This window comes from Triturus cristatus, chromosome 1_1, assembly GCF_964204655.1.
Source record: "Triturus cristatus chromosome 1_1, aTriCri1.1, whole genome shotgun sequence".
Taxonomy (NCBI): domain Eukaryota; kingdom Metazoa; phylum Chordata; class Amphibia; order Caudata; family Salamandridae; genus Triturus; species Triturus cristatus.
This window is the reverse complement of record NC_140579.1, coordinates 317805283-317949461: the sequence shown is the minus strand read 5'-3', so window position 1 is coordinate 317949461 and position 144179 is coordinate 317805283. Positions and strand designations below refer to the sequence as shown.

General features: G+C 43.0%; 1 long non-coding RNA gene across 1 annotated transcript; it reads right to left on the bottom strand.

The window, feature by feature from the left end:
- Positions 1-57471: 57471 nt before the first annotated feature.
- Positions 57472-128306, bottom strand: LOC146870174 (uncharacterized). The gene is made up of 3 exons (XR_014959207.1): positions 127904-128306; positions 107225-107357; positions 57472-57955 (listed from the first exon to the last, which is right to left on the bottom strand). It is a non-coding gene; the product is annotated as an uncharacterized LOC146870174 (long non-coding RNA).
- Between the last annotated feature and the right edge of the window lie 15873 nt (positions 128307-144179).

Genomic DNA, 144179 nt, shown 5'->3' with positions numbered 1-144179 from the left:
AATAGATCGTCAGCCGGGCCTGAAAGGTGCCAGAGTCCAGAGGGGACAGTAGCGGGCACTCTCACCTGAACAAACGTGTTGCCAATGCAACGTTTACTAAATAGAAAGGTTTGACCGGAACACAATAGGGCAGTTCATAGGCTGCTTTCTGGTAGTATCCTGGTCCCCTGGGACAGGGGTAAGAGCGCAATATAGGGCACCCACACCATGAGAGGGAATTGCGCCATTACACATGCCCAGATGGGCAGGACAGAAGAGGAATTTAATAAATAAATAAATACATTTTGCGTGGTCTCGCAGAATGCTCACATGGTATTTCCACTTAGTACCCTGGAAAGCGCTGCAGGCAGGCGTGCCGGTGCGCAGAGTACGGGGCCCGAGAGGGGGGGTCACTCAAATGCAATTGAGGCCATTCAGCTAAACAGACCATTTACCAACGCAGCCTGTAATAAAAAAGGCGATACAAACACTGATCGGTTTTCCGAATGCAAACCCCTGCATGGTTGTTTCATGTCTCGCTCCTACGAAGGGCAGGTTCCCGCGCCCCCAGGCAGGGCCAACCCGGTATTTCACCTGTCCAGTATGAAATAATGGCAGTTCTGTAGACAGGAGGTAAAGAAAATATCCAATGGGGAAAGCACCACAACGGAACACACAGTCGCGTTGTAATGAGGAATCCAGTGTAGTAATGAAGCAGCAGCACTTCTGGTATACGACGGGGATAATGTTTTGAAAACATTCCATTCCACGGGGCACCCGCTCGAAGTTTAAGCGGGAAAGGTCCAATACAAAAAATTGTATGAGTTATAGGATATAATAGTCATAGCCAGGGGAATTCATTAGCAAGGACCACAATATATAGTTTTCTGAGGTGCCACTACATGGGCCATTCAGGGTTGATCAATCCACATGGCCGGAATGGCAGAGGATTTCATCAAAATATATTCTTAGCGCAGCAACATGAGCCAACCCCTTCAAATGTATTAGTTATTGTATTCTAAAGTGGGGTTACAAAAATTTTGGAAGAAAGAAGGTTAGCGGCTCACCAGTAGAGCATGACAAAGACAATTTTCTGGTGATAGCCTGTCCACGGGGCCATAAATAAATAAATAAAATCAGTACCATTGAATGGGTAACAATAAACATCTGTTATGCAGCGCCAGTGTCCCCTATTTGTACGGTATTTCAAGAGGGAAGGCCAAAGTCAGTTTCTAGGGGCCGGCTTCCCGGGGACAAGGGCTGGGAGCGCCCCCTGGGGTGTCCAGGGTACTAGAGGGACCTGCGCCCGCGACCATTGCGCATTGCAGGAGGGAAGGGAAGTGATACTTCAAAAATAAATAAATAAATAGGATGCGCAGCATAGTAGGCTTACAGGCAGGCCGGGCACTAAACACTTGGCCCCCAGACAGGAGCAGACCGGTACCTACCGGGGGAGCCTGCCAGGAGCATGGACGAAGTAGAGGGTGTAATTAAGCAATGTATGTTGTATCATGCTTCCACAAGCGGTATCTGACTATCTCCCAATTTTGTTTAATTTCATGTGGGACCCATGGCGAGAGAATACAGTGCCATAAGACTCCGAACAGGACACAAGCATGCTGCTACATGAGGGCAAGGGCGGAGCAGAGCACACCATGGTGTTTGTGGGGAAGATTGCCAACAGACCTTACCAGACGTCAGCCTCCCGGAGACCCAGCTAGAGGTGGGTATCCTAGCGCTTGAGTGGTACAACAGCATGGGCGGGCCCACAAAGAGCAACGGAGGCATAAAGAGACGACACAGGGTAGGGGGAGCCGCAGGAAGACGGAAGCCTCCCTGGAGGCGTGGTGGAAACAAAAGGTGTATTGGTTTGATAATGGAAACACACTGACAGAGCAGTGTGTAGAAGGAGGGCCACTCACTCTGGGATGCCTTACGGCTGGGTGAGTACGCCTGACAAAAAATCGGGGTAGCAAACGGAGACGGCACTCGCAGCGCAGCCCCCACCAGACGGCAGGGCGCAGGAGAGACTAGCAAGGTAGCGAGTTGTAGCCTGGCTCCGGCAAAAGGCTACCCCCCACACGCAAAGTGCATGGAAAACAACAAAGAACAATCTACAAGCGGTCAGGGTGATTTACGACCCCTAGGATATGCAAACGAGCAAAAGACAAACCAGTGATTTATGGTCAGCCGATGATTTATGGCTGATGATTTATGATACTCATACAGAATGATTTATGACAACAAAAGGATGACAGATTTATGACAGAATGATTTATGACATCCCGATGAGTTACGACCATGATTTATGGCAACAAACTGATGACAGATTTGTGATGACAGATTTGTGATAGAATGATTTAGGATACCCTATGATTTATGACCCATGATTTATGATGTCCAAATGACACAGAGTGATAACCAATTGTGATAATGTATGATAATGATTTTTGACCCCGGCCCAAGAAGGTGTCCAGGGGAATTGTACAAATATGACGTATGTAATGTAAAATAAAACTGCGGCCAACAACCACCACAAAAACAATGACTGTTGGCTGTGTGTAGTAATACAGATACACTGGTATGGTACGGTTCTGGGAATGGGCACAGTGCGGCTGTTACTCCGCTTAACAATCCACAGGCATCGACAAGGCTTTAGAGTAGACACAAAGAGGTCCTTCTTTTAGTGTCAGTTCTTCAGTCCACCCATTCAGCTGCACACAGCAGCCTCCTGTGCTCTCTGGGTACTTGTGGTTGTATAGGTGTATACATACTTTGTGTGTGTTGACCAATGGGTCCCGAAAGATCCATTCCCACGTACTTATGAGTGAGAGGTGTGCATGCTTTTGGGGTGTATGGCTGCTGATTTGCTGGGGCCCATTTCCATGCACGTGTCAGTATGTGTTTTACGCGTAGTGTTGTTTGCGGGAGCCCATTCCACATAGTGTGGCCAGATGATGCAAGTGCCTGCGTGTGCTGCTATACACTACACCGTGTTGCTAGACTCAACTCCATAGGTGTGTGCCTTATGTTGTGTTGCATGCAGGGCGGCCCTCCACAGGAAGTTTGAGGGGACGTGTATAAGGGACTTGCCAGACACTAACACCTGTGGTGTTTGTCCGAAGTTGAGTGGTTTGCAGGTTGGTCTTGTTGGGTGTGTGAAAGCAGCTTGTCTGTGAGTGTGGGCTGTAGTGTCGCACTCTTCTCTAGTGTGTTCCTGTGTCTACCGTTCAGGCCTCGGCCTTGTGCTCATGGAGGGTAAGTGGACAGGATGCCCTCGAAAGGGCAGGGGCAGCGAAGGCTCAACTGGCAGGGGACGATCAAGGGTCTTTACCCTCGGCACAACCACCCCATGAGTTGTGTACGTGTTACTTTCAACACCACTGAAAATAAATGTGCAGTATGGATTTTGCAGTCTACCTAGGTTCCGTGCACCGCTTGATGATTTTATTCTGCCGGTATTTCATGCATATATCCCTCATGACAGCTGTAGTACATCCGCACTTCTGTATGTGTGTTCTGCAGTTTTCTATGTCCTTGTGGGTGTACATTCTCGGTCGTGTGACTGCCCCCTTACTATTGGTAACAGTCTCATGTGCCGTGAAAGAGATGATATCCTAAATAGCACCTTTGCATAATGGTATGCCATCAATCGCGGCCGGCACGATGGGCGGGTGGGGTTCGGCCCGTGCGGGTTTCACACGGAAGCGGCCCGGGACAGTAATTCAATTTGTTTTTAAATGGACCTTCCCCGGGTCATGTGCCGCCGCCTTAGCTCCTGCTGCTTCTGGCCAAGTCTGTGTTTTAGCTAGGCAGCCTCCATCCCCTCCCCTAAGCCAATCACAACGCTGCAATGCCAGCATTGTGATTGCGGACAGCGCCCAGCTTGGCGCCTGTAGGGTCGGGAGGCCAAGCAGCCTACATAGAGAACAAGCATTGGCATAGCCAATAGGTCTCACATTTGGGACCTTATAAGTGTTTAGCCATGCAACAGTTGATGTTGTTACACCAAGGATATTGTACTGCATAACTAAATACTTATAAGGCTCCAAAGGCGAGACCTATTGGCTATGCCAATGCTTGTTTACATTACTGCTGGCAACCTGGCCAAAGGCACTGCAATGATCACTGCTAGTAATCTGGCATATAGTGGCCACTAATCTATTTTGGTCTGATGTGGTCACTATTGCAACACTAATAATATTAGTATCTCTGGATGATAATCATTGAACATAAAAGGCTCTTGTTATAGAAATAGCTGGAGACCCATTCTAGACTCCTAAAATACAACTACTTCACCATAAGTATTTAAATAAGGGTTGGTAATGGCCAATGGGACAAGTCTCCTCTCCTCTGCCTGACACGCCAGCCAAGAATGGGGATTGCCTCCACAAAGAGTGGAGTCATTAAAGGGTTTGGGGGGCAGTGGGAAGGGTCCTGTCAGATATTACAGGTCAACAAATCACGGACACCCCTGCAGGCCTTTATTAACACTTGGTAACTTAAATTTGAACAGGTTCAGTTGGTCTTAGGAGTTTGCGCCTGGTTATCACCAAATTGGATATTGCACAGCAATGGAGGGCGACAACAGTCCAAAGTCTTATTTAATGGAAAGCAGATGCAGAATCCTGGAAAAGTCCATATATGAAGTTTGTTCTACCCAGGAAAACGCAACATCTTGGTTGTACTAATAAAACACTGTGGCACAATTGTCTAATATTTTGCTCTCTTAAGGTTATAAGGCCAATTACTTTACTATGACCAACTGACACTACTGGTTGTATGTACCCAGTGGGATTATGGTCGAATGTTAAGATGGTTAAAATGCAGTCCTGTTGTTGTACAAGGTTGTTTGACTTTACTATGCCACCAATAAAACTGTTTCTAAAATATACAGAGAAAGTGTAAACCTGCACCACTCCAAAACTCAGTAAACTGCAAATCCAACTAGTCTCTCGGCACAATCTCACAATGATGCAGCCTTTTGGTTTCATGCATTTCAGATGAAATCACAAGTCACGCTAAATATAAGACAAAAATGTCAAGAATGCATTGGCTAACCACTTGCCTAGCCCCAAACAGCATATTCTGGCATAAGCAAAACTACCCAATAAAGGATGACTGGCAACGGAGACACTTATTAGCCATATCCACAAACTAGAACCACATCTGTGGAAACTGTGTGTACACACACCCCTATGCTTTTGGCAGGCACATTATCCATAAAGCCATTTATTATTTGTACAAAATTAGTAAAGTCAACAAATGGGTACATAAAAGTGTTTCACACTTATGCCAATTAGGTGAATAGCATTCTGAGACACAAAATACCAGCACAACGAGACGATATTGAATAACTAATTAGTTAGGTGGGGAAAGTAGGAACGTTTTTAAGCACAGAAATATGTGCTGAAAGTGCGTCTTGACTTTTGTTACAAAGATGGAAAAAGCTGAAAATGGTAAACAAAAGAAATGAAGTTATCTTCCTACGCAATCCTAAACATCTACAAAACAACATTCTATCTGGAGCACTTAACTGAAAGTATCTCAAAGAAGAGACCGTCAAACTAAATACATTTAAAAAACAAGTACTCGATGGAAATTATCGTGACATACTCATCCTACTGTGTAACCTTTGACCCAGTCTGTTTCTGCCTTGCATGGCCTCTGACACTGCAAGTAAGCTTCCAACATCACCTCAAAATTAATTTTAGAACTTCAAAAAACACAGATTTTGCACCATATTTAGGTATTGTATCACTCAGATGGTTCCTGCTGAGTCATAGATTAGGAGCTCTGCTGCGTCACCGTCCCAGACCAGTTATTTGGTCTGCATGACAGAGTACGAAACAGACGAAAAGTAGTCATAAGATTTAGGAGAGAAAGAAACGATCAAAAGAGAAGAAGTGATTAAATAGAGACCGCGTAACATAATGAAAAGTATATATAACTGAAGAGGTCAAGAAAATATAAGTACAGATATAGGATAAATGTAAGTATGGGGCAAAAGAAAATCGAAAGAGCACGGTAAAGGGTTCATGTAAGGGTAGCCAGAATTATTTAGTAAAGTAACATGATCAATATGTATGAGGGAGACACGGATTACACTAAAACAATGTGTGAGAACATCACAGAATCGATAAAATACAGTATGGTGTGTGGAGGCTACAAAAAAAAAACAAGCAAATCGCTGGGCAGAAAGGTAGGAAAAGCAAGAGCTTCTGAATGAAATAGAGATACAGGGACTAACGAGGGTAAAGAGAATGTCTCCGTGTGCCTTTGGTTCGGCTGGCGCCTCGGGCATGTTTATTGCTGGAAAACATGGCAATGCAAAGCCATTAATCAAGCAGGATGGCTCTGTCTCCCTTCACGCCCAGGGAGGAGGGAGATACGAGCAGAGCATCAAAGGGCTGGGTGAGAAGGGAGGGGGGAATGCAAGGAGCAGCTGTGCACGTGCACGTCATCGTGCACTCAAGCTCTAGGCCAGCAAAACCATGTGGGTAGCACTTTTGAAAACCCACTTACAAAATGTCTCAAAGAGACAGTTTTCGCTGTCTCAGCGAGACCTAAAAAGGGAGAGTGTGAATGACTGGTTTGGTCGGCCCCAGAGGGCCGACCAAACAGTCAGGGCACACAACAGTGAGCAAGCCACTCTCGCCCTGCCCTCGAGCAAGACCACCCACCCCCAACCAGGCCCTTCTGCTTTCTTGCAGTGCCAGAAGTAGAAACATAAAATGGTAGTTTTACCATTTTATGTTTCTGCTTCTCGCACTGCGAGAAAGCAGTGGGGCGACGCCCACACTCCCTAATGGAGGAGCCATCGCTGACTAAAGTTTATTTTAGCTCGGTGTCCATCAGTTTTTCACATGGGAATTGTCACCACCTCCTATTGCAAAGAACAGATCCCTAGATAGTATCAATATATTTAGTCTCATTGGTATATCTTAAAGAGCCCGCTTGCTAATTCTGAAAATGAGACCTATACCATGGGCATCTGTTGATGGTGAGCTGTGCACTGGCCCGTCGGTAGGCTCCAGGTAACAGCCACAGCTGCTGATCACAGCTTGATCGGGGGCTGTGACTTACCTCGTTTGTCTGATGCATGTTTGTGGAGACTGGGACTGGCCCAAGCTCTTTTAATTCATAGATTCTCAGTACTTTGTGGCATTGGCGATGTTGTGGCTTGGTGGGTTGTGTTGCCAAAGATATCTTTGTTGTGTGCAGTCCTTGTTGCTTTATCAGTTGGCCATATTATCTAAATTCACTCCATTGTTTCTGCTGAATTGAGTTCTTGCTCTCAGTGTAGGTGTTCTCGCATGCAAGTCAAACCCTCGTGGTTTGTGAAATAATGCACAGGGTCTGAGTCTTGTGACTTGTGTAAATTGCTTGCTATTCATGGCCATGCATGTTTATATTAATAGTATAACATTTACTTTGATTTTCATGAATGTCTTTGCATTTTTTTCATTTAATTGGTGATGTTTACATTCAGACTTCTTTTACAAAAATATTCAATATATTTTGTAAATGTATCTATTCTATTTATAAGAGGGACATCGGAATCCCAATAGCTCACAGCTCAAATATTAAACAGGAAAAAAATGATCAAAGTAAGTTCCTTTCTTTTCTCAGTCCTCAAACCTTAATAGGTTCATTACATTAACTCTGTGGAAGTTAGCATTGTTTAATTATCCCTTTGGCCGTCCCTCACAACGCTGGATTGTGCTACCTCTGTTCACATTCAACCCTGTGGACTAAACTATTTATATGTTGTTTATCCCTTTGTAGGTTTTCCGCTCAGTCACGAGAGGGTGAAAGAATGAAACCCTGTTGAGCCATAATATCAGGTGTGAATCTAGCAGGTTTATTTCAATCTAGGTGAAGAACAGAATTTGCTCCTCAAAGCAGAGGTCTCTTTTATTTCACATGATGGCTCAGACGCTCTGAGGCTTCTGTTGAGCTACTGATATTTGATGCGGTATCTGCGATGGCTAAGGCCCCTAGCAAGGTCTGGCTGTTCATTGAGTAGTATGAGCTACTGTTCTCTAAAAATGAGTTGCTAACGGTACAGAGTCATTGAGAGAGTCAACCGTTGACTCCACGCGTAAAACAGGAAAATTAGTTTTGTGTGGGTAATAGAGATCCCTGTGTATGATCACAATAGAATATATGACCCAGATTTGGATACTCTATTGCACTGGATTTTTGTTACTTTTCTGACGCAAACGGAAGCAAAGTGTAGTAGAAGGATTTATTATCCAAAACAAATTGTGATTTGTGTTGGAGAGTAAGCCAGAGTAATGCAAAAATGTGCAATGCGCTGCCCTGCCTTACTTTGCATTAGGGGTGTGTTCCTTGTGTAGTTCAAGGACGTTCCATAGCAACACTCATGAGTTTTAAGGTAAAACCTCTCTCTACAAAGAAATGGGATTTGAGTGAAAATCCTAAGCTTCCTAGAGGCAGGTGAAATGAGGAGAAATGTTTTTATTTCTCTCAATTTGTCCCACTTGGCATGTATGCTGGATTGTACAACACACATACACAATAGGAAAAGGCTTAACGCAGAGGTTCTTCACTAGAAGGGACTGCTTCCAGTACACAACCTATGCTTCTTGCAATGCAGATACCCTTGCACTATGCTCAAGAGAGTCTGTACTGGTGCATGCCTGCTTAAAGTGGGCCAGCACAGGGAGGAAGTAGAACAGCACCACACCTTAGTAGATATGGTGCTGTTCTGATCTCTACCTTTCATATAATGCAGCACAGCAACTTTATTTGATGCCTGTGTTGTGTGACGTCTTCATAAATCCAGGTCTATGACTTTACAAACAGGACTGCTGTGCATACTACTGAAGGTGATAAGCTCACTGTACCATGGACGTAAACATTTTTAGTTTTTTACGTTGAATCCACCATTTTTGCTGAATTTTGTTCCCTGCTTTTGTAGATTCTGCAAACTGGGGCACTGCTGTCCTGTGCCCAGTGTATATCCTATGACACCTAAAACATGCAGAAATTGACTAATAACTGATTGTTTAAATCTCTTGTAAGGCCATGGTGTATGGTGTAGAAACTATACCCTTGGTTTGGAAATTTAAATGTCACCTGTGAACTTCAGCACTTATAGTGCCATCATATAGTGTGATAAGGAGAACATGGCTTCAGGCCTACAATTGTAGCCGGACTGCTGCAGTTTTAACCTGCAGCCCACCTGCCAAAATATCCCTTTAGACAAGGGTAAAACCTTCCTTTAAAATATTAATTTATCACCCCTTGTAGGCACAAGGTAGGGTGCATGATATTTGAAAATATGACAAGTAGAAATGTAATCTTACCATGTCCCTACAGATTAAAATATGAATTATTTATCTCAGGTTTTGGACCATCTACAAAAATGATTCAACCACTATCTTTATTATTTATTAAAAGCCCAATTCAGTGTGAGGTTGGATTTTTAATAAATATTTAGGAAAAGTAACTTTTAGAAGTTACCTTTCCCTGCCTGAAGATCATGGAAGCTGAATAATACATTATCTCTTCAGTAGCAATAAATTAAATTAAATGGCAAACTTAAAAAAGGTTAAAACTGCACCCAGAGCAGAGACGATGACCCGAGAGTCGGGAGAGGATTTCTTCCCTGACAGAAAGACTTGTTGTGGTGGGCCCAAGTACTTCACTAGCCTGCAATGGCACAAGTAAATGTCAAGTGACAAATGGAAAGCTGAGTCTTTGACTTTCCCCATAGTCAAGCTGGCACCAAATTCAGTGGGGGGGAAGCTAACCCGAGAACCAGTTTTGAGGAACCACAGAGGAGGGGAGTGCTCATCACCATAGCCATATTTCTGGGTGGGCATGCAGTCTCTGCACAAGAGGAAATGGGTTTCCTCATCTTCATTTTTGGGAATAAGGTACACTGGAAATGTTTCTAGTAGGGCAAACAGGATTTGCTGCAAAAGTTGGTAGGGTTGTGTCACAACATTTGCTGCATTCATTAGGGAAGAGCCAGAAGTCACTTTCACACATTTGCTGTAGCACCCTGGAACACCATCCTCAGAACACATTCTGGACCTGTGGAAGAACAGAACAAGCATTGGCATGGCCAATAAGTCTCGACTTTGGGACCTTATAAGTATTTAGTTATGCAGCACAATATCATTGGTACAACAGCATGAACTGTTGCATGGCTAAACACTTATAAGGTCCCAAAGGCGAGACCTATTGGCTATGCCAATGCTTGTTGTATAGAGAGGTATGTTTTCGTTTGTTGTTATTCATTTCACTTTGCAATGTTTAGGTTATTTTTAATATCGGTTTACATGCATGTGAAAATAATAGATATACGCCAAAAAATATGAATAATGAAAATAATGTAAACTTTGGCTAAGTGAAATAAGGGGCTTAGATACAAGCACATATCTCTATACATACAGAATATTTAATGTATCGCTCTGTGAAAATGTAAATAGAAATATTTTTACCCACTTCCCTGCATCAGTACTGTGGTTGCCTTCTTATAATCATCTTTACTAAGAGATTAGAGGGCATGGTATATAACATCTGTAGGAATACTTGTGAACTCATACCATAACCCCAGAAGTGACAGGTTGCTGCTTCCATTAATTCTGATGAGGCCAGTCACCGGGTCCATGGGAATTACAAGTTTTGTTTTTAAATGGAGATGTCAGCTGTTAAAAGCTGCTAAACTGCTTGTGTAAAACACTGCATGAAAACAGGTGGGAATGTTTACAGAAACATGGAATCCTGCATGGCCTGATTTATAGCTTAACATATCGAGTATTCTGTTGCAAATAACAAACTGGCTGTCTGCTCGCCTCATCTAGAGTTGGGAGGACCAGAACTATTCCATTTATAGAGTCCCCATTGAGTTCATTGACAGAATACTCTCTCCGATGGGCTGACAGAGTAGGGGCCATCAGACAGGGGACAGGGGAAAAACAAAATGATCCCCCTTACCCTTTCAGAAAATGTCCAGAGTCTGGGGCCCATTTTTGTTTTATTTTTCAAAAACAAACTCCCACTTGGCCTTATGGCTGGTGGTATTGTCCGTCAAACATTTCCTGCATTGACAGGAGCTACCATTGTCAGGAGGGTCAGTACACAAGCCTAAATGTGGCATGTAGAGGTCCCTCGGGATGGAGGAGGTATTATTCTTCACCATTCTGATGGAGGTTAATCCTTCTGTCAAAATCTTAATCTGACCCTTGGTCTCTTGCTGGTCTGTACCCACTACCATCCGCTGCATTTCTGTGTCTGTTTGCACTACATCTAAACATGAAACATTTAAATGCTGTATCTACCTGCCTCCTGAAACTGGCAACTCATAAGCATAGAGTTTATGGCCAGTGAGAGTCTTTGTTATTTCTAGCTTTATATAAGTTTTTGCTAGAGATAATGACGGTGTTATATGCACATGAGGGCATATCTTAATAAAGGAAAAGGATTGCAGATATTTGGATCACAGTTTTACTTTCACTTGTCGCTAATTTTTGCTGTGTTGTACTGTGGATGTTGTCTTGCATACTGTTTTGAGTATTTTTTCTGCAGTGTGCCATTTTTTTCTCCAATGAGTTATGTTGTGTTATGTTTTGTTGATTCATTTAGGTATGTCAACGAACGCTGCTACTTCCAGCCAAAATCAGCCCAAAAGCCTTAATTTGGGATTTTCAGTGCTTACTTTGTTTGATACGACACCGCATCTGTTTGTTAATATCACTATTTAGGGAGGACCGCTGTTTTGTTACCTTTTCAATGCACCGAGTTTCAAAGTCAGTAGGGCAACAAAGCCATTCTCACGCAACTGTGGGAACAGGATCAGCTGGCATAGCAGTCTCCTGCTGTGGAGTTTCTTTTTGGCTTCTTAAGGTCAGATGGCAATGCCACAGCGGCGGTTTGTTGTCAGGAGTCCGAGTTGAACTGTTTCTAAAGGTCTGGTCAGCGGCAGCATCATTTCTACAAAATGGACGCTGGCGACAGTATAGAACAAGCTTCCAGGAAAGCTGGCAGTCCTGGTGCCCAGTGCAGTATCACAGATGCAAATTGGGCAAGCATATCTTATGCATGAGTTAATCACAATAATGGAGCACAAAGCGTGGCTTAGCAGTCAGATCGTAAATGACAAATCTGTTTTACCTTCCAGTACCAGTTATAAGTGGGGGACGCGGTTAGCTCTGGCTCTGGGCGATCATGCCGATAATTATTAGATGACAAAAAGTCACATTATGGTCAACAAAGGGGAATGGGATTGTGTGGGTCTGCTGGCTAATGCAGCGAAACAGAAGAGGACAGCTTACCACAGACCCTGCGCGAGGACAAGCGCTGTGCATTGAGAACAAGCGCGCGCCTCGATCGGCAGCAGGAGGAGGGGGCTTGCGGGAGCGTGCGACCATATGGCGCCACCATATGGTGCAGCGCGCTCCTGCAAGGAAATCGCCGGACGTGCACGCGTTGCCATTGCAAGCAATGCAACACGTGCACGTCTTTGCCCCCAAAGCTGTGCCGATGGCATTAGGTCTCTCTCCTAAGCAGCGCATGTGTGCTGCATAGGCGAGACCTAATGACTGCTGCCAAAGCCATTCTTATAGCTTTGGAAGCCTGGAATTGCCACACTTGTAGGAGTGTGATGGTTAGTAGCTGTGTTGCTACTTTAGTTTGTAGCGCTGGCAAGGGCAATGCAGGCAAAAGTGACCTCCTGAGTAAGGCCTGGCACTTATATTTTTGCAAATTAAGCACTGAGAGCTATACATGAGCACCAGTTAGTTACATTACACAAGAACACATTCATTTTTTGGTAGGCACGGGGAGATTAAGTAATTTATCCAATATCACAGGATCTTGAGCCGACGCCGAGGCTCGAACCTGGTTCCTCAACTCCAAAGTCTGGAGTGCTGGCCGTTAGGCCACATCCACGCCCTCTAATACCTCTAGTAATTTTCCAGTATTATAAAAAAAATTGCAGTAAAAATCAGCTGTTTCAGCTATCTTTCCGGCTTTAACAACCAGATCCAAGTGTTCTTGATAGAGACTCCCTTACAAGTTAAAACGCTCCATCCGTGAACCATATATTAAAGTTAATGCTTTTTTTTTGCAACAGAACATAATAACATAAAAAGGGATTTCGGCTTGTCAAAGAAATATTAAGCGTTATCCCATCCCATTCGTAGATATAACGGCTGAGTCTGCCAAAGTGCATAATCCCCTTGTCTGGGTATTTTTATGAGTTAGATGTAAGTTATGTCTTGGACGTTTCTTTCCCATGCGTTTCCCTTGTTGATGATATCAGCGGTCCACCTCCACGGCATGACTCACGTCGGCGTGCCGTTTGATTGCTGCTATGTTCTCGTGCCAATATCTGCAGACTCCCACTCCTCGCAGTATCGCCTGACGAAATCACAATCATATTTATTTTCAGCCTCATCTTAACTCAGCTGCAGATTCCCTCAGCGGGAGTATAGAGTTGTCGCCTAGTAACAAAACCCTATGCGTAGATTTAATTTCCGCAGGTAAGCAGGTGTTGATATGATTCTTAATTCTTACAAATACATTTTCGCTGTAAGCTTATATGAGCTGACAGTAGACGAAAAATGCAGGTTTTGGATCAGACGCCACCGCAGCCGGCACCGCTGTGAGCCGATTGAAAATGCACCTGTCAGTGTGCATAGTGATGTCACCTCGCCAACTAAGCTGCACGCGCCCGGGAGCCCAGTGCAATGTACTGCATATGTTGAAGAGGTGACAATTTAAAGGAAATGCCATCAAATGTCACCATCTTTCAGGATGGCTAATCATACAAACCGAACAAGGCAGAAGGAAAATACAACGGAACGCCTCGTTTGCCCCTTAAATCACTATTTTAAATTCATTATTTTGTTCTAGATATATAGAAACACACGAACATATACTGTATACACCAAAGCTGAAACATGAAACAGTACAGCGAGTACCGGATTACGTCTATGGCCTTCATTGAGAGTGACCTATTCATTCCCAGTATGTGCATAACTCCTGTTACCCACATGACGGAATCATGACTTTAGAGCCAAAAAGTGCACCCCATAATTCCCCCAGATAAATTTTGTAAGGTCAACTCTGTCAAAATTTAGCAGTACTGAAAACGCTTTAAACAAGCCATCGCGATCACGATCACTGTGAAAGCTAAAGTGATCGCGATGATGCGCTAAAGGCTTTCCTGAGTGCTGCTGGCTGGCCTAGCGCATGGCGGCTGCGCGCATGCACTCTCACATGCACGCAAGCACTAGGCCAGCCAGCAGCACCTAAAAAACACACATACAAAATGTCTCTCCGAGCCAGTGCATGCGCTGGGCTCAGCGAGACCTAAAAAGGACTGCACCTGCTTCTTTAGACCTATGAGGAGGCCTGAAGGGCTAGACCTGGTCCCAATTGTACCCAGGACATTAAGAAGTTGACTCCAAGGGTCAGTGGCGTACCTTCTATGTGGCTACAGGGACACAAGCTGTACAAAGCCTTTTCCCTGAAGTGTCCAACTGATCAGTAGTAAATTGCCCTGGACTGGACTCTGCTGTTGACTTTTACCAGACACTCCGAGAGTCTCTAACTACCTTCCAGTGAAGTCCTGGAGGCGTTAGAGCTGTACTGATTTGATTGTTTGGGCGCCAGTAGAAAGTTTGGAATCTTTTGAAAATATTTCCTCCAGGGCTCTAGAGCTTCAGTAGGACTCGACTGAAAAAATATCCAACCAGAAGTTCCACAGCGTTGAATTGAATTTCAGCTTCCTACTGTTCAAAGATCCCACACCTCAGCAAAAACAACTAAGTTCGATTCTATGTTGGGACTTAAACAATTTTCAGCAATAAATCTCCACTGTCTCTTTCTCTGCCCCATTACTCATTCAGTCATCTTGCTACAATCCTGGCAATGTATTTCCCACCTGCATCTTCCTGGAACTGGGAGAATTTGCATGGTCTTAAGGGAATTCAGACTTTATCCTTCTTTGCATTATGTCTGGTGTCACTTCAGGTTCAACATGAAAGATACTTTTCATTTTGTCTTAAACCATTCTCATTTCATAACTCTCTTACATAAAAACACAATCTGAAGCATTTTTTATTACTTCTTGGTCCAAGAACGTGCGAAGAGAAGAGATGTCTTCAAAAAGACATCTGTTGGCTTCATGTGTATCCATAATGTGGGCAACATAGTGGCTACAGGAAGAAATCACCCAAACCAGTAGTAATTTTGACAAGAGAAGAATACTTGATGATTTAGGCTATTGCTTGTCACCTCTTTATATAGAGAGATAATGAACCTTAATGAGTTTGGTAGTGAGAGAATTAAAACAGAGAAGGAATTAAATAGGAAAAAAAATCCATAGAACAGGTATAGGGGCCTGCTCCCAAATGTACAAGTACACATGTATATTTCCTCACATATATATTTACTACTACCCCTGCTTGTAACTGCTTGTAACTCTACACATTTAAAACAAAAACTTTGCTTTATTCTCTTTTTCAGTCTCACATTCCCTGTCGCTGCCACAGCACGTGCATAACCCGCTGCTAAGAACATGCAGCTGTATTACGACAGAAAGCCATATATATCAAGTACAAGCATAATACCTTAAGAAAACAACTGCACAACATAAAGCACAACCAATTAACAAAGGAAGACCAGTTCTGGCTACCTGCTATGACCAGCACCGCACTTTGCCTGAGCCTTTTTGTTTTGCTTTTCCGTTTTATGTTATGTGAGCTTGGACGCAGGCTTGTGTCCCACTGTATATTTTTGCTTTGCAACACACCCTCATGCTTATCTTACCTATTGCGTATTAAAATACCCCTATCCGGCTGAATAGCGGCTAAAATATAGTACTGATTGGGTCTATGTTGATTTACTCTTTACATTCTTTCTATGACTAGGGACCATTGTTTTTTTTAAAATAGTTGACTACCCAAGGTCCCTCTCCGACCATAATTGGGTTCCCTTGTGCTTTTTACAACATGATCAGCAATAAGGACAGTCTGGATGGTTGGTCAGGAGCAGGGGGTGACAACGTTGGGCCTTCTAAAGTCTGTAACTGTACTGGTCATGTACATTAACGGATGGGTGAGTGAGTAAGGGACAGCAGTGCTTCTGTGGTGTTCCAGGAAGGGAGTTTACGGGAAAGCTTTGCTGATTAGGATGGCATGCTACACTTCTTTGAGGTGTTGATGGCAGGAGGGCCAGCAACATCCCCAGGGTTCATTCAACAACTATGTACCACTTGTCCCACCCAGCCCCTTGTCTTATGTTTCAGGTAAGTCAGGGTTTTTTGGTGCTTGATATAGCTATTCAGTCTGTTTACATTGAGGGAAAGCATGGTCACCAGGAAGGACCCGTGTGGGTATGGGCATAAGCATGACCAGGCAGGACGTTAATGTGCAAGTGTAAGTGCAGTGGGAAAGTAGCTGTCACAGAGCGTGAGATGATTATGGGTGCAAGTACCGGTCAGCAACTTCAGATAGAAGGGAGAGAGGGCCTATAGGTTGGTAACGGTGCATAAAAGTAGAAGGGGAAGAGTGGGAAAGTTCAAACCTTTACCGTAGTATGTGAGACAAGCTCACTAAGGGTCCCCAGAATGGGAAGAAGTCTCAATGCATGAGGGAACATCATTCCAGGATAGGTACAGGGATGGCTCATCTCTCCATATGTGGGCCCTACGCGGCTATTTGCCCCCAAAGGGATGTGTCCAGTTGCACAGTACCCCCCCCCCCCCCACAGTGACAGTCTAAACAGTAAAAGACCATGGAGGTAGAGAGAAGAGGAGACAGCAGAAGAGACAGAAAGACAGGTGGGAAAAGAGGAGCAACCTGCATGTCGTGGGGCTTACCAGCAGTCAAGAGGTGCATAGGTCTGCCTTGATGTTCCAGCGTGTAGGTGGCCATCACTTGGGGCACCGTGGACAGAAAACAATGCCAAGGAGCCCATCTGTAGAAACCACCAGTGTAATAGTTCACACTGAAATGTCTATTTGTAGAAGCTGTACTCGGGGGGAGCTAATGGAGCACAGGGATAGCACTGTTGGAGTTCCTGCAAGGTGGTGTCCACTCCCTGTGATGGGGATTCAGAGGTACGTATTTATTGGCAGCTTTGGGTTGGGGAACCAAGTCTCACCTTAGACCCCTGTGAGTCTGTTTTCTATCAGGGTGAATTATGACAATGTAGCCAGTATGCACTCATGATGAAACGCTTTTAAACTGAATGATATAACAGTTTCCTACTGTGTGCGTCATTGCCTGCATGCTGTGTCCTCAGGTGTCACTGGTACAAACATCAGGGTGAAGCCATGCACATCTAGGAAGTCTTCTAGGGCATCGGGTTCTGTAAATTCCACCGTACGGTTGTTTCAGGTGATCAGTATCACCGCCAGGTTGACTAAGCTATATTTGATGCCATGGTAGCAGAGACGGGTAGAGGGCCAGGAACTTTTTGCATTTTACCGAAGTTTCATAGGTGAAGTCAACCGTTATGTGGATTTGTTGACCCTCCATGAGAAATGGACCCTCATGTTTCCTAGCTGCCTGTAGGATTGTTTTCACCGCATATGTCTAAGGAGGCATGCTATGATTGCTCTGGGCTGGGAGAATGCACAAGTGCTATGGGAGCAGGGGCTTTGCACCCATTGAAATTCCATACGTTCTGTAAAGCTGATGCCCAGCTGTTGGGGCAGCAGCAACTGCAGGAAACCCACCATGTTGTGTCCCTCCGCCTCCTCCCATACTCCAAGGATGTGCATGTCATTCCTCCTGGTGCTGTCTTCCAAGTCTGTGACTTTCTGTTGGAGGTGCCAAAGCTCTGCACCCCAGTCAGGAGGTTCCAAGTCATCCAGATGCTCATTCACGGTGTCGAGACGTTTGTTCACCAACATGAAGTCACCTCATAGTGATTTGATTTCAATAGATGCCATGCACCGTGGCATCAAATGTGGAGAGTTTGGAGCCACGTCCTGCTATCTCCTTAGGGACGATGTCCAGGGCCAGTTCTTGTCTTGAGGTAGTCCCCGGCCAGGCAGAATGGTACCTATTAAGGAGTCTGAGAAGGGAAGAATATTGCAGGGGGCACTCTGGGAATAGACAAGGTGTGTCCCTGCTGGTGAGGGACCCATATTTCCTCAGGTAGGAAGGACGGAACACCAAGAGGTTGAGGTATGGGTCCCCCACAAACTACTCAGGACTATAGGTACTGTGGACAAGGGAAAAGTACCTGGAGGAGCGGGTGGTTCATGGAAGGTAGGTCTCTCAGGGCCCCCAGTAGCAGACTGCTAAGCAGGCCAAGAGGAGTTATCTGCCATCATCATGTGAGTTGGCAGATCATCCCATGCTTGTAGTGCTGTAGCCAAGCAGGAGGCAGAAAAGCAGACTGGGAAGTGCGCATTACAGAAGGTGCATCATTGGTCTCTGGTTTCCTTCTCATGGTAGTCCTTTCTAGCAGTCAGGCTGGTATGCAGGGGCTGGTGGGCCTCACTCTGGACAACCCGGATGGAATCCTGCAAGCCGCAGATGATGGAGGGCATAGAAAACTCCAGCCATGAAGGGTAGGTTCTAAGGGGAGCGTCAGAAGTGTCCGATGCTCATGGATGCGGTATGGAGAGGTACAGAGGCGAGACTCCCTTGTAGGACTGACTCGCAAAGTGCCAAAGCCGCAGGGTAGGTGCATTGTCCAAGAAGGGACTGGCTGCCCAAATCAGTAGTATGTGGAAGACACCAGTCATCCAAGGGCTGATGCGTGAGAAAAGGCATTGCAAGGGCACTCAGCATGGCATACTGATGCTGCAGGTCCTCGTACTCTGTCAATTCTGGGCCTCTGCGGAGGAGGTGCAGCAGTCAAGGAGCAATGCTTCATTGCCAGGGGCTCAGTGGGGCCCATTGTTCCAGCTGCTGGTGGGGGCTCTCTTTGCACAGTCCCGGCTTCAATGATGGGCACTCCAACTAAGCTTGGTGAGATGGGATCCCCCCTTCAGAGTCCCAGGGCTCCGGAACGTGTTACAGAGCAGCCGTTTTGTGCTGTGGCTGGTTCCACCTCTCCACTCTACACATTTCCAATTTTCAACATTTCTGGAGTCAAGTCACAAACTGTATTTTGTCCTAGCTTTTGTATGGAGAGATCTTCATACTTGTAAGTTTGCTACTTTATTTAGTAAATGTGGCTGGAAAAAGGAGCATGCTTGCTGCTAAATGGGAGGGGTTAATAGAGGAGTAAGGAAGGGTTAAGTGAGCAGTAGCAAGGGGTTTAGGTAGGGACATGTACACACTTACAAAAAAGTAACCCCATTGCTATTTACAAATTGTACGAGTAAAGATACTAGAGCCACAATGGAACTCAATATATAGTAAATTAATTCAGCTCAGAGCTGAACTAAATCCAGCATCACGCTTAGCCCACCACTGGTGCTGCAACACTTTCCCATAGCAAATGAACGATGAAGTGTATAAAAAATAAACCTCTTAAGAATTAAGGTAAAACAATTTTAAAAAAAATAAAAAATATGAATACATATAATTTAATGTTAAAAAAATCTAAAAATAAAATGTATTTACCATTTAATTATAAGATATGGTAATAACCTACTTTTAATGAATTCTAAAACCAATTTTAACAATTATTAATGCATAATAAAAAATACTTTTTTTACTTCAGGTGGAGGGATGGAACCAAGTGCGAAGTAAGATTCTGTACGGCGAATTGATCGCCACCACATGATCATTGGTTTATGTACATTTATCTTAAGGGTGCATTCATAATTTATTCATTCCTTATTTCTATTTTTTGTTTGTTTTATCGTCCTTACTTTGAATTGTATTGTTTTTGATTTGTTATCTATTTGACTGAACATGGGGAAAAGAAAACTGGCGACTAATCAGAACAAAACATCAGTTACGTCAGGAGAACACCCACGCCAGTCATTAATAAACAGGCGCGGTGGGGGCCATCAAACGCCAGATAATAACTGTAGAAGAGACTTTGAATCCAGCTATGGAGGGGGGTGTAATAAGGGATTTCAATCGCTCAAGTCCAATAGATTGGGGAAGTGCTTCGATTTTAAATGGGTGTGTGGCAAATAACTCTGATAAAATTGTCAATGGTGAACAAAACAGCAAACATGATCATGAAATACAACCTCCGACCAAGCGCCCCAGAAATCCTGACACATGTCCTTCCATTCCTGAGACATCACGTTTAAAACAAAGTAAACAAGGTAAACCCCCACCTAAATTATGTAAAAAGGTCTCCACAAAAGCTAAGTCCCAGAATCCCGAAAAATGGGAAAAATCATTACTCAGCTCTAATGTGAATATACAGAGCGAGGTGGGCAAGCTAAAATACAAACTGGAGGACCTGGAAACATATATTAGAGATAGTATAAGTAATCTGATGTCGAGATTTGGGCATGTGGAAGAAAATTTGATTAAATGTTTGGACAAATTGGAGTTTTTGGGGCAGGGGTGTGTTTCTACCCATAAATGTTAGTCGGGTAAGGCAGTTAATAGACTGAGAACTGATATAAATACCTCAGCCCTAGGTATCGATAATGAAATAGGATCAGGTATACATAACATACCGCATCATCCCCCCATCACAAATATACAAACTTCCCAGCCTGTCATACCATCAGTTAATACCATGCCTATATGTAATACTATTCCTAATAATTCCAATACTCCACATGAAGGAAAGAAGGAACAGCGTATGAGATATCTCGACCTACCTCCAGCTGCCACGCCTTATATCGTGGTGTTGGCAAATGTCCCTAAATTAAATCAGGGGCCAGAAGAGTCATTGGAAACATTAAAAAATAGGTCACTCCATTGGCTCGGCATTAGAACAGGCCTTGCGGGGGAGCTATTCCACGAATTTAAAATGGCAAGGAGAATAGGATGGGTTGGTAAGGGACGGAAGACATTCTCAGGGGATTGTGTAGTCTTGACTTTTAGGACCCCGGGTTTAGTAAATTTGATTATGAGTAGAACTGGTAACCACACTACACTTGTACAAGGTATTAATGTGCTCACATTAGGCTTTTTTTACCAACCGCCATATAGTAGTCGAGTAAGGTCAGATGGGGAATCCCTCATGGCAGACTCATGAAATCTTTTTAATATTCAAACACACAACCGTTTTGATGTATTCAACAATCTCGAGGCAGTAGACTGACTTAGACAGGAGGTATCCTCCCAGGTAACAATATCTAGAAATATCGAAAATAGAGCAAGCTTGGGTATGTTAATAACTGTCCCTAACATTGAAATGAACGATACACAAGGAAAGGACACAACGGGATATATACAGGCAAGTGCAGGATTAGTAACACAAATCCCGGTCATGACAACTTCACTTTCCCCTGTACAAATGGGGATTATTAATCTGCAGGGAGAGGAGGGCCAGGATGGGATGAGGGGTATCGACAGGCAAGATAAATGCCAGTTCCTATTTTGGAACGTGGCTGGTTTAAAAAGCAAGACATCCATTAGTATATGGTTGGACTTTGTGTCTAAATTTGAGATTATAAGCCTCCAAGAAACTTGGGCTTTGGAACCAATCCACATAAATGGTTTCAAAACGTTCCATACCCCTGCAATTAGATCCCATCATGGTAGAGCCAAAGGAGGGTTATGCACTTATACCTCTAATCACTTAAACTTGAGGAAAGCTGAATTAACTATAAGTAATAGGTATTACCAACTTATAACCTTACAAGCTAATTTAGGTACACAAGTGATTATATTAAACTCTTACAATAACATTCCAACTGATTTGATTGAGACTACATTGGGCAAATTAATTTGTGAGATGAACAAGCTACTTCTTCACTCGATTAATGAATCTATTCATATATGGGGTGGCGACTTTAACTCCCAGATCTGCCAAAGGGATGCTAAGGGGGTATGTGGATTAACACTTGGAAGAGATATTACTTTGTCTCATTTTCCACACTCACCTCTAGGAGACCTACTAAACAAGATAATTTTTTCATACGATATGGGCTTTGCAAAAAACCTATGCTCACCGATGGTCCCTTTTTCTTCAACATTTAATGGACGAGGTTCATTTACTACAATTGATTTCATATTGGTAACATGCTGGCACTCCACATGTGTTAAAGCATTTACTACACACGACATGGCCCTAAGTGACCATTACCCACAGAGTATTGATATTGCAGTTTGGAAACAAGACTCCCATTCGAATTGCAACCCTAACCAGCTCCTGAGGAATATTACATTAACTAGACAAAATGGGTATGCACTAAAGTGGGAGAAACTGAACATAGAAGATTTTGTCACAAATATTGTCTCAAAATGTAAAAATATGTTTTACTCTTGTCTAGATGAGAAGTCTACTGACCAGGAAATCATTAAGAGCTTTTCGAGTATTGCCTCCCACATTAAAGATACACTGTGGGTAAAAATAAGAGGGAAGAATACACGCAACGAAGGATGGTTTGATTCCCATTGTACAAAAGCCTATACCAAACTTAAGCATGCCTTGAACATGGGGGTAAGGAATCAGGATAATATCAGGGAAACCAGAAGGAACTATAGGAGGGTCTTAAATGCTAGGAAAAAAACTTTAAAAGAGGATGCATGGAACGCTTTGCATGAGGCATCAACTGATCGAGACCCGATAGCTTTCTGGAAAGCAGTAAATACCCCCTTTTTGGCAGAGAGTAACAAAGCTAGCATAGAGACTGCTATTACAGAAATGGAGTGGATCTCACATTATTCCAATTTGAACAATAATGTCATTGGAGATGGCAATGAGACCCCGGTAATTGGTGATGAAATGGAGCCCCCCCTGACATTTCTAAAGCTACCTCTGGTCTTTACTCTGAATGAGGTTAATAATGCCATAAATGCAAGCATGGGCGGAAAAGCGCCAGGGCCAGATGGTATTCCAGTTGATCTGTTTAAATCCAATCTGGCCTTGTGGGGGCCGATTTTAATGCAAGTTATTAATGCTTGTTGTTCAGAGGGATTTTTCGAACGACCTGGTATGAGTCCATTATTGTTCCAATTTTTTAAAAAGGCGATAGGCTGAGTCCAGCCTGTTATCGCCCAATTTCATTATTGGATTCCACAGTGAAGATATTGGGTCGGGTGATTTTAGAGAGAATGCAGGCTTGGACGGATGAACAAAGTATTATAAGTGATCTACAATACGGTTTTCGTCAAGGCTTAGGGACCATTGAGCAGGGATTAAATTTACATATTTTAATTGATAAATATACAAAGGCAAAGGGAGGAAGATTGTTTTGAACTTTTGTTGACCTAACGGCTGCATTTGATTGCGTCGTGCATGAAAAGCTGTGGTCAATTTTAGGGGAGCAGGGGGTAGACCCTATTTTAATTTCCTTTTTAAGGCAACTTTACATGGGCGCAAGGGCAAGGGTGCGCTTTGGGCCGGACGGGGAATGTACAAAAAGTTTTAGAGTTAGGAGGGGTGTTAGGCAAGGCTGTGTCCTTGCCCCCTTCTTATTTATTATGTACATAAATAACCTAGAGACTACCCTTGTAGAGGAGTGCAGGGACTTACCATTAGTATTTAGTCGTTCTATCCCTGTGCTCCTCTACGCTGATGATGCTGTTCTTATGTCACGTACGCCACTTGGCCTCCAAAGGGTAGTTACTTCTTTTAATAATTTCATGTCCAAACTTGGCCTTACTATTAATTGTTCAAAAACTTTTGTTATGAATTGTGGCACCGGTTTAAATAAAAAGTGTAATACTATTTACATTAATAATAAGGCCATAGAATGCACTAAAACATTTTCTTATCTAGGGTTTTTATTCGACCAAACAGGAAGTTGGACTAGTGCAGTCAAATCTAGAAGACTCCTGTTTAGTAAGTCATTTTTTAGTAGCAAGCTGGGAAAACGCACTCCGAACGAATTACGCCATATATATAAGGCAAAATGCATTGCGATTGCCCTTTATGGGGCAGGAATTTGGGGTTGCTCCAACGTTACTACATTGCAAACGATGGAAAATATGTTTCTTAAATTTCTCTTGTCTGTACCAGACAGTACGTCTAATTCTTTTTGTCATGCCGAACTTGGCCTATCGTACTTGGAAGACACGATTAAGATCCAGCCAGTCCTCCTGTGGCATAGGGTCTGGACCACAGATGAGTTGACTCTTAATCGCCACATACTGAAAGACGCCATGGGCCTTGACAGAGTAAAAAGCATAAGATGGCTAGAATATGTTAAATTATTCTTAAGCCAGATAAGCCATCAGGAATACTATTACGATCCCCGCACTTTATGTAATGTGTCTAGAAAGGACTTAAAGTCCAGTTGCATGAAATTTTTGACTGGAAAGAGAATACGGAGTGAAATGGACAAAACAACAGTTCAATCCCACTATCTAACCCTGGCTTTTGAGCATATGCAGCCCTATATTTCAATGGTCAGTAGCGACTATGAAAGATTCTTGCTAACTAGATTAAGGTTAAACATCATATTTAGGTCTCTAAGTTTTCCAGAACTGAATGACTGGTCAAGAATATTATGTAAATGCCTGTGCGATGATCGCTCCGAACAATCTCCTTATGCATTCTATTTTTCTGTAAATTTTACAATAATCCTAGGAAAAGATGGATTGTACCAGTGCTTAATAAATTAGGTTTGAGACAATGTCGCCCTGCATTACTAGCACTACAATTTTTGGATAGCGAATATACAATTGCTGCTATTACTGTTTTAAAAAAAATGTTTTTAAACTGCGGAAATCAATTGTGTTTTGATATAACTGTGTTATAAATTGTGTTATTTGTCTTTCCTTCTTTTTAAATTGTATAAACTATGATTTGTACTTTTATGGTATGCTTATACAGTATCCGCATAAAGTATTTTGATGATGATGATACTTCAGGTGGGAATTTGCTTTTTAATTATAACATCAGAAACATAATTTTATTTTATTTGATATATAAAAGTGATTTAAAGATGTAATTCTAAATTAAGTGAATAGTACTGTGTCTTATACGTTCCCAGTGGGAGACTCCACAGTTGAGGTGAAGACACTACAGTAAAATAGTTAAAATATTTCTATGTTACATATTAATTTAAATTAATAGCAGGCAAGGCCGGTCCATTGGGGCTGAGGGGCCACGCCCTTCCACCTTTTGCCCCTCACAAACAGTGTCTCTCAGGCTGCACAGAGGTCAGCTTGACAGACACTGTTCAAGCAGCCAGGAGCCACACTTGCGCAAAATGCGCAGGCTCCTTGCTGCCTGAGCTGAACTTTGCTGGGCTGAGGAAGTCACAGCTCCTGTGGGCATGACCTCCTCAGCTTAGCAAAGGTCCATGAGGCTTTCCCCTCAGTGACGAGGGGTAGCGTCACTGATTGCCTTGCACATGGGCACTTCAGTTTTAAGCCCTGAAATGCCTCGGGTTGAGTGTCAATCAGTAACACTTAATCACAGAGTGGGATGGGGTCAGCAGTTTCACTGACCCCATCCCAGTCTTTGCTGACGTCGAGACCGCTGCCTTCCCTGGTCAGCCAATAAGGGAAGACAACATTCCCAAGCCTCCTGGAACTTCCTAGGCAGAGCTGGCTGCAGGTAAGTGTGCTTTGTTTTCATTTAAATTAATGTTTAGTGTGTGAGTGCATGTATGTATGAATGTGGTTAAGAGTGTTGTGAATGGATGTGAATGGATGTGTATGTGTGCGTGTGTGTCCCGCCCGCCCCCCTCGATCCAAAACTTACCGGCCTCCACTGAATAATTGTATGTATTTATTTTAACTGAAGAACAAAAGTAAATGCTATAACACTATTAGCTACATTTTGAATTAAATCTGTATATATATTAAACCGAACACAAAATATTATTCCATAGTTTAAATTTAAAAATTCATTCCCATTTGAATGAAAAAAAGGTATAAATCAATCAATCAATCAGGGATTTGCAAAGAGTGCTACTCACCCGTGAGTGTCTTAGGGCAATATTAAAACTAATGTGTGGAATCATTTAAAAGTAAAAGGAATCATTTAAAAGTAATTTAATCATTATCATTAATCATTTTAAAGTAAAAAAAGTATTACATTTTTCGAAATTAAATAATAAATATGAACCTTTTTAGATTTTTTAACATTAAGGGGCTCATTAGGATGCTGTCGGAGGCTTTCCAGCTGACATCCATGGTTTAAAGTCTGACCGCCTAGTTACAATGTAGGCAGTCAGAGTTTAAACCGAACAGTCATTTTGGTGTGCCCTGAAGGAGCCCTTCGCCTGTCGAAAACTGCCACATAAGCCCTTACATATGGCCTTTCTGCCATAGAGATTATGGTTTTGGTTTCCATAGCAGGGCCCCCATTCCTCAGCGGCTTCTGTTTGGGGCCCTGGGTGCCCCCTGCAAATCTCTTCACAGTGTGGCCGACACCATGAGCTGCCTGCCACACGGTGCAGGGATTTACCCAGACTCCTATTTCTCTATGGGAGCTTGTGCTGCTGGCGGTTTAAGCTCCCATAGAAAAAGGGGAGTTTGTGAGCGCACTTTGTGCAGTCACATCATTATACAGTGTCCGGAACCACCGGCCTACGGTCGGACGGTTCTCACACCAAAACGGTGTCAGGCAGATTGTCGTAATTAGAGTCCTAAATTGTATTCATATATTTATAACTATTAAACAAAATTATTTAAATCTAAAATATTTTTCTATGTAGTTGTATTTGAAGTTCCTACTTCCATTAATTTTATGTATGAGTGTGTTACAGTAACAGTGGTTTCCCATAGTGGTGGTAGAATAACTATTGTTTGCTTTTTGGCAGCATGAACTTACACTTGTAAATGTGGCTCCACAGCAAATCGACACTTTTTAGTAACTTTATTTTTCACCATAGTTCTTAATTTGTTTTGATATAATAGTACAAAATCTCAGTTGCAATGGAGTAAACAAAGTTACACATGTTAAAGGTTTTAATTGTATATGCACAATGTATACCTATTATCCAAATAAGGGCATCACAGGAGTCAGCAATGGAACAGAAGAAATCTTTAATGAACTCCATAACAAGTATCCTGTAAGCTAATCAAGCCCAGGAAAGTCGTGAAAAGACGATCATGTAGTGCACTCTCCAGACTGCTCAGATAAGTCGATCTTCGCTGTTCAGTCCTCTTATGGATGGAAAAGAAAAACAATAGAAAACAAAAAGTTTGGGGTGGGATCCAAGCCTAGGTGGGAGGCGGGAATGGGGGTCTTCAATCCTTGTGGTGGACAGCGGTCAGTGTATCATAGGGGATAACTGTCACTGATATTTTATTCTGAATCTAAGCAGCGTGTCGTTCTCATCCAATTGTAGTTTTAGTATGATTGTTGTATCCGCATTCCCAGTATATTACTCCATGTCATGTCCACCCATTCAGGGTGGTCTGTTGTCTTATTTGGCTTCTATTTGTGTTATAAAGCTGTCATAATGTTTATATCAAAATACAGAGCCTACAGTTGCACTAGGCCAGACAATGTATCTACATCTGCTTTCGCCAATCTGCGTCGATCTCTGATCCAGTTCCTCGGGCCCGGGGCCTCGTTACACGTCATCGCTATGCATAGTTTGGCCAGTACCATTCTCCCTGGTAAGTCTAATAAAAATCCCAGCACTTTTACCCCAAATGTCTCTATTTTTGGATACGACCACACAATGTGTATGAAATTTGCCTGTCTGTTTGGACATTTCGGGCAGCTAAAGGATGCCCCCAGATACATCTTTCTAGTGTACCCGGGTGTCAGGTATGTGTGATGTAAGTAATTAAATTGTGTAAACCTTAATCTTGAGTTCTTAGATACAAGCTTCACACTTCTACGACTCCACCCCCAATCACCAGATGACAGTTCCCGGGTGAGTCTTTCCTCCCACCATTCATTTAAACTCTCTAGATGTGCCCCCTCGTCTTGCAACAGGGTGGTGTATAGACATGTGATTGCCTGTCTAGCCACTCTGTGAGTGAGCATGACCTGCAAGTGTGCGTGTGCGAGGAGTTCTGGACCTTAAGTCCCACCATCTAAGTGGCCAACTCAGGTGCTTTGATGCTTCGTATAGTATACATTATCCTGGTCCCAGTGTAAGTCCCCAACATTTTTCAGGTTCCCTTCTGTGAATAAATCGTACTGTGAATAATTCGCTCCATGGTTGTGTGTCATGAATTGGAGCCAATCTGGAGAATACCCGGCATGAACCACAGCAGGAATTCATGAGCACGGGGGGGGGGGATGGTTTTGTAAATATATAAGTAAACGAGCATGCTCTCTTCAGCTTGACTATGCCTTAATTAAATCCTACTGTGGACCGCTTCTCATATCACCCTTGACCAGTGTCACACTTGAGGAGGAGGACCTTATGATTGCTTACTCGTTACTACCCATATGACAAAGTCCTGTGTTGTCCTAATTGATGTGCCCATCCCAAACTGAATTGAGGTATTTTGTTAATGGAACGGGATTCAGAAATAATGATGGTGCCTTAGTTGTTGGTTACACTATAAGCTCTGTGTATTAAACCAGGTGGAACACAGACGTGGGTCAATTCTTGACAGGGAAAACATATTGGGTGAGTAAGATTGAAGTGAAAGACCATTTATTGAAAATAATTGCTGAAAATCCCACAAACTTCATGTTCAACACATTGTCCCAGGCAGAAATTCATGGGAAGATGGGTTTGCATCCAGGGGTACAATTTTACAATTTTTAGGATGTGCACATGATAACAGTATGTGGTTGAGGAAAGGTTGTATCGAGCCAAAGGGTGGTATCTGCTGCCAAAAAAGAGGTATGCTAAACATGTATTTGCTTTTAGATGCTTTACGGGTGCCAAATTACATGTTTACAATTAGTCCAGAACATGGCAGTCCGTCATCTCCCATCACCAAAAACGTCTTCGCTGACTCCTTATTACCAAGTGCTCGGTATTCAAAAGCCTTTCTATTCATCATAGGGCTTTTCATTGTCAAATCTCTGAGTTTGTTAAAAAACACTTGGGCTCCCCGTATACACCTGTTTGTACAATCAGACCAGCTATTTTGCACATGCTTGTTGATTTGAGAATATGAAAACTTTACAAGCGTGGGTGGTCATTTCCTTGGAGCGTACACAGAACACTTCCTGTGAATATCCAGTGTACTATGAATCATCTTTTTTCAGTAAAATACTCAAAATGTTGTTGTTAAGCCAATAATCTTTTCTTGGCGCAGTATTATTCACTATCCAGATACCAGTGTTTGAATTGTTGCTACTTATGGGTGCCCTTTACTAATGCAAGATAGTAAAAGGTCAATGCATGCACACACCACACTACTCGATGAAGGACAGCTGCTCTCGTCCTCTTTTACAGCATTATTCAATATACTCTTCTGCCAATAAATATGTGTTCCTGTTGCCCAGGGCCTCCACGGACCTGCACCCCCTACTCAAACATGTGCGTTTGCATCACTGAGACTTTGAAATTGAATTGTTCCAGGATGCTGGCAGCTCCTTTCTCTAGGAAGAAACCAGCAATAAGTGTATGCCTTAGCATGGCAATACTGGTGGCGGCAGTGGATGCCCTTCAATCTGCCAAGAAAGGTGACCCAGTAAGCAGTGATGCACATGTAGTCCATTTTAAGATCACTATTGCATGTATGTTGTAAAATGAATAGTGTACATGACTGTCAATAATCGCACGTACCCTCAAAGCTAGCATTGCCCTCTTAACTGCTCACTTCAGCAGCTATGAAATGGGTCCGTTCAGAATCTTTTATTTCAGACAAAATAGTCATCATACATTCTATAAACCTCGATCATTTCACCAAGAAATTGGCAGGTGTCACATGCCAACATTTTATCCTGCTTTTTTTTAGGTCTGGCTTGACAGTGCAATTTCTCCCGACCTTAGGTGGTAAAAAAGAGCTTTCTGTAGTTCTGCAGAGAGGGATTGTAGCTCTGCCAATGTTTTGGTTCATTTGAGTACAACTTTTGATTTGTGTTCTTCCATAGAAAGGGTGCTTTCCCTCCTAACAGCTGTGATCCTTAGACAGCCTCTAATCATGCAAAGCTATTGTCTTTGACCTTTCGGTCATGAACATGCCACTGTGATAGATAAAGATTTCACGAATTCCATTGTGATGCTTTTAAACAACTTCTAGATAATTAGATAATTACGATGTTTACTCTTCTCTGGTTTGCCATGTGTGAAAGTTAATGCTTAAAACAACAGGGCTTTTTGGTTTTGGCAACTTCTTCTGCAGTAACAGGTCAGCCCGCTCACAATGTCTGATCAGCAAGGTGCACCTCATGGAAATGCTGACTAAGGTGAAATCATGCTCCACCAATGACACCTGTCCCCTAAAGATCATAAAATATGTTTTCTCCCTTTTTCATTTAAAAAAAAAAAAAAGAAAAAATATTTTTATTAGGTTTTTTCAACCCTGTTTTTACCCCCGGCACAAAAGGAACACATACAGTATACAATATATGCAATATAATAATAATAGTGGTACACCAGAATACATCGAGCTTCTTGAGTTCCGTTTTCTATTGGGAGATCCATTCCTGAATTGGTAACCACATTTTATGGCCTAGCCTTCTCTTGCTTCGCCCTTTAGTTCTATAAATTGAAAGTTCAAAATTATACATAGCCAACAATCTTGCCCTCCAGTTTAAAAAGGTGGAGGGATCGGGACTTATCCACTCAGAAGTAATACATGAACGAACAACTGCCATCATGATAAACAAAAGTGCACTCGCCATATCATTTCTTACGTTGGCTGTTGGGTCTGAGCCTACCCCAATAATAACTAAGTCGGACGTAATCTGTATGGGGGTTCCAAATATAGATTTTAGAAATTCCTCCAATTTGAGAAAGAAACTCCCCAATCTCGGGCAGGAAAAAAACATATGAAGTGAATCAGCAGCGAACAACCCACATCGATTGCAGTTGACACCGGTTGTAACCCCCCGGCGGGATATCTTCCCGGGGGAATAATAAAGATCAAACAGGGCCATATAATGCTGACTGCGCATTCTTCCTGTCATTAAAACAGCGTTGGCGAGATCAATTGATTTCCTTATATTAAGTTCAGCTACCCCACATTGCAGTTCCCATTTCCTTTGACATTCCTTCAAATCATCAGGGAGGACATCGACTAAGTGTTGATAATGTTGCCCAATCGAGATTTTGCTCTTCATTTTCTCTTTTATAATACTATGTTGACCTGTATCAGCACCCAATTTATATAAATAGCTCTGAATTTGTAAGTATTTGAAGAAATCCTGTTTGTATAACCCAAACTTTTCACTAAGATCTCCGAAAGTTGCTAAGCTCCCATGATCAAACAAATCCCCTAGAAAACAGATTCCTTTCAAGCCCCATTTGAAGCCTACTTGATCCTGAAAAATGAGGCATTAAAAGGAGTGTATACACTTATCTTAGGGATGCGATATAAACATTTAATTTGCTGCCAAACTCTATAGGCAGCCTTTAGAATCTTAAAACTGTTTTTTTTATAGTAACTTGGTTCTATCATAGTTACTAAGCAGCAGTTTACATCTCTACCTAGCCCAATTTCAAAGATAAATGGTCTATGACAGAGAGGGATCGAGGTTTTGTTCCCCACTACTAGCGGCCCCAAGATCTGCATCATGGCCGCCCAATAATACATTATAAAATTTGGAATACCCCACCCCCCCCCACGATTTCTTGGAAGAATCTTTTTCTTATAGGCTCTCTTAGTTCTCCGATATCCCCTTCGATATCCCCACGAAAATCTTGAACACATCCTCTCGAGTTGAATGAAACTAAGCTTAGGGAATTCTATAGGGATTGTTCTAAATAATAATACAAATTTGGGGAGAACTAACATTTTTAGAACATTGCATCTACTGTGAATGGAGAGGTGCAAGTGATCCAAGCGTTCCAGAGTTGCATTGACCTTTCCGATCACTGGAAGCATATTCAAAGCAGGAATTCTGTCCACGCTTGGAGTGATTATTAGTCCCAAATACATTGCCTCCGGAGTTATTACTATAACAGTCGGAGGGTTCTTACCGGAATGGAGTACCTGCGTTTTTTTAATGTTGAGTTTGTAGCCTGAAAATTGACCAAACTGTACCGCTAATTCTTTTATTGCTGGAAAAGCTGTTACAATATCACTGGAAACTATAATGATATCATCGGCATAGGCAAACGCTCTATAATCTACCTCACCAACTTTAATAGTTTTAATATCTTTATGACAATTTATTTTTTCCAAAAATAAATCAATATATAAAGCAAACAAAAGGGGGGAACACGGGCACCCCTGCCTTGTGCCTCTCTCTATGTTAAATAGCACAGATTTTAACCCTGAAATTCGTATAGAGGCTACTGGATTAATAAATAGCGTCTTAATTGACTAGATAAACTCAGCACAGACGCCCTTCCAGCGCAGAACCTCCCACAGATAATGCCACGAGACCCTGTCGAACGCCTTTTCGGCGTCCAACAGGATCATCCCTAGCGCTGAATCTGTTGCCTGAGCCCAGTCCAAAAGGGCAATAATCCTTCTGACATGGTCAGCAGTATCCCGTCCTGGGATAAACCCATGCTGGTAGATAGAAACAAGCGGGGTAATAACAGCCACTAATCGCTGAGCTAGTATTTTAGAAAAGATCTTGCTATCTGAATTTATTAGCGAGATCGGCCTATATGATGACGGAGAGAGTGCAGGCTTGCCCTTTTTAAAAAAAACAATAATCATGGTTTCTCGCCAAGAATCTGGTGCTATACCACGTTGACCATCACAGAATAAGATCATAAGTTCTGGTAAAAGCACCCGACGAAAGGTTTTATAAAATTCCAATGGGATACCGTCCGGACCTACTGCTTTACCCTTAGCTAATGACATTAATGCCTCTTCCACCTCCTCCAAAGTAACATCTGATGTCAATACCTCATTCTGATCATTTGACAGCTTATTGGTTACATCATCCTTGCCAAACTACTTCATTAACCCTCCTACATTGGCTATTACATCCTCTGTATAAAGGGTTGTATAGTATTTAATAAAGACCTTCAAGACTTCATCTGGTGTATCCTGTATCCTGCCTTGATGGTCCTGAATCATACAAATTCGATTCTGTGTTTCCCTTTGCTGAATCCTCTTAGCAAGTATTCTACCCGCATCTTCGCCTGCTTCATAAACCTGAGCTCTGTGTATGGCCAATTTTGCCACAGTCTTTGTTATAAAGTACTGGTGAACTTTCATTTTCATAATGGCAATGGCCTTTAAAGTTTCGTCAACATTTTGCTGGTGGATCAATTCTTCCATGAAGCGAATTTCTAAGAGCCTAAGCTGTTTCATCTCCTTAATTGCCCTAATTGATTTAAGTTGTTTAGTTATCGAGTAACTCATTGTTACCCCCGCACACCTGCTTTAAATGTATCCCATACCATAGGATCCGAAGCTGTACCACGATTAATCTTAAAAAACTCAGGAATCCATTCACACATGAATTTATAATATTCAGGATCTCCCTTTTTCCTAACTCAGCACTAGCTCTTCGCAATGAGTCCCTGAGCCAAGGTGTGGTCCCTAGCTCCTTAAAGGAGGTGATAGTAGTTCCACTATTAAAGATAGTCAGTGATGACCCACATGTTTTGAAGAATTACCGCCCCACATTTCTACTACCTTATCTAGCAAAGGTTTCGGAAGCAAATGATGCTAGATGCTTATGTTCCTTCCTAGAGGACACTCATTTTCTCAACCCCCATCAAGCAGGATTTCGGCCAGCCCACTCCACTGAAGCGGTCATCCTCCCAGTTGTAGATGACATGTGGGAAGAAGCTGACAGGGTACCCCTCAGGTGCTGGTGCTATTAGATCTCTTTGTTACGGTCGACCACAAACTTCTGGTGGGTCACCTCTGTTGCAGAGAAAGCTCTTTTTTCTTCATTTCTGGGCCCGTACAGCTACTACACTAGTGCCAGTCCCTGAGCAGTGCTTTATGCAGCAGCGAGTGACGGTGACTATGTCTCGCATGTCACACCACCCTCTCTCTCGGCGCGCGGGGGCAGCCTGTTTGTGTCGGCTGCTCTGGTGCCTAGGAAATAAAATAACCGTGTCAGGTAATTGGTTTATCATTCACGAATTTCATTTGTTTTTAAGCAGTGCAAACAGGTGGCTAATAGCACGCCACACATAAAAACATATATGCGGCCAAGAGGCTTATTTTTTCCATCACGTTAATCTGAAATTGTTTTTTTGTTTTTTCTCCCCAAAATAAAGGTTCCGGTCTTATTATGGCCTGGAAATAGTGAAAAAAAGATGAATAGCCATAATTTATTTTCTAACCTGCAATAAAAACAAGTTCACATTGTACTCTGCCTCCTGCGCTTTATCTTTTGGGGTTGTTTATCACGATTTATGCAAGACATATCAGTGGCAGCTAGATATGAAGTTTGTGATGCTTGACCTGCGTGAATAAAATCATATAGCGAGACTCTCCAACCCATCTGGTTCTAGAGTCAGTTTGGCAGCTCTATATGATTTACCTCTTAAATGTACCCAGGCAACTATTGTACCGCGCTCTGATGGTCTACGGCTGCATTTGCGCTCTATACGCCCACTTACAAAATATACATCGCTAATTAAATTGTGCCTCGGGGCTTACATAATAGGTCAATATTACACTACTTTTTAACTTGGAAAGATAAAAGGCTGAGTAGACTGAAAATATTTCAATTTGTGACCAGCTAACACTGCAGATCTCTGCAGCAAGCGGTTAATCTACTCAGCTGTTTTGCCATGTGCTCTTTGATTGTTGGTGTTATTTATACTCAGGGCCACTTGAAATTAAGCCGAAGGGGGAACCAAATTATGCGGAGAGTTGGCTAAATTATGGTTATAAAAAAGGCAAATTATGCGGCATTATGAGGCATAATTTTGTGATCTAATGCATTAATTCTTCTAGCCTGGATGACAGGGGGAGAGAGTGATGGTAGTAAAAGGGAGGGGGGCGGCATTATTTTTCAATTCTCACCTAGGGCGGCAAAACACCTAGAAACGGCCCTGCAAATGACTCCACAGACTTTACACGCAGTCATGGTTAAAATGCCACCAAAACGTGAACAAATTCCATTCTGGATAGCTCAAAAAATTACTCAAATCGAGGCAGTATTTCCTAATACTAGCCCTTATGAGAAACACAGAATACTAACAATCTGTCTACCTATGGGGATCACACCACATCTGGACGACTGCACCACTTGGGGCACAGTCTTTGCTGCCATCTATACCAAAACACATGGTGTACCGTCTATTGCAGTAATACCTGATGTCCTGAAACAATTTCAAAATGAATATGGGGCGGAGCCTGCTCTGAACTTAGGTATGAAATTAATGAAAAACTTCAACCAGGTCTCAACAATAATATTATCTAATATTAAAGGGGAGGCAGCATCAGTGGTGATCTGCCTAAAATTCTATGAAGAGTTACGAAGAGACAGTTTAGGTGGAAAACCAGTAAAACCAGAACTGTCTGAAGGTCCTGAAAAAGACTCAATTAAAAACAATCCTACATCTTCTAAAAAGAAGTGGGAAAACAAAACACTATTTTCAAAAGATAAACCTTCTCAATCCCGATGTAGGTATCCCCAAAAGGAGCACTCTGATAGGAGGTATGACCTCAGGAATAGGGATAATTTGAAAAAACCTGACAGGTATCAAGATGCTGATACATGTGCCTCTCGTACCTTTCAGACATCTTCACAGACATCCGAAAGAAGAGGACGGTCAGATCACAAAGAAGAACGCATGAAGTCCAGAGGCGATCAACAAGTTCAGAAAAACAAACCAAAACTTCAATTCAACAAGAAAAAGGCAGCAGGTCTAAAGATCAGACATGCTGAAAATCCTGAGGACACAACTCAAGAACGGAGAATGGGCTCAGACAATGCTGGACAGTGCAGCAGAAGTAACAATAGCTCACCAGAACCTGAAGGAACTTCTGGAGACAGTGGAATTGAATGAATATATAACAGTTGAAACTGTAGACACCAGGATTAGTTCTCCACAAAAGTTATATGAAATGACACTCCGGATGTAGAGAGACATACCAAGAAAAGTGAAAGCACTCTTTTGGGAAAAAACTTTCAAGGGGTTATGATATACTTCTAGCAGAAAAAAAATGGCCACCAGAATTTGTCAGGGAGTGCCCACACAGCAAATACATCATTATGCCAGCCTTCTCCAACCATGTTCCTATACATTTAATATATACTTATGTCAGGAAATGGGCAGTAGCCCAAGCCCCAGCATTATACAAACATCATGTAGGATGGGATGAGGACCCACCTCACCATAAAATCCAAATAAAAAGTCAACTTACTGCACAAAGGCGATACCCAATTAAGTAAGAAGCTGAAAAACAGGTCAGTGAGATCTTAGATCAACTTGAATACCAAGGGGTGATTGAAACATGCACCTCATCAATTAACTATCCTTTGTTTCCTGTCTCCAAACCAGACAACACATATCGTCAAGTTTTGGATTACAGACACCTGAACACTTGTTCTAAAACATTTGCAGTCTAAAATGCACACAGCACAGCATTGATGAATAACATTGTGCGTAAAAAATAAAAAAACACATTGGATATTTCAAATGGTTTCTTTTGTCAAAACATAGCACCTGAAAGTAGGTACTTGACAGCTTTCTCAATAATGGGGACCCAGCATCACTTTTGTCGACACCCACAAGGGTTCAAGAACAGCCCAGGGTTATTCTCAGCAAGAGTAACAGAGTTACTACAAATTTATGATGACGAGGCATTGACATATGTCGATGATATCTATCTGACTGACGATGACCTGGATAAACACCATTATACTGGGCTTCGCCTCTGAGGGCTATAAATTTAATTTAAAAAAATCAAGAATTGCCCATCTAAATGTCCTTTTCTTAGGACATGAACTATCAAGTGAAGACAAAAGTCTGGCAGCAAACTTTTTAGAAAAATGTGTGCTGCTCCAACCTACAAAAACGCTGAGAAACTTACAGTCGATTCTAGGTTTCCTGAATTTTGGAAGAACTTGCATTCTAATTTACACAGAAAGGGTTAAACCTCTCCACGAACTAATCAATCCTGATTTCAAAATCAAAGATTGGACACAGGAACACACAGAAATCCTGCGTTCACTACAAGCTGACTTGTTAGCAACAAATCACTCACAAACACGCGTAAATACACGCTATTTAGTGATCCAAATAATTCCGGGTCAATGCGGATTCACCTACTTAACTTTTAATGAAGGTGAAAAAGTACCAATTGCATACAAATCACATTTGTATACACAAGCAGAAATGCGATTCACTTCGACAGAAAAAATTCTGACAGCAGTTCAAACCGCTGTAGCAAAACAAAGAGCTCTAGCTCAGGGGAAACGCGTTATTGTCGTGACTCCAGTACCAGCCTTAGAGGTGGTAACAAAAGCGAGCATTCTGAATGCAGTTTTACATCCAAGATGGATACAATGGGTTAATTTGCTTGCTGCAACAGATGTTGAATATGTGTTTGATCCTTATTTAAAAACACAAGCATTCCTGCAATACGAACACGAATGTCCTCTGCCTATTGAGATTCTCCCTCTTGACCAGTACAAATGTATAATTTATACTGACAGATCAGCACAATCCGCAACAGAAAGTAAGCAAGCTTACACTGCAGCCTGCGTGATCGTTAAAGGTCGTATGTGCAATGGTAAATTCCGACCGGTGGTCACTAAAACACAATCTCTAGGAGATTGTACAGTTCAGCGAGCTGAATGAACTACAAGCATTGAAATTGGCACTTGAAAATGCAGATCGCGAATTCCCCACACTTTGCGATTCTTTTTACTGTGTTCAATCAAACAATGAATATTTGCAGAATTGGCTTCAAAATGGTTTCAAAGATGCCAAAAGGTGGCACAATCAAGCATAAAACACTTTGGGAACAAGTTGTTCAGTTGAGAAACGGACTACAAAACACTCACGTGATACATACTCGTATATAATTGATGCGAACAACATTCCGTTTGCTCGAATGCCTGGAGTGGGGGATAGGGTAATTCCAAACATGGAACGTAGAGCAGTTTTGATTTATGAAGCACATCTGGAAGAGGGTCTGTCACATCAGGGGATCTCTAAAACAATGTTATCATTAAAAGAGATGTACTGGTGGCCTGGAATGAATATACTTATTCACATCTTCATCAATAACTGCATAGACTGCAATAGAGATCGCAGTACAGAACGCCACCAGACACCAGACTACAAAGTTGTCTGCCCAGTACAGACACCACTGTTAGACAGCATTAGACTATCTACGTGCAGGAGTCCTCTTGGACGAATGCAATCCCACAAACACTAAATGAAGGTTCCTATGGATGTGGCCTCAGCGCTCGGCTGATACTTGAACTGTTATAAAAGATTTGCGAGTCTTTATCAGCACATACGCAATAGGCACACTACACTCTGACCAGGGCCCTGCGTTAGCTCTCAGGCTTACAAAGAAGCCATGGCCAGTTTGGGTGTTGCATTGGGGTACTCTTCTCCATTCCATCCTGAGGGAAATTCGGTTGTGGAAAGAAAGAAACGGGACATAAAGCAGTCTATAACAACTCGGGTATTAGGTTCGGGTGATGGGTGGGTCAAACATCTTTCTGGGGTCCAACGCTCATTAAGCAATTTGCCAAGAAGTTCTCTAGGGGGGGGTCACTCCATATGAGGTCCTATTTGGGACAAGAATGTGGGTTCCTGATCTCAAATGTAAAGGCACAGTGGTGGAAAATAAACCATTTGATATCAAAGATCGTTTGGCTTTTTTACAGAACTTAAATGAACTAAGATCGAAACAAAGCAACGTGTTCCTGAAGCCAACCACCACTGGGGATAATCCAACCGTCCCAGCAAGGCCTGTCTGGATCCCAAAGCATGGGGATCTAGTCAGAGAAAAGATCACGGACAAGAAGGAATTTGGGCCTTCTTACAGACAACCAGCACCTGTCCTAGCAATCCATGGATCAAGAACAGTACTTCTGCCGCCCCTTGCTGGTAAAAAGGAGACAAGATGTGTGTCCATCGACCTCATCAAACCACACTATGTGGCCAATACTGAACAGTAGGCCAACTGGACTCCGACCAAGTAGCAGATTCACTCCTCTAGCTACTATCCAAGAGGTTCAAACTGAAAGACTCATCACCATTGAGAATCCAACAGTAAGAAATGAAGGACTAAGCAGCAATGCTATGGAACTCATTCCTCTTGAAACCCAAATAACAGTGCATCCAGATACACAGGTCTACACCAACGTAGCAAGTGATCAACTGGTTCCAGCGATTTCAACGAATCCTGATACAATTTTAACCATTGACAGAACTGCTTCTGGCTACTTCATTAACTTTGATGCATTTTCTGAGGATCCCAGCGAGCCTGAAAGGACGCCAGCTAAAAGAACTTTCAAAGAACAAGCGCAAGACTTTTTTCAACACGTGAGAAAGACTTATCTGGTTTCACCGTGGATTGAACTATGGATTATTTCTGGAATATTTTTTCTTTCTTTAGTAATGACACTGACCATGCTGATAAATGGAAGATATATTCATTTGGACACAGGAAGTAAAAATGTGAACTTACTTTTGGAAACCACACAAATCATCCCATCGTGAAGCAAGAGACTTGTCAGCAGTGAACATCACAGCCGTTCCTATATAAGATGGTATAGTTTGGGACAAAACGGATTATGATATAATCGGTCTGTCGGAAATTTTGAAGATTCCACACTTATTCAAGATATCATTAAGTGACTTTATTACCTCTAGTACCTATTCTGATGATTGGGACTTTGAGACTGTTAATAACATGATGTCTGATCTAGAAAGGTCAGCTGCACTCTCTAACCATGAATACTTAGACGGTTCAACAGACTATGAACAGCTTTTTTGTTACAACCACTATGGTCATCATTTCTTACATAAATCTGCAACACCTAGAAATTTATTTATGTATAACCAATGGGAACATTGTCCTACACCACCAAAGGGTAGCTCAAAACCGTTTGAAATGAAGTTTCCATATTTTTCATGGTACAATACATCCAATCCAGAAACGTTTTACTTTAAAAATGTGAACAAAACAGGAACGAAAAATATGTTAACAAATACCAAGCAAATTTATTCTGCAGCCTTTATTGCCCAACTGTCAAGACAGGGTTTTGACTTTTGGAAAGACACAATTGACACAAAATCTGTCTGGGGTACAAAGGATTGGCAAGTCCAGGGGATAGAAGCTTTGTTTAGAGCCTGCATCATCCCACAGCAAATAAAGTTTTTGAATGACACTGTCCAACAAACGTCTTGCCTTGGGTTAGTCAAGATCAAAGACATGAACATACCGTCCATACCGAAACCTGCAAGTAATAGCACTACACAGGGGGTGGTCGACGTACATACTATCTTACAATACAACAGATCAGATTCCGAATGGAAAAAATGGTTGCTTTGGCCCAGAGACACAAACATCTGTCGAGAAAGATTCCTGAACAAAACACAAGGATTAACAATCAATAGGCCAGATCACTGCTGTTCAAAGACAGCATCCAGGGGTAGTAACAACATACAGTGTAGGAGTATTATGCCTTGATTGGCTACAGACATCTACATTAGAGGATGTGAAATAACACTTATCTTTACTTAAAGAAGATGCAAACCTGAGGGAATTCTTGCTAGGTCCAAGAAAACTGCATCAAAAACGTATCATATGTGCCGGCATCTATGCTGCTTATAATGAAATATGGAAGATGACACAAGCAGACGCCGCAGAAAGAACACGAGAAATTGATCATATTAATTTAGAGAAATCTCTCGCTGTGGTCGACAATGGGTTAATGTCATCCAGGGTATATTCATTGGGCTACATTGTATCCTCTGCTATAGACATTGTGGAACAAGATTTGGTCCTGCTGCGTCATGGTCAGTCTCAATTACGTTCTATTCTGTCATTAGGCTGGACACTACAAAACTTGCGTGCAGGCTATGTGCCTTGGCGTTTCATCAACACGTCTTCTCTGTTTTCTGATTACAAACTCACGGATAAACAGATCGAACTGGCACAAAGGGGATCGAAGTAAACAGTGCTGAGCATTGAAAGACTGGAAAAATTGCCATTTACGGTAGCAGAAAAACCAGCTACTGAATGGATCATACATGGCAAAATAACTCTGCCTGTTACAACTTTCTATTTTCAGTATTGCCTTAAATACATGCAAGTAGGCAAATGTGAAAGAATGGTAAAGAATACATCAGGACATCCTGGGATTTACCTTACACACAGATGTTGGAGTGGGGGCGTTAAGTGTTTATTAGCGGTACACACTGTTAAAATGCACTGAGCGGTTCACTCATATGTCGGGATATTAGTTTACACGGGGCTTGTAGCGGTTCCACTACAAATTTATCCTGCCACCAGCAAGGTTCACCAGCCACTGTGAGTAAACCAACGTTTGGACAACTTTCAAATGGAAGTTGCCTCATGTTGAATGATCAGAGCTGTTGTGGCATGTTGCCAGGTATCCCATATCTAGTAACGGTTACTTCCAGGGTCACTTGCAAGTCTTGTTCCTCCAAATAGACACAGTCAGGGAGTCACCTTTATGGCCTTCACTGAACATCCCTTCTATACGAATTGATACTTTAAGCAGAATAAAAGCCATTCTTTTGCAACAAACCGTGCCTTTGACCTCGGCCAAAGAAACCTATGATCTACAAGTCGCAAGTACTTTGTCTGAGATACAGGCTCTGTTAAGGACAAATTGCCCTAAAAATTTCACAAAAATGTTGGGACGTATCTTAAACATGTCTGATACAAGCGGTATTGTGCATGTATTTAAGACCATATGTTCAGGACTGTTAACACCTTTTCAAGCAGTCCTAGGAATCATTCCAAACTTCATGAACTCGGTGTTTGGTGGTTTGCCACTAATTCTAGCAATTGTCGCAATAATCCTATTTGAATTCCTTCTGCTGCGCTATGGCAAGCCAATCCACCAGTGTCACTCCCGGCACCTTGGAGCTTGCTCTCCTGGAAAGGAAGTGTTGTGAACGCATAGTGCAACTATGGGGTTTACCTCGTCTACGAGAACTAAATACCACATGGTTTCTGTCGTTCAGACCAATCTGGCAAGATTGCATATTACCTGTTCTACGCTGCCTGCTTTGCGGTGAAGAATGCGTGCTAGATATCTGTCTAACACTCTCATCAGTCATGCCAATGGATATCGATACTCTGCTGGACCCGATAACGGCCCATGCTCTGTGTTTTCCCCAGTGGCTACCAATCCTGATGACGGCATTCATTGAGATCTCACTGACGCAACATGTTACTGCTGAGGTACGAGATGGATCAACAGGCACACAGGTATCACCGAACACTGCTACTGACGATGCATCACATCTATGTGCAGTTAGTCTTCTAAACGAGGTAATCGATCTATCACCGACAACAATAGACAACTTTTTGTCTACAGGATTAGAGGATTTCATGTTTTCCCCAGCATCTTCAAATAACTTTTGATTTGGCTCACAGTGTACCATGTAATATATGAATTTGTCCTTCATTTTTTTTTTTTTCTAAACAAAAGACTAAATTTGGAACTTTCCTAAGGTCGCATTTTTTTTTTAATATTGACTTTTCTTTTATGGCTGAAAGCTCTGCTTACAGTAGAACTATTCATAGAGAACAGACTTATTTGAAACTCTTCCAGGGACATGTTATCACCTTTTTTTTTAATTTATCTAATCATGACATGAAATGGCTCCAAACTATTTTTTCCTTTCTATAAAACTGAACCATTTCATTACATATGTGTATATATTTGTGTTCATTCTCTTATCATTCACTGTGAATATATATGCTTAGAATGAAACATTGCTTTAATATGTACAGCAACTGCATTTCATGTGTAGCAAACTTTTACCAAAGACTTTTTAGTATGCTTTTACGAATGTTTTTAGTGAACATGTGATACTCAATTTTATGTGTTTTAGCATGTTTAGCATTTAGTAATATCGAACAGTAGCCATTGGAGTGGGTGTTGTGTTTCGATTTAGATACCCGTAAATAAGTTTCCCTGAATCATGTCCTAATATAGGCACAATTCGCATTGCCCTTAGTTAGGCATAAAATCCCAGTCCTTATTTAGGCATTAGCCATGCTAACCAAATACAGGCATGGTCACCTACATCCGTCCATCCCACGTCACAACGAGTTCTTAGAAACCAGACCCTTAAGCCGAACAGGACTTTCCCTAGCTAGGATTATTGATTTCTCCAAGAACTCATCTATTATGCATGAACTACTATTCCTTAGAGGTTCATCCATGACGTCTTCCTCTGCCCGACTTTAAGTCAATGCTAGCAATCCTAAATACCTTCCAGGTATATATATACCTTCCCTTACCATGGCAAACAACGGCATGGCACGGCGGTAACACCGCACGACTTGACTGCACGGTTCGCCACGGCAAGTTCGGAACCGACCAGATCCCGGCCTGATGCACTGACAAGATGCTGTCTACCCTGCTCGCAGAGAATCCAGCTTCCAGTGGTCTGAATCCCTTCGCGGGGTGTTAGAGTTTGAGAGCCGGATAGAGATTCCTACATCGCTCATTCTAAAGGTTTGGAGCCGACTAGAACCTAGAGGGACTCTTGACATACTAAACTTAGTATATACCATACTATAGAAAACAGCACCTACTTTTACCTCGCATCACACTTAGGTTAGGTACACCGGGGTAGGACTATTTAGAAGCATCAGAAGAGTATTCACATTTTAGCCTGTGTTATTTATGTATGTATATATGAATATATGACATAGCTAAAAGACAATGCTATTGCAGTATTATTTCTTCTTACTGCTTACACTGTGCGCATTATATTTTGCCTTCTGTCTAATGATCGTAACCGCTCCTATCTCTTACACGAGAAACAAGACTGTTCAATAAACCCTTTTATCGAAACGCCCGTCTTTCTATTTCTGTGTACCTCTGGAGAAACTAAGCATTCCGATTGTAAGGGAAACCAAGTTGTCATGTTTTTGCGGCTGTCAGAAACTAATCCCTTCTTGTTCATTCGAGAAGTTTCTAGTGACCTCTGAGTTAGCTGTCCCACACAAGTAATTAAGTTTAATGTACTCGATAGGAGCATACTGACCTTAGTCCTATGCGAAAACTATAGTGTATATTATTCCAATGCGCAGAGCCTATAAGGGAAATGTGGTAAATAAAATTCCTTTACCGGGACTGAATTTGATACAGAAACATTATAAAATAGCTCAGTAAAATGAGAGGCAGAATCCGTGGTATTAGAGTTTCGGAATGGGCTTTATTCCAATAATCGATTATAATCGGATGCTTCAAGTTCCATCACCCCGGAGGTTCAGGAAGTGAAGTACATACTTTATTGACAAGAAGTAACTTTTATAGTGCATACATTACAATGAAGCGAATGCAGTAGGCGTAATAATTGATAAGGAAAATGACGAGTTGTCTGCGTAACCAGAAATGGGTGTAATAAAGAGTAAAAAGGAACATAATTGGTTATGATGTCATACATAGGTGGATCTATAAGATAATACTTGGCCTAGATGCGCGCGCAGCAGCATGACGTGTAATTGACGTGTAACTAGGGGGTGAAGGGGACTTGACATTTAGCTCTACATGTGGAGACAAAAAGTCTGGGGGGTCAAGTCAACCTAATCCCAAATCATATCTAACATCCTATGTTTAAAGAACTATGTTATCCACAAAAGAAGGACTCTCGGACAGAATCTATTCTATACTGACTGTGCGTTCATGTACAAGCGTCTAAGTGTCTACACTGAATGCGAGGGGGTAGGAATATTCCATGGTAACAGGGCTATGAATTACTTGCATAAGGGCAGAGAAGCCGGGCCTTTTGCTCGGTGACTGGAAGAATGTTTACTTAAGCTACTAGGCAGGAATGCATCGGCTGAGGGGGAAGCAGATAATTCGAAGGTGAAATACAGTACTTGGCAGAGACTAGGCTGATGTCAGGCTTCGTGAGCCGCGCAGAGAATGAGACAAAGTTCATGGTCACAGATGCAGGCTCAGACTGGAGCTTTCAGAGGCAGAAGGCAAAAGGAGTTTTGATGACAGAATCAGGGCCTACTTGCCTGGACTGTAAAATGGCATAAGTGAGCCATACAAAGCCGGTGGCCTTTCATATTTAGGAATGGAATATCCGGCCTGTTCATGGCGGATCTGACAGAGGACATGTTGACGGTGGACGCATATGTATTTGCGTCTTCATAACTGGAACTGGAGGGAACATACATGTACTTGTGATATGTACATAGAACTGTTGGGGTCCAAGATAGGGGACATAACTGACCAGAAAAATCCATATTTCCACATTCCCTCCTTGTCCCCTACTTGCCCTTCAAGAGATATCAATCTTCATCAATCCATTGATCTGTTCATATAGCATCATTTGTTCTTCTTTCTTCTTCCGTGACGAATGAAATCTTGGTGGTGGAATACACGATGTGGTACACAGACCACAGATCGCTGGTCCACATTGTAGACATAGACAGCAACTGAATAGTAGGAGAAGGCCAATACCTAGGAAGGATAAAACTCTCCATCCCCAGGCTGATATCACATTCCAAAACCAACTGGACCAAGTCCAAGTGCCTGGGTTCTGGTGTATCTGGCTTACAATCTTATGAAGGCGAGTGATGGCTTTATATACAGATGGCGAATTTTCTGGTATGAATACGCAGCAGCTTGATCCGATGACCCTACAAGCTCCGCCCCTATCAGCCAGGATGACGTCAAGGACAAGACGATTTTGAAGCACAACAATCCGCATAGCAGACTGCTCTTCTGTTAAATTGCCTAAGGCGGAAATAGTCTCATTCACTACTGCTTCAAGGGTTCTAGTTAATCTACGTATCAGCTTACTATTAGTAACGGTACCTATGTAGGGAAAGATGCCTTTATTAAAATCTACATACTTGTCCCATGTCGTCTCAGTGTAATCGACAATGGGGAGATCTCTCCGCTCTCTGTTGTGTACTAAATGAATATTTCTGTAATAATCAGGAGGAGCTAGGAAAACAGGTGGCAAAAGGAATGCAATGTAGCAGGTACCATCCCAATCTAGAGGTAAACGCATATATGCAGTCTGACCACATACAAAGTAGGAATGGCGAGAAGCTCTAAATGAAGATTTGCCTTGATCACTGAATTCTACTGTAGTGATGCATTTACTATGGCCCATATGTATGGAACCAACTTTTCTTACACATAATTCACCCTTCGCTGGGAATACTGACATGGTGGGCAAGACTAGTTCAATTTCGGATACGACATTTAGAATCATGAGATTAGGTGTAAAATTTCCTAATCCATATACTTCATTTTCTAGATCAGTTCCTGTTCTTTTGGGGCGACCCTCCTTGTCAGGGTAGCAGACCTTGAGTAAAACTAGGTTCAGGTTTCCCCATACCCAATGATCTTGGTAAACTGCTGTGTCTGAGTCTATGGAATTGATTAAACTAAACCATGCTCCACAGGAGCCATTACGTGTAAATGGATGTGGAAAGAAAGGCAGGACTCCTTCATAATTCTGATAGGGAGGGAGTCGGCCACACACCCAACAATTGGTGGCATTACTAGTCTGATGGGAATGATGTAACATACTAATGAAAGTGTTATTGCGCAGCGCAAGTCTATAAGACAATTCATGTGGAGGTAAGTCACTAAAAGAATGTTCAGCAGCAACATTATAAACATGTCTAGAAATAGGGTAATATATGTGCAACAACATACTTGTAATAATTATTAAAAGACTCAATAAAAACAGAATTAATAATGTCACTATGCAGTGGCTACGCAGTGATTTACAATACGCCTGTCGTTTCAACATTTTCCGGGTATTTTCTCTACTCAGGTCCAAGGGATACATGTCAGAGACAATTCAACCGCTTCACCTTGGAGAGGACTTAAACAATCAAATTGCTCGACTTGTTGGGCCTAAGCTTTAGTTTGTAAAGTTCAGTTTCAGTTTTTTCAACCAAAGGAAGTTTTGAATCAGTCTGTGAGGTAGTGCAGGGCACAATGTCTATATCCGAGGATAGTCCATGAAATTTCTTGATATGACTTGAATGAATCCAGCCCTTGCGGCCCTCGATCTTCACGGCTGTCCTTGTGGTCAGCAGGACCAACTTGGGTGCTTTCCACCTGGGCTCCAGCTGAGTCTTTCGGTCGAAATTCCTCACACAGACGAGATCCCCCGGAACTACGTCATGGGGTTTCACCTCAGTGTTGTCAGGAAAGGCTGCAGCTACCTGTGAACGACAAGATTGTAGTGCAGACATCAAGGAAGCCAAGTAATCTGTCAGCATATTACAGTCAACATCAGTTATTTTTCGTGGTATAGGCGTCCCCCACATATTTGGTGGTCTACCGAAGATCACCTCATACGGGGATAGCCCTGTTCGTGAGTGTGCTACCATTCTCATGTAAAAGAGTGCAACGGGTAACGCTACTACCCAGTCGACACCTTTTTCTCTGCATATTTTGGACATTCTGATTTTCAGTATCTGGTTATGTCTTTCTACGAGACCTGCTGCCTCGGGGTGTCGGACACAGTGGAATTTCCACTGATATCCTAACAGAAGTGAAACGTGTTTCATTAATTCGGATGAGAACGGCTGGCCGTTATCTGAGTGAACAACACGTGGTAAACCGTATCGTGGGAAGAATTCTCGAACCAACTGTTTGGCAGTAGTCGGGGCAGTGTAATCTGAAACCGGGTACGCCTCCGTCCAACGGGACAGAGCGCAGACAACTACAAGAACGTATTTGAATCCTCGACATCGTTCCATCTGGATATAATCCATCTGGAGCACTTCAAAAGGGTGATCAGGAGGATGAAATCCACCCTGTTCTACGGGAACGCTTTTTCCTGGGTTGAACTGGCAACAGATCATACAGGTACGGACCTTTTGTTTGGCTGCTGCTCGTAAATGTTTATTAAACCAAATGTGTTGAATGCTGTCTAGCATAGCTTTTTCTCCTAGATGTGCTGGACTATGTATTGTGTTAATTATAACTTGGACCATTGAATCAGGAAGGAACCATACAGACTTTTCCTTCATCATCCATCCTTGGTCCGTTTGAATCCCTCCTAATTCAGTCCATTTCTTTATTTCGTCTGGTGTAGCATGTGTCTGTATGTCTATCACGTCAAGAGTAGGATCTTTAACTGTCATACAATGTGTCGGTATCGGGACTATTGTCTTTGTCATGTCGGGGGTTTGAGTTTGAGCCGTCTGTTTAGCTGTTCTGTCGGCTAGATCATTGCCTTGGGAAATGATATCAGTAATCTTCGTATGAGCCTTACATTTCATAATTGATATTGCAGTAGGTAGATGTATTGCATCTAATAAGGCATGAATGAGGGGTCCATGCTGAATGTGGGCACCGTGGGAAGTTAAATAACCTCTCTCTCGCCACAGCACGCCGAAGTCATGTACAACTCCGAATGCATAACGTGAATCAGTGTATATCTTGACTTTTTTATTCGTGGCTTGAATACAGGCTTGTGTCAGAGCGATGAGCTCTGCGGCTTGAGCTGACAAAGTATTTATACGATTAGTTTCAATGACTTCAGTATCTGTTGTGACTGCGTAAGCGGCCACTAATTCTCCTGTACTTGTTCTCATACATGAACCATCTACATACAACGTCAGGTCTGGATCGGACAATGGAACATCGGTCAAGTCTTGTCTGGGTTTTGTCGTTACAGTAATAACTTCAATACAGTCATGGGCTAGTGGGTCTGTTCCGGTTACTGGCAAAAGTGTGGCAGGATTCAATGTGTTACAGCGTCTGATTTCTATATGTGGCTGAAACAATGTAAGTTCGTATCCTGTAAGTCGCGCTATAGTCAAGTGTTGTGTTTGCGTTCTATTTACAAGAACCTCTACTGCGTGTGGTACTTGAACTGTCAATGGATGTCCTAACACTATAGCATCGCTTTGTCTAATTGCTAAAGCTGTCGCTGCTACTGATTTTAGGCATGCAGGCAAAGCCTGAGCTACGGGATCTAATGTACTAGAAAAATAAGCACATGGTTTGTGTGCTCCTGCTTGTTCCTGTGTGAGTACTGACAAAGCAGTACCTTCGTGTTCTGTAACAAAGAGTGTAAACTGTTTTCTGTAACATGGCGTTGCTAAAACAGGTGCTTGACATAAAGCTTTCTTTAGGCTTTCAAAAGCTTGTGTATGTTCTTGAGTCCAAGGGAGGACAGTCGATGTGGCTGCCTCCTGTGTGGTTAACTGAATGAGTGGTTTTGCTAGAAATGCATACTGAGGGATCCACTGCCTACAATATGAAGTGAGGCCTATGAAAGCCCGCACCTCTTTTTGTGTCTTGGGTATAGGCATATTAGCAATTAGCTGGATACGATCTGGTGTAAGCTGCCTTCCCTCCTTGGACAGCGAGTGTCCAAGATAAACAACTCGCTGGACACAGAATTGCAGCTTAGAAGGGGACACCTTGTGCCCCTTTTCGGCTAGAAATAGTAAAACTGTCAGTGATGCTTTTTCACATTCCGGTTCGCTTCTCGCGGTGATCAGCAGATCATCGACATATTGAAGCAGAGCAGTGTTAACTGGCATGTGGATACTGTCTAGTTCTCTTTTCAGTGCTTGGCTATAGATGCTGGGGCTTTCTGTAAATCCTTGAGGTGCGCGTGAGAATTTAAAGCTACGTCCATTTAAATTAAATCCGAACAAATATTGGCTTTCCGGATCTATTGGGACGCTGAAAAAGGCATTCTTGAGATCAATTACAGTAAAGAATGTTGCTTCGGAATCAATGGCTGTCAGCAATGACGAGATATCTGGGACCACAGGGAATTGTGGCACAATGCATTTGTTTAACTCGCGCAGATCAATAACCAATCGATATACTGGCGGGGCCTTTGGATCTGTTCGTTTAAGAATCGGAATTATCGGTGAATTACATACATTGGAGTCTGTTTCTACAACTACTCCTTGGGTAATGAGCTCGTCAATGATTTGTAGTAAAGCCACTACAGCATCTGGTGGTAACTTGTATTGTCGCATTCGTGGTAGCACCACTCCTGCCTTTAATGTGACTCGATATGGTGTAATATTCATGCATCCAACATCAGTAGGGCCTTGTGCCCATAGACGTGTAGGTAAAGTCTGCAGTCGGGGATCCATGTCTCTAGACACATAGTGACCTTTAAAATCACGCAAAAACAACCTTACACCTTCCGGAGAACAACATATTATGGCTCCTAGAGCTTTCAAGGTTTTAATTCCTAACAGATTTTCTGGACATGATTTAGTAAGCAATAAATCTGTAGTTCGGGTCAGAGGTCCTATCGTAAGTGGCAGAGGTTGTGACACTTCATTAACAATAGGTTTTCCTGAAAAACCAAGGGAAATATTCTGAGAGCCTGAGAGGGGTGCCCCTGGAACTTCACTACGTTTTATAGTTGTTCGACTTGCCCCTGTATCGAGTAAAAATTTCCTATCTTGGCCTAATAATTCACTGTGTACATAAGGTCCTTCTTGATCTACAGGAATCTCGATAAGTGGTAAATCAACTTCCCTCTCTAGGCTAGTTCATGCGTAGCGCTGATACTCAGGATATTCATACTGTGCGGTCTGATACATTTGTCGTGTTGTTGTCTGTGTGGCAGCAACAGGCAACGGTGGTGCAGCTGGCACAAACTGTATTGGCTGTTGTGCGGCTGGCATGGCCTGGGCATGCTGCATAGCTCCTTGTTCATTCTGCTCTTGTCTAAATGGCCGTGATCTTTCTTGTGTTTTACCTATGCTGATATTATGTTTCAAAACTGGACAATCGTGTACGTAATGACCTGGCTTTTTACAATAATTGCATGTCCCTTTTACAGGTCCTGCTGAATCGGAATGTGTCATACCCTTTTTATGTCCTTCAGCTGGAACAGTCTGGGAAACTAGCATTTTCATGTTCGTGTCTTTCATGCGTCTGTGTTCATGTTCTTGTTCTTCTCTAATTCTATTGTGATGGTACTGTAACATTTGTAACATTTGTGATGGAGTGTTACCTTGCCAGGTACTTTCGAATTTTAATACTCTATTCTTTACTGGGGGCAGGGCATTTTCCACTAACTTTGTTACAAACAGATGCGGGTATGATTCGCTACTTGCTTTTATGCCACTATTTATACCAAAACATTTTTCAAATCGGGCATAGTAATCACTAGTGTCTTCATCTTGCTTCTGCTTACAGGCTGAAATTGTTCCCCAATCTTCCTTTTTCGTAGTTAATAGACGTGGCAGTACCTGTACTAATAAACCTGGTAATGCTTTAGTTTTATCCCCAAGTCCTGCTCCTGCAGTTCGGGCCTTTTCTTCCGCTTCTAACACTGACCATTCTATCTTTTGGTCACCTACCTCCCACTCTTTTTCCTTGAGTTTTTCATAAATGCCAGCAGGCATCAATACCTTTAATATTGTCATAATGTCGGGATAGGTATACTCTCCCATGAGTAACATGTCTTTAATTTCTCGGTGGAAACCCGCTGGATCTTTGTCATGACTGGGTACCACTTTCTTCATTTGTAACAATTCTATTTTTGATATGGGCGTATATACAAATACGCGTTTAAACTCGTTGTCCTCGCCTCTTATTGGGTGCACCTCTCGTAAAGGATTCTGTCTATCCATGTGATACGTGGTTCTTTCCTTGACGGGCAATGAAACATGCTCTGAACATACAAAAAGAATATACTGCTTTCTTGATTCTAGAATTTCTTTAATTAATTTAGTACCTGGACCTCTCCATTTATTCATAAGCAATTCAGTCAGTATGTCAGGTAAGGGACCAGGGTCCGAATGCTGACTCCGATATAGTATAATGAGTTGTTGAATCATATAAATCCCAGCTAACCTCTGTTCATCTGGGGTGAGATTCAAAAATGTGCGTACTACTGTATCATCACTATATTTTCCGGGACTGTCCACCCAATGGACAGCTGCCCTGGCTAAATCTTGTTCGTCCATAGAATCGAGAAAATGATAACCCCTTCGTTCTCGGAGTAGTTTGTCGGCGGTTTGGAACGAATGCTCGTTAGACCTTATATTAATTATAGGTATTTGAAAATTCCTGTTATTATCTGGACATATCGGATGTATTGAGTCAGTATGACATCTAGTCTGATTCCTATTACAAGATCTTCCTCTACCTACATAGGCTATGGTGTCCGACTGTCCTGTGGGCAGTCCTGACCCTTCTTCCTCGCTTTGTTCGAACTCGTCTACCTCTAATCGCTCTTCGTGTAGGCGTTCTATTTCTTTACGGATCTTTCGGCACATGGCTATTATACAATTTTGCTTGTCATGTCTCCCTTCTGATATGTTCTGACTCCATCTGGTAAGAATTTGCATTGCTTCCGGGTCTACCCCCGGTCGGTCTATATTTCTGATTACACAGTTTATGAGGAAACGTAACAGTTCCCCCTGTATCTCTACTTTCTGGTACTCCATAGCTCTGTTAATACATTCTGGATCTCGTCCTGTTCGGACAAAATGATATATTTCGTCTAGATGCGCAGTCATTCCTGGTAACTTCGCTAAATACACTGCGGCTCGTCTGATACGCAATGAGGCCAGGGTCATCTCGTCCTCTATACCGGGCACCGGGTCATATCTACAATCTACGAGAAGCTCTTTAAGTGCACGGGCACTTACGAATTTGGGTGTACGTGAATGCGCTGACTCTTGAAAAGTAAGTTTATTTATTCTGGGTGGCGTAGAAAAGATATTGGTAGCACCTCCCGTGGCCCCATCTGGGGCGTCGGGTGTGAAAGGATTCGTTGAACGTGACACAGCAACTATAGGTGTGGACACAGCTATAGAAGTAGCTGTAGGAACAGATACAGAAACAGATGTGCTTGCCGGAACTTGTGACTCGACTTGTTGCTGTAGGGATACGGGTGCTGGATCTTGGCGTGAGACCTCCCTGATATGCGGTCTATGTGGGGCGGAATTAGCATACTCGGGAGCTGCGTCATCTAAATATGAGGAAAGAAAAACATCTTCTGCGGTTCTAGGATGCCCCTTAGGATGTACCTTGATTGGGAATAATGGGGGTGGCAAGTCTTTCGGTATCTCTGGAGTAGCCTTAGGTAATCCTTCGGCCAGAAGGGGATACATACCATTCATAAGGGCATTTCTTTGTCTGTCTACTTGTTCTGATTTCACTCGGATACCTTCCTCAATTAATAGATTTCCTTGAACTTTATTTGAACTTTCTTTATTCCTTTCTTCCTGTCTACGTGCTTTTTCTGTACGTCTATGAGATTCTTTACGCCATAACTCAACGGCGTCTTTCTGTGACTGTCTGACTTTCCTTTTCCATAACTCTTCCTCGACTTTCATGATGCACTCTGCATCCCAGGTCCCCGCTGTGGGCCACCTCTGACTTTCTGGTAATCCCTTGGTATAGTCTACCCATAAATCAAGAAATAATATAGCGTCTAAGCCATGTTTGTGATACATAAAGTGCCCTGGAGTGTCCCTAGGAGGAATAGGAACGGCTTCTTCGAGAACCCCTTTTCTAGTAGTGATCTGTCTTAATTTCGAGAAGAGCGGCATATTGAGAACTGACCTTATACTTGATTTTGACCAACTGACCTGATACTTGAATTTGAACAGACTTAATACAAAAGCACAATAATGAACAGTCATTCATACCACACTATACAGGACGTTTTAAACACATTAAACATTTAACATTAAGCCTTTAACTGAAACAACAATGATGATCGTCTGCATAACTAATCACCAAGCTTAATTCTTGACAATAACTGGATACTTCGGAATACTTGATATACTGCTAAACAGTACAGATACACTGCTAAAACAGTGCAGACCGGATTTGTGTACCCAAACCCGTCTTGACCGGCACAACCTATGTGCACGTCAGAAATGCCTCCCCAGCAATGGTACTCACCGGGTAGCTTCGGAAACGGAAGGCCTCAGTAACTTGAACTTGAACCGGACTGGACTCGACTCGACTCGTCGGACACTGGGCTTGACTTCGGACTGGTGGGTCTCTGTGTACCTCGGATCTTGCTCTCTCAGCTAGGCTCTGGTCGGGATACTTCGCACTTCTCACCGCCTCGTCTGGGTGTTGATCGCAGTCTCAGTCGCCCCCGCTTGACTGGAGGGAGATACAGGAAATCCTGCTGGTACGCGTTATTGTCCGTCCAGCTGTGGCAGGAGACCGGGCCTGCAACTCACCGCCGGCGCGTGAGATGAGAAAGTGTCCCTGTTCGGGCGCCATCATGTGGTAAATAAAATTCCTTTACCGGGACTGAATTTGATACAGAAACATTATAAAATAGCTCAGTAAAATGAGAGGCAGAATCCGTGGTATTAGAGTTTCGGAATGGGCTTTATTCCAATAATCGATTATAATCGGATGCTTCAAGTTCCATCACCCCGGAGGTTCAGGAAGTGAAGTACATACTTTATTGACAAGAAGTAACTTTTATAGTGCATACATTACAATGAAGCGAATGCAGTAGGCGTAATAATTGATAAGGAAAATGACGAGTTGTCTGCGTAACCAGAAATGGGTGTAATAAAGAGTAAAAAGGAACATAATTGGTTATGATGTCATACATAGGTGGATCTATAAGATAATACTTGGCCTAGATGCGCGCGCAGCAGCATGACGTGTAATTGACGTGTAACTAGGGGGTGAAGGGGACTTGACATTTAGCTCTACATGTGGAGACAAAAAGTCTGGGGGGTCAAGTCAACCTAATCCCAAATCATATCTAACATCCTATGTTTAAAGAACTATGTTATCCACAAAAGAAGGACTCTCGGACAGAATCTATTCTATACTGACTGTGCGTTCATGTACAAGCGTCTAAGTGTCTACACTGAATGCGAGGGGGTAGGAATATTCCATGGTAACAGGGCTATGAATTACTTGCATAAGGGCAGAGAAGCCGGGCCTTTTGCTCGGTGACTGGAAGAATGTTTACTTAAGCTACTAGGCAGGAATGCATCGGCTGAGGGGGAAGCAGATAATTCGAAGGTGAAATACAGTACTTGGCAGAGACTAGGCTGATGTCAGGCTTCGTGAGCCGCGCAGAGAATGAGACAAAGTTCATGGTCACAGATGCAGGCTCAGACTGGAGCTTTCAGAGGCAGAAGGCAAAAGGAGTTTTGATGACAGAATCAGGGCCTACTTGCCTGGACTGTAAAATGGCATAAGTGAGCCATACAAAGCCGGTGGCCTTTCATATTTAGGAATGGAATATCCGGCCTGTTCATGGCGGATCTGACAGAGGACATGTTGACGGTGGACGCATATGTATTTGCGTCTTCATAACTGGAACTGGAGGGAACATACATGTACTTGTGATATGTACATAGAACTGTTGGGGTCCAAGATAGGGGACATAACTGACCAGAAAAATCCATATTTCCACAGAAATAGGAACTACACTACAGACTTTGTTAAAATGATCGGTAATCTGTTAATAAACATGTTAAATTTATTATTCTATTATTCTGCTATTTTTACACACCCAAGCACACTTCTGCAGTGCTGGTACTTCAACTTTTTTCAGTTTCAATGTTGTTTTTCTAAACGTGTGCAAAGTGCATATTAAGGTGCATAATAAAGTTTCAGTGTCATGAAGAATGATCGACGTTTATGCTGTAACACCTTCTTCCTGAAGGACCAGATCCTTTTGGTCTGGCTATCCCCTTATGCTCAACTTAAGTCCAACTTACCTGTGGAGTGCCCCAGGGGTACTCTCTATCACTCCACCTGTTCAATCTGTACATCTACCTCATTGTGTATTCCTTAAAGATTAAGGCTAGAATTTATAATTATGCCTTCGACATGCAATTGCTTGTTGCTATTGATAATTCACATGAATCCTAAGCTACCTTTCAAAACATGATGCTATTCATCTGCGATTGGTTAAACAGCAATCAACTCAAATTAAACTACAATAAGTTAGAGATTGCGATAACCAGTAGCGGCATGACCTGAGGAACCCCACATTCTGGCCAGCCACAATGGGTGCCCCCTACCCTAAAATCTCAGTTAAGAGCATCGGAGTCCTCATTGATAGAAACCTGTCTATGAAACCTCAGGTAGTGGCTGTGTTCTTGTCGCTCTCATCCAGATTATCATCGCAATAGTCATCTCATGGATAGACACTGCAAAATATCTTTACCTGGGCATCCCTGAACGACCTCAACTGTAGACTGCGATTGGCCCAGATTCAAGCCACCAGACTCATCTACCTACAGCCCAGAAGTTGCCACAACATTCCCCCCCCCGCCCGTAAAACAGCAAACGGTATTCAAGAATGGCTGCATCATCTTTAAATCCCTGTATGGCAGCAGCCCAGCTTTCATCTCGATCCACATCCAAAAACACACACCTTCCCGTAACCTGAGATCAGCTCACTTGAATCTTCTCACCATCCCCCCATTTAAGAAGGAAAGATTGGGCCCCTCCAGATTCTCTGTACTTGCCCCTGGTATTTGGAACTCCCTTCTACTGGAAATTAGGTTGACCCCCTGTTATACCAGATTCAGAAAATGTCTAAAAACTTGGTTTTTCAAGCAAGTATATGACTCAGATCTTGAGCAGTGTACATATTTTCTATATTATCCCAGCGCCAAGGAACCGAGTGGTGTATGTACGCTCTATAAATATCGATAACATAACATGGTTTAGATCTGTTTAATATGAAAAGTAATGATAAAGTTAGTGGAGCTCACTTTTTTATTGTGAAAGGGATATGTTAAAGTCAATGGGAATTCACAGGTGGATTGTTAGTTCTCAATCAGAATTTGCAGAGTTATTTTATTACATGCAATCTCATATTTTAGCATGGGAAAGCAAGGGTTTTAATGCTGGTTACCTCTTTGTCAAACCGAAGGCATGGAATAGTTGCACTGTGATAATCCTTCTTAGGCTGTTATAGGAGACCTAGTACTTTTCTTTGCCATCTGTGATGTTGTTTACATTTCTAATTTTGTGGCAGTTTGCCCGATGGTTGCCTTATTGGAAATCTTACACAGTAGGCCTGAGTTGGTTTCAAGCCAATGATAAAGAATACAGGTCTGATTGGTTCACTGGTACAAGTTATGCCAGAAGCCAAAGATCCGATCTCTTTATTACAAAACATTTTGACAAATGCAATAGGCTTGGCTTTATTGTCATGAAAAACATTTGTTGAAGTCAATAGGCCTTTAACAGTAGATTGTTATCACGCTGTATGACAGGCTGCAGACAGGTATTTTGCTACACAAAATCTTGCAGATTACCTTAGGATGCAATCGATTTGGTGTTCAACATCCTCTGTGGCAAACCCTGTGGTAGAAGATTTTCATTGTGATAATTCTTGTTAGGCTCATTTGAGATGAGTTGTATTTATTTCGGTAGGCAGGCAATCTTTTTGGAGAATTTAATGAAAGATTCAAGGCACCCACAGCCAGGCGCTCCCGCTGCGTACCAGGATCTCCACCAACTGATTAACGTTGGTAGAATCCTGGCACGGATCGTTCGCAGCCAGACCGTAGAACTATAATCAAATACATACGAGCTGTCACGCCTTCAGCGCAAGAGCATGTAAACATATGCAGCACACCACAACTTCTCTCTTTCTAACAAACAAAAGTGAAAAGATAACTGATGATACAGCAATTACAAATTGGAATTATTAAGACAAAACATAGTCATTAAATCTTACAGGCAACCTTCTTGGACGTGTATCCGAAACAATGGGTGAAGACGATGCATGCCCAGTCCTATCATGAGGTACCTCATCAACCAATTGTCCACCCATAGATTCAACAGCTTCCACCTGAGAACCAAGCAAAGCAAACTTAGATGAAGCATCATGCAACCAAGTTGTCCAACCAGATTGTTCAAACTGTTGCTTGGATAATTTCAATAAAAGAGGAAACTTGTGAATCAGTAAGTCGGACAAGCGATCTCTTGTTCCACCACCCTTTATAACCAAGGAGTGCTGAACCTTTGTTCACATTAGTAACCTGCACTGGAGAAGAGAATTTAGGCAAACCTTTTGCCACTTTTTTGGATTTTTTATAAGAACCCAATCATTAATTTTTAAATCAACATCATTAAAACTTTTCTTTTGATCATGCACCATTTTCATATAAGATTGTTTTTCTATAACTCGTGATGCAAGATTTATATCTTGAGGCGTATTCTTAACTTGTTTATCCTGCAACCAACTAGGGCACAGCATAGTGTGAACATTCCTACCTCTCAACAGAGAAAATGGCGGAATACCTGTTGTACAATGTGGTGAAATGTTGTATGACCATAACTTTTCCTCAATAAACTCTTGAACATTTTTTCCTGATGACAGAGCTACTTTAATAGCATCTTTGACCATTCTGTTAGCCCTTTCAACTAACCCATTAGATGATGGTGAGTATAAAGCAACCTTGAAGTGAGTGACATCCTTTTCCGCTAAAAATTCCGAAAATTTCTGGGAAACGAAGTGTGTACCATTATCACTAACAATAATGGAGGGTGAACCTTCAATAGCAAACACCCTCCTCAAAAACTTAATGGCATTATTAGAACTAGGTGAGTCACAAAACATATGATAAATCCATTTGGAATGATAGTCAATCAACAAAATCAAAAACCTTAAATCAAGAGATAACTGAACGTAAGGACCTGAAAAATCGACAGCAACCTTTTCCCAAGGTCTATTTGGAAATGGGACAGGATGTAGGGGTGTTCTCATAACTTTCCACTTTTTGTCTGATAAGAGGCACTAAAGATGGCCACCAATAATACAATTTAATGAGTTGAGAGGTTTTTGAAATCCCCAAATGACCCTGATGTGCACACTTAATGATATCCTCCCTTAAACTCGATGGGGGAACAAAGGATTCATGTCTCATAACCATCCCATTTACCAAAGAAAGTTCAGAAGCAACCATGGAAAAGGCTTTTAACTCATTCGATAGCTTTCTATTTTCTGGCCAACCCTTTACAATATATTGCATGACCAGTTTAAGCGTATTATCCTTACTATAAGCTTCCAACCAAATTTGTTCAGTAATGTTAGGACATTCCTTGATTGCATCAAGTGCAGCAACAACACACTCCGTGTCTTCAACAACATCCAAATCAGGAGCTTCATAAAATGCCATGCGTGAAAGGCAATCAGCCCTGAAATTTCTTCCGCCAGAAATATGTTTGATAGTGAAATGAAATTCTTGCAATTTTGACAAAAACCTAACCAACCTGGCAGAGGTTCTCCCAAATCCATCACCATCAAGTAAATGTGTAAGAGGTTTATGATCAGTGAATAGTTCAAACTCACGTCCCCAAATGTAATTCCTGAACTTCTCTATTGCCCAGACACAAGCAAGTGCTTCGCGTTCAATTGTACTATAATGGGTCTCTGCAGGTTTAAGCATTCTAGATGAAAATGCTATGGTGTGTTCCTTTCCTGCAACCCACTGGCCAAGAACTGCACCCAAACCTGTGAGACTGGCATCCACCATAATGAAACATTTAGAATCATCTTGAAAAGCATGAAGTGCAGGGGCTTCAACAATAAGTTTTTTTGTTTGATCAAATGAAGAAGAAACCTCATTCGACCAAAGAAACTTTGAGCCTTTGCGCAATAGGGCGCGTAATGGCTCGACAGTCTGAGCATAACCTTTAAGAAAACGGGCATAGTACTCTGCCAAACCTAAGAATGATCAAAGAGCATCTTTATCTTTGGGAGGAACAGCATGACTTATGGCTTCAACAAGCGAAAACTTTGGTTTTATTCCTTGGGAAGACAACGTGTGACCTAAGTAGTCTAACTGTTGTTTACCAAATTGACATTTGTCAGGTCTGATAGTCATGCCAGCATCATTCAATTTTGTTAAAACACAAGTAAGATTTTTTACATGTGTTTCCCAGTCATTGGCAAAAACAAGAATATCATCTTGATAGGCTTGGACCCCTGGAACATCCTGAAATATACTATCCATAATCTTTTGAAAAACGCTGGCCGCAGATGCCAGGCCAAAAGGAAGCCTAAGATATTTATAGACTCCAAAGGGTGTGACAAAAGTGGTAAAATCTTGGGAATCACCTGTTAAATGAATTTGGTCATAGGCTGAACGAAGATCGATTCATGAAAAAAAATTTGCACCCCCTAAACTAGCAAGAAGATCATGAATTCTTGGGAGAGGGTGACAATCAATTAAGATGTTTTTATTCAAAGTGCGCAAGTCCGCACATAGCCTAACCTCACCTGATTTTTTCCGGACAATGACGATGGGAGAAACCCATTCTGACGAGTTGCAAGGTGCAATGACCCCGTCATCACACAATTTTTTAAGTGTGGACTTGAGTTCATCCCTAGCACTAATTGGTAATCTGCGAACCTTATGTACAAAGGGTTGGGCATTAGGTTTTAACTTTATCTGATGTTGGAAACCTTTGACAGTGCCAAGTTTGTCAGAAAATAAATTAGGAAATAGATCTAGAATCTTTTTAATATCATGTGAATGATCTGTGACATCAATACAATCTAATGTGTTCAGTTCATTTTCTGTCCATCCGGCTGGAGAATAACCTTGGGGAGGATCGCCACGCATGATGGGATTATCACCACCAGGAACAAGGTACAGACCCATTCTAGCAAGATCCTGCCAACCAACTATATTGCGTCCCCTAACTGCGACATAAACTTTAGTGTATATTGATCTTCCAAGACACTCCAACCTTGAGATAAAATATCCTAACATATCTATGTCAAATTCCCCAAACGCTTTTGGATTAAGGTCTGTTTTGGTCAAGGTAATGGAATTCTGCCACTTCTCAAAAAACATTACGTCTGATAAGATAGTTATTGGAGAACCAGAATCTGCCATGATTGGAATTTCAATTTTACCAAATAGTGCAACACCTATGGGGCCTTTGACATAATGAGGATTGAAAATTGAAACGATCATATCATGAAATTGTTTTGTACAATCCTCAAGAGATTCTGCAACTTCTATGCTATTGACTCTGGTAGGTCTCTTGACAGATTTGCAAACACATTGAAAATGCCCACTTTTTATGGCATAAAACGCATCTTTTGCCTGACGCAGGACACATGGGATGATTGCCAAGATGTGATCGAGAACCACATCTGAAACATATTGTGTTAACTTTTTAAAAGGCTGCTTATAAGTTCTGTGAACATTAACGGCATTGACAGAATTCGCAGGGTCATTTGAAAACGACTTGAAGGAGTTAATAGATTGATCTTGTTGAAGAACTTTTGAAGTAACAATGGACCTTTCAATACTCTTGCAATGTCAATTGTATCTTGTAATGACGGCTTTCTACAGCTGAGAAGGCGTTCTTGTATTTTTCTTGAAAAACAAGCAAAAACGAACTGATCACGTATGTAAATTTCTGGATCTGCCTCAAACTTGCAAGTAGATGCAAGAACACGTAATGCAGCAATGTATTCATCCACTGTTTCATCCTCACGCTGTTTACTCCTGTGAAAATTATGTCTTTCAAGCATAATGTTTGGTTCTTGGTCATAATGTCTTGCCAAGCGAGCTAATGCTTCTTTATAAGAATTCCAATGTTGCGCATCCCCAGCTTCACCAGGTGGTGTGGGGAATCTTGGTAAATTCTCAAATACGTGTTGCACCGCCAGACCCAGACAACCATAAAGAATGGCAACTTTGCGATCATGAGAAAATTTAACAGCGTCTATAGCGACAATATGATTTTCAAAGGCTTTAACCACTGACGCCATGGAATTTCAGGTTTTCCAGGTTTTTGTAAAAAAGGAGGAGGTTGCGCAAATTGCTGAGCAGAAGCCATGACAGAAAATGGATTATCAATAAATAATATTTAATTTATGAATAAGTCAAACATTCAAATAATAAAATAACTTATTTTGCTATGTTAAATAACACAATTTTAAATTCAAAAGAAGCAACTAATGTAAACAAGTTACTAATATATCTATTTTACATTAATATTATGCATTGAGGTTAAAGCAGTCCCTTGAAAAATTAACCCCTTCTGTGCCCATGACGAGCTGGACTCGTCATGGAGCACAGTCGCGCTGTGCCCATGACGAGTCCAGCTCGTCATGAGGCATTCCCTGGGGAATCCCTCTGGTGCGGGCACCAGAGGGATTCCCTTTCACTAAAAATAGCCTCGGGAGCTGGGGAAGAGCTTCCCCAGCTCCCGAGGCACCCCCCTGCTTTCAGTGTAATGACGATCAGCGCGCACGTCGCGCCGACGTCATTACACTGAAAGTGAAACTGAAATGAGCCAAGAGGCTCATTTCTGTTTCTCTTTCTACGTGCTCAGGGGGCTATCTCAGCCCCCTGAGCACGTAGAAAGACGGGAGAGGTATCGTTGGAAAGGGGAGAATCTCCCCTTTCCAATGGTACCCCTCCCCAGTGGATCCCTGCTTGGGGATCGCCACAGGAGGGTGATCCCCACGCAGAGATCCACCCACTAGACACCAGGGAGGGGGGAGCGGCCGCTTGGGCTAGGGCCTTTGCTCCCCCCTGATTATTTTGACACGATGTAGTCTTTTTGCCCCCCCTGGGGGGCAGATGGGGGCAGTAGCCCCCAATTTGCCCCCCCGGGGGGGCAAAAAGCCCACTAGACACTAGAGAATTTTGAAAAAAATAAAAATAGGGGTGGGGGCTGCCCAAAACGGGCAGGCCCATGCCCCCACCCAATCCCCCAATTATCACAGTCTTTCTTCCCCCCCGGGGGGCAGATGGGGCATTGGCCCCTAATCTGCCCCTTCGGGGGGGCAGAAAGCCCACTATACACCAGGGATTTCTTTTCATTTCTTTTTTGAGGGTGGGGCCAATGCCCACCCCACCCACCACCATTTTAGCCTTTCTGTCCCCCCTCGGGGGTAGATGGGGTATTGGCCCCCAATCTGCCCTCCCCGGGGGGGCAAAAAGACCACTAGATACCAGGGAATTGTATAAAAAAAAACAATAGGGGTGGGGGCTGCCCAAAACGGGCAGGCCCATGCCCCCACCCCACCCCCCAATTATTACAGTCTTTCTGCCCCCCCGTGGGGGAAGATGGGGCATTGGCCCCTAATCTGCCCCTTTGGGGTGGGGCAGAAAGCCCACTAAACACCAGGGATTTTTTTTGCGCAATTGTTTTTAGGGTGTGGGCTGCCCAAAACGGGCACGCCAATGCCCCCACCCTCCCCCCCACAAAAATTACAGTCTTTCTGCCCCCCAGGAGGCAGATGGGAGCTGTAGCCCCCAATCTGACCCCCCCTGGGGCGCAGAATGCCCACTAGAAACCATGGATTTTTTTGTTTTATTAGTGTTGGGGTAGGGGCTCCCCAAAATGGGCATGCCAATACCCCCCTCCACCCCCAGAGAAATTCCAGTCTTTCTGCCCCCCCCGGGAGGGCAGATGGTGGCAGTGGCCCCTGATCTGCCCCCTGGGGGGGCAGAAATCCCACTAGGCGCCAGCGAGTACGTAGGCTTTTTTCATGCGTGGGGGTGGGGGCTGCCCAAAATGGTCATACCAATGCCCCCACCCCCACAAAAAATAGCCACAGTCTTTCTGCCCCTTTAGGGGCATATCAGGATGAAACCCCCTTCCCCGATTCCCCCCCAGGGCGGCAGAAAGCCCACTGGGCTCTGAATGTTTTTTTACCAATCTGCATACCTGTGGATTTTGGGCTTTAGCGCAGTATGCACGTAGGCAAACCTAGCAAACCTGTACATTTTTTAAAACTAGACACCGAGGGGAATCCTGGATGGGGTGACTTCACTAGCTCTCACCAGGTTCTGTTACCCAGAATCCATTGCAAACCTAAAAATGTGTCCAAAATAACACATTTTCCTCATATTTCTGTGGTGGAAAGTTCTGGAATCTGCGTGGGTCCACAAAATTCCACCCACCCTGCGTTCCCCAAAGTCTTCAGAGAAAAATGGTACCTCACTTGCGTGGGTAGGCCTAGTGCCCGCATCAGGCAAGGGCCCAAAACCTATTGAGGAGACATCAAAATTACCTATCACAAAACAACCTGGTTTTGCAAAGGGGGTCCCATGAGTTTTTGGCCCCGGGCTTGGCGGCTATCTAGGGAAACCTACCAAACCCACACATTTCTGAAAACTAGACACCCAGGGGATTCCAGGTAGGTATGGCTTGCGTGGATCCCCCAACGTTTCCTTACCCAGAATGCCCTGCAAACTTCAAATTTAGCTGAAAAAAATCACCTTTTTCGCACATTTTTGTGGGGGAAAGTTGTGGCATCACCGGTCTGACACAAATTGCCCGTGGCGGGTCCTTAGGCCTCCCACACGAGTGAGGCACCATTTTTATCAGGAGACCCGGGGGAACGCTGGGTGGTAGGAAATTTGTGTCAGCCCAGTGATGCCACAACTTTCCCACACAAAAATGTGTGAAAAAGGTGAATTTTTCAGCTATATTTGAGGTTTGCAGGGCATTCTGGGTAAGGAAATGTTGGGGTATCCACACAAGCCATACCTCCCTGGAATCCCCGGGGTGTCTAGTTTTCAGAATTGTGTGGGTTTGGCAGGTTCCCCTAGGTGGCCGCCGAGCACCGGGCCAAAAACCCAGGTGACTCCCCTTGCAAAACCAGGTCGTTTGGAGGTAGGCAATTTTCATGTCGCCTCACTACGTTGTGGGCCCTTGCCTGTCGCGGGTACTTGGGCCTCCCACACGAGTGAGGCACCATTTTTATCGGGAGACCCGGGGCAACGCTGGGTGGTAGGAAATTTGTGTCAGCCCGGTGATGCCACAACTTTCCCGCACAAAAATGTGTGAAAAATGTGTTTTTTTCAGCTAAATTTGAGATTTGCAGGGCATTCTGGGTAAGGAAACGTTGGGGGATCCACGCAAGCCATACCTCCCTGGAATCCCCCGGGTGTCTAGTTTTCAGAAATGGGTGGGTTTGGTAGGTTTCCCTAGGTGCCGACAGAGCTAGGGTTCAAAAACTACAGCTAGGCACTTTGCCAAAAAAGGTTCATTTTTCACTGCGAAATTGAGGTGTGTCCACGATGCGTTTTGCGCCGTTTCCTGTCGTGGGCACTGGGCCGACCCACACAAGTGAGGTACCATTTTTATTGGAAGACTTTGGGGAACACGGGGTGGGTGGAAATTTGTGGATCCACGCAGATTCCAGAACTTTCCACCACAGAAATGTGGGGAAAATGTGTTTTTTTTGGCAATTTTTTAGGTTTGCAAGGGATTCTGGGTAGCAGAACCTGGTGGGAGGCAGTCAAGTCATCCCATCCTGGATTCCCCTGGGTGTCTAGTTTACAAAAATGTATAGGTTTGCTAGGTTTCCCTAGGTGCCGGCAGAGCTATGGTTCAAAAACTACAGCTAGGCACTTTGCCAAAAAAGGGTCATTTTTCACAGCAAAATTGAGGTGTGTCCACGTTGCGTTTTGCGCCGTTTCCTGTCGCGGGCACTAGGCCGACCCACACAAGTGAGGTACCATTTTTCTCAGAAGACTTTGGGGAATGCGGGGTGTGTGGAAATTTGTGGATCCACGCAAATTCCAGAACTTTCCACCAGAGAAATGTGGAGAAAATTTGTTTTTTTGGGCAGTTTTTTAGGTTTACAAGGGATTCTGGGTAACAGAACCTGGTGGGAGGCAGTCAAGTCATCCCATCCTGGATTCCCCTGGGTGTCTAGTTTTGAAAAATTTATAGGTTTGCTAGGTTTCCCTAGGTGAGGGCAGAGCTATGGTTCAAAAACTACAGCTAGGCACTTTGCCAAAAAAGGGTCATTTTTCGCTGTGAAATTGAGGTGTGTCCACGTTACGTTTTGCGCTGTTTCCTGTCGCGGGCACTAGGCCGACCCACACAAGTGAGATACCATTTTTCTCGGAAGACTTTGGGGAATGCGGGGTGGGTGGAAATTTGTGGATCCACGCAGATTCCAGAACTTTGCACCAGAGAAATGTGGGGAAAAGGTGGTTTTTTTGGCAATTTTTTAGGTTTGCAAGGGATTCTGGGTAACAGAACCTAGTGGGAGGCAGTCAAGTCACCCCATCCTGGATTCCCCTGGGTGTCTAGTTTTCAAAAATGTATAGGTTTGCTAGGTTTCCCTAGGTGCCAGCAGACCTAGGGTTAAAAAACTACAGCTAGGCACTTTGCTAAAAAAGGGTAATTTTGCATTGTGAAAATGTGGTGTGTCCACGTTGGGTTTTGAGCAATTTCCTGTCGTGGGCACTATGCCTACCCCTACAAGTGAGGTACCATTTTTATTGGGAGACTTAGAGTAATTCAGATTTGTAAAGGAACTGTTATTACCTATTGACTTTCGATGCATTTCTGCCTTCCAAATGAAAGACATTGTGTAAAAAAGAAGTCATTCTAAAAAATGACTGATAATTCTCATTCGGAAATGTGCAAATATCTACTGTTTCTAAACTCTATATTTTGTTCCCATTTCAGAAATACATAGGTGTCTTTCATACCGATTTTTCCATGTACACATTTTTACAGAATAATTACTATATACCCGGTACATAATAAAAAACCATTGCAAGTTGCTGCTCAGTTTTTGGCTCTGGGTTTGTCGGGTTCTTGGTGAACCTAAAAGTTCTATATATCCCCACAACCAGTAATGTCCAGCGGATGTAACGGTGTATTGCTTTCAAACAGCTGTCAAAATTAGAAGAAGTTACAGGTGAAAACGTTGACACAAAAGGTGCTTTTTTTCAACAAAATTTCAATTTATCCTATATTTAACTGTTAGTTTCTATAAAGAAACCTTGATGGATCTACACAAATTACCCCTTGCTGAATTCAGAATTTTGTCTACTTCTCGAAAATGTATAGCTTTCCAGGATCCATTATTGCTTTTGAACCCATTTTTACCATTAACTGGAAGGAGGTTTAAAGCACAAAAAATAGCATAAATAGGCTATATCCCAGAAAAATGCCAAAACTGTGTAAAAAATGTTGGGTGTCTGACAAAAGTCTGGCATCCCCTAAAAGCTGGGAACATGGTGATGTCAGCCCCACAACCCCTTTTTTTATAACATTTGCAGGGAAAAACCCAGATGCTTTCATTTGCAGCCCGTTTTTCCCATTTTCCCAAAAGAAAACTACATTTTGCTGTATTTTGGCTCATTTCTGTGACCCCTCCAGGGAAATCCACAAACCCTGAGTACCTTCAGAATCCTCATGATGTTGGAAGAAAAGGACGCAAATTTGGCGTGGATACCTTATGTGGTCAATAAGTTACAGGGGCCTCAGAGCGCACTACCCCAAATAGCCATAAAAGGGAGTGGCACAGGAGGGGGAAAAGGCCTGGCAGCGAAGGGGTTAACAAAATAGCACTGAACTGAATTTAAAAGTGCATATGAAAGGTGTGCCTGTCACCGTGAGAAGTGCAGGCTGAATTGCGCTTAAAAGAGTGTGCCTGTCACTGTGTGGTGAAGGTGAAGGTTGGATCCTACCTTGGATCAGAAGAACAGCGTTGAATTATCTTTGGACGAAGGTAATTTAAAGTGCCTCAGAGCGTGACTGCTTCCGTGTAGAAATAAACAAGCGTCGATCTTCTTGATTCGAGCTTGCTGGCGTTGCTAGGATACGCCTGCGTGAAGCGTAATTGACAGGGAGCGTCCGGGCTTGCTTTCCCTCGTTGCTAGGGAACACCGCGTTGTAACTGCGATGTCTCCTATTATGACGAAATCGCCCAGAATGCTTTTAGCCTCAAATGCGGAAGACAGGAAGCAGCTCTTACGAGACAAACCTTCAAGCTGGCAGCAAGAGCGTGTGAAAGGAGGCGGAGTCTCAAGAAATAGCATTGCCTCTAAATTTCTTGAATAACGCTGGTGGGTGCCGGGTGCGTGAATCCGTCCTTCTTCCTGTCGCCAATGTAATAAATGCGGTAGGCAGGCAATCTTTTTGGATAATTTAATGAAAGAGTCAAGGCACCCACAGCCAGGCGCTCCCGCTGCGTACCAGGATCTCCACCAACTGATTAACGTTGGTAGAATCCTGGCATGCGTCGTTCGCAGCCAGACCGTAGAACTACAATTAAATACATATGAGCTCTCGTGCCTTCAGCACGAGAGCATGTAAACATATGCAGCACACCACAAACATCCTCTGTGGCAAACCCTGTGGTAGAAGATTTTCATTGTGATAATTTTTGTTAGGCTAATTTGAGATGAGTTGTATTTATTTTGCCAATTGTAATATTGTACATATTTGTAATTTTATAACTGTATCGTGATGTTTGTAGCTTATGTGAAGTTCAGTAGGCCTGTGCCAGCTATGATGTCAAGCCAATGGTAAAAACTATAGGCCGTATTAGTTCATTGAGAAAACCTTTCTCAAATTTGATAGGTTTGATCTGTTTATTATGAAAATATCTGAGAAAGCTAGTAGGACTGACTTACATATTGTAAAAATCACGTGTTGAAGGCAATAGGATTTTAACAGTGAGTTGTAATTACAGTGGCCAAAGCTTGCAGGCAGGTATTTTGTTAAATAGGATACCAGAGTTTACCATAGTGGGCAAGGTATTTGTGTTGGTGCTTGCCAGCACATACAATGGAGATAGAAGATGTAGAATTTGATAATCCTAAATATTTTTTCTGAAGCACGTGTTATAGCTATTCAGATTTTAACAGTGGATTCCTAATGTACTGTTTTAAGGCTGCAGGCATCTACTACATGAATCTAACAGATTGCCTTTGTAGGAAAGGATTTTGGTGTTAAACTCCCTCTGACAAAGCCTAGGAGTAGAAGATCTGCACTGCAGTAACTCCCTGTCTGCCAGGAATTTGTAATAAAAATCACGAAAATAAATCAGATCCAAAAAATGCTGTCACTCACAAGGCAATAGAGCCAATGGCTCTACCTGCATTCATGATAAAGGTCAGCCACTTCAGCTATTATGGTATGAGTGACATCATTTTCCTGCTCACATGCACATCCACCTGAACATGGGTGTGCTGTAGTGTTAGTACTGATGAGACATTCCTTTGTTTTTCCATTTTGTCTCTCATTTCTTTCCTTCTCATCTTTTTATTTTCAATATTTGTAGAGCTTACTACAGCTCCCCATACAGTGATAACAGACTGCTTCCCTGCCATTCATTGCCTATGCATTGCCCCAAATCAGGCAAGGACACGGCCTCTAGAGCAATACCCCCTCAAGGAATAGCATTGTCTATGGTTTACCTGTTTTACCATTCCAAGATTGCCAACAGAATCTAAATGTGGCAGCCATGTTGTAACATCAAATAAATGAAATACTGTGTAAAATACTATTGTAAGGCAGCATGTGCTGCTATGTTTACTTTTATTTGTTATTGCAAGCATCTTTCATATGCTGTTGAAGTATTTTGTCAGTTTATTGTGATTGTGTAAGTGAATAAATATAAGAATGAGTCAGGGGTGGATGAATTGATGCATGACTGTTTGGATGAGTGACACAATTTATATACGAGGATTAATTGAATTCCTAAACCCATCATTGAATGAGGAAGCACTTACATTTAAAAGTCAGACCTATTGGCATTGCCATTGATTGTTCTGAATAGGCTGCTGAATTGTTTCAGTTTTACTTTCACTCTCGGCTAAAAGAGTTTTGATAGTATTTCATTTATTGCCAATGCCAGAATGGACTTCTGTGAGGATGCAGTGTCTGGGGATAAAAGAGCAAGGATGAAATCCCTGTGCCAGGTAGAGACTGTGTAAGCAAACATGCCAGGTGGCAAGGCTTGATGTCTTGTTGACTTCTGCATGTGAAACTATGCCAGGTTTTACACAATATTCATCATTTATTTTAGGAGATGTGGATTGCGAAGCTGAATCATCAGCAGTTCAATGAGCATTGTATTGTTGAAGACTTACTAAATGCATTCATGTTTGCTTTTCAAATGGGTCAGTTTGACCCAGGACCCAAGATGATTGTTTGTCATTGAACAATACAAAAGATGGCCGCCTGGTAGGAGCATTCAGAAGGAGCTCCAAGCGCTTGGGATCCCCCTCTTGGGAATATCCCTATCAGCGGCTGCCATTCTGAAGATCCAACTTCGTTAGAGTAACAGGAGTAACTGGATTAATTTGAGATTATCGTATTTTAAACATACAGCCATTCTTACCTAGTCACGGACCCCAGAGTCGACGACGGTCGTGACGCCACCCGTGGGGCTGGTCTGGCCATCGATGTGCGGAGGAGAAGACGGAGCCGTATTGGGAGCGTCCCTGGCAACCGCCACCCTCTCAAGTTTGGGCTGGGACTACCTCCGAAGGGCGACGAGACCAGATCGATGAGAGCAGAGGTCAGCTGCTCCGTGGACTCTCTGGACGACCCGAGGAGCGAAGCCGCAGGACCTTTCGACCGCAGAAGTTGACGAACCCCCGGCTGAGTCAGCAGGTGAGGGAGCGGTAAGCCCCTGGAGCCCCCGTTTCAAGGTGCTGAGCTCTTCCTGCAGGCCCCCGTTGATCCGCAGATTGACCCCTATCTCCAGGGGACCACTATGGGACGTGATCTCCTGATTCCCTGTGTTGTCGCCCCAAGCCCCGGGAAACCTCGGCCTGTGGCGGCAGGATCTTCCACCTTGGCTGCAGCGGCGAGTTTATGAGGGCCGTGGGAGGAGGCAGTGCGAGTGCCTTTCCGGCGCTGTGGCGGCGGGCCCCCGGAGCCCCCAGAACGAGGTGGCTAGACTGCAGTGCTGGGACGGAAGCGTTCCACCAGCCACACAGAGAGCTAAGCGGCAGCAACCCCTGGGATGCCCCAGAAGAAGGACACTGGCAGACTCCCAGGCTTCAGGGCGAAACCGATTCTCGGCCCCGCCCCCTCAGGAGCAACACACACAACAGCACAAAATAACGCCAATAGTGCGTTCGTTGCTTCGGGTGTTTCTTTGATGGATGTCGGAAGACTCAATTTGAAAGAATGGTTATTATACATCGCGACCACAACACCTCCTCCAACAAAGGGGGCCTGGATGAAGCCAGCTGATCAATCTGATTGTGCCTAAACAAAAATAACGACAGCAGCGTAGACATCTCGTTAAGGTAAAGATACATATGTGGCATTTAACTCTATTATCTCTTGTTGTGCACTTTCCTGTCCATCATTATACTTTTTAAGATGGCAGCGGCCATTGGTTCTTCTTTCTTAAAATGGCCGAGGTCATAAATAACTTTGTCAATTGGCCTACTCCAAACATCGGTCACCGCTACTTCTGTTTACTCTAACCTCCTCTAACCTCAATCAGTCACCACTGAAACAGGACTATCTTGCTATTACAGTCCCTCGGATAGTGAAACTGGACTACACTGGTTTTCCCATAGATCCCCTACAATCTTAATGGACAGTGAAATAGGACTACACGGATGCTCCCACAGTTAATGGAAACAGACAATGGACCACATAGTTGGTCAATAAGATCTCTCCCAATGAGGCGGCCATCTTAGACTGTCCCCACCCTAGATCTCTGAGTAGACTGACCTCTCCGCCATCTCACTGCAAATCAGAATATCTGTAAATTCTTCATGCAACATATTACATGCTACTCTACTCATAAGCCCTGGTTCTTTCCATGTTCCTTCCTCTCTTGTCCCTCACATCCTACTCTGTACCCTGCACCCTGGGGCAGCCATCAAGTTACTTGAGATCCGACCCCGTTTCCCATTCAGCCCACTTTTACCTAGCCACCTCATCATTGGCTGTTCTTCTCCCCCCTTACTCACCCCCCCAAGCATGCCTCGCCACATACCTCGAACCCCTACGAGGACCACTCCTACCTCACATCTCATATCATTTGCATGGTGCTGGTCATATCTTGGAGCTCACTCCACGCTGCATCCCGCTCCCCCGGGGCAACCACCAGGATACTCGACATTCCACCCCCATTTCCCATTCAGCCCTTGATTACCTAGCCACCTGGCTGTCCTCACCCTTCCTCTCCCACCCCCACCCAAGCACTCTTACCACGTACCCCCACGGGGTTCATACCCTCCTCACATCTCATATCACTTCACCTACTGTGCTGTTCTCATCATGGAGCGCGCAGGCACACACACCTACAGCATCACTTACCCCCCAACCTCACAAAAAAATCAGCCATACGGTTCAAGCACAATTTTATAAAACTTCACCCCGAAACTCTCATCGCAGATCCTTATTTCTCACCACGCATCGGGATTACAACCACTGATATCATTTTCCACACGAAACAAAGAGCCCAATGCAGAAAAGCATTCCTAGCCTCTCTCTCGATCTCTACCGCGAGGAAAACCGCTCATGGTACAGTTTTCTGTATTTACCCCTCCCAGCTCTTCCATGCGACAGCTACTATCACCATATACAATAACGGAACTATCCTCATCCAAGCCACAGACCGTAATTTAAATCTCTTGGACAACATCTTCCCCACCATTAAAAACCTAGTGTCTAAACCCCAATTGGCTACCCAATCCTCTCTCATCGCTAGCACACAACTGGTAACACCACACACCCCGGCTAACCGTCTCGCCCCTCTACCACACTGTCCACTACTGTCCTCCACCCAATTTACCCCTCCTTCCTTCACACCACACATCACCTCATCAATACCACCCTGCATGCCTGACATCCTCGCCCTTCGTCCGCCCCGGCCACCGCTGGCATCGGTTTCTTACGGTACTTCCACCCTGAACACCCCTCCCGTCAACACACCCCACAATACTTCACCTAACCCACACACTCTACCTCCCAGCATGACTGAGACAGCACAAGCTCCTCACTTAGATTTGGAACCCCCTCAACTTAAGCCCATAGCTCCCCTCCCCCTAACATCTTACCCCCATAGACACCATCTCTCCCGTTTCTTCATCCATGCCCCATATTGCTTCTCCTTACATATATTCCCCCATCACAGCCACCCCCCCACGTTGGTTGCTGTCACATAATATGACACCCCATCACCTCTCTGAAACCACGCTACCCTCAGAGCAAGCCACACTCCCAATTACCATTCCTACTATTCCCACACCCACATAACAGCCAGCCACCCCCACAACGTACCCATCTACACTCACGGCCCACCCACCCTCACGCATCACAATGCCTCCAACACTATGCATACCTGCACCTGTTCACACACCCAACCGGACCACAGCGCAGCCATCCACATGCATAACACAGCCACCAACCTCACTCATAACCGCACCAGACCCAAGAATAGATGAAATTATGACCGCACTTCTCCAAATTAAAACGGAGCTCCACTCTTTTAAGGAGGTGATGTCGAGACAATCATGGCGTTCTATTCCCTCAAGAACCTCTAAATCGAGCGAGTGCCCGTACCACCTAACATCCACCTCTAAACTTACTCCACCCAGTTGGAAAACAGTTCCCTCCCACAATACATTAACCCACCCAATGCGAAGTATCAATCCGCTCTCGGAGAGCGATCTTCTCTCTCTTCTTCACTCTTACGAACCCTCTTTCACAAACTCCCTTACGTCCTCTCAGATGACCATCCCTACTATCCCCCTCAACCCTTTCAGATCCGCTACTCACAACAATAGAGGAGCCAGCGATAACAACCTAAGTGTCCTCTCACTCAGGACCCCTCCTCTTCCCACATCTCACCCCGTCTTAAATGCACACTCCTAAACTGTAGATCTGCCTCTAGACACACAGCTGAAATAGCTGACCTCATCATTTCACAGGAGTTAGACCTGATAATGCTAACTGAAACTTGGCTAACAGAATCCTCCACCCCACTCATCGACATTTTAGTGCCCCCTGACTACGACATCATTAGATTGGACAGAACGGAAAAGATAGGGGGAGGTATAGACTGTATACATCGTAGCAACATCACTGTAAACAGAGCCATATCACCTGTATTCCCCTTGTGTGAATACTTCTACCTGGACATTAGCTGCAATGGCAAACCAGCATGCTCACTCCACATCATCTATCATCCACCAGGAGACAACCTCCTCTTCACTGAACACCTCATGGATATGATTTCAACTAACAACGGACGGCAAAATACCCAAATATTCCTTGGCGACTTCAATCTTCATTGGAATGACAACAATGACGCAGTGGTCAATAGCCTCAAAAACTTCCTGGATGATCTAGCCCTCACCCAAACCTGCAACAGCCCTACACACAAAAAAGGCTCAACCCTTGATCTTATAATCTCCAAAATTGACGTCATTCAGTTGGAGTCGATCCAACCCTGTGACTGGTCGGACCATCATATTATCACCTTCCTTATCAACGAAACAATAAAACTCAACTCGGCTCAATCCACAAAACCAAAGATCTGGAAAAGAGACCTGAAAAAACTCAACCCCAACACATTACCCTCTTCCAGCTACAACTTGCTTCGGCCCCCTGTAGGCACCTCTGATGTCCATGATCTCACCAACAACTACCTCGACTCCATGACCGCGATAATCAACAAGGTAGCCCCCCTGCAACTGAAGAGAGTTTCCACTAAAGACTCTAAGCCCTGGTATAACGGTCTTCTTAACGAGGATAGACGGGCTCTTAGAACCTTGGAACGCAACTGGAGATCAGTCCCATCTGCTAATCACCTCAAGTTATTAAGGAAAAAGAGAAATGCTTACTACAAAAAGATCAAGCGCACTAAAACAGACTTCTTCAGCCACCAATTAGACCAAGCAAGAAATCGTCCCCAAAAACTTTTCGAGTTAATCAAAACTCAATCCAAGGACGCACCTCACCAGCTACAAGACATAGCCCGTCCACAACCCAATTGTGAAGAATTTTCTACCTTCTTTAATCAGAAGACTGACATCAAGAAGGATCTCCTTAATGACCTATTATTACACACCACTCCTCATTCGAAAACCCCCACCTCACCACCAACTGCGCCACACCAAATCCCCTCAAAGTTTGACCTAAAAAACTATGCAGCCTGGTCTTCCTTTGATACTTACACTGAAGAGGTTTTAGGCAAGATTCACAATGCACTGAAGCCGGCCAATCACCTCACTGACCCTCTCCCTGCAAACGCTGTTAAAGACCTAACACCATGGCTTCTGCCGCTCTGGACCAAAATCATTAACAGTTCACTTCAACAAGGCTGCATCCCGGCCTCCCTCAAAGTAGGTCTGGTTTCACCCATTCTAAAGAAACCTACAGCTGACCCTACGGACCTTAACAACTATCGTCCTATATCCAATATTCCCACCTTGGCCAAACTACTTGAAAAATGTGTACACCACCAATTGACTAAACATATTGATCACTTTGACCTCCTGAACAAACACCAATCAGGTTTCAGAGCAGGTCACAGCACTGAATCAGCTATGACACACATTATTGACGATGCACTACAAATCCTTGACCAGAACGGATCATGCCTACTCATCCTACTAAACCTATCCTCAGCCTTTGATACGGTCAAACACGAGAATCTGATAGAGCTCCTGAACCATAGAATGGGTCTATCAGGGTCAGTGTTAAACTGGTTTACCTCTTTCCTCCATAACCGGACACAAAAATTCAAGGTCAACAACACTCTTTCCAAAGCCTTACCAGTAACGTTGGGAGTCCCGCAAGGGTCCTCACTATCTCTGACACTGTTTAACCTGTTCATGGAACCTCTCAGCGAAATTCTACATGCGTCTAACATACAATTTCATATGTACGCTGATGAGACACAACTTTATCTTAAGATCAACACCCTAGAAGACATTAAGTTGCTTAACTCCACGCTCAGGAACACCCAGACCATCTCAAATTAAACGCTCTAAAAACCGAATTCCTCCTTATAGCTCTACCCGCCAAAGTCCCCTTAATGTAAGACTTGATCAAACATCTTATTGCACTCAACGTTCAACCAACCATTGTGGACTATGCGAAATCTTTGGGAATTACTCTTGACAGCAACCTCACTATACAAAAACACATTAGCAACGCTACAAAGGGAGCAATCTTCCAGATAAACACACTGAGGAAGCTGAAACCCTTCCTGCCAGTCAATGACTTCAAGCTGGCAGTAAAGGCTCTAGTTATCCCTTGAGTGGAGTACGGAAGTGTCTCTTTATGTGGCCTCCCAAAAGTTACAACAGCACCCCTAAGAGCCTCAATAAACGCTGCAGCGAGACTCATCACAGGCTCGAAAAGAAGTTCCCACATTTTCCCAGACTTAAAATCCTTGAACTGGCTACCGCTTGAAGCCAGAATTGATCTAAAAATAGCGTGCTTGACGCATAAATCCCTACATCATAATTAGGGCTCCCGGTTTTATGGTATTTATTTTTTCAACATTTCCGTCTGTATTTATCCATATTTATTTTATGCTCAGTTTTTCTGTATTTATCATTTCTATTTTGTATTTTCTGTATAAATGAAGCTGCAATGTGTATTTTTCCACATTTATTTAACTGATAAATGTATACTCGCATTTCAATGTCGAAAAGGTTTTAGCAGTATACAGTGCAATAGTGTTATCTGAAAACACCTGCATTGCAGAATAGCATAAAAACTGTACATCTGCACTTACTTAAGCTTAATTAGGAAATCTGTTAACTTTTTTCATCTCTCCTACCTCTCAGTCTGAACACCTACTGACCTGGCACTCATGACCGACAGTAGAAAAAAATCATTCAAAGAAGGCCTATTTTCCGTATTTTTCTGTATTTAAAAATAAATACAGACAGGAAAATAAATAGTTTTCTGTCTGTATTTATCTGTAAAAATCAGTAAAAACGGAAAACTGGGAGCCCTAATCATAATACACCCAGCTACCTCGCACAGAAACTGACGATCTCTGGTGGTTTAAGATCCTCAAGGAGTGTGGAAAACCTACTACTGAAACCTCAAAGGTTCAACAAGAAGAAAACATATAAACGATCCTTCTCGGGGATGGTGCCCAGAATATGGAATACACTTCCCTCAGAAACCAGACTGAATGCCTCTACCTCATCTTTCAAAAAGGAAGCTAAAGCGATTCTCCTGGCAAAATTCACCTGAACACAGACTAAATAAATTCCGAGATCTACAGCTCCCTTACTGGTAATCCGTACTATGTTAAGGCTCTAACTAAACATCCTACTCACTTTATCTGCCCTTGACTTGACTCATTGGGGATGTTTCCTGTTATGTACCCTACTACTTTTTTGAACGAAATGTTATGTACACGCGTGTTACCTGCATTTATTTGTTTGTATAACTAACAGTTGTTTAATGTAAAGTGCTCTGATGTTCGCGCTCTATAAAACCCTCAAAAATAAATAAATAAATACACTTCAGCACAGCTAATGGTTCACAGCACAATGTGATGAATGGCGTTGTGAATGTAAAAGAAATTCCCAAATGCATCTATTCTCTTTCTTTTAGTGCCAGATAAAATAAGGCTTCAGAAGGGCCTGGTCAAGTGCCACACAGCAAATCTAGCATCATTGCTTATATTCATTTTGTGGCTGCTGTTGTGTTTTGTTTCTATGTCAAAAAATATACTCATTAGGCCTTGAGGCAGTAGATACTTCTGTCTGAATAGATGTGCTTTCTATTCATTTAGTTAATCTCTTGCAAATGATATGGGGTAGATCTTCATTTTTATGTTCATGAATGTCACTGGCTGTGAGAAATTGGGCTGGTGGTTGATGGGGGGTGTGAGCCCTTCTCAAGCAGCGGCCTCAATTCTTGTCAGGGTGAACCACAAAAATCACTAAATTAACCTGTGCTTAGCCCTCTGGTAGCTTGGCACAAAAGCAGTTAGATTTAGCGTAGAGACAATGTGGAAAATATTTATGTAGCACAGCAATAAAGTGAAAACACAAACATAGCAATTAAGAAGAAATTGTGTAACATGTAATTATTTGTTTAACACCAAAACAACTCAAATCCAAACTGTAGAACAGCAGAAATGCAACTGCAAGGATTTACTACTGATTATAGCATCTAAAAGCACAAAGCTTCACTCACGGTCATCTGGCCGTGTTTGACTGTGTTACGTCACATGTTCAGGCTGACCGCAATGGAGAGCAGGTTAGATACAGGGACCAGATTAGTCCCGCTGAAAAGGTTTCCTTCTAAAGTCTAGCTTGAAGAGTCAAGTTCACTGTGGAGGAGGCCACTAATAGCAGGGAGAGTATCTGTGATGTTCATTGCTGTAGGGCGGCATCAGAAACAGTTGTCGCTCTTCCACAAAGATCCTGTCGGGTGTCACTGACATTCGTTGTTGGGGCTTCACATTGGTGTCCACCGTGGTCTGTTGATGCTGTAGCGTGTAGTGGCGATCTCAGGTTGCCCGTCGTCGCTGGCGGTTGCTATAGCTTAAAGACAGGGCCAGACTGCCCGTAGCGGGCACCGGGCATTTCCCCGGTTGGCTGCCAGCGTGGGGGCTGTTTTTGGGCCCCTAGGGGCCGTTTTTGTTACTGGGGTTCAGCAATATTGGCCCCTTGTAACAAAATTGGCCGAAACCAGCCCTAGCAAACCCCTCGGATGCACCCCCCTCCCCCCAGTGGGGCCTGGCTGAGCAGTTTGCCAAGGCCGGTTTCAGTTCCCATTCCGGTCCTGCTTAAAGAGTCAGGTTCACCAGACCTTTGCATTGGTGGTCAGTTCATGAGACAAGATCTTGGAATGAACTGGCCTGTTCCTGGTCACGGAGAGCACAACACTTCAGGATTCCTCCTTTCTTCATGGAGGGCTCAACTGATACCACAACAAGGGTCGATGACATGGAAGGCACCTCTTGGGTATTAGGAACTCACTCCAGCAGAGGCCAGCAGGAGTCGGTCAGATCCTGTTTCAGGTCCAGGCACGTCTAGTTGCAACAGGTCAGCTAGAGCTTGTTGTCTTACTGTAGCTCAGAACAGGAGGTCAATTAGCTGGCCCTTAGAGTCTTTTCAGCCTGGGATGAACGGTGCAGGTTCAGTCTTCCTTCTCAGACAGCAGGGCAGGCCATAAGCAGCAGGGAAGTATGGCAGCAGTGCAGTCCTTCTTCTGTAGTATTTATAGGTTCAGGAGTGTACTTAAGAGTGGGTCTGAGGGTCCAAGGTTTATACCTGGTGCCCCCTTTGAAGTAGGGGAAGTTTCTGAAGTTTTCTCCTTATAGAGGTTTCTGGAATTTCCTTCCTCCCTGCTCTGGTTCCAGTCTGCCTGGGGTCATATTAGGCTAGGGTAAAGTTGTTTGTGAGTCTTTTGAGTGTACTGGGACAGTACCTTGAAGAGCAAGTGTGGTGTTAACAGCTCTGCCCTTCCCTTCAAGTCAGGGTGGCCTATCCAGGCAACACCCAGACCCTATATTGTGTTTGGCAGGAATACACAAAGGCCAGCTGCCAACTACCCCTAGTCATGTGTCCCAGGAAACAGGCTGCAGGCACCATATGGTTAAGGAAGGAAATCGCCAACTATCTAAAAGTAGGATATTCAGAATTGGACTTAAAATCCAAAGAAAGTAGACACCAAACTCAGCATTCTTAACCTCCTTCCAAATGTAAGTTGTAGGAAGCTGGCTCTTTATAGAGAGGACCAAATAGGGTACACTGTGTAGACAGTCTAGGCAAACCCCAATTGGTGTAGAGAGGCACAAATGATCTTAGAAATGTTTGTGATCTTCAAAAGATCCCCCAACACTTCAAGGAGGACACCAGCAAATGGCAGACACATAATGTAAATGCACATACACACTCGATTCTCAAAATTGTCACATAGCCCAACACAAATGAAGAGAAGAAATGCAGGTCATTACTTGGTTGGTCAGATCAGCAAGCACCTGAAGTCAGACAACCATGAGGCCCTGTCTGAAATTCAGTACTCATAGCCACAGATCTGGCAAAATGCCAGACCATCCCTGGGTCAACACAACTAGGAAGGCCCGACCAAGAAGGGTGGAAAAATGTTAGGAAAGTCCTGGCAATATGCAAGACCCCGGCACTTACAGGATTACACCAGGATAACTGAAATATTGTAGAAAATCAAGTACATTAATCAAAGTGCACAAAAGAAAACACTTTAGATCCACAAAGTGATTTAACACTTTAAGAAAATAAACATTTGTTATATTATGGTGGCATAGAGCAGCACATACCTTAAGGTAAAGAATTGCAGTAGGTAGAGGAAATGTAGGTGATCCCTGAAACACAGCACACTCTTGGGATAGGAGAGGAGCATTAAATGCTTACATCAAGGGAGATGGTACAGATTATGTCTAGGTAGAGTTCCACACGATTAACATGGAAGCAATAACGATGTGGATGTCCAGAGTTGTGAGGACACATTGTTTTAATTTTAATTCAAGAATGAATAAATACATAAAGACTACATGTGGGTAACGTAATGATACAAATTGTGCTAAACAATGCACAATGAAACCAGGACTCCATCTTTGCTCATTGTGTGCTATTTGTGATTACTAAGTGATAACAAGCAGCGGAACAAACCTTTGTACAATATCATAAGAATTTTGTTACAGAAAATTTTGTAAGGTTAAGCAATTACCCAGATGTGTCTGATACAAAGATTAAGAATTCCACTAATCTCACTGAAATTAGTTTAATTCTTAGAAGACAAGCATCTTTACTGTTTTGAACCATAGTGTTCACAACCTCCTAAAACAATAAAGAAACAATGCAAATTAGGGACAAGGTACCTAGTAATTGCTAGAAGAAGCATTGGCAAAATTCATCGATTGGTTACAGGAACATAGGCATGCCTCCTGGGATTAGGGTAAATGGTGTGATTTGTTTGCTTAATTATGGATATCACACAATCTAGGAGTTCCGGCAGATTGAGATTAGCTACCCCTTACACAAGGAGTAACAATCTTTGATGATGATGTGAAAGACTAGTTGCAAGTGACAATTGTAAGTCTAATGGCCCAAAGGGCTATTCTAAGTCCTTAAAGGACTTTTGTTGATCCAGCTAGCTACAAAGCCAACTTCATGCTGGAACAGGAGCAGAGTCAAAGAAGAATAAAATACAAGAAGGATGTGCAGTGAGGAAATGTTCACAATAGATCTCTTGGACAGTCGTTGTCTTTTCTGTGGTGAGGGGAACAGAGTGCTTTAACCCCTTCCCCGCTCATGACGGAACCACTCCGTCATGAGCCACGGTTGCTCTGTGCTCATGACGGAGTGGTTCCGTCATGCTACGGCCGTTGGCGGCCGCTCCGCCCACGCGGCGCTAATTCCCCGCCTGTGCGGGCGATTAGCGCAGTGGGCGGAGTCGTGACGGAACCACTCCGTCATGAGCACAGCTCAACCGTGGCTCGTGATGGAGCGGTTCCGTCACGAGCACAGCACCACCGCGCTGCCCCCAAACCCCCCCCCCCCCCCAGCGCCGCGGCAGAATTCCTGCCGCGACGAAGGGGTTAAGATCATGTTTCTGTTTGATCGTTAGCAGCAGTATTGAGGTGATTACAGCTTCCACAGCGGCCTTCAGATTTGATCCTCAATGGGAGAAAATAAGCAGCATTCTGCTCTGGTATGCAACAATTACAATGCAAGTGTTATCCCTAGAAATGTTACAAAGCAGCATGTAAAAATGCATGAAGTATGAGGAGTCTTTTACAAGCCCACTTCATTCAACGCCAAACAGATGCCTTCAGAGCAGAGTGCCCCATAGTCTACGTACAAACATACCACAGTATTAGTATCTCAGCCCCCTGAGTGATTGGTACATGTTTTTGTTTTATGTTTTATTCTGTTATCCTTTGGTTTATTATGCTGCTATAATCCCCATTGGGGTTGTTTAGTTGCCATGTTATCCCCACTAGTTTGTTTTATTGTTCTAAGCCACCTGTCTTGCACATGGACGTTAGCCAAGATCATGCAGAAACTTTGGGAGCCTTAGCAGCCATCTTGGGCATGGATATGGTTTTTAAATCACGTACAGGGCCAGGAGGCTTTGCTTTGCCTCAACTTTTCAGAGAAGGCGTTTCCTTCCCATCACACTCATCAAATTAAACACCCAGAATCAGACTGCATCACGCAATCCCCAAAGAACTTAGCATCTTTGAAGACTCTGTTCCCTGCTTGCTTCATCCACACATTATTTGGAGTTGCTGAAGGACCAGCTCCATGAATCGCATTGTTCCCTGCCCGCATCACAAAACTCTCAAAAGAAAAAATAGGTACCTGCAACTCAAGGAATTAATAATTACAATCTATTTTAAGGAATTTTATTTTTTTAAACTCTTCTATCACACACTGTGATTTAAGACACAGTTAACAAAGACTTGTTTAGGATGAGCAGACAAAACTTGACATATTGTAAAGCACTAAGGAAAGGGAGTTGAATGTGAACAAACATTGTAACTTCTTTTCAAAGTGAAATGCAAGATAACAATATGACAGTTTACACATATGCTGAACCTATGTTGTAATAATTGTAACAAAGTTTAAATGATTGGGCAAGATAGTGAAATTGTGTCTCTTTCAGAAAGCACTTCCAGAAAACCCTTGGCAGTATTATAGCGTACCAGTTTGACAACCCTTGTTGTGAGAAGTTGGCCTGGTATATGCTGTCCACTAATTAAAGTGGGCACCTTGCACCAGTCCAAACAAACCTTATGGTGATTTAGGAGGTCAAAGATAACCTTAGAAAGCTATCCAAGTTGTAGCTGTGGAGAGCAGCCTTCAGGCTTAGTCTTGAAAGAATGTCAAGCTGCTTGTTTTAACAGAATGCAACCTTAATGTATAGGTTAAATGAAAGGAGAACCACACAGTAGTTATAAAAATATGTATTTATTAATATAACACACTTTAAATACATCTACACACAGATAAACACAAAGCACACAGTATTGTAGCATAGAAACATTTTTAAAGTAGCACTAATACTCAGTGGGCTCCAGGGGGAGACCAAACCATATATTAAAATAGTGGTATAAGAACCACGACTCAGGTCAAAACAGTGTCTAGAGGATGTAGAATCACTGGGACCCCCAGGATCCACCCAAGGTGAGTAAGTAGGGACCCCAAGGAGGATGGGTGCAGTGTGGGAACACAACCGAGTGCTACAAACAATTCTATGGGAGAGTTGCGGTTGCAGTTTTACGGTTTAAGGACCCTTCCCAGTGGATTACAAGAAAACCCATTGGAACAAAGAAGTTTGGAGAGCCACCACACGCGTGGATACATAAGTACCAGAGTTACCTATCCCAGGGAATCCGGGTGCATAGGGCTGAAGTGGCAACGGAAACCGCCGTCGTTCTCAATGGGAGTCTTCGAAGAAATGCCACTGCTGGAAAGAAGAAAAGTGTCCGTTGGAACCCACAGGTGGATTCTTGATGGGAGGAACCTAAAAGCAGAGGGGCCAGAGTCTGGGTCACTCAGGAGTGACCAGGGGCCCGGTAGATGACTGTTCACCGATGTCGGGTGCTTCAGGTGTGAAGATGGAGACCTTGAATCTACAGCTGCAGGGACCAGGAGATGTCGAGGACAACCAGGATCTGGATATGAGCTGTCTCATGAAGGATGTCGAGTGTTGAGGGGTTGGTGTCCGGTGGGAGCACCAACAAGCCTTCGCAGCAGCAACCCACGTAGAAGGTCAAAGAAGGTTACGGTCTGGCCCAGCAAGGACCAGGGGACTCACCACATCAAGGGAAGTCAGGGCAGGCCTGGAGCAACCAAGGGAGCCCAAGAAAAGCAGTGTTGTCCCTCAAGTGGATCCACAGGCCGAAGGCACAGGAGTTGCAAGGGCATCACTAGCATTTTCACAAAGTCACAGCTTGCAGGGCACAGAGTGTGAGGAGGCCAAAGTCCTTTGTATAAAATGTGCGCAGAGGTGGGGGCTATCGGTAGCCCAATGCACTCAATTGGGGAATGCAAAACAAGCATATGCACTTGCAAAAGTACGTGGTGCACAGGTGTTCGGGTTATGCAGTCCTCACAAGGGATACTAGCCTCAAACTCAGTGAGAAGGCAGCGCGACCTCAAGGAAAATAGGAACCCACCTCCTGTGTTGCTGGAGCCTTTAGAGTCCACAGGAGCTCAGGATCAGCAGATGGGTTAGTTGCATTACGGTGCCTGCAAATACAGGGGAGTGACTCCTTTACTCCAAGGGAGATACTGCAGTTGTCCTTAATGCTCCACAGGTCCTGCACGGAGCCTGTATGGTGCACAGGCACAGACGATGCTTTGGACAGAGAGGGAGATGAAGTCAGGCCCAGTCGAAGTCCAGAGTGTCCAGACAGTCAAAGGTCAGTGGTTTCTTGAACAGAATCTTGTGCACATAGAATCTAGGGTCCGACAGCCAGGTAAGCCCTTTTGTACCCACGGGGGAAGGTTGGACAGATTCAGGGGAGCCTCCCATGGGAGGGTCAGGACAGTGGGGAGGTTACTCCCATGTCCTTTATCCAGTTTTGCGCCAGAGCAGGAGTCAACGGCTACCAGGACTGGTTTGAACTGGACTATGCACATGGACACCAAATGTGCCCCTTGTGCAGACTTACAGGCACTTTGGAATTACACCTACCCAGCCCCAATACACTAAATCCTGTATGGGAGGTGGTCACACCTCCCTGTGACAGGATGCCTATTGTGCTGCCTTCCTCTGCTGGAGCTTGGCTCAGCAGCAGGAGGGCAGAAATGTGTCGCTGGTCGGCAGCAACCATTTTGTGCTGTCCGGGTCAAGAAGGCTGGTACCGGGAAGACCAGGGACCCCACGAATCTTGCTTCAGAAGGGTGGAATCAGACCTCCCACACCGGTTACTGGTGTGAAGATATGATTCCAAGGTGTTGGATACCAAAAATGACATTGTTGCAGCCGTTTTTGAGATAGCATTTTACACGAGCATATAATGCACCTCTACCTAGATGTTGGGCCGCTGCACCGACAACCCGGGAGAATGGTCTCCGAAGTTTGCAGGGGTGCTCTGCTCAGGCAGGGGCACCCTCTCACATAAAACCCAGCACCCTGCCTTCAGGATTGTCAAGGCCTGCTATTGGGGTGCCTTATAGGTTTTAAGTGCAGTGACCTATAGATAAAGTAAACCTATATCTAAAGTAAGTGGTGCATGCACCATCTTACATAGGCTGCAATGGCAGGCCTGTGGTTACATTTTGCATGGCCTCTCATGGGTGGCATAATACATGCTTCAGCCCATGGTAGGTCTCTGGGGTACCTATGCCCTTGGTACATGTGTACCATAAACTAGGGAGTGACAAGGGTACCCCAGTATCAAATCTGGAGTGTACCTAAGTACATGACATAACATTGTAGGGAGAAAGCAGATAGACTGGGGATCACAGTGAAACATCGAGCAAAAAGTGGGGGTAACCATAAGATTCAGATGCTACGTTCCTACACTTGGCAACAAGAAAACCGGTCTCCCATTGTGTCCAAGATTAAGCTCCCTGGTGCAGGGAGGATGCCAGTTGCCTTGAAGGTATTTAGAGTAGATGCAGGAGGGTTGGCAAATTGGTAGGAAGCAAATAGCGACACACCAGGATAACTGGACACTATCTCATGATTTCCTTTTATTTTGTAGTCATTCGCAGGCTAACAAATTGGAGGTCACTTCAGTAGCACCATCATCAAGAACCACTTCCCTGATCCTTATCTAGCCTTTTAGGTGTGAGTAGTAGTTTACCTTTAGGTGTGGTCGGGGAAAAGGCTCTAGGTGCATATTGTCTCTCCAGGGTTATGTCACGACTTACACAGTAAGAGCCTTGTGGTGTTACGTTAACAGAAGACAAAGCCCTCATCGACTGCATTGCCCAGACGATATGGAGATTCCAGATATCACTCTGTGAGATATTGTAGGAATGTTAGCTATCCTACCAAGTGAGAATCAAGGCCTTCAACAGGATGTATCAGACTTACAAAGTAAATTGGCAAATCAACCTGATAAGTCATGGAGGGTGCCTGCCCCTTCGGGCATCAAATCCTAAGTAAAGTTGGTGTTTAAACTAGCTGTCTTTCAGAGCTCAGGTGGTGCTTCAGGAATATATTCTGTGGGCCTAACCATTCCGACACCAATCCATGTGGTAACAATGACACGTATTCCGCTAGCTGCACCCAAAGGTTTTTATGGGGACAGTAATAAATTTGGAACATTCATGAATCAGTGCAATATACACTTCATGGCCAGACCAACAGCCTTACTAGACAATGCAGCTTGTGACAGCTCTAATTTTTCCTAAATGGGAGGAGACCTAGATTTGTGGTTGAAAAAGATAACCCACTGTTATATCATATCTGTGGCTTCAAAGCAACCATATGGCGATTATTAAGTTGCAATGCATTCATGCAGGCAGTGGAGGACGAGCTGCTAAACTTGAAGCAAGGAACAAATAATCTGTTACATTACATTACCACCTTCAATAGGTTGATAGTAGAAATGAGTTGGACAGAAAATAAGAGTATCCATTATCTATAGGGGTTTTAGGGATGAACTTAAAGACCTCACTTCACAAATTGTTGACCCAGCAGAAGATAGTGGGGAATTCGAAGATTTAGTAAATTTAGTAGTCAAACTAAACCATAGATTAATGGAATGGAGATCTGAAAGAGTAAAGTCTCATCAATCCAGGATGGTAGTCATATGAAATAGGACACAAAGTGAAGGACCCAAGGTTACAGACAGTGCAGAACATATGCAAATTGGAAAGGTCAGGGATCCTCTAACAAAAGAGGGAAAGGAAAGGAGGACAAAATTATACTAATGCCTGTATGGTGGGAAAACAGGTCATTTTGAGGCAGAATGTTTTACTCGCCCAACAAAACAAAACGCACTTAAAACTAGTGCTGCATCTGTTCCAGGAAAAGTTACTGATCTGATAGGAAATTAGTCAATCGGTATGGGTCGAGGTCAACCTTCTGGGCTTGCCTTTACATTCGGCCTCTAAAATGTCCTCTGGTTCAAACCTACATCATTTACACCTGATAGTGATTCTTGTTTCAGCTACAGGTTCTACTTGGAAGGTAGACAGGTTCATAGACCTGGAGCTACTGGGAACTTTCTGGATGTAGAATATTTGAGACTACTGGGCATATAATTCCAGTTTAAGGACAAACCTGAGATAGTCTGGGGTGTAGACAGCAAGGAATGTTCCAATTTGATACAGAAAAATTGACCACGCATATTTTCACTCACCATCAGGAAGAAATCAGTTTTGATGTAATTGATGCACCCCAGTCCGGATTGATTTTAGGGCTTCCCTGGCTCTACAAGCACACTCTTAGTTTATATTGGAGCTCAAACATCATCACTTTGGACTCTCCATTTTGTTCCCAACATTGCTTTCCTCTCTCAGTTAGGGTGGGGGAATTTACACCCGAGAATAAAACATTTCTATTGCAAGTACAGGCCAATACCCAACCACCCCATTGCAAGTTGATCTGGTTCCAGGGGCAAAGCTACCCTGTAGGCATATATATGCCCTGACGGAAAAAGAAAATGAGCTCCTCTAGTAGTACCTTGATCAATACTTAGAAAACAGCTTCATTAGACATTCAAAGTCACTAGTATCCTCATCTTTATTCTTCATAACTGAAAAGGGCGATTAACTCCACCCTTGTATTGACTATCGTGCTCTTAATAACATCACAGTCAAGAACAGGTATCTACTACTCTTAATTCCCAGCCTTTTATACCAAATCAAAAAGACTGTCATCTACCCAAAGATACATTTGAGAAGGGATATCACTTGGTTGGGGTAAGAGCTGGAGATGAACGGAAGATGGCTTCCTGGACATAATTTAGACATAATTTAGACTCTATGTGAAGCCCCAGCTGCCTTTCAGTTTTTTACAGATGAAGTTTTAAGGATATTCATTGATGTCTGATCTGCTGTTTGTATATAGATGACATCCTTATATGTTTTAGTTCTGAAGCAGAATACACACAGCAGGTAAATTGCCATGCTTCAAAATATAGCCAGGAATATTCTGGATGTAGAACTGGGAAAAACATATTTTTCACCCACCCAAGTCGAATTCCTGGGTTATATCCTGAGTCCTCAAGCAATTTGTATGGGCTCTAAGAAAGTGGAACCTATTGATACCTGGCCATCCCCAACACCAGTAATGCAAGTCCAAAGTTTCTTGGGGTCATACATTTTTATAAACAGTTTATTGACCAGTTCTCCAAAACAATTGCCTCAATCACCGCTTATTGCTCACAGCAGTGCCATTCATCTAGGATATGATTGAGGAAGAAGCATTTCAAACCCTAAAAAACAAATTCACCACAGCTCCAATATTGGCGCACAATGACTCCGATAGCCTGTATTTTATAGAAGTGGATGCTTTCCAAGTTGCCTTAGATGGGATATTATTCCAGAGGGATAAAACCACAGGTCAGCTACACCCCATTGCATTTTACGCTCACAAAGTGATACCAGCTGAATGTAATTATTCCATCACTAATCGAGAACTCTTGGTGATCAAAGCAGTATTTGAAGACTGGCAGCAGTACCTCTAAGGGCCAAAACATCTGATTGTGATCTATATGGATCATAGACATTTGCAGTTGCTTCATTCTGTCAGAGCTCTTTCTCCTAGACAATTACAATGAACTTAGTTTTTCAATGATTACCATTTTGTAATCACTAATCATTCAGGAAAAAACAATGTAAAGGCTGATGCTCTCTCCCACCTGGGGGAAATGGACAATGCCAAACTTAAAGAAACCTCCACAACAAATTTTGCCACCTGCCTGCTTTCAAGGCTTGGGAATGAATTTTGACTTTTTACAAGAGCTACGTCTTTATATTGAAAAGAAATCCACAGACCAATAGCTTAAAGAGGTTTCTGATGCAGTGTTTCATGATGGTATACTGTTGCATAAGGACTGTTTTTACTCACTTGATGACAATCTACAACAACAAGCATTAGTGTCATGTCACAACACTTTGTTAGGCAGCCATCCCGTTCCTCAAAAAAGATTGTTACTCTTAAAGCTGCATTTTTTGTGGCCATCTATGTCCAAAGACACACATCAGTATGTGTAAACCTGTCAAACCTGTGCACAAGGAAAGAGCAGCCACCAGTCCCCAGCTGGCATATTGTGACTTATCCCCGTACCACCTGGCCCCCGGCACACAGTGTCACTAGTTATTGTGGTGGCTCTTCCAAAGGACAATAAAGATATACCACTATTCTAACTGTGGTTGATCACCTTTCCAAGATGACTCATCTTATCCTGCTGAAAAACTTCTCCCATCTGATAAGTTGCCAATGATTTTTATGTCCAATGCTGTTCGGCTCCATGGTTCAACCTTGGCCCTTGTCACCCACAGGGGGTCGCAGTGCAGCCTCCCATTTTTGGTCAATCTTTAGGCATAGATATGCATCTATCACCCGGCTACCATCCCCAAACAGATGTGGAGGCTGAGCGCACCTACCAAGCAATAGAACAAAAAACCTACATTGCTTGTTGTTCGATTCGGATGGTGACTGGGCCATGTATCTGTGGACGGCGGAATTCATCCATAACAATACAGATTAAGCATCCTTAGGAATGACCCCATTTTATTGTTTTCAAGGGTATTACCCACATTTCTTACCTTCAGACAAGCCTATTCTGTCCCAGTGGTACATGACTAGCATGTCTTACTCCGAACCTTGATACAAGCAGTGCACTCTGCTTTAGCCCACGCCAAAGGCAAGCGTCGCAGACAAGAGCCAGTATATGCCCCGGGTGAGGAATGGGTAACATCTTCCATGTTTCTTTATTGAAACCAGTTTCTCCTTGAACCAGCTTTGGTATCCCTCTTCCTGCTATTAGGGTAGGGGATCATGATGAGTATGAAGCAGCTTCGATTCTTGACTCTAAGCGCTTCCAAGGAATATTTTATTACATCATGGACTGGAAAGGATACAGTCATGGGAGACGCTTACTAACATTCGCAATACTCTCATGTTGGTCCATGTCTTTCATCTTCATTAACCAAATAAAACACGGCCAGTGTCAACTGTTTTGGGTCTCATTCTGAGAGGGGAGAATTGTCACTAGCCCACTCCATTCTCCCCCAAACAGATGCCTTCAGAGCAGAATGCCCCATAGTCTACTTGTGTACATACAATTGGTTATGCCCCCAAGGTTTGGGAGCCCCGTGATTATGTGGGTATTAGTATCTCAGCCCCCAAGTGATTGGTACATGTTTTTGTTGTATGTTTTATTCTGATAGCTATTGGTTTCTTATTCAGCTATAAACCCTATTGGGGTTTTGAGTTGCCATATTAGCCCCCAAATATCTCAACCCCAAGTTAGTTTTGTTGTTTTAAGCCGCATGCTTTATACATGGAGGTTTGTCGAGATCTCATGAGATCTCTGCAAACCTCGGCGGCCATCTTGGACGTGGCTTTGGTATTTAAATGGTGCCTAGGGCCAGGTGGCTTTGCTTTGCTTCGTGCATTCAATTAAGTCGGTTCCCTGCCCACACACTCCTCGGATTCAAAGCCCAGAGAGAGACAGCATCCCACATTCCCCAAAGAACTTAATTTCTTGAAACCTCTGTTCCCTAATCGCTTCATCTGCACATCAATTAGAGTTGCAGAAGGACTGTCTCCACATGTCGTGCTGTATCTCAACACTATATATTTAGGAAAGCAAAGGTTCTTGCGGACAATGTAATAATAATACTTTTGTAGGCAAAATGGCAGTTTAAACACTGAAATAGAATGCCGAGAAATAACCTTAATACAGACTGCAATAAACAAGACCAAATACTGTTTTGCATCCAAAAATGATGCCTGTATTTGAAACCATGCTTACTGAGCTCAGTGTCCAAAGTAAAAAAGAACCAACAAACAAAAGTGACACATTTTTACATACAATGAGGTTTCTTCAAACATAACAACGACCATAGGTTATTTAACAATGCACTTCAAATGCCTCCTTTCAGTTAGGAAGGCCAAAGAATGATTTGTCATGAATTTCAGTCGATGACGTTTTGACCTCTTAAAACAATACGGGTCTCATCAGAACCATAGAAATGAGAGACACCTGAAATAAATAATGAAAAAAAACTCAGTAGGGGGTAATAAATACCTCGAGAAATTATCAGATACATTTTAGTGTGAGGTCTTCCTGATGAAACAATCGAAAACAAATGCCAGATTTGGTGACGTGCTCACCAAATAAGTGAGAAGGAAGTTCTACTCACATAGGACCCAGCTGGGTACTTTAGGAAAAGAGGAATCAGGTGATTAGCATTAGGTCTAGCCAGCCATAGAAACTACCAAGAAAGAATGTCTCTAGAAGTTACCCTAGTGAGGGAAGGCCACAAAGCTGGCGCTGGAGTAGGGTGGGAGGTCATAAAAATATGAGCCCAGACAGAAAAAGAATAATCTCTATGGTAATTCACACATGGACACGTGTCAAAAGGGAGACAGGAGCTGCTGTGACAGAATGAACAGATTACCAATCTTTAGAAAGTAAGGGTTAATCAGGCTCAGGGAGGATGGACCTACTTACCCTGGATAAGGTGCCTACCCTATTACGGAAAACACCATTTCTTTGTGACTCAGTGCAAAGTGCTTAAAGGGAACACGTTGACCCGTGTAACAGGTCACAATGCAGGCCGCCGAAGTCAGCTTCGCCGTAAAATGGTATTGCCGAGCTTGTACAGACAAGGCTGACTTCGGCGGCCCGCGTTGTGACCTAGTACACGGATCGACATTTTTCCGTTCAGCACTTAACACTGAGTCACGAAGCAATCATGTGTTCCATTATAATGCGGCCACCACTTACGCAGAAGGAGCCTTAATTGCACCCCCACAGAGGTAGAGATCTCCACCCATGTTTCAGACTGGTCACTGCAATACGTGTCCATTCACGCCTGGCATTCCCCCACTACCTAGCACATAAAGGCACTATGAGATCAATTGTCGCCTCATGGGGTCTTTACATCGGTCACAGTGCCCCATTTACATAAATAAGACACCCCAATGGTGTGTATCTCCCTCAATTGATGTCATATATTTTGCATGATCGTTCCTGTCAAATATTAATAGGTTAGAAACCCTATTTTTTCATCTTCAAATACATGTTAGTTCATTCCGCTCAGATGGAGAAGTGTCATTTTGTCAAACATGTATGATGTCAGAACAGATCACTAGTGTCGAATAGACCTTTACTGGGCGCCCCAATCTCATCCTCTGAATTTATTTGTCATAAAGAACTAAACCTCCCTTATGTTTGCGACTTCATCAGCACTAGACCAGCTCTATTCTGGATCAGGATCTGGAGGAACAACTCAGAAACTTTAACACAAGACATTATAAAAGACTGCCTCAAATGTGACCACGGCTTATCAATTCCTTGGCTTGCGGGAGTTTTAAAAACATTGCGTGCCGTGGACAGAGGCGATCTTTTCTCCGACCCATCCAGAATTGAACTTAAAGACAAGGCTGAGGTCAAACAAGCACTATGTGCACTTTTTAATTCAGAAAGAATGGGAAGGGAAATATTTAAACCCACTGTTGTTACATACATAGGGAATGATCTGTGTAGACAACCACTTCCACCCTACCTTACCCTCCCCATGTCCAACTGGGAAAGATCTTTGCTATTTCGTCTTAGGGCAGGCTCTGTGAAATTTCTATTGGGCTTTCCCCTGGGTTATCACCACACAACTCAATATAACCCATGTCCGTGCGATGGCATTAGTTCACAGAACGATCTGCACTTCCTATTCTTCTGCAAATTTTACTTAAAATATATTAATTGGTTTCTAACCCCTTATTTTAGAAAACGAAGACCCCTCTCTCTGGGGGAGTCTTGCTCAATGCTATTTTCCCTGGATACAGATGAATTAATTTTTCGCACTAGCACTTTTTTGAGACTGATAACACGCGCACGTAAAATGATGGAAAACCCCTGAAAATTTGATGAGAGCTGTATTGGTTTTTAACAATTATGAAATTGTATTTCGATTTATTGCGAAAATGAATTGTTCTTATTGTTGTACTTTTATGGATTTTATGAAATTCGAATAAAGGTCTATTGAACTTGAACTTGACCTTTAGTTGTGTTCTCTCTCTTCTCTCTACCTGTTTTGTTTACAGTTTAATGGCTAATTTTGTTTTAACTTTATTGCACAAAATTGTTTTGTGCCTTATTGTGACAAATTTTAAATGTGTGACTTTTGTTGAATAACAATTGTTTTTAACTCTAAGGAATGGTATAATAGTCTTCTACTATGATACTGCCAATGTACACATTGTATGGATTATGAATTTACAATTAAAAGAGGTCTTTCTGAATATATCATTTTAAACTAGTGTCTCTTGATACTGTAGTAGTACGGAAGTTTGAATTATAGTGTATGTCATACCAGTCCTCATGGCTGGTTGAATAGTGAATGTAGTTTTATACTTTCCAAGGGGAGATTTGATTTTTACTGTTTTAAAAGGTGTTCTTTCCCCTTGTAATAGAAGAGAACCACTTTGACAACCCTTGGCAACAAGAAAACTGTTTTCCCATTGTGTCCACGTTTCTGCTCTCTGATGCAAGGAGTATGCCAGTTCTCTCACAATTATTTAGAGTACATGCAGGAGAGTAGGCATACTATTAGGGTCACTTCAGTAGCACCATCAAGATCCACTTCCCTATTCCTGATCTAACTTTCTAGGTGTGAGTAGTAGTTCACTGGTAGGTGTGGTCGGGGAAAAAGACCTAGTTCCGTATCATCTTTGCAAGGTTACATCATACCTTACATGTAGGAGCCTTGTGGCAATTCTTTAAAAGTGTATTTTTCAGCATGAGATATTACATTGCAGGTAAATCTTTCAACTTATTACTTATTAAGGAACATTTTTAGAAAGTAAGGTATGTTCATAATTTTCAGAGTGCAGGGATGGTTGACAGTACAGGTTGGAAAGGGTTTCTTAGGGTTCAGGGATGGGAAACAGTATGGGATAGTAATTGTTACAAGGGTTTTTAGGGTTCAGGGATAGATAATGGTATGGGAAAGTGACAGGGTTTCTAGGGTTCATGGATGGGTTAGGGTAGGGTTGAGGAATGCATTTTTGGGGGTTAGGGTTGGGTTAGGGTATGAGTAATAAGGGTGTTCTAGGCTTTAGGGGGAGTAAGGGTATCAGTTGGTAAAGGTTTTAAGGGATTTATTTGGGTTCCGGATGGGTAAGAGATTAGTTGGTAAGGATTTTTTGGGGTCAACAGATGGGTAGGGGTAGGAGTTAGTAACACATTTTTAAGGTTCAGAGTTGGGCAAGGGTATGGTATGGTATGATAAGGGTTTTCAGGGAATTTCAGTGGAGGGTAAGAGTACCTGTTGGTCAGGGTTTTTTATAACGAATGGGTAAGAATGCATGGTAGAAATGGTTAGAATATTTTTCCAGGTTCAGGGATGGGTAAGGTTGGGATTATTGACCGGTTTATAGGTTTCACGGTTGGGTAAGGGTGCTGGGTAGTAAGGGATTGATAGAGTATAGGGATAGCCAATGGTACAGTACACTGGGAACTATAAAAGATTTTTAAGGTTTAAGGATGGGTAAGAGTATGGATTTGTAACTGAATTTTAGGATTCAGGGTTGAGTAAGATTGTAAGGTGTTTTTAGGGTTAAGTAGTGGGTAAGGGTACAAGGTGGAAAGGGTTTTTAATGGAATTATAGGGTGCAAGGCTGAGTAATGGTAGGGGTTCAGAGGGCTTTTAGGGTTCAGAATAGGATCAGGGTACAGAGTAGTCAGGATTTTAGGGGTTCAAGGAAGGGTAAGGGGATGGGGTGGTAAGGACTTCAAAGTATATATATATTCAGTGAAAAAAATAAAGGTTACAGGGACATTATCGTTGGGATTGGATTTCACTCATACAAAACCATTGGAATTCATCCGTTATAGTTACCTGAGCTAACTATAACTTACGCCACACAATACACTGCTTATATCCTCAAATATTTCATCACTCATGACATGGTCAGTGATATAATTCATGACATCTCAAATGACATCACTGATGACATCATCCAGTGAGTGTAAGTGATTTGAAGACGTTTCAGAGACTTAAAGATATATACTAATCTACTGCATAAGTTAAATTACCATTCTTTCTATACTACTAACATGTGATACTATTTCTAACATATGTTATCTGAGTGGCTGTGAGACTGAATCTGTGTGTGGGTGGCTGTCTGAGTGTCTGTATGGGTTTGTGAGTGGCTGTATGCGTAAAAAGGTGGGTGTGTGAGTAGCTGTATGGCTGATTGAGTGGCTGTGTGAATGGCTGTATTGGCGTGTGAGTGGGTGTGTGAGTTGCTGTATGAGTGGGTGAGTGACTGTAAGTGGCTGCATCGGCAATGAGTGACTGTGAGTGGCCCTATGGGTGGGTGAGTGGTTGTGTGAATAGCTGTATTGGTGACTAAGTGGCTGAGTAAATGGCTCTATGGGTGAATATCTGGGTGTGTAAGTGGGTCTTATGGGCAATGGAGTGGCTGTTTGAGTGGAAGTATGGGCAAGTGAGTAGGTGTGTGTGTTGCTGTTTTGCATAGTAGGTGTCTGTGTGAGTGGCTGTATAGGTGAGTGAGTGCTTGTATGGATGTGTGAATGGGTATGTAAGTGGTTTTGTGGATAAGTGAACGGATGTGTAGGAGGCTGTTTGAGTGAGTGAGTAGCTTTGTTAGTAGCTGTTTGGATGAGTGAGTAGCTGTATTGGTAATTGAGTGGTTGTATGAGTGAGTAAGTCAGTGTATGAGTAGTTGTATGGGTTTGTGAATGGGTATGTGGGTATGTGAGTGGGTTTATGAGAGGTTCTATGGATGATGTCATTAGTGATGTCATTTGGGATGTATTCAGTGATGTCACTGACCATGTCATGAGTGATATAATATGGAAGTCATAAGCTGTGCATTGTGGGGCGTAAGGTATAGTTAGCTCAGGTAACTGCTGAACTTCTATGGTTTTGTATGAGTGAAATCTGAGACTAACTATAATGGCCATGTAAACTTTGTTTTTTTCACTGAAGTTCTAAGGTTTTTCAAATTTTATTTTGTTAAGTATAACAACCATGTAACCTTTGGATTTTTCAGAAAATGTCCAATGTTTTTTAAGTTCATGTATTGTAACTATAGTATGTCTACAGTACCGAAACCAAGACTGGACTACAAGAACTGTGTGGTTTCCTTTTGTGATCATGTGATCACAATGTATCTGCAATTTCTGAACTGCAGATTCACCAACATTTCAAAGAAAAACATTCTACATAGATAGTTCACAATTTTGATGTTTAAAGTTATTGAGGACATATTTGAGGCCAGCAACATTGGAGTATCGATCTTTATATATGATTATTAGCATGGTTTATGGTTTTTAAGGCCTTGCAAATCTGCTGAAGCCGCAGCGGATTTGTGCAATGACACAATGAAACCCGCCAATTTTATTGGCCACAGAGGGACCACACCAATTTTTGAATGACATCCCACCCAAACACCTGCTATTTCTTGTTGGACTGTGAGGAAGCAGCACTTAGTTATTGTAGCTGCTATTTTTAAGCTTTCCACCTGTTGTGAAGTGCTGGTTTATCCAAATGGCTGGAGCAACACCATCTATGCAGGAAGAAGATCCTGTTGTTCTGGAGGAGGAAGAATATGATACAGTACCTCCCCCCAAAAAAGTGAGGTAAGGAAGTTCTTTATCATTTTTTCTGGCAAAAAGAAGGTGACAGACAAGATATTCAAGTGCCCCATCTTTGGGAAGGAACGGTCTCATCGAACAAACAAAAATACAGCAATGGGAGGTCTTCAATGTGGAATCATATGAAGATTATACATTAAAATTCATATCAAAGAATAGTCTGTGACACAGAGACAAGTGCTCATCCTGCCATATCAGGAGCAATTCTGCCAGCACCTTCCACATGAGCTACAACAACAGTGTCAAGTGTGTGTCCTAATTTGAGGCACATGACTACCCACTGTTTGTGGTGCCACATGCCATTTGGTATAAATTCTACATCTGTGGTAGAATATTTGGATGCATTGTACAATCATCCCTGCTAATTCTTTTTGGTTATAGCATCCTTATTTGTTGGCTCTAGATTTCAGTTATAAAACATGCTGTTTACATTCTCGTTGTTTTATAACAGTTGTGCACCTGTTTCTTTGGGGGGTACATTAATTGTATGAGTGAGTTTGTCAGTGAATGTATCAGTGTGTGTTTTTGGGTGTGTTAGTGTATGTAATAGTGTCTCTCTGGGTGTCTGAGTGCATTTATCAGTGAGTGTCTGAGTATGTCAGTCAATGAATTAGTATGTGCATGGGTGTATCCCTATATGTATGGTGCCTCTTAGGGTATCTGAGTCTATGTATGAGTGAGTGTCTGAGTGAGTCAGTGAATGCATGAGTGTGTGTATAGGTGTGTCACTGTATGTATCAGTATGTCCCATGGTGTCGGAGTGTATGTATGAGGTCTGAGTGAGTTAGTGAATGCATCAGTGTGTGTGTGCGCATGTGTCAGTACATGTATGATTGTGTGCCAGGGTGTCTGACTGTATATATGAGTATCTGAGTGTGTCAGTGAGTATTTGCTTGGCTGTGTCAGTATATATATGAGTGCCTCCTAGAGTGTCTGAGTGTATGTATGAGTGAGTGTCTGAGTAAGTCAGTGAATGCATCTGTGTGTTTTTTGGTGTGTCAGTGTATGTATCAGTGTGTGACAAGGTGTCTGAGTATATGCATGAGTGAGTGTCTGAGTGTGGCAGTGAATGTTTCAGTGTGTGCTTGGGTATATCAGTATAAGTATGAGTATTTTCCAGTGTGTCTGAGTGTATGGGTGAGTGACTGAGCGTGTCTGTGAATGCATCAATGTATTTGTTTGACTGTGTAGGTATATGTATGGGTGTGTCCTGGGTTGTCTGATTGTATGTCTGAGTGAGTGGGTCAGTGAATTTATGAGTGTATGTTTGGGTGTGTTAGTGTATATCTAATTGTGTCCCTGGGTGTTTGAGTGTTTCTATGACTGAGGTGCCGATTACGATCCTGGAAAAACCGGGTACGAACCGTCGGTCGGAGCGTTTTCTCCGTCCGACTCGTACCTGGTCGTAAAACTTTACACACATGGAAGTACGATTCGCACGGAAACACCATTTCCGTACGAATCGTACAAAACACCGTCCGACGAAATTATACATACCAATGTGATCCGGGAATGCGCCGACGTGACGTCGGGACGCTGTCAGGCAGCGTTTCACGACCCAGGAAGTACGATTCGAACCGACAGCAGTCCGGACGGCAATATTTTCACGGCACCCAAAAAGTGCCGGAAAAGCGAAGTACGCCGCGAAACGACCAGAATAGGGGGCCCGGTACGCGCTGTACCCCCCCCAGCCCCCGTGAGTATGTGCAGTACCCGCCCGCCCCCGTGAGTATGCGCCGTACCCCCCCAGCCCCCGTGAGTACGCGCCGTACCCCCCCAGCCCCCGTGAGTACGCGCCGTACCCCCCCTGCCCCCGTGAGTACGCACCGTACCCCCCCAGCCCCCGTGAGTACGTGTCGACCCCCCCGTGTATGTACACCCGTGTACGTATCGACCCCCCGTGTATGTGCCCCCATGTACGTGTCAAACCCCCCGTGTATGTACACCCGTGTACGTTCGAGTCGTACCCCCACCCGTGTATGTACGGTGTGTACCCCGCTGGGGGTACGCACCGTACATACACAGGTGGGGGTATGACTCGAACGTACACGGGTGTACATACACGGGGGGTTTGACACGTACACGGGTGTACATACACGGGGGGGTCGGCACATACACGGGTGTACATACACGGGGGGGTCGACACGTACACGGGTGTACATACACGGGGGGGGTCGACACGTACTCACGGGGAATGGGGGGGGTGTGGCGCGTACTCACGGGGGCTGGGGGGGGTACGGCACGTATGCGGGCACATGTCTCCATGGTTGCAATGGGAGTTCGGTGCGGACGGTGTTTTTTCCATACGGTTGTGACATCGGATGCACGGGATGGATCGTACTTGCGCGGTCTGACTTCACTTTTCACGTTTGTATGGTAAATCGTCCGGGGAAGTGTCGGACACATTTTCCGACCCGAGGACGTGTGGGGAATTATTCCCAATGCGACTCGTATGGAGTTTTTCCCATGCGAATCGTAGTTGGCAGTTTGTACGGCACTTGTACGATTCGTACGGTAAAAAGACCGGATACGAGTCGTACGGGGAATTTTTTTACAGGATCGTGATCGGCACCTAAGTGTCTGAGTGTGTCAGTGAATGCATCACTTTGTGCCTGGTTGAGTCATTCTATGTATGACCGTGTTCTAGGTGGTTAAATGCATGTGTAAATGTTTGCATGGCTGTCTCAATGTATGAATAAGTGTGTGACTAGGTATATCAAAGTATGCATAAGTGTGTTTGTGGGTGTCTCAGTGTAGGCATCAGTGTGTGTCAGGCTATGTTATTATGGATAAGTGTGTGTTTTAGTTTTTCAGTGTATCCAACAGTGTCTGCCAATATGTCTTATTATATGTATTATATATCTTAAAGAAGTAATTAGTCACCTACAGACCTGACAAAAATGGTTACATTGATCTCTGTAAAAAGAGAGAAAACAAAAATAGAAATTATTTTTACAGATTATAAACTTGCACAGTAAATTTGAACTTTCCGTAATGCAAATGTTTATGTTATTAATAAAGCATTTCCGTTTTTTCTGTTCTCAGCTTTCATACTGGTACACCGTAAACGATGTACAGTATAAATATTCACCCTTGAACAGAAGGGAAAACCAACCATGTAGATTGTACAAAAAAGCCCCAGAACTGCACAGTATGTCACTATAAATAAATGATACTGCGCACTGAACTTACCACAAATAATTAATACATTATTTTAGCTATAGCTACTAAACTAATTTTAAGAAACATATCAGAAAAAAATAAAATGTTGTGATATTGCAAGTAGTCCATTACTTAAAAATAGATGTAAAACACATTGGAATTTTAGAGTCCTTTTTAAAGACATCACCCTTAGTAGGCGGAATGATGCCTTAAACACAGATGATCCATAAAGAACAAACATTGTATACTACTTTTTAAACAATAATCCTCATTAGAACTTTGGTTGAAGAAAGAAGAAGTATACATTTGGAAGTTTGAAAGGCAGTTTTAGTTTCAATGTAAGCTTGATGTCATTGCATTCTGTCCATCCACTTACACTTCTTAAGTACACAGTGAAGTGTCCTGCAGTTATACGAATTTCTTCATGAAAGATGATAGCCACTGTAGTGTACTTTCTTCCAGAAATTGAAATTTGTCCTCCTTTGAAATTTGCAATTTCAGTTTCAATTTTGGATCCATCTGCTTTGCTTTGTTGTAGCATTAATATAATGTATTTCCCACTTCTCTATAACTGCACTGTAGACATACAATCTGATCTACAATTTGGGGAGGTCATATTTTGGCTAGCCTATTTGATAAGTCTGTTAAAAGGCACAGTTTTGGAATCCGGTAATGTTAAGTAGAGAAATCATTCAGAATTGATTTGAGTCATAGATGTAAAAGAGCTAAATTCACAGTCATGGTTCCATGTGTAACTCAGTCTGAATAAGTCCTCAATATTTACTACTTCTTGTTCCAAAACTCAGAGGATGACCATAATAAATTCCTGTGCATCTTGTTGAGTGCTGAGAGTAAATTCTACAGATCCACTATATATGTCTACTAAGTCTTGAATGCTTAAAGTAGAATGTACTACATTCCTATCACTACGTAAATGTTCCAGCAAATAACACAGTTGAGAGCATAATTTGTTGTCTGCATTATGTTGAATTGCATTTATGAGATGCGGTAAATGGAAGAGTACATTGAGAACAACATTAGCATAGCAGGTGACATCATTACTATTTTCTAACTGGAAACCTACAATATCTCCCTCATTTTCCAGTTTTTTCTTGATAACACCTTCTGCCTTATCCTACTTTTGCTTCCTATAAGGAACATCCATTGATTCTTTTGTAAGCTTCTGCTTAGGACAGATTATCTTAATCGATTGCACTCTCTGACACAACTAACATCTGCACTAATTTTTCATTTTATCAAAATCAACCAAAAACAAACCGGACAATGTTCTAACTCAGGACAATGCTGCATATGATATACATTCTTTGAATACAGTACTTCCAATATTAATAAAAGCTGCATCTACACTGAAACCTTGTGATTTATGGATAATTAGAGCATACGCAAGCGAAAGTGGGAACTGCTTTTGCCGGACATATACGTCTTTGACAAGCAAAAAACACACAATACATCAAACAATCTGTTTAGAGCCATCAATTTCATCAAGTTTTATAGCTAAATATTCAACCTCATCTCTATTTGAAAAAGTAATGAAATCAATCACTTTACCTATCGCACTATTTACTAATTCTTCCTCAACATTTCAATTCTGCCTCATAATTACTCAACGGTTTTTGCACACTTGTAAACACTTTTCTAGCCCTGCAGTCCTTGATACCGACCTTTTCAAAGAATCCAATTTAGCTTGCAGTTTTTCAGTTAGTATTATTATTACTCCTTGGTGCTAACAATACCTGGAAGTTCCATAATTTCTTCTTTCTCAAGTTTTAGTAATTGTTTATTAAAATGTGAGCACTCTTGAAGACTAGACATTAAGCAGACTATAAATTTGCCTTCTTCAATTACATTGAACATTAGCTTTTCTGCTATGTTCTTAGAGGAGAAATGTTTGTTGATAAGTCGGCTTTCCCTCTTTTGTCAGAACTCCTACTCCAATGTCCTTCAGACTATTTTCGTATTCTATGCTGGATATATAATGCAAATTCCTCAGTAGTTCATGGTATTTAAAGTTTAGCCAAATGTTTACCTTTCCAATACTCCCTAAACAATTGTGAGTTTCATCATGCAGAAGTGTCTTGAAAACAGGCTCTACTTTCAGGGATGATTTTAGTTGCAGTAGTTAACCCAAGACAATAAAATGTTTTCCTGCAAACAGCATGTCGTACTCTGTTCTTAAAATCTGCTGCATTCTCACGTGATCGAAGGCAAACATTAAGTTTGAGACCATGCTTACCTCATCAATGATTAAAAGCTTCAGTTTCTTTAATACGGTAGACAGACACCTTTTGACAAGATTCACCACATACCTTCTGGTATGTCAGTTTATTGTCATGTTCAACAGGTAGCAGAGAAATTAATTTAATACTGTGTGCAACTAATGCAGTTAGTGCTATTGCTACACACAATACATTTGATTCTATTGTCCTCTGTCAGTAAGTAGTACGATTTTTTCTCTAACTGCTTTCCCTGGTGCCAGCTTGATCACTGATGTATAGTATTGGCTTAAATAAAAAGCATTCACATTCTTTCTTATGCAGAAATCCATGAACTATTTTATCTTTTTCTTCAATATAAATTTCTTTCTGTTCATCGTTTAGTTGTGCAACTAAATGTTCAAAATCAACACTTTCGTCTCTTGCTTGTTGCATTGTAGTCTCCACCTCATTCATAACTATGGCTGCTTCATTTTGAATAACAGTTTTTTCAAGGGGATCTTGAATCAGTGGCACTGCTTTGTGATCTCTCCTTAGCTATCTCAGCAGCAATGGTTTCTTACTGTTCAATCTCACCTTTCAACATTTGTAAGTGGTTTGGGAAGACTGAACACTGAATGCTGCCTTTTACGGTAAACATCGTTTACCATGATTCTAGAATACTGCATGCCATTACATTGCGGTCATTACAATGACCGCTTGGTTACAATGCATGCCATTACTCCACAAGTTGGAAAAACGACTTGGTCTAGGGGTCAGAAGGTGTTGGACTTAAAATCCAACACCTTCCCTACTGTTGCACAGACTGTAGTTGGTATAGTAAATTATACTATTCCACCATCCAGAGCCCCCCTAGAGCAAGTCATTGTTCCGCCTTGTGTTATAGTGGCATGCGCTGTTACAATGCGGTCGTTGTAATGACCGCGTTGTAAGGGCATGTGTTACAAAAGCATGAGAGGCAACATGGAATGTTCGTCTTTTACAGCGTTAAAATAATCTTTATAGCAGTCAACATCTCCAAGTAATTCCGATTCAGCACACCAAGCCTTGAAGAGTTGTAGTAATGCCAAATAGAAAAACTGTCTTCTGTCCTAATTTTGACAACTCAGTTCTCTATGGTTGATTAGATTTCCTTTTGCATATTTTACCAAACAACCATCACATCCAGCTACTGCATATTTTCCTTCTTATATGTTTTCTGTTACACTGCTTTTTTATCAGTAGTGTTGAAGTACTTTATAAAGCTACATGTTTTCCAGAGATGGACTCCTTCCTGGATAGTACGTAGCCAACGTATTTGACTTCACAATGTCTGGGCAGGTCAAACTCTGCTAGGTACTGAATTTCTGGGAAAGACTTCACGACTCAGGGCGCGATTCCAATCTCGGTTGGAAAGCAACCGAACAACTCGTGTCCTGAATTCTTTCCATATGACTCATGTCAGGGGAGTCTGACCGAACGAGTACGATGCATTTGGACTCCCGTTGACTTCAATGGGAGCCTGTGTACACAGGCTTGCATTGAAGAAACGGTGAATGGGGAAAATCGTGCACCCTGTGGTGGGTATCCCTTGGTGCCTGCCACACTGTGCATTGTCTGAAAGTGGGGACCCATGGGTACCCCTACGGTCATGATTCGGAGGGTCCTGAGTGAAGGGGGCTTGCTTTAGGCCCCCAAAGGCCAATTCCAGCAGCCTTTTCGATCTGGGCACAATGACTCATAAAGGCTGTCCGAATCGTTCATCGTACTTGCTTGCATGGAAAACCTACTTAATAGAGTTGTATGATTCAGCTCCGGAGAGCTCTGTATCTCTGTATACCTTCTGGAAGCAATTTGGTCAGTACTAAGGGTTTCCAGGCATTATACTTGGTCATTCAGAATTGGGAACGAGTCAGTCGGAAACAAGGGCTCCGGATCAGTTTAGGTAAAACCAAATCTGATTCGGAGCTCTTCCAACTGAGATCGGAATCGGGCCCTCGATGTCTTGTACTTGAAAGGCCTAAACTTACCCAAACAATTCCCTTTCACTTCAAGAACAAACTGGCTGAGCTCAACCAGTCACAGCACTCATAGGAACACATCTCCCTAAGGGTAAGCATTTTCAAACTGAAGCTGTACAATTTCTTGGTTAGAGTTTTTTTGCAGAAATCACCTCCCACATCTTTTTTTATCTCTGTCTTCTCTGATTTTGTGATGTATGAAGTAACCCACCGAGCAACAGTGATGAAGTTGTCTGCAACTAACTGTAGATCCATATTTTCATTCAACATTTTCCGAATGACTGGATTATAGTCATGATTATGCTTGGAGGCCTCTGTTTGTCTCAGGTTGTATGTGTTTATTCAGTGATTTCTGTGTCAGTGTATGTCAGACTGCAGACAAAAAGTTGTTCATTCGTCCTTGAAAAAGGACAGGTCAAGGGAATGCAAATCGACATCTCTTGTAACTTTTTCCTTTGAGTTTGAAAGCTTAGAACTTGTTGTCTCAAGCCCTTTTCACCACCGTCTTTTGGGATGGTCCAGGTCACATACTGTTCTATGGAAGACAAGACAGACTCATCATTGTCTGTTGCAAATTTCGGAGCATCTTTTATCCATAACAGTATGGGAACACAAAGAGCACCACTTGCTTGGTACTATTTTTGCCAAAATAAATCAATTACTTTGCCAAGAAGAGGTTTTCTTTTGTTGCAGATGAAAGACAACTGAGCTGAAAACCTGTGGTTAAAATATCTATAAACAGTAGAAGGATCAAAGGAGCAAATTTCTCCTTCTGTCTTGACATTGATGTGTTTGAGATTGCTTCTCTCAAAATTTCAAGCAGGTCAACCCACAGGTACTCTGCCCAACTAAGTGTCAGAAACCAAGTAGGTGCACTTGGGTTTCTGAACATATATTTGAGCTCTACATGGCGCCGATACTACTATTTGCTGGTGCCAAGTTGGCACGCCGACAAGTTAATAAAGTTGTACTCTAAGTTTTCATCCTTTTCATGAACTTTCTCCACAAAATCCTTTGCATACAGATTTTGAAGATTAACTCATGTCTTTAGTATGTGGCTTACAGCACATACAAGTCTAGACAAGTCACTCTCAAATAGAAGATGGAAAATATATGTAATTCACTGGCAAATTCTTGGATCCTTTGAATAAAACTGTGTTGACTGGTATTCAGCTGCTGGTATCTGGAAAGGGCATCATCATAGTGGGCACCTGCTCCAGTGGGAAACAGTTGGGGAAAACAGCAAGCCTCTAATGTTTTTCCCCAGACACTCATAGGAGCTCCTTCTGCTTGTTCCATTTGAAAGAGATCAATAGCATCACCAATGGTTTCTTCAGAATGCAAAGGATGGATGTTACAGTGTTCATAAATTTTGTCTGATCTCAGTTGATCCACCTTTTAAATCTGACCAGTGATGGTAATGTTTCTTCCTCCATATGTGTTATATCTTGGACAACATCAGCATTTTTATAATAAATATTATTTTCTACCAGGTATAATGTTGCTTTTTTCACTTTATTAGCATCCACAAACTCTACCCATATTTCTTTATTTTTAGTAGGGACACCATTTACTCGAATAATAAGTGGCTCATCAAAATCTCTCTGTAGCCATAAAGCGTCAATATTCTTTTTGAAAGGTAACGGCAAGTATACAACTCTGCTTTTAAGATCTTTCTGAATCTCTGTAAGTGGTAATCTCCCAGTTTTTGGTTCCATACAAACTATAGCTTGGAAAGGATGTATGCATTCTATAAGAATTGGTTAATACATATTTAAATCTTAAAGCTCTTGTGGAACTGAAACTAATTCTAACTTGTTATGTTCTGCTCTAGCTGACATTTTCTTAGCCTCAAAATTATCATAGCAGAACTTACATATAATTTGCGGTGTATTCAAATCAAACCTTTCTTCTATAAATAAATATATAGCAAACTCTTGCTATTTATTTCTGTTCTCCTGTGCAGTTTGTGAGTACACAACTACATTACAAGTTTTTTTTGTGAAGTCATCAACAACAAATACAAACATGATTTGGTTTCTATGAACAAATTGTGTTAAACTTTGCATTCTTTCGTGCCCACTTTTCACTACTGGTTCCTGTATTTTGTTCTTCTACATGTCTAGAAATCACTCTTCATTTTCCCTAGACTCAGCTTTAGAAATAAATAAAACTGAATATCTTCACAAATATTTTCCACCTTTGCTACTGTACCATGCAATAGACTGCCATTCATCTCTCCTAAACATAAGGTGGGAGTTTTTACATAGTAAATTCTCCTAACCAATGTTTTAATATTAGCGGGTTGAACAGCTAACATCCTAAAATGATAAAAGACACTTCTGCAAACTTTCCTTGAAAGCTATGCCAGTGAATGTCCCTGTAAATTAGTATACTTCCTCTCTTTGCATGGATCTAACCTTTGCAAAATTGCAATTTTCTGTTTCATATTTCTGTATGAATCTTTTTTCTAATTTAATTGTTTCCTGAAAATCACTGCAAATACTACTATAGTTCTATTTGTATACTGGGGCCTGACTATACCTTCCTTGCACCGCTTCAGCAATCACTTCTTCTATATTCCTAAGAACAATATCCCCTTCTGCAACAGGAGTACCATCTTTTGCCGCATGACAATGACAAGTTAAATCCACTGCATGCACTCCTATTTTCTCTAGGAAATAGCTGCCCTAATGAAAATAGGGTTCTGTACTGGTGGTATGCTTCCATTCACCTTTAAAAATCTTGCAAAACTTAGTTTTATTAATAAGCTTTTTTTCATGGGTTTTTTCTTCATACAGAACACTCTTTTGTCTAGTGTCTTCATTCTATTCAACATTAAGATAATATTTTCCTCCTCAGAGCAAATGCTTTCTCAACAACAATCTCAATCTATTGTTTTTGTTTAAATGCAGCACCACTCCTATTATATTTCTTCATTCCCTGCTGCAAATTCTGTATTGCTCTTTTACGAACATATTACACTCGCTAAACTGTTTCTGTTTCTTTGAAAAACTCCTTATTTTTTTAGAGCTTTTCCTACTGTCAGAAACATATAGTCCTTGCTTTTTTGCAGGTTGATGTGAAAATTAAATTTTTAGATAAGATCTTTACCCTCATTCTCCATTTTACAACTAATTTGTTTCGAAACTGATTAGTACTCTTACCAGCTTCTCTTTTTTCCTCTGAACATTGTACAGCTTATTTTCTTTTTCTCTCTCAGTTTGAAGTAGGTAGTACAGTTTCCTTTGTTTCTTTCTTATTTGTCTCTTTTCATGCATGTTAATTCTTCTTCTTTATCTGGAAAAATAAACAATACATTAACATATATACTAAATCTACTAATTCACTGAATAACTGTTGTTTTTCTTACTCTATGTTTTATAAGTAGTTATACAAAAGATAGCTGCCTTTTCTTATCTGCTCTTTTTTCTACAGTAGGCAGATGTAACTGTATATCCATCTACCTCTCTTGGTCATATGTGTTAGTGATATGTCATACATTACTGTTTTAGTCAGTCTATTATTGTGTGCCTCACTCCATATCTGGACCTCTAAATACCAGTACTATTCTTAAGCTGCCTATCATTATATATATTGTACACTTTACCTTGGTGTGTTTCTCCCTGTACTACTGTGTCAATCTGGTTCTGTCAGTACATACCTCTTTGTACATAGCTGTACTAGTTCCCCTTTACTGTGTACCTGTCTGCATAAGTGTGTTATTCTATGCATAATGTCACACTTTAATGTCTCAGTCTATGTTTCACTGTCTTTGAATATTTCAATAAATATGCATCAATTTCTCCAGGGCTACATCAGGATACACTTCAATATGTACCTACGTATTTCACTGTATGCATCAGTGGCTGTCTGGATGTGTTTCTGTATACATCAGGTTCTACCTCACAGTGATAATGAATAGATTAGTGTATGCTTGGCTTTCTTAGTGTATCCATAGGTTTATCTTTATGTGTGTTAGAGTGTACATCAGACTATACCTGGCTGCATTACTGCAAATAACAGAGTGTGCCAGGTTGTCTCAATATATATCAGTGTATATCTGTGCATGTCAGTATATTAGTTACAGAATGCCTGGGTATCTCACTGCTTATATGAGTATTTTACTGCTTGTGTGAGCAGCTGAATTGGTGTATACCTGTGTTTTGCTACTATTAACCAATTTTAACAACAACAACAAATATTAACAACTATTAACACTGTACTCCTATTTTAATCATGTACTCTCTTTTTATATTACCTTTTACTTTTTCTAAACATCCTACTCACATTTATCAACCTCAGATGCAGTCATTCCTTCTCAATCAAATATTTTTTCATGCTACATCTTAATTCACATGCCCAATTTGGTAGGTGCTTTGGGCGGGTCCGTGGATCCATTGCCCGGCTCAGTGTGGCTACCCGTGTCTCCTCCCGGCAGATACATGGATCCAAGTGGCAAACCAAAGTCTTTTTATTAAACTGTTCCTAAACACTATCACTTGCACACCACTTGGTATTAAAGCCTAAATTTGAAGTTAAACACTCTATATTCACCAATACTTCTAATAACACTCTCCCTTCACATTTACATTCTACGCTTTGATCTTCCCTTCCCCCAATGTTCCTGTACCGCTGTTACCATGGTGACCAAAATTTTAGCATTCTCTGCTACCAGCAGGTCACAAGTTCACAACAGTTTCTAAAGCAGCTTACTAACTCCTAAAACAAATGCAGCAGGTGTGGTAGACTGTATGCAATTAGAAATATATTACAAACATCATTATTTATTTGTAATATCTGCACAGCCAGTCACACATGTATTTACTTTAACTGAATATCACAACCTAGTTTTAACCACTAGCAGATTTAAACAATCCAATCAAATGTGATCTTTTACACTTCCCTTTATAGGGTCGTTTTTAACAGCCTTCATTTTGAAAACTACATTATTTAGCTACAGCCTTCTCCTTCCTTCAAAATGGTTAGAGTGTGGAATGTGGGCCAAAGCTTTTTGTTTTGGGCTAGAGAGTGTGCTAGAAAGAATGCCATTGACAGGGACCTGGGGTTGCCTAATGTGGGAATTACTTGGGTTGGCCAGAAATGGCTAAAGTGGCATCAATTGCTTCCATTTGTTGAAAGCATTATAGATTGCCAACATCCAGACCGCATGATTGTGCACTGTGGCGACAATGACCTGGGCACATTGACTGGTGTAGGACTGCCTTGTAGTTCTCCAACATATGCCAGAGGCAGTCATGGAAGTGGAGAACTGAATTTTGCCCACAAATAGACCAGACCAGGAAACATGTTAATAAAGCTGTTTCTGTATTCCTTAGAGACCATAACATGGGCTCTATCTACAATAATTACCTGTGCTTTAACATGGACGAGATTTACAGACCTGATGAAGTGCATTTCACAGAGAAAGGCAACAGTGTGTTCCTGAACAACTTGAAAGACTGCATCCTGTTTTATATGTAGTGATGACATACACAAAATAAACACAAAGGTTCTTATCAGAGCCACCCTATTTCCCAAGCACTTTTTTATTTGTGAAACCCTTTAAAATAATGTTTTCATGAATCATGGGTTCATCACGGAGCTGGAAACCCATTCAATACAAAATAGCACATTTATGATTCTGGGGGTAACAGTGTCTGGATACATATGTAAGTGTGTGGGTGGGTCTCTGTAGGTATTTGTGGGTAGGTGTGACAGTGTCTGTATGGGTATGTGAGTAGGTGTGAGAGTGTCTGTATGGGCTTGTGAGTAGGTGTGAGAGTGTCTGTATGGGTTTATAACTAGGTGTGAGAGTGTCTATATGGCTATGTGAGTGGGTGTGAGAGTGCCTGTATAGGTTTGTGAGTAGGTGTGAGACTCTCTGTATGAGTATGTCTATGGGTGTGAGAGTATTTGTATGGGTGTAAGTGTGGGTATAATAGTGTGTCTGTGCGAATGTGAATGGGTATGGGAGGTGTAAGTGTGAGTGTGAAAGTGCCACTAAGTGGGCATGAGAATGTCTTTATGGGTATGTGAGTGGGTGTGAGAGTGTCTCTCTGGGTATGCAAGTGAGTTTGAAAGTGTCTGTATGGGTTTGTGAGTAGGTGTGAGAGTGTGTGTATCAGTATGTGAGTGGGTGTAAGAGAAACTGTATGGGTATGTGAGATGGTGTGAGAGTGTCTGTATGGGTATGTGAGTAGATATGAGAGTGTCTGTAGAGGTGTAAGTATGGGTGTACCATTGTCTGTATGGACATGTGGGTGAGTGGTTGAGTGTATGGGTATATAAGTGGGTATAAGAGTATCTGAATCGTGTGGGTGTAACAGTGCCTGCATAGGTAAGTTAGTGTGTGGATGAATGTCTGTATGGGTCTGTAAGTAGGTGTGAGTGTCTGTATTTTTTGAGTCACATGAGATCCACAAATCCATCACAGATTTACGTGGTGGGCCAAGCTGAGGCCCGCAATGGGTTCGCAGATCTCACTAGTGGCAAAAAAAATGGTTTGGGGTATTTTCGGACCGAGTACACATGCTTGCCTCTCATTTTTAAACTACACAAAGAGTCAGGATTCCCTGAGGGTGGATCCGTGGAGGATCCGTGTCCATAGAGATACAAATGTGGATTTCAGTTAATATCTCTAAAACTACAGAATGGACTTATACCGAATGATAAAAAGCATGTTTTATGGACCAAGAGCTAGCTTTATGCCAAATTTGGTGTCATTTTGTTCAGCGATTCAGGCTGCAGACATGTTCAAAATCTCTATGGACATCAAAATATAGATCAAGGCAAAAAATGCTTTTCCTTTGGAGACATGGTCCTACCTATAACTATCTACTGGCATTTTTCCACCAACGCATTTTCCATAGACTTTTGCATCACATGTAGTCCAAGAATGGCTGAGTTACAAGGAATGTAATTTTGGCAGGAAGATTGATTAAAGAGTGTAGATGATCCTTTTGGGAAGTACAGGTAAGTAGGGTAAGTATTTTTAAAAGTTGAAAGGCAGTTTAGTTTAGTTTAGTTTGATGACATCTATGGCTCCGGTAGTTTTGTGAAATTTTGCCAAAGTACTGTAGTACATGTGGATGAAAAGCATTATGTGATTGCCTGACTGCTTTTACAAAAGTTAAGGGCTGCCATGTTATTTTCAATACACCTTGGCTCTGTTGTGGGTTAGGGCCTTAGATATAGGTAAGTATTAGGTTTTGCATTTTTTTCCACCTATTACACAATATTAAAGTGATGATTGGTTGGGAAAATTATTAATAAGTTTCTATGAGTTATAATAGTTTTAAGGTGTTACATAAATTACAAATGTAAAGTATAAGTATACCTTTAGAGTTTCTAATGTTTGTGTGGTTTAAGTTTGAGGTTTGTAGAGAAAGAAGAGATAAAGTTTTCCTAACTGTCACAAAGGTAATTTTAAAATTCCAGCCAAGCACTAAGTCTGCTCCCAGTGGGTGGGAGTTGACTTTTCATCTGTTTCCCTGCCTGCGTTGAAGCTGGCAGGGAAAAAGACAAAACGATTCCTCCCATCCGTAGGGAGCAGCATATTTAGCGTCTCCCTGTGGGTGGAAGCGATGCCGGCTCCCACTTGGGCCCCCCGCTGCCCCAACCATAGTGTGGTTGGTATCCTGGGTGAGCACCAGGGTGTTATGTGGTTCCTATTGGAAAAGGTAGGACTGTGTATTAGGACAACAGGATGTCAGAGTGAAGGGACTGAGTCCATCTACACCATCACAGACTGGTGGCCCAATTCCTAACTAGGTCACAGTGCCTCAGCCAAACCCCTAACCTTCCTGGGGAGGCAGGTGATTTTGACAATGTCAAACATGACAGTATGATGTCCAAGGGAATTGTGGAAACAGATCTTACCCCTTTCATTCTAAATATATAATCTACTTACAGTCACCAGTGGGTAGTTATAGTTAGGACCTAGTTTCCATGGGAAAAGCATTTTTTGACTTTGGAGTCGTTTGATGAATCTTCACTAAATTTCGCCCCAAAACTGTGCCAGTGATTCTAGCCATGCTTGGAAAGTTTCGAGTAGATCAGTTAAGCGGGGGCTGAGAAAAAGGGGGGTCAATAAAAGTGAGTTTCCCATGGAAGTTTTGAACCGGCTACAGCCCAAACTGCTGGATGGAATTACACTACATTTGGCAGAAATGTAGATTTTGTTCCACAGATTATGCTTTTTGTTATTTGGTGTTAATACATTCAGTATTTTTTAGAGATATTAAAAGAAATCTCAATTTGTAGATATAGGGACATGGATCCTTTGCGACGCCTATGCAGAGGTTGGCAAATGAACATACAAGGAGTCATGCTGTGATTGGCTGGCTGCAACCTGTGTAGAAAGTTGCGACTGACATTTTCTAATAAAAAAATTGAGGCTAAATAGTATAGAAAGGGTCAGCGTAGAGGTATCCTGACCCCATGGGGACATTGTAAGGGTGTTGGAGGGATACCTTGTGAGTTTCTTTGTGCATCAGACCTTTTTTTTTATGTGATTGGAGTTGTGGACCCATCGCAATACCCCTGTGTAGCATCACATCAGGGTCGCAAACTTTGATGAATTAAATCTTTTATTTTAAATACACTTTCAAACACTCACTCACACACCCACTCAGAGACTTACATACTCACTCACAGACCTACTCACACTCACACACCTACTTACAGACCCACTCAGATTCTCTCACACCCACTCACAGACCCACTCAGACACTCATACACACACTCACAAACCCACTAAGAATCCCACACACCCACTCACAGATCCACTCAGACACTCATGCATCCATTCACAGACCTACACTGACACTGGCACACCCACTCACAGACCAAGTGAGACACTCATGCACTCATTCACTGACCCAATCAGAGACACATGCACCCACTCACAGACCGAGACAGTCATGTACCCAATCATAGACCTACTCAGACACTAACACACCCATTCACAGATCCACTCAGAGACTCATACACTCACACAAAGTCCCACTCACTCAAACCACAACTCACATATGCACTAAGACACTACACCCACACACACATGCATGCAGACTCTTACACACCCACTCAAAGATCCACTGGGACACTTATTTAGCCACTCACATACCCACTCAGAAGCTCAAGCATCTACTGACAGACCCATTCAGATACTCATGCAACCACTGACTGATCCATTCATATTCTCACTCACCAACTCCCTGACCCACTAAGACACTCATGCACCCAGTCAGAGACACATATTGTGTATCTGTATATGGCCAACTGCCCACTGTGCATAGCCAAAGGCTGTGCTCAGCAAGGGATTGGCTGCAGGGAGTGCGCCGAACCTCCAATCATGCACTGCTGAAGGCCATGCACGGCAGCGGTTGGATTAATGTGTGGTAACTACATTACATTTTTTCTTAAAATAGAAATTCACTAAAAAAGTGTGGTTACGGGGACGCTATAGCTAGTAAATAGCATTAAAAAAATAGAAATTCACTGACAAAACCAAAGGTAACAAGGACGTTATAACCCTCGCTACACACTAGTAGTTACCCCATGTTAGACCTGGTATCTTTTGGCATGGCTTCCCAGTCTTTTTGGTTTCTGACGTCCTGCTTTTGATGTTATGCTGGACTTTGTTTCTGCTGGTTTTTTGACTCTGCGCACTTTACCACCGCTGATCAGTGCTAAAGTGCAAGTGCTCCCTGTGTTACTAATTGGGTATCCATGATTGGTATGTTTGAATTACCAATAAGTCTCTAGTAAAGTGCACTGTGTGTGCCAAAGGGTTAATCAAATGCTACTAGTGGGCCTGAAGCACTGATTGTGCCACCCACACAAGTAGCCGTTCAAATGTGTCTCCTACCTGCCACTGCAGTGTCGGTGTGCACAGTTTTAATCTACTATGCCAACCTGGCTAACGCACCCACTTGTCAGGCCTAGCCCTTATCTTTTATCATATGCAAGTCACCCCTACGGTAGGCCCAAGGTATTCACATGGGCAGGGTGCAGTGTATTTAAAAGGTAGGACATGTAGTAGTGTGTTTTCACGTCATGATAGTGAAATACTGTGCATTTCGTTTGTCACTATTGAAAGGCTATCTCTTCTGTAGGTGAACATGGGGTCTGCTTTGAAACGCCTTTCAAGTGCAGATTCCCATTAGGAGATGATAGAAAGTTTGTGTTTGGGATCTCTGCACTCCCAATTTAAAAATACACCTTTAGCGAATATGGTTTTAAAATTGCTAATTTGAAAATGCCACTTTTAGAAAGTGGGCATTTTCTTGCTAAACCATTATGTGCCTGTCTGTGAAAGCCACGTCTCTGTCCCTGACAGCTGGGACCTCCTGCATTTACTCTAGACGGTCATAAAAAGGGAGCTTAAGTGTGCCTTGAATATCCTGATGACTCGTCGCCAGGTTGATGGGTCTTCCTGGGCTAAGAGTAGTGGGAGGAGTTGCCACTGACACATGAATAGGGCTGGACCTGTCCTGCACAAAGCAGTCTCCACCTCCTGGAAAGTGGCTGGGACAGAGCAGGAAAGAACTGGATCTTGTGAGCAAGAAGGTCTGTCTTTGAAGTATGCTTCCTTCAGAGGCCAGAACTAATAGAAGTATATCAGCCTTGACCCCAAAACTTTAGAACTAATTTCAACTATAGAACATGCCAAAACGAAGAGCTAGAGAAGCTGTCAGGAGGAACTGCCACTTTGCAGTGTGCTCTGCAGTCGCTGCTTCTGTCTAGGGTAGTCAAAGTACTGGACTGAACCTTCTGCAACTTATTGCCTGAGTTTCTCCAGGGGCTTGAAGTAGATCTTGCCTCCTGTTGGAAGGCTCAAGAACATCAAAGTCTTCAGGTTCATCTGTCAATAGCACTGGGAACAGAGTGTTTTGTGCTGCAACAAAAGAAAAACAACTACAACGCCATCAACGATACCACTTCTGGCTCGGTGACCTGAAGGCACCACGTGGAGCATTGTCCTGCTTCACAACACAACCCTGGTCTCACCTATGCCTCCACATTATGCTATCACTGACACCACTGCATGCACCATGACCTGTGGGCACTGCACCTTGCATCACCTCACTTCACATCGCCGCCCTGGTGTCACTGACGATGATGCAGCTTTTTCACGGATGCAGCTGCCTGCACCGTGACCTGTGTACACCACTCATGGAGAACATGGAGTATTGCCCTGCTTCACATCATAGCCCTGGTCTCCCCGACGATGTCCCACCCTGCTGACATCGATGCCGCTACCTGCACCATGGCCTATGGACACCGCTTATGAGGTACATGAAGCATCGCCCCATCCCACACCGCAGCCCTGGTCCACTGATATGTTTGCTTTGTTCGCCCTAAGTTGGCAGGGTACGCCCAGACGTGGGTCCCTTGCTCACTTTGCCCCTGGATTCAAGCTAGCCTGGCTGATCAGGGCTGTTAGCCCAAAACCAGTCTCAGGATGCTTGTTTCCAGTCCAGGGAAGACATGGCTTGGCAGTTTGGGCTGGACTGTTCCCATGAGGCACAGGGTCAAGACTGATTTGCATATAGCTGTGTCTGAACTGGGGTGGCAAAGTGAGCTAAAGAATGATGATGGATTCAACCCAGATCTGTGACTAGGGATGAGTGTCTGAAAAGTTTCAGAGCTCAGTCCATCATCTCCTTGTGCTTGCTTTGTTCACCCTAAGTTGGCAGTGTATGCCCAGACGTGTGTCCCTTGCTCACTTTGCCACTGGATTCAAGCGAGCCTGGCTGATGAGGGCTGTTAGCATGAAACCGGTCCCAGGATGCTTGTTTCGGGTCCAGGGAAGACATGGCTTGGCAGTTCGGGCTTGACTATTCCCATGAGGCACAGGGTCAAGACTGATTTGCATATAGCAGGGTCTGAACTGGGAAAAGGTAGTAGGATTAACATGGCCTTCAAAGGAGAGCTTGTCGTCAAAGTAAATTCAGAGGTTTTTTTACCTTATCAACTGGGGTGGGAACCTCCCACTTCTCCCAAGGCCACCACTTTGGAGACCAGAAAGGAGCATTTCTGCCAAACAGCAAGACCTATGTCTTGGAATAATTTAACTTCAAGCAGTTGCTTGACATCCATTTTCCAATATGGCAGATGAAGTCCTGAAATCTAGAAGCTGCATCCTCTGGATTGCTGGCCACAGACACCACTATTTAAGTGCCATCGGCATTGGACACTACTGCAAATCCAAAGGGTTTAATTGGATTGGCCAAGGGGGTAACGTACTGAAAGTGTCATACTTAAGGAGGAGCCTTGTGGGACCCCGGAAAGTAAAGAAAAGGGGGGGAATTGAAACCATTAAGCTCAACAAATTACTCTCTATCTCAGAGAAAAAGATTTAAGAAGCATGAAAGCCTTACCTCTGATGCCAATGGTAAAGAGATGGTCAATAGGAAGACTGTGATCGACCGTATCGAAAGCTGCAGAGAGGTCCACTAGAATTAAATCAGCATTTCCACCAGAATACAACGTTTGCCTTATTTTCTTGGGAGCAGCGATTAAGGCTAGTTAAGTGCTGTGTTGGCCATTAAAACAGGGAAGGGGAGTCGAGATATAGGCATATAGTTATTTGGGACACTGCTATGCAAATTGGATTTTTTTTCTAAGCAGAAGAACGGAGGCCATCTTTCATTCCATTGGAAAATGGCCTTCCCTGATCTTCTTGTTAAAGATGCCCCTCGGGCGTCTATCAGTGGCATCCAACATGAGCTGGGGGATCTTAGGAGGGCAGGGATCAAGGGTGGGGGTTAATTTGGCTGAGTAGAGCTTGAGCACCTTCTTCAAAAAGAGGGTTAAATGACTGCAAGCAGGCCTTGTTAGCTAATGGAACTGCTAACACGGGCAGATAAGGCATGGCAGTGTTAGCTATTGTGTCAAATTTATTTGCGGATGAAACCTCAGTTGGAGTTAAGGATGGATCATCAGCTTTGCTTAGACAATTAGTCTGTTGGTTTGATGAGAACATATTATAGACTATGTGAACCTTGTTCTGAAAGAAATGTGCTAGTTAGTTAGAGAACTCTTAACTCACATTGTTATTTTTAAGTTCAAGTAACTTGCTCATTTACTTAACTGTTGTGAAAAGTTCTTTAGGAACAGTTACGGAAAATCTAATTTTAGCAGCTAAGTAGCAAGTTTTAGCTTTTGAAGCTATGTCTTTATAGACTTGGGTGGCCTGCTTGTATAAGGATTTATCACCAGAATTGTAACTATATATTATAAGCAGGGATGAATCACTTGGTAAGGCCCTGAAACTTCTAAATATTTCCGGAAGCCTAAATTGCAACATATGGGGCGAATCCATTTCCTTTTAGGACTTCCATGGACAGGGCAAAAGAACAGAACATGCGCCACATTTTCTTAAGTATTCAAGTGACACATGGTACAATTACAGTCTCCAAAAGCACCATTATCATTTTAACATTATAATTTTTCCCTTTCATTGTATGGAACCTGATTTTTACAATTTCATAGCAAAACGTTATGTAAAGTGTTCACGCTAACTGAGGTTGTATATCATCTACAAATACTTCGAAATGTGGTCTGGGTTCAATGGCTAAGAATTGTGCTGACAATCTCTCTGTCGTAGAGCTTTGGTGTAGGTTAACGGTCACAAATTCCCAGTATATTAATTTCAGTTGCTTGTTTGAAAGTGCAGCCAAGGATTGGGGGTCATTTCAAAAAGATCTTAGGCCCAATTTAACAAACCAGGATTTTACCTGCCAGAACAGGGGAAATGGATGGACTTGTCTAACATCAATAGTTCCCTCATGCCCTTCCTATATGGTGCAACCTCCTGTACAGTCCAAATTCTCACACAATAAAGTTGAGGTCTCAAAATTTCTGGATGCTCTATTCTCTTGACGGCTACATCCTGAAACAGAAGGATGAGGGGAGTTCTTTTAAGAAGGTGCAATAAGGATCTTATGTAATTATTCTCAGACAAAGTCAGCTTTCCAGCATTATCAGCTCCCTAAGTTCACGCTGCCTGTGCCTTTGATATATAAACTTCAAAAGCCTGGAAGATTGCTCTAGATAACATTGCCTATTGCTTTTTAAGTATTGCCATGGTACTATGTAAAAGAACCACTCTGTTATTTTGAATATGTGAGGCCCACAACAGAATGCAATCGAGGATGATGCCCAAATACTCAAATCTGGATACACATTCTAATATTTTCAGTCAAAGCCCTATGTTCCCTCTGTAGCTCTTATGAAGTCTAAGAAGGATTTATCTTAAAATCTATCCTTTTATAGCCTGCACGTATTAGACACAGTGCTCTGATTTAGCATTTCTAAGAAATAAACACAAAGCAATAAACGTTGATCTACAACAGGAGAGAGAATGCAATAAATATGTAGTGACTCATCATCATCATCATCATTAAGTCTTTATTTCGATTAAAATAATCATAAAAGACAGCACAAACAGTATTGTTTAGTGACTCAACTGCATATAAACTTGCCCCAATCAGACTTCCATTTGACCAAATTGTGTGATACTATTCAGTTACTTTTTTTATAGTGCCTCCATTTACTTCATCACATGAGAGCTCCTTGCAGTGTGCACTGCACATAGGCAAAAACTGTAGTGTAATTCCATATAAAGGAAAGCTATTGGCCACATTTAGGGGACAAAAGACACAGCTGTCCTGTTTCTGACAATTGCTTTATTGCAAAGTGGTGTATGATCTATGCATTATTATGACAATTGACTATTTGGCAACGTGATTTATGCAATTGTGGTCTTATGTGTTTTATACATAATATAGGTGAATTTTTAAATAACCTTATGTGGGGTCTCTTTTGTGGTGTGCCTAGTATGTCAGTGGTATGTGTGTTGTGTTGCGCAAAAACTTTACATATTGCCTCTGGGAAAAGCATGACTGCTCTGCCAAGCTACCACGGGGGTGAGCAGGGGATATCTTGGGTGTGTAACTCCCTTACTCTGATTAGAGTGGTGGGTTCTGCCTGGCTTAGGTGCACACCCTAGCCAACCAGAAACCTGATTTATAAGAATTAGAATCTGTTACCTCTAACAGTTGTAACTCAATGTAATGGTATAATTCAACATACTGAATTGAAATGTGTTGCAAAGATCATAGTATAAAGAAGTACAAAGTTTTGAATTTTGAAGAGTCTATATCATATATTTACTGGACTATCCGAGCAATGTAACAGCAGACCCCTTATCCCCTTGTGCCACAATCCCTGAAGGTTGGTGCTGCACATGGGACCTTGGCAGAATCAGGAAACACCCAAATACAAATACTACTAGTTTTGGATCACTCTCATTTGTTTTACAATGTTTATTCTTAAATCGCTGAAACACTAAAATCAGGAAATGAGGACACCCTGTCCCCAGAAACAAAACTGGCCCACACCAGCAGTAAACACCATCCCATCACCATGTCAGCCCATCAGGACAACAAATGGTGCACGGTAGCACCAGTACATGGCATGCCAGAAACAGATGCTATGAACCTATAAAGAGTCTGCATCGGTATGTGGGTGATAAAACTACCTAGAACTGTTGTGAGTGTGAGGTTAGGCATTGGGGATTAGGGTAGAACGTCAGTGTGTATGTACTGAAAACAGTGGCAGGCGCCACCCACAAAGAGTGGGGGAGCAGGTGGAGGGAATGCATAGAGGTCGTGGCAAGCATGGGGGTTAGTAATGATATATCAATTTTTTTTAAAGAACTTACCTGAAGCTGCCAGCCGCCTCCCGCATCACGCCTACTCTCTCCTTCCTGGTCCCAGCGGCCCCAGGGACTGACTCCCATCCAATCACCATGCTGCAGAGCAGCGCAGGGTTGGCCTGAGCTGGCTGAATAGATGCTCCACTCAGGTCAGGGAGTCTGTGGGGTTTCTCCAGCCCAGCTGCTCAATGCAGTCGGGCTGGAGAATCCTAAGTGCGCATGTGTGTTTTGGTCGGCCTGAGACGGCCGACCAATACACATATGTGCACTTAGGGAGTGCAGATAGCACACCTCTATCCCCTCCTATAGCTTCGCCCTGCCAAAGCTCTGGCTCTGAGCCGGCAATGACAATAAAATGATGCTAGAACATCGTTTTATTTTTCATTATCTTGCTCTGAGCCAGGCAGTGGGGTGACGCTTCTCCGCCATTGCGGAGAAGCCACCACTGACTAAAACATGTTCACAGGTAGTGGCTGTAAATGTGCTGATGTGGGCACCATGGGGCATATTAACAAGGGCTTTATCTCCGCTTAAAAATATCGCCTTATCAACAACAGGGTGCTAACATGCAAAACCGCATGTTAGCACCCTTTTTCACTGCGCTTCCCTTTGCATCTCTAATGAGATGCAAAGTGGGCGTTCTAGAGCAAATTAATAGGAGAAATGTCCTATTATCAAGCTTCACGCTAACCCTGTTAGAGACAAAAAAAGCAGCGCTAACCACGGTTAACGCTGCTTTTTTACGTCTGCTAATTTTCAGATTTAGCCATGTTATCCAATGGGAGGTGGATTACATGGCTAAGTCCACCATGGGCTATCAACAAGGATATCCCTATCCTTGTAGTTTTATCGCTGCATTACCAGCGATAACCTCCCAAAATGCCACTATCGCTGGATTTTTTATCGCTTAGACGGTTAGCGTTGTTAATAACGTGATAACCAGGCGATATTATCCAGCGATAGCGGGCGTTAAAAAAATTAACGCCAAGCGCCCTTAGCATTAATTTTCCCTTTTCCTTGTTAATATGCCCCCATGTTAGGCAGCAGAAGCTGATAGAAAAACGTCTACGCTGAAATGAAAATTGTGTATTCGGAAGACATCTTAGGGGAAAACGACTGTTTCGAATATGGAGAACAGTAGCTCGCATGCTGTATGTGTAAGGATTTAACATGCATGCACATTAGCCTAACAGCTTTTATAAGGTTCCAATTACCAGTGGGTTGGGAAACAAGCTGCTAATTATCGCACCTCATCAATAACGATACGGTATGCTATTTATCGGGTGCAATAAATAGCTCCTATGTCGGATTTTCTTGGAAATAACTTGGGGGCATATCAGCAAGGGCCGGCGATAATTTTCGCTCAGCGCTCTTAGCCTGAGGATAATTATCACCGGCCAACTCTGAATTTTATCGCGGAGATAGCGTGCTATTAGCAACGCTGATCTCCAAAGCGATAAAATTCAGAGCGCAAGCTGCCAATTGTGAGATTATCGCTGGAAATACAGCGATAATCCCACAAGGTTTGGCGATAGCTTGCTGATAGGGATAGACATACTTAGCCATGATACCCACCTTACATAGGTTATCATGGCTAAGTCAGAAAAATACCAGACGTAAAAAAGCAGCGTTCACCGCGGTTAGAGTTGCTTTTTTTATCTCTAACAGTGTTAGCGATATCCTTGATTATAGTAGAAATGTCGCTTAGCAACATTTCTCCTATTATTTTACTCTGGAACGCCCCCTTTGCATCTCATTAGAGATGCAAGGGGAAGCGTAGAGTAAAAGGGTGCTAACATGCAAATTTGCGTGTTAGCACCCTGTTGCTGATAGGGCGCTAGTTTTATCTCCACTTTTTTGGCTTTTAAAGCCAAAAAAAGCAGAGATAAAGCCCTTGCTGATATGCCCCTTGCTGATTTCAGTGTTTAACGCACAAACATCTGTATGGTATGGTAAACATCGTACACACTTCCCTCCTTAAATTTCAACAGGCTTATCTTGGCGCAATTTAACAAAGGTTGGGGTATTTAAGGCAGCAGATAATCCCAATTTTTAATTCCGACCAGTCCGCAAACAAGAATTTGCTTACACACGGGTGAGAATACACCGGCCCATTTGGAAACAAGCCCTTGGACTCAGTGCAACAGTAGACCCAAAAGTAGCTACTTGCCATCCATAACAACATAATAAGAATAATAAAAGTCCCAGTTAAGTGCTATATACGGGCTCTACTCATCATCATCAAAAAGCTTTATTCGACAGTAAATCTTAAAAGCACATAAAACATATTAGACACAAACAAACAAAATAAATATCACATGACAATCCTCTTTGTAATATAAAAAACCATTAAATCCAGTTAATTACTGTCAATAAAAGAATTAATATACATTTTCAATTACTATATTTACATAAAATGTCTTTCCCTCTTTAAAAAGGATTAAAACAGCATAGCGAATTCAAGAAGTTTGCTAGCAACTAGTAGGTTGGATAGAAGTCCGGGTACGTATTATCCAAGCCCAACTTAAAAATTTGGCTACAGCCACCGCCAAACATGGCGAGCAGTCAGACCCCAATATCCTTAATGCTTCTATATGTTTACTTGTGGCTAAATTTAGACAGATAGGTCTAAGCCACTTGCGACGCGGGGCTGCATAAAGGGGACAAGCAAAGAATACATGTGCTACAGATTCAGTCATATTGGGACAATTATGACATTTCTCATCCGTTGTAGAGGACCATTTATTTGTAAATGTTTTGACCGTAAGAGTACCTATCCTAAATTGAAAATATAACTTGCGGTCTAATGGCCTCTCGATAATATCCCAATAAGCGTCACACAATGGGCGAAGTTTAAAATCTAAGAACCGACCGGTTAAATTCGTATGCATGTTGGCTCTGTGGGATTCTGTCTGAACCATTTCCCAATATTTTTCTTTCATTAGTTTTTTAGATGGGAAAATTAAGAATCTGGTTTGTCCCATAAGATGCTCAGGTCCAACTTTAATAAAAGAGACCTGAGCTCTTTGAGCCACTTGATTTTATGAAATTGGTCGGCCAAAATCACGTCCTTCAGTCCCTGTGCATAATGTAGAAGTTCGGGAGTGGACCAAATGCGTCTCCAGTATAATAACGGTCGCAGCCTTGCTATATCTTCAATACTTATCCTGCCCAAATCCAACAAGAGCAGAATGATCGGGGTACTCTGGGGAACACCAACTAAGTTACGTAAGAACTTATTCTCCGCTTTGACTAAGTGTTTCAAGTTGTTAAAGCCCCAGAGTTCTACTCCATAAAGGGCAGTATTAATTACTTTCATATTGTAGACCTTCAAGGCAGGTGTAACAGGCCTAGTTAGGGAGGACTTGTGTTTAGAGGATAGGGCCCCTACAAGATGTTGAAATTTTAATATGGCCAAATCCATATGACAATTTCATCCCATGTTAGCCTGGAGCGAGATTCCAAGATATACAAAAGAATCAACCTGCTCAAGAGGAGTACCATTTAAGAAAATTCTACCCTTATAGGGTTTGGACAAGTTCAAAGACATAAACTTAGTTTTTGTGGTATTAATCTCAAGACCACGTCATAGACAGAACTCTCCAAAAGCATTTACCGCTTTCTGCAAGCCACTCGGGGTCCGCGAGACAATAAGGGTGTCGTCCGCGAACATGAGAACAGGCACGTGCGCACCAGCCAAAATAGGAGCATCTGTGGGGGAGCTACAAAGATGTTCAACTATTCCATTTATATAAAGTGAAAATAGAGTAGGAGCCAAGACACACCCCTGTCGAACCCCACGCTCGACAGGGAATGAATCAGTGACCTCACCCTGAGCCCCCCATCTGATTCTGGCGTAATTGTTCTCATGCAGGCGGACGAGTAAAGTCAAAAGATCAGGTGGCATCCCTTGATCAGCAAGAACAGACCAAAGTTTACAACGGGGGACTAAATCAAAGGCCGATTTTAAGTCTACAAAGACTGCATATAATGATCCCTTAGTTAGCAACACATTCCTCCAATACAATAGGATGAAAAAGAAGACCTGGTCGATTGAGCTGGTACAAGGACGAAACCCAGCTTGATATGGGGATAAGATGTTTTGGTCCTCAATCCATGATTGTATTTTATTTTGGACTAGACGACCAACCAGTTTTTGCGCCGAGTCTATAAGGCTAATAGGCATATAGTTATTTGGGAGTGATTTGTCCCCCTTTTTTAAAACTGGGATGATTTCAGCTCCCTTCCAAGAAGATGGAATGGGAGCACCTCTAGCCACTGAATTTGCCAGCAATGTAAAATACTGGCACCAAGACGGTTTATCACTCAAGAAAAGGTCAGCTGGAATACCATCCATTCCCGGTGCCCTACCCCTGGTCACACAGTCTAGTGCCATACTTACATCTTCAATGGTAAACGGGTTATTTGAATAAAGGTTGGTAGGTGGGAAACTACAATCCTCTATCTCACGGTGACAAGCATATTGGGGTTTAAAGAATTCTAACCATGGAGATTGAGGAACATTGTTTTGGGGGGGTTCTCCTTTCCCACCCCCATCCCATTTTATAATATTCCAAAATTGCTTCGAATCCTTGGATGCACAAGCCAATTTCAGATCCCACCGTCTGTCCTCATCCTACTGGCTTTTTGCCACCTTTTGGGCATGTCTATAAGAATCCCTTGCCTCTCGTATTTTGATGGGATTCTTAGCCCTTAATTCTTTGTTCAGCATTGACCGAGCAAGTTTACAAGGTTCATTATACCACTTAGTTATTACCAGTTTTGGTTTTCTATTTCCCCTTGGTTGTTGCTTCTGGAAAAATACCTTAAGTCTTGCAAAAAGATTATTATGGGCCTCAAGCATAATACAGGGGAAATCCTGTCTATTAATGTGGGTATTTAATGTAATCAATTCCCCAATCACTTCATTTTTAAGTGCAGCCAACTGGGCAGGATTCTCCGATAATTTGTCCCATTTAACATGGCGCATATTATTAGAGGCAACAATATCTAAGGTAGTTATCCCTCCTCTTATGGACTCAACTCGATCCCCCCTATGTCCATAAAATGACGAGCAGAGGGGGTTATGGTCACTTTCTAACCGGGGTATAATGGCCATGTCAACCAGTCTGTGCCAACATCTGATATCCACCAGTAAATAATCAATCCGACTACTATACCTCCCATTATCAAAGGAGTTCGCTCCCTGTTGATCAGAGGGAGTTCTCCCATTTGCTGCTCTTAATCCCTTTTCTAAACACATTACTTTGAGCTGGATAGCTGCAGCTGACCATCTTTTTATAACGGGGACATCAAGTTTAGGGATTCCCCATCTATTGTCTTGATCAGCAGAAATATCCTGGTCTTCCTGGCCAAGGGGTTCATAAGTGGTGTTAAAATCTCCCCCTACTATTGGGGCAATCTGCTCTGGAAGATCCTCCAACTGGGAATCAAGAGCTTCAATTACCTCTGAGGTTCGTCCACCTAGTTGTCCTCTGGCATAAACATTAAAGATAGCTACTTTACGGCCATCAGGCCATTCAAGTGTAACTGCCAGGATATCTTATGATAATACTCCGACCTGCTGCACCTTGCATCTCAAGGACTGGCGAATCCAGATCACTAGACCTCCTGCTGGCCTACCTTTTACATTTTTGACCGCAGGGAAATAAAAATTAAGACATCCCATGCGAAAGACCGGGGCTACTGACCACGATTCCTGGAAAAGATTAATGTCATACTGATCAATAAATCTACACCAATCCGGAGATATTACCTTATTAGCAATTCCTGCAATGTTCCATGAAAGGAGAGTTAAACCTTCCTTTTTTGTTAGAATAATATTTGTATTTTGGAGGTATTTTATTCCTTCTTCAATCTCATTCTCTCCTCCCATGGAATGCTCGACAATAGAATTGTCAGGAGGCTGAGAATTTGATATAATAGTCTGTATTTTAGTGGGTCTTTCTACACCATTTAGAATCGAGCACCCCACCATAGGAGGATTAGTGTTGTGAGAGATCTCTATGATCCTTGGTAGTTCCACTAGAGGACATATGGGTGTTATGTGTCCTACTTGGATCCCCTCATTACCCTGTGCCAGTTGCCTATTCATTTGGTCATTCACATGTAGGTTACTCAGAACATCATTAGGGGCACCCTGCAGTCAATCACAGTACTCCATGTCTGTCAGAGCCCCGTATCTATTCCTCAAATTAATTTCTTCCGTCAAAGATGGAAGGCCCCTTCTCATTGGTAGGTTGCTATAAGTGGGTTTTAAGCTGATCCGAAAATCATTCCCATTACACCACAATCGATCGTAAAAGAAATCTAGGGTTAATGGAATTATTGCAGAGCCCCCCAAATTGGGGGGGGAATAGATTTGCTAACACATTTGACAACACTTGGGGACTTGAAAAACGTATGACTATACAGTCACCCTCAAATCTCTTCTTACTCTTTCCCAACCAGGGTACCCTCCTGGCCATTATAATTTCCTTGGCCAAGTATTGTTTGCCTCTTTCAGTTGTTTTGGTGTTATTTGTTAGCCAATAGAGAGCTTTAATAATTAAATTACCTACAGATTCTTCTTTACCAGGGCATAGGCAAGGTACATTGGCCAAAACAAGAACTAGGGGCAAAGCCTCAGGTATAAGCTGGAAGACCTCTCTTTCTGCAGGGATCTTATATAAACTCGGGGAGTTAGAACTATTAGTAGATCTTACAAAGGATGCCACGTTTCCCGATTTTACTGGGCCGCTGATGTTTGCAGGCCCCGTAGATACAAGGATTTCATCATTCATACCAAGGCCTATGCCAACAGTTGAGGATTCAGCCTGTATCTGAATTTCTGGTAAGTTTATAGGTTGATCCCTTAAAGTAGCTGGCTGTGCCTCTATCTCCGGGGAAGATGGTTCACATTGAACAATATGGGTGTTAGATGAAAGTGTCACCCCATACCGCTTCTCCATACTAATCACTCTTTCTTCTATAGATAATATCCTGACTAAAATAGGATCCAGGATCTGGTCTAATTTATCTTTAAAAGATGCCCACAGTGAGTCTATTTGATCTTCTGGTACGAGCTTAAGAGGAATTTGTTTTGCTACCTTAGACTTAGGTTTCTGTACTCTTGACCCCCTCTGTTGGTTAGCCATACTCTGTGGGACTATCCCCCCGGCCCTAGTAACTCGTCTCTTTTTTTGGGCAGGGGGGGAAGAAATACTAGGTACAACATCCTCAGTATCACGTAAAGAGGAAGCTACATGGGACTGGACAAGATCACTCATGGGGATTACATCACTGTCTATCAAATCCCGGGGTAGACCTGATGATGTAGGCTGGGCAACGTTCTCTTTTGGCGCATCATGTACCAGGGCGATAGTAGTGAGGCCAGGATGCAGCGAAAGCCTCCTTTCAGTTCTTTCTATTTCGTCATTTAACATGCTGGATACTTTCACCAGATACGAGTCCAGGGTCGCTCCACCCCCTCCATTAGCTTTGGGACCAAATGTTCTCTTTTTCACCATTCTCCGTTACAAGTTCTATATCGTAATCAATACCTTATTTGTACTAATTTTTTTTGGGGGGGGCCCAGCCCAGCCTCCTACGGCCACAGACAGCCCGCCCTTTGCCCGGGCTTAGCCCGGCTTGTCCCGCGCGCATCCTCGCGGGACGAGGGACCGAGCCCAGCTTTAAGCGCCTCCTGGTGCATTGTTCTGAGGCGTCCTGCCCCTGAGGATCGTGGGAGATGTAGTCCGGCGGAGCCAAGCCCGGCCAGCCGAGACAGATGACCAAAGGTTCCCCGGTAAGTGTTAGGCAGCGGATATGGAGGGCGGAGCCAAGCCTGGCCCCCAGGAGAACTAGGGACAGCAACTTCACGCCACCAACCGGGAAACATCAGCACTCCCTCTTTATTCTTGCTGTGCTGTAGTTTTAGAAAAAATAGAGTTTCTACTGCTATACAGCTACTTTGTTGCTTCTCGCGTTGTAGCGCTGTAGCACCCCTCAATACACCACATTCCTCCAGTTTTTACTGATGCAAAATGTGGCTCAACTGCTTCCAGCTACCAGCAGCCATTCACCAGCAGTCCGCGCAGCCACGCAACCCTCTCCTCACCTTGACTCTCCTGGCTCCTCGGCTAGAAACCGCTCTCCCTCCGCACATAAAATGCACATAAAATGCTGTGTATTGTACTCCGTTAATTCACGGTTAATTCACAGTCCGTTAGGCAGAAGAATAGAAATGCCTGGAGTTTAATCTCGGGAGTCCCACACTTGGTCCCGCACTCGGCTCCTCTCGGCTCCTCTCAGCTCGGCTCGGCAGTTAGCCCTTTGCCCGGGGGCATCACCGTCCGAGTCGAGACCCGATAAATCACTTTGAAATGACGCAGCGAGGAAACCGCTCCCCGCACTTCCCTCGGCATACACATTCAGCGGCCTCCGTTTCTCCTCCGTACCACGCGCTCCGTGCTCCGCATCCAGTTCTACAGGCTAACATGGCCGGTGTGCTCCATTACAGAGGGGAGGAACAACACATCCGGAAGCTGCCAGAAACCAGCCATCGAATCGGGCTCTACTCATTTAAGAGCAGGCTTGGTGCCCTTCTGACCTTCATGTTTAGCACATGGACTGATCAAGAAGATAAACATAGCATTCTAACTAATAGCATTTAATAGTAACTTTGACATTGATTTCTTAACTTCTATCACTCTTTTAAATACTATTTAGTGAATCCGAAATTTGCACATGAGACGTAAATTGACTTTCACGGGACATTCACTATTGTACTTTTTTTTGCTTGGCTAATCCCTAAACACATTGAGCCCTAGTACATCGACCAATAGCTCTCTTTACAGAATTAAGGCTCCAAGTTATCAGTTCTTCAATTCAAAACAGTTATTCAGCCAGCACTAACAGGAAAAATGTTTTTACAAAAAGCAATTTATAACCTCCATTTGAGGCCGAGGCGGCTTTAATGACATTTCGCATTCAACCTCCTGCCCATCAGTTCCCTTGCACTCATTTCATCCTCACTTAAGTCTAATGCCACGAAAAGACACCTCCTTTTCTCACACACTTGCTCCCCTTAAATAATTGAGAAATAACGAGACTGGTCAACGGAAGTACAATAGGCCTCAATAATCCCCATCACACAGCTCTAGGTGAACTCACTTGACCCCTTTCTGACTGCCCTGCAGGTTTAATATATGCATGTTGGATCTACCCAGTCAATAAATAAAAGTGACTGAGCGTCGCAAAAGGCCATCGAACAGAGGTTTTTTTTTCCGAAGGTGTTTGTATTGATTCATTCTGATGCTCCACAGCACATCCATTATGGAAGCTTCTATCGATTCAGGACCCAAGCAAATACTGAAACAGAAAATTGATAAAAACAATGAATCCAATACTTTAATGTTTTTAGGGGAGTTAAATGGATTGTAGGTTCATTCATAAAAATGTTTTCATAGAACAGAATGAACTGATAATCTCGAAAACCGTGTCCAATACCATAGTGTCATAGAACTTTTGCATAATATTTGTGGTCGTAAGGGACGAGGTTAGACTTGAACTATTGTTAACATTTGAAAGTCTGCGATTGAAGCGACCTTTTAAAAATGTATCCAAGTAGCCTTTGCCTTTTCACTTTACCTATGTTATGCATGGAATGGGCAAGAGGAAACGAGAAAGGGGATAGATGCTTTCTCATGCAAGAAACGGAATAGAAAGAAAGATGAAGCTCCAGATATACTAAGATTTCATTCACAAAAGGTGGTCCCAAACTGTGCACTGACTTTTTGCACATGGAGATTTTGTGACACAACCTGTGTATTTATAGGTCAGTTTGCTAAATGACCATTCGGATTGGGTTGCAGGTCCACCTACCTTATCAGTTTTCATGACGAAAGGTGCCAATTGCAACTCACTGGTATTGGAGATCATCACAGGGGCAGTGACCTGCTGAGGTTAGCAGGCCACAATGTACGTAAACTAAATTTTCTTTGTAATGTACCACATTTTCCTTAAAGGAAAAAAAAGTTATTTTTAAAAACGTTTGGCTAGAAGTTGCCACTGATCCTGTGGACCACTGCCCACAGCTAAACAGCATTCTTTTTTTCATTTAAGAAGGGGAAAGCTTTCCACAGGGTCCTATCCACCTTTCCAAATGATTTACCACCTCCGTTGATAGACTTGCGCCTTCCAAATTGCAATTAGTAAGCCCATTTTGTGATTCTGTACTTCGTTACAGAATAGCAAAATGGGTTTGATTCATTTGTACAAGACATTTAGCAGTCGCACGCCCCCTCTTTTAGAGAATCTCAGGCTTTGCAACCGATAAATAGATCCATACATGAGACCAAAGATTTTCAACCGCTGCGACGCATTGCACTGTATGTGATATTAAAGCATGTCTCATAAAACAGATGATTTGAAAGTATAAATAATTTAGAGATATGCCATAGACATGTCAAAGTCACAGGACGAGACTCTCATAACATTTTGTGTGCCCTATTTTACCTGCATTTGTATCTCTGGCTTTTATTACTTCTCTGCGGAAGAGGAACTCGTGTGTTCAGGAAAGCTTTGAGGATGGGATCCATGAATCTCATCTGGAGTAGTAGCAGCATTCCAATACATTTGGGGGCAGATTTACAAGCCCCTTGCGCCACTTTTGCGTCACTTTTCCTATGTTAAAAGTGACGCAATAGTGGCGCAAGGGGCTTGCAAATCTGGCCCTTGGTGTTTTGTCAAATATTTAATCAAATGCTTACCCCAATCTTGTGTTCCTCTAGTATGTAGGAATTTTAGGGGGCCTAGAAGTCTCAAGACCAATGATGTAACATCTCATTGCACTCGATTAAACTGCAGAACACACGATGCATCAATGACAGGGAGTCAAATATGGAACTTAGGGTACACATACTACAGAGAATGAATACCACATCCACATACCATAAAACTATACATATTGTCATGATACATAGACATGGAGTTAAAAGAATTCCACGTCCATATACATGGATATAATGCATATATGTTTGTGTATATAGGTGCATACAGTGCTGGAAATGGAAAAGATTTACTCCGGGAACCCATAATTTAGGGGGCACTTATACAATAAACTGGTGTAGCACGGTGTTACTCCAAAGTTAGTAACGCTGAGCTCCAACAGTTTTAAAATGCAGGGATGCGCTGTATTTACAAAAATACGGTGCACCTCTGCATTTCCCCATGTGCTAAAATAGCTGCCTAGCGCTATTTTGCTACGGTGCCTGTGCTGCAGGGGCGATTGTTTATGTGCAGGAGGGGACACCTTCCTCCACAAAAACAATCTCAACAAGCAATTTACTCTATCCATGTGTGCTTCAGAATGCAGCACATGTGGAAAGAGTAAGATACGTGGAGAAATAAAACATTTGTCCTCGTATCACCTGTTTAAAGCCAGATATTTCCAAGTCTCATTTTTGGCGCTGCCCCATACTTTGTAAATATGGGACAGTGTCAAAAAGCAATGGGTGTTGTGCCGGAACGCCCAATGCAACATCCATTGCATGCACCTCTTATACTAAGTGTTGCATGAATAGGGGCATTATTTACAAGGCAGCATTAAGCCACGCTAAGTGGCTTAATGCCTCCTTTTAAATAAGGCGATGTAGTTAAAGCAACCAGAATATCGAAAAAGTGACACTCTGGTGGCGTTAGCTCTGTGTAAATATGCTCCTAGGTGTCAAAGTGTGGCATTGGAAAGTGGGTGGAGTCGTAAAAAGTGGAGCTTGTTAGTCAACTTGTGCATGTATTTGTTAAAAACTGGCACCAAGAAAGTAGGTAAAACGTCAAATGTGACTCTATTCTGGCTTACTTAATTGGTTACAAAGAGACTACATTTTAAAATATCTAATCAGGCACTTGATGCTAATATCTTTATGTGCCCTGCAAGTTTCAGGGTATAAAATATTTAAGATAACTGGTGTTTAATGCACTTACTGGAGAGACCTATGTTTTGTCTAATAACAGTTTTGACTCATAACGTAGCACAGAAGGTTAATGTGCCTGCTGCAAAACACGTAATGTAGTATGCAGATCATAGAGAGTTATATGTTAATAGGTAAGTGGGCTACTGGTTAGTGCTCTAAAAAGCTAAAACAAGGATACATTTTCTATGAGTTCTCAAATGTATTTATAATCCATGTGAGTAAAAATATTGTGACATGCAGGGTGAAACAAATGCTCAATCTCAGCAGTAGTCTCTCAATGCCTTCCCATTGCCTTCCCATTGTGCAACTGAAGCTTCTCAAAGTGCTCTAATAAACACCTAGAGCCCTAACAGTTATGTTTATTACAATAGTGTGACACTCCTGAAGTCATCTTGATGGAATCAAAGCTGTAAAACTTAAAGCATTTCCTTTGAAAATGAAGCAAATGAGGGCATTCTTTCTGTCATAGATATTATAGTCAGTGCTCAAGAAAGCTAAAATGAGGACAGGCAGGTGGCAGGGGCAGCACAAAGGACTGCGAGGGCCAGAGGAAGGGAGCAGGGGCATGCACATGGACAACGGAGAGCAGGGTTGTGGGCATGGGCAGCAAGCTGACTAGAGAGGGTAGGTGGCAGAGCATGTGACAGCACAATTGGCTACTGAGGGCAAAAGAGAGAAGACAGGGGCATGCACAAGTACAACAAAGGGTCAGATTGGGTGGCAGGAGGAGAAAGTTGACTGGGCAAGGCAGGCGGTAGAGTTAGCGGTAGCACATCAGAATGGGGAGGGCAGGAGCAGGTTCATGCACACAGACAATGGAGGGCAGGAGCGAGTGGCAGGGGCAGCAAACTGACCATGCAGGTAGCAGGGAATTGGCATCACAAAAGACCTCAGAGGGCAGGAGAGTGCGAAAGGGTCATGAATGCAGAAAACTGAGGGCAGGGGGAAGTGGGCAGAGGCAGGAGGATGACCAGTCAGGGCAAGTGACAGGGGCAGTCACAGAACAACTGACAGCAGAGGGCACGCAGAATAGGTGATGGGCATGCACATGTACAAGGTATGGAAAGGGGGTGGAGGTGGGGAAAAGGCATCAAGCTGATGAAGCCGGGCAGGTGGAAGGGGCAGTGGCTGCAGAATTGACCATTGATGGAACGGAGGGAAGGGGTACACACATTGACAACTGAGGATAGGGGGCAGAGGCTGCAAGCTGACAAGACAGGCAGGTATTAGGGGCAGTGGCAGCATAATGAACTGCAGATGACAGGCGAGAGGGGACAACATCTTCCACATTGACAACAGAGTTTAAGGAGGGTTAAGCAGCAAAATGAAAAGGCAGGGCAAGCTGCAATATGACTAGGCTGGGTAAGTGGCAGGGATAATGGATAGCAGAGGGCAGGAGAATGGGGTGAGGGTTTCACACACAGACAACAAAGGGCAGGAGGGAAGGTGCTGGGCAAGGGGGTTGGAGGAAGGGTAAGGGAAATCAGCTGATCAGGCAGAAATACAACACACCACAGAGGACATGAGGGAGGGCCAAGGACATACACACAGAGCATGAAGGATATGAGGTGGGTTGAAGGGAAGGGGTAGTAAGCTGACCACAGAAGGCAGGCCAGTATGGTATGGGGTAGCAAAAATAGTACTGAGGGCAGGAGGGAGGGGACTTGGGCACATAACCTGAGAATGTAGGACAGGCAGGAGGGAACAGGTAGCAAGCTGACCAACAAGTGCTGCCAGGAGTGGTCAGGGGGCACGCAGAGTGCAAAGATAGCACTGGTGGAAGTGGTGGAAGGACAAGGGAAGCAAGGAGACCATTCCGGCCAGTCTGGCATGGGCATGGGCAGGGTCAGTAAGCTGAACACAGAGGGCTGGAGGGAGGTAGCTGGAACAAGCAGACAGAGAACAGAGGGCAGGCAGGAGTGTACAGTGGCAGTAAATAACCTTGAGGGCAGGCTGCCATGGGTTAGCTATCTGTGGTGGGAGGCCTGGGACAACCCCCAATGTGCATGGCTGAAGGCCATGCACAATTGGGGTTTTAATTGAATATGATATTTTTTAAAACTTGAAATTCAGTACATAAAGTAAACATTTTTATAGTTAGGTATGGCTCTATGAACTTGCTTTCATTAAAAAAAGAAATTCACTCAAAAAAGTTTCAATTGATGTTATAGTTAGGTGTTGAAATGGGTTATAAACGAATGTCTATAAACCAAACAAGTACTAACATTCACCAATTACAATTCAGTGATTACAACTAACAATAAATATAGCTTGAGCCCCTCCCTGCACTGCTTCTAAACTCACATATCATGACTCATGACACGTGAAATGACATCACTGATTAAAATACACTCTTTTCACTGAACGTTAATAGTAAATGTCAAATTAAGATCATTACTATTCAGGGCAGTTACATATGATTCCATTTCCACTGTAAATAAATTGTCTATATAGCGGGCCCAAAAGGCGACGGGATCAAACAATTGTTCAGGTCTTTCTGCCCAGGCCAAATACTTTTCCCACCAGCCCATGAACGAGTTTGCGTAGCTCGGGGTAAAGAACGTACGCATATCAATGCTCTCGTTGTTGGAGGTACAATTGTCCTGCAAATAAAAATATATTATTTTCAAGGCATGGCGTGAATGAAGAATAATTTTTGAAATGTTAAATTGTGATTTCCACCAAATGTGCGATATCGAAGGACAATGTGACAAACAGGGCATATCATGATTCTAATTATAAAATATTGGTTTTGCGCCTAATTGGTTGTTTGCAGAGGCTAGAGTTTATTAGGTCATTAGGAAATGCATATTCGACTTTGCCCCCTGCATTAATCATGATAGTTTGGAATCACACTTCGACTTGTACCAGAACACACAGTAGTCATGCCTGATTGCAATATTCATGCATTTTCAATAAGTATGATTTTGGTTTTATATGGTAAAACACATCATTCATGAGATTTAATTTCTTGATTTTCTGAACAATTGAATGAATAATGCTGTCTCTCTTTAATAACAAACATGTTCCAAAATGGCCGCCCTGCGAAACACAGGATATTTCCATTTGTAGAAGGAGTTTTTAATTTTGATTTTGATGAATGAGTGAAAAAAATCATTGCTTATGTAATGTAATCTGTTTTGTTTAAGTTACTAATACATTTTGAATTACGCTGACATTGAAAAAGGTGTTGTGCTGAAATGCATCTGTCAGTGCTCTGTGACTCTCTGATTAAAGAGCTGTGCAATAATTTCACCCGTGAGTGCACCCGTTACTGATTGAGTTACCTGCTCGCTAGAAACTATCAAATATATATGATATATATGGAAAAACTAAAACAAAGGTTACAGGGACGTTATAGTTAGGAAATAGAATTAAAAAAGCTGTATGGCTGTGTGAGTGGGTGTGTGAATGGCTGTATGGCTGTTTGAGGGGTGTGGGTGTGGTCGTGCAGGTGTGTGAGTGTGTAAGTGGCTGTGTGGGTGTGTGAGTGGTTGTTTGGGTATATAAGTGGGGATGTGAGTGCTTGTATGGGTCTGTGAGTGGTTGTGTGGGTATGTGAGTAGGTGTGGGGTTGTTTGAGAGGTTGTTTGGGTCTGCAAGTGGGTGTGTGAGTGTTTGTATGGGCGTGTGAGTGGTTGTATGGTTCTGTGAGTGGTTGTGTGGGTGTGTTAGTAGTTGTGTGGGTATGTGAGTGGATGTGAGTGGTTCTGTGGATGATGTCATCAGTGATGTCATTTGATATATCATCTGTAATGTCACTGACCATGTCATCAGTGATGTAATATGTGAGGTCAAAAGCAGTGCATTGTGGGGGGGGTGCAAGTTATAGTTAGCTCAGGTAACTATAACTGCTGAATTTCACTGGTTTTGCAGAGGGAAATCTGAGCCTAACTATAATATTCCTGTAACCTCCGTTTTTTCAGTGAGATACATATATATATATAGATGTTACATTGCTCTACACGAGCATCAGACTTAAGGAGTAATAGAGCAATCTGTCTGTTCCAACATAGCAAAATGTTGATCAATATGACACTGTTGTCTTGAAAACAATATTTTGATGTTTCAAAATCAGATCTATCAACAGGCACGGTGGGTTGCAATGGGGGCCACATGGGCTGGTGGGAGGAGCTGGTTCTCAGGGCTAAACATGGAACTACACTATGTGGTGACATGGTTAAGATTTATAGATGATTTTTTATAATTTGGCGGGGCACTAAGTAAAGTGCCTTGGAGTTTGTTTCAGTGATCAATGATAATGATATCAATCTCAATTTTACTGCAACAGTGAGCTCACACACAGTGAACTTCTTAGATGTACAGGTCTGTATTGTAGATAACAAACTAGTGACTTCATTACATCGTAAGGAAACAGCCGGTAATTCTGTGCTGCACCCCACTAGCTCTCATCCCAACCAACTGATTCAGAGTATACCCTATAGGGAAATGCGCAAGTTGAGGCGAATATGCAGCAACAATGCCAATCTGGCAAAGGTGCAACAGAAGAGCAAATTAGAATTTCTGGCAAGAGGTTATTCTTCCAAGATGATAGATACAACAATCGCAAAATCAAGACTATGCAATAGAACTGAGTTACTGTTTGGTAATATCATTTGTGAATCGAAATGTCAATCTACTCATACAACAGAATCTATAGAGCAGATTAGATTGATTTTCATGTACAATAAACAGGAAAAACAATTGAGGAGCATCATTCGGCGTAATTGGTCCCTAGTATTGGATGATCCCACTGTAGGTCATCTATTGCCCAAATTACCATCTATTGCATACAGAAAAGCCACCTCCATGAGTAATGCTCTGGTTTAAGAGCAGTCCAGAGGTTACAGAGGCGGGCACTTTGTTATCAACTAGAAAAGAGTTAGAATTCCCAGGATCCCTGGTTGGCTGAGGTAGGTACCGTAGGCCAAAAAGGGTTCCGTGAGCCCCAACGTTAGGGAAAAGACAGGTCGCCTCTAGAGATAGCCCCCGCTCCACTCCCTTGGTAGCTTGGCACAAGCAGCCAGACTTATATTCAAGGCCAATGTGTAAAAGTATTTGCAATTATGCTCACAGCAATCCAAACACACTTTATCTTCCAGTGCCCCTAATCACAGGGCACCTCTTGCGCAGGTCTCAGGCAGTAGAAAGTACACATACACAGCGTCGCTGAGACACACTTTATCTTCCGGTGCCCCCGATCACAGGGCACCTCCAGCGAGGGTCACAGGCTGCAAACAGCACACGCACACAGCGTTGCTGAGACACACTTGCTCTTCTGGTGTACACGATCACGGGCCAATCCACGCGTAAGTCTCAGGCTGCCCCCAAGTGCACGCACACTGCGTCGCTGAGACTTACTTAGCTCCCCGGTACACACGTTCACAGGATGATCCTCTCGAAGGACTCAGGCTAGACAGAGTACACGCACCCACAGCGTATCTGAGAGTCTTCTCTGGAAACTTTTGTGTTGCTGTGTTTCCAAACAGGGAGCCAGCTCACCTCGGGCCCTTGGGGATAGTTACTTCAGGACACAGGACACAGCAAAGTCCTTCAAGCAGGGGGACACAGCACACATCAAAGTTCCTACAGCCTTTCCTTTGTTGAAATAGCAAACTGCAGGGCAGATCCAGATCACACAGCAAGAGCAGTCCTATCCATCAGTCTCTTCAGTTGCTTCTTCCTTGGCAAAGGTTCCTCTTGATCCACGAAGTAGCTCCAATCTTGTTCAGACTTGATCAAGCCATTCTCCAAAGTTCAGGGGCTTCAGCTCGCACAGATTTACCCCTCAATGGCTTTGAAGTCTTTGTGTTACAGGGGGCACGGACCCCTACTCAAACCAGTTCTGGGTGCCTCCCTACCAGTGGCACCTTCTTCCTTTGATTAGTGGGGTCTGGATTCTCAATCACTCAGCAGGAGATGGGACAATTGTTTTATAGCACCAGCCCAGGGCTCTTCACCTCTAGGCCTACTCCTCCTGCGAAACACTCCAGATGCAGGTGAGCCTGTGCTGTCTCACCTCCTCCCCTGGGTCAAGACATTCCCCAGAATCTATCACTTTCAAAACCAGCCAGTCAATCCACAACCAGGCAGAGACACACAGATATTTTTAAAGCACAAAAACCCAGCCACTTCTGAAAGAGTGGCTTACAAACACATATTGTAAAAACTATCTTTATAAAAAGATGTGTTATTGCAGGGTGAGTGAAGGCATACTAAACTTCACCTTTCCATCTTAAGCCTTTGGGAAGATAGGCTGGAAAACATTACACAGCCTTTCCATTCTATTCTAATGGGCAAGATGGTCTTTCAGCAGTGAAAACGAAATGGAGATTGTTTCTCTGCCAGAACATGGTACACACCTTGGTCCATGTCCCACCTTTCACATGCACTGCACCCTGTCCAAGGGGTAGCCTAGACCTACCAGAGGGGTGCCTGATGTGTATGGAAAGGGGAGGGCAGGGTCTGGTAAGTGCGTGCACCTACCAGAACAACATGGCAGTTTAGGAAACTGCACGCATAATGGGCGGCCAATCCCCATTACACTTTACACAGGAAGCACTTTGACACTGTTTAACAGTGACAAAGTGTCCAAAGCATCTAAGTTGGCAACACATGTCAAAAAAAAGGTCTAGGGAAAAAGCAAACAGTTTAGGGAACTTTAGCCAAAAAGGGCCAAGTCCCACACAACCCCCTCCCAGCCAAACGCCAGGGTAGACCAATCAACTACCTTGATGGACTTCCCTGCTTAGAGCGATGGAACACGGACGCAGGCCCACTACCACAGGGACAGCCTACAGTTCTATGCCTGTCTGACTCTTAGGGATTCTCTTGATCACTTCTCCCTGGGCCAACTATGCCACTCCATGGGTGCCTCCAATCAGGTGGGGCTTCTCTAGGGGTGTTGACACCTTGCCAATCCCCACCTAGAGTGGTATCCCTGGAAGACCCATCCGACAGGACGCTGTTCACTGTTATCCTGTCCTCCAGGTTAGATGTGGGTGTACCCTGGTCACTCTTAGGGGACCCAGCCCTAGCGGCTGGACACAGTCCCATGGGTTTTCCCACTGAGGGACGCCTCTCTCCCTTAACCTTCCATTTAGATTTCTGTGCCTGCCACTTAGGAATGGCACTCACAAACTTCAGGACTGGGGGAGCTCTGATGACAGACGCTCCACGCCCTCCAGACTCTAGGTGTTCTTCCTCACACAGCTGGCAAGTAGGCGCTTGGCCCCCCACCAGGGGCTCCTTTATGGAACCCTCCAGTCTCTGGGTTGGGGTGGTAAACCCCTGGGGACGCAGCTCTCTCTCCCTCCCTCTCCTTTGAGACAGGGTGCTAGCCCGCATGCCCCCCCACGACTCTGGGACCTACTGGTTCTACTTCACCTCTCTAGGGCCCTTTCAGGCCCTTGGACCCATGACCAGGGGCCCGGCTCCGGTGCCAGCTCCTGGGAATCAAAGAGCTTGCACCCTAACACAGGTTGGTGCAATCCTGAAAAAGGATCACGGAGCCTAGGCTCCCTAGGGGTAAGGTTGAGCACCCCCATCAAATGATTTGCCATGCTTACCAACACCCAGTCATCCAGTGCGTGCTTGTACTCATCCACGCCTGGCACTGGATGTACGCTGCCACCATCTGAACTGGCCTCTGCCTTGTTAACCTTAAAGTCCAGTTCCCTCAAAATTAACTCATGAGCTAAGAGATTCTTTTTCTCTTCCAAGGCGAGAGCACTCCTACTCTCCTCTGCTCGCTTTTCACTTTCAGTGTGCAGCTTCTTCTCCTCTGCTTGAGTTTTAAGTTTTAACACCTCCAACTCATGCTCTCTGACCCTTTGGTTTTCCTCCAACTCCTCTGGTGAAAAACTCTTCCCTGAATGGCTACTACCAGCCCCTGAAGCTGGTCCCTCCACTGGAAAATCATGTGGACCAAATCCATTCACTGGGTCATCCTCATCCACCTCAACATCACCCGCCTCCTGAGTACCTTTGGTTTCCCACCAGGCCATCAAGGCCACCTGCAGCTTCTCCTTCTTGGCGCTACTTTTCATGGGACATCCCAAAGCCTTGAATAATTGCCTCAATTGATCAACCTTGTAGGTAAGCAATCCCTCAATGTTGAACTCTAATTCTGCAGACTCACTAGCTCCTTGACTCCTCTGAAACATGATGTGTAGCTTAAAGGTTTGCTCAAAAATAAAACCAACAAATCAAATACACAATACGTGGTTGCACAGTGGTCTACTAAATTTGTGATGTACACCAATCACTGTGAGTGAACTTGCAAATACACATTCGATTCCTACAGCATTAATTTACAAAAACAATGTTAGGAAATCCCACCGCACTGCCTCCAAAATGTTAGAATTCCCAGGATCCCTGGTTGGCTGAGGTACGTCCTGTAGGCCAAACAGGGTCCCACGAGCCCCAACGTTAGGGAAAAAACAGGTCGCCACTAGAGATAGCCCCGCTCCACCCCATGGTAGCTTGGCACGAGGAGTCAGCCTTATCTTCAAGGCCAATGTGTGAAGTATTTGCAATTACGCTCACAGCAATGCAATGATGACACCACAAATAGACGCCACATGAATTTCATAGAAAAACAAGTATATGTTTATGAAAAGATATAAGATGTGACCACACAATACTAAACCAACATATGCGTCGGGGTAATGCCCCCCTGGCCTATTATTATTGTGCTAACATAAACAATCCTTCATAATCCTAATGTCGTAATATGCAGTTCGTTATGCAGGAATCAGGTACGTCACAACATAAGAATAATGCAGATCGCAATACGGCTATCTGGCGATTTGTACTGTCACTGTAATGCAATGCATAAAGCAACAACGTGGTAAACTGCTATTCCCCCGTAATGCAATGCGCACGGTCCCCTTTCAGGTACTCTGTTAGGAAGAAGCAATGCAACGTGTTATACAGTTATCAGACAGTTTGTTATGCAAAACTAATGCAATGCGGAACACATATATCCGGCAGTTTGGTATGCAACTCTAATGCAATGTGTAATACGACAATCCGGCAGATCGTGATGCAGGACTAAGAAAAAGCGTAACACATATATCAGGCAGTTTGTTATGAAAACCTAGTGCAATGCGTAGCACACCTATCAGGCAGTTCGTTAGGCAAACCAATGCAATGGGCAAGACAACAAAACAGGCAGTCCATTGTGCAGAAATAAAGCAATGCGTTATACAATCATCAGATATTCAGTTTATGCAGAAGTAATGCAATACGTATGTTACTCCAGCACCGTTCACGGTGCCTCTGGTGGTCTCTCCGCCACTCGGGCTTGCGGTTAGTCTCTGGCCACAGTTGCCCCCCCACATGGGTAAGATAAAACACAGTAAATGCAGGTTCGCACTCAGGCCCCGTTGCTGCCACTCCCTTGGCACACAGGCCTCAGTCTGAGCCGAAGCAGAGGCTCACACTGCAGAACAGAGAGAGAGGCCGAGAGCATCTCCCTCCAAGCCCGTGCCCCACCCCAGGAGTCGACACACATTACCTGGGGGGCGCGAACCCACTCTCCTCTCCTCGTCCAGTGACTTGGGCCTCCGATGCAATTTCTCTGACTTTTCATGCAATGGGAAGATCCCAGGCTGCACACTACACTCGCACTCAGAGTCAATGAGACTCACGGGAACCCCGGGTGCGTGATAACCAGACATCTCCTCACGAGGGTCTCAGGCTGGGCATGGCACACGCACACAGCGTCGCTGAGTAACACTTGATCTTCAGGTGCCCACGATCACAGGCCACAACGTGCGCAAATCTCAGCCGGTAGAAAGTACACACACACAGCGTCGCTGAGACACACTTTATCTTCCGGTGCCCCCGATCAAAGGGAACCTCTTGTGCAGGTCTCAGGTAGTAGAAAGTACACACACACAGCGTCGCTGAGACACACTTTATCTTCGGGTGTCCCCGATCACAGGGCACCTCCGGCGAGGGTCTCAGGCTGCAAACAGCACACGCACACAGCATCGCTGAGACACACTTGCTCTTCTGGTGTACACGATCACGGGCCAATCCACACGAAAGTCTCAGGCTTCCCCCAAGCACAAGCACACTGCGTTGCTGAGAGTTACTTGGCTCCCCGGTACTCACGTTCACAGGACGATCCTCTTGAAGGACTTAGGCTAGACAGAGCACACACACACCGCATCTCTGAGTCTCGTTTGGAATTCCAGGTGCCCAAGATCACAGGGCACAACTTGCGAAGGTTTCAGGCTAGACAGAGCACAAGCACCCACAGTGTATCTGAGAGTCTTCTCTGGAAACCTTTGTGTTGCTGTGTTTCCAAACAGGGAGCCAGCTTACCTCGGGCCCTTGGGGATAGTTACTTCAGGACAAAACACACAGCAAAGTCCTTGAAGCAGGGGGACATAGCACACAGCAAAGTACCTACAGCTTTTCATTTGTTGAAACAGCAAACCGCAGGCCAGCCCCAGATCACACAGCAAGAGCATTCCTATCAATCAGTCTCTTCAGTTGCTTCTTCCTTGGAAAAGGTTCCTCTTGATCCACGAAGTAGCTCCAGTCTTGTTCACACTTGATCAAGCCATTCTCCAAAGTCCAGGAGCTTCAGCTCGCATAGTTATACCCCTCAATGGCTTTGAAGTCTTTGTGTTATAGCGGGCACTGACCCCTGCTCAAATCAGTTCTGTGTGCCTCCCTACCAGTGGCACCTTCTACCTTTGATTAGTGGGGGTCTGGATTCTCAATCACTCACCAGGAGATGGGACAATTATTTTATAGCACCAGCCCAGGCCTCTTCACCTCTAGGCCTACTCCTCCCCCTGCACACTCCAGATGCAGGTCAGCCTGTGCTGTCTCATCTCCTCCCCTGGGTCAAGACATTCCCCCGATTCTATCGCTTTCAAAGCCAGCCAGTCAATCTACAACCAGGCAGAGACACAAGGAAATGTTTAAAGCACAAAAACCCAGCCACTTATGAAAGAGTGGCTTACAAACACATAATGCAAAAACTATCTTTAAAAAAAGATGTGTTATGGCAGGGTAAGTTCAGGCATACTATACTTCACCTTTCCATCTTAAACATATTACAAAGCCTTTCCATTCTATTCTAATGTGCGAAATGGCATTTAAGCAGTGAACACGAAGTGGAGATTGTTTCACTGCTAGGACATGGTACGCACCTTGGTACAAGTCCCACCTTTCACATGCACTGCACCCTGTCGAGGGGGTCCCCTAGACCTACCATAGGGGTGCCTGATGTGTATGGAAAAGGAAGGGCAGGGTCTGGTACGTGCGTGCATCTATCCAGAACAACATGGCAGTTTAGGAAACTGCGCGCATAATGGACAGCCAATCTCCATTACACTTTACACAGGGAGCACATGCACTTTGATTCAATTAGCAGTGGCAAAGTGTCCAAAGCATCTAAGTTGGCAACACATGTCAGAAAAAAGGTCTGGGGGAAAAGCAAAACGTTTAGGGAACTTTTGCCAAAAAGGGCCAATTTCCACAAAAAGGTTTTTACAAATGTACAACTTGTCGGGCCTGGAAATTTGGGGTGAATAAAATTTCCTTTTCAACCCCATTTAGTGATAGAACATCCAAGATAAATACATTTTTGACTTGCAAGACAGACTATGTAATGTATGTATGTGCTCTTGTGGACTTCACTACATTGGTAGCACTAAACTACAAGCCCACAAATGCATACTACAGTACATAAGGGCAATTAACAATTCAGATTCCACCTACCCTGTTGCCCGGCACTTTAAAGAGAAGCACAATAAAAATTTGGAACATCTCAGGCATTAATTACTAGATGCAGTCCCTATTCACAGAAGGGGGGTAATAGAGAGTTCATGCTAAGAAAATTGGAAATCCGTTTTATATCTTGGAACTAGATACCAAGATGACAGAGGCGTTGAACACCAGCGAGGACTTATTTACCAGTCTATAGCACTGTCAGTAGTTTATCTATTGGTCAAGAAACATTTACATATTTTATGTGACACAAATGACCTCCTACTATCCAAGAAGATAACCTTCAAGTCATATAAGACTGTGTTCTGACTATATTATCCAATTAACTTAAATATTGAAAGATAAATTATTTATATGGAGGGAATCCAAAATAGGAACAAGAGAGAAAAAATCATTCACAGATATTAGTATATTATATAAATGATGAGTGCTGGTACCCAAGACATTTCTTTTATTGGCACTTTGGCACTTTAAGCTGTGAAAATATGCATATCACATTTGCACTTTAAATTGTGAGGCACTTTTGCACAGGGCACTTTTTTAGCTTGCCAATTGACAAGTGAATACTACATATGCTAAGGCAGTTGAATCAGTATTTATGCTACTATTTTTTTAAAAGCTACCATTGTTATATAATTATGAACTTTGATAATATGAGTTTTTACA